Source organism: Phalacrocorax carbo, chromosome 1 (genome assembly GCF_963921805.1).
Source record: "Phalacrocorax carbo chromosome 1, bPhaCar2.1, whole genome shotgun sequence".
NCBI classification, from domain to species: domain Eukaryota; kingdom Metazoa; phylum Chordata; class Aves; order Suliformes; family Phalacrocoracidae; genus Phalacrocorax; species Phalacrocorax carbo.
In genome coordinates, this window is record NC_087513.1 from 56244638 (window position 1) to 56357325 (window position 112688).

Below are 112688 nucleotides of genomic sequence, written 5' to 3' on the forward strand. Positions count from 1 at the left end.
ATTTATCATGTCGTGTAGGACTGCCTATGGCAGCTGGTTGACATGACAACTACATTTCCCAACACTGGAAATAGTGTTTCCCGTTGCCCATCTTTCATTCCTGTAATCCCGAGTGGAGGCTTTTGCTCTGTTTTTGTTTTATTTTCCTCTTGAGGAAGAAATAAACACATTTCTTAGTTTCCTGCTGGGAGCAAAGTGGCTGAGTCAGGACCAAAACTGCCTCCAGGCGCCTGCTTGGGGTGAATGTGGGGGTGTGGGGGACACAGGGTGGCTGCATACCATTGCCTCATTTCCCTCTGCTCCTAAATTCACCTTTCTATGCTCTTCAGACAGGACTTTGCACAGTCAGTGGCCACCCCTCCTCGTACTCTCCCCATCTTTCCGCAGTTTTTCCTTGACCTCTTAAACCTAGGAAGTTCTGCATAGTGGCAGCTACTGCCAGCAGCTGGCTAACCCTGTGAACACTACTTCCAACCAGCCCTCTGGAGTCCTTTGCTCCCTCTGAGCCCTTGTGCATCTCAATTTTCCAGTAAGGCCCTCTCTTCTCCCTGACAGACCATAAGCATTGCCTTGTCCCCAGCATGGTGCAGGGCTGGCATCTCAGAGATCCTCCAGTCTCTTGCTGGCTTTGGGGAAGGCACTGGCCAGAGCCAGTTTGCTAGTGTGGATGTTCGCTTGCTTTGCAAGCAACCAAATTTCAGTCTGCCTCTTTTGGAGGGACCTTAGGCCTGCCGGCTCTTACACATCCCGGCTGTGTGTGTCACAGTGCACACCATGTGCTGGTGCAGGCAATGCTGTGAGGGAGCTAGGAAGCTGCACCATCCACAAGAGCTCTCCTTGCTGGCAGTCTTTTAGCTGTACAAGAGGACATTGATGGCTGGAGGAGCCAGGGCACGGTGGGCAAACTGTTGTAATTGCATTCTTTTCTCCCCCTGGAGGAACTTCATGCTGAGACAAATGGTTTCCGCCCACAGAGGGATGCAGGCAAGGGGCTGGAGAGAAGTCGTATCTTTTATAACACTAACGTATAGCATTTCAGGAAAAAAGGGCAAACAAGCTCTCAGATCTCCAGCCCAGGGTTGCAGACAGCAATGTTTTCCTGCAGCACATGAGAAATCCCCCAATCACCCCAGGGAATTTCTTTGGCAGGTCTTGGGGAGCAGAGCTCAGCATCATCCCCCTCTCCCCAGTCGTTCATTCCCTGCTTTGAGCTGTCCTAAGCATTCACATGGTCAAACAGCTCAAAACATCCCACCTCCCAGATTTCACCTGGTTTATTTTGCATCCAGCGTCCTGTGCTCAAGTGCTTTGTGTCACCCGGCCAGCAGCTGGGCAGGATGAGGGCAGAGGCAATGCAAAGATGGGAGCAAGTAGGGCCACCCTCATCCTGGTATAATCCTCACTGAAGCCTTTAATGAGCCAGTGCAGGGAGCAGATCTGACAAAAAAAAAGCTTGTCCATTTGTTCTTTTAAAACTCTGTTTAATTTGATTTTATATTTTTCTAAATTCTGCCTGCTCAGACTGGTTTTCTATGGGATCAGATGGCAATGTTGCCATGGGTAGCACAAGGGTGGTCAGCAGGGTGGCTTCTCTCAGTGGCAGAACTCTCATGCCAAGAGTAGAGGCAGGGGACACTAATGCCGGGTGGAAAGCCAGTTTACGAAGGAAACACTAATATTTTTACCATCAGCCAAACTTCCTACCTGGAGACCGATGGATGGCAGCACTGTCAAGCCTTCGCAGCTTTCCAACAGAAACAGACTAGCAAATGCAATTCCTCGAGTGGTTCTAATGTAATAAAACATGCAGGTCCTCAAGTGCAAGGACAGGGGACACAGGATAGGGAGGACAGACAACAATAGCCTGGAGGTGTTTTCCTGGCCACAAGTGAGCTTAGGCCTGAAGCAGTGCTTCTCCCCTTCCCAAACGAGTGACTGGGACCAGTTATTCCTGGTCTTTGCTTGATGCAATCATGCTTAGAGAAGTCAGAAATGGCAGGGGCCATGGGGACTGAATTTTATAAGGGCCTCCCAGAGAGGTTCCCACTCAAACAAGGCATGTAGGCAAGGGCTGGCTGAGTCACGGCTGTGGGAGAGGCTGCAGGCAGCAGATAAATGGTCTGCATCACCAGGAGCTGTCGGAATGAGTGTTAAATTAAGTGGTAGAGAGACGTATTGTGCCTAAGGCTCAATTTACTGTTCCTTTTCACCATGAAAGCTCACACTCATGCTTTTACTATGCTCCCTGCTTTTTAACTGAGCTCTGACTGTCACCGGCTCTTTAGCAGCAATATCTGCCTGGGGTTCAGCCCATGTCCACATGCTGGCAGCTCTTTCAGGGCTGCGGTTGAAGCGAGTGGTGAAGGACAACCACATGCAACAACCTATTTCACCAACTGAGTAAGCAGAGCTCAAGCTGCAGGAGACTCTGATGTAGGGGTAGCCATCAGCTATGGCAGCAGTGGGGAGCCCAAAAGCCATGTAAGAGGAAGCTGAACTGCAAGTGTAATTGGGGTCCATGGCTGTGATTTAGGGGACAGGTTTTATTAGGGTGTAACACTGCAGGTGCTGCGCACTTCTGGGAGTTTTTTATTTGCAAAGCAAATTTACCAGTGAAATCCTGTGCAATGACTGTTTCCCTATTGCTCTTGGAAACTTTATCTTTCACCACATCATTCTGCCTGTGGGTCATCAGTCCCCTCAGTAGCACACGGATCTCCAGGTGGTCTTGATGAACTAATTTTCCCTCCCTCAGGTTTCCCCTGAATGTTGCTGCAGCTGGTGGCTCTCACAACTGCTCCTTTGTTATCACCAGAAGCTTTCAAGGGAACCAGCTTATTAAGACCTGACTTTTTGATACAGAGAAAAATTTGAAGGTGAGGGCACTTTCCCAACCACTTTTGTTAATCATTGAGTAGTGAAAAAAATGGGGGCAGAAAGACACCTTCCTTCTTTTTTTCCACGTGAAGATTATCTCTGAACAAGACATGGTCGGTAGAACAAAGCAGGGCAAAAACACACATGGGTTTCCTTTGGCACATTTGCTTTTTCCACCTCAAATGGTCATCCAGACATCCTGTGGGCATTTGTCAGAGGTTTCCAGCCCCGAGCAGGCTTCAGGATGCCTGGAAGTGCTAGTAGAAATAAATTGTATGGTGCTGGGCGCTCCCCTGCTCTGCTGGGGAAAGGCAGGCAGGACCAGGGGAGCCCTGCACTCACACGTCCAGGCAGGACTGGTCATGCTCGTGGCTGGCCATCTGAACCCCAGGGCTGCATTTTCCTGATGGACTTTTTGTGGCAACACCTGTTTGAAGAGGTCTAGCCCTCTTCTCCCCCTACTATATTGGGTTTTTTAGTCTGTGTCTGTTCTCTGATGGGGTTCAACACTTGGCTTTATGACCAGCACCAAGTTCTGGTGCTGCAGAGGTGGTGGTGTGCTGAGATGCAGCTGAAGGAAGGAACAGTTGGAGATGTAAGGGGGAAGCAATGACTCCACAAGCACTGGCGTTGCTGGTGAGGACCTTGGATCAGGGGATGATGGTCTCTGACTTTTGTCCAGACATCTACTGCACAGGCAATAGAAATAAAACCACAGAGCTGGATCTTTTTCCCCTGAGGACCCCTGTTGCCAAGCGCTTCCCCAACACTTCCTCAGGTAGCTCTGCTGCTGGGGATGTGCCCCTGCAGACCGAGGTGCTGGAGCTCATGCTGCTAGGTCTTGGAGCCCCACTCACAGCAAATCCAAAACACAAACAAGCACAGACTGAGACAGCCTGACCTTGCTGACATCTGTGTTTTCCCTCTTGACATCACTAATGAAACAGCTCTTGAGCTAGCAAATATAAGAACACTTTGCCTATTTTGGACAGTGCCCAATTTTCTCAGGATATGGATGTCCGAACTGCAAGAAAAGACACGCAGCCATGTTTGTTCCTGCTGATTCTGACCTAGGCTTTGTCCAGCTACTTCCATGGTGACATTTGCAGTGGCAAGCACAAATCCCATTGTTGATTCACCAGTGTTACAGACCCATCACTAGCAGCAATAAGAGAGGGGGTGCTCAGAGAAGACGTAGGTGTTCTTCCTCCACTCCACAAGCCATCCTGCTGGATATCCTCTGTCCTTTTCAATTGCTGCCTCTGCCACAAATCAGAAAGGATAGCTAAATATTACAGCTTTCTGAAGGTACATGTGGCTCTCCAGTGTCTCACCTAGCCATAAAACTGCTGACCTGGCAAGATGAAGAAAGCTAGATCTCATTATGAAAGGCACAGGGAGGAATATTAATAGCTGGGTTTACCTGACCCTTTCTCTTATCAAGTCTTTTCTAAAGTTTCTGATAACATTGAACACTGGTATGGGCAGAAAGTTTCTATGTTGGGTGTCTGTCTGTGGCCTGTGTTGTCTCAGGAAAATTTCAGCTAAAACAACTCAGCCTTTTCTTCAAACCTGACTAAGGGAAACAGGCTTTGTTAGTGTAAAAATAAAACCACATCCTCTTTCATTAAGATTTTCTAACACAACCCCAACCTGAAGCAGGGACTTCAGATGTGAGGCTAGTGTGTCTACTACCCTCTGCTCCATGCCTGTCAAGATTATAAGTCTTTATTTAATAAAAACACAGAGCACTGCTGTCCTGGTTCCTACGTGTCCCTCAGCACAGACAGGCAATGTCCCTAAAGCATGTGCCATCCTTCGACGGAGGAGAGCTTTCCCAGTAATTGTTCCTCCCGTCTGTAGGATACTCTTATGTTACTGGCATTATTTTACCCATTTTATATATTCCTGTAATTATTATGTGGTGGTAAAAAAAAAAATAAATGATGTTGAGAGAGACTGTCTCTGGCTCAAGTGACTGTCTCAAGTGTAGGAGCTGGGTGTGAGTTAGTAGAGCAGAGGGAATAGAGGGGTTAAAACAAAAATCAGGAGGTGTGGGAAAAAAATTGGTGGTAGAAATTTGGGGAGCAAAGGATAATAAAGACGATCTGCAAAGAGGGAAGGATGGGGCTTGAGAGGGAGAGGACGGTGCAGGACTCAGTAGCAAAACAAGAGAGAGGAGTTAAAACCAGAGAGAGGAGTTAAACTTGCCTCCATGTGCTTTGCCAACTGACGGGGCACTGCAGTTCATCTCCCCATCCTGCATCGGCTGAAGCAGTCCAGAGCCTTCTCCAGCATATCAGCAGCGCTGTCACCCTGGGGCTGCTGTGCTGAGCAGAGAAAGAACAGAGCACTGCTGGCAGGGCACGTCTCGCCTGCTGCTGGGGTCTGGGATGGGTCTGTGGGCTCTGGCCCGGGGCCAGGAGCAGACCCTCTCCTGCAAACAACACCCAGGCACTGCTTTGAGTGACAATTGCTGCTATCTCGGACAGGATGGTGAGTGTTGGGCCCGCGGGCTGTGTCCAAAGAAAGATTGCAGATACTAGTGTGTGCTTGTAGCTCCTGGGCCCCATACATCCATGTCATAAAACACACTGAGGATTTTCCCAGATTAAAAAAACCAGGCGCATCACTTGGCAGAGAGTTACATCTGCAAATACACGTGAATGAAAACACCCTGAGAGCAGTGCCCTTGAAGCAAAGTAGCCGAAAGCTCAAAAACACAAACAGAGGGAACGGGAAGTGCCATGATGGCGGCGCGTTCCTATCACCTGCCTCATCCCTGCCTGCAACCACTGTAGTGCCCTAGCCCCAAAGCCCCGCAGAGGGGCGAGTGCTGAGCCAGCGGTGCAGAAACCGGGGGAGCAGGAAGGAGCAGAGCGATGGCTCTGCACGGCCTGGCCCTGCTGGGGCCAGGCAGAGTGGGGCGATGTGGGGACGTGTTGCCCAGCACTGCGCCATGCCCTTTGAAAATTGTGGTCCTGTTTTTCAGCAGGAATCCCAGGCTGTCTTCATCAAAGCATAAGCATGGAACAAGGAGCGCTCATTGATTGCACGTTTGTTTGTTTTAAGACCCAAAGTTTATATAGTTTAAAACTCCCATATACTTGTATGTGACAGAAAGAAATAAGCAGCAGAGCACTTCAGCATGATCTAACAGCAGAGTTATTTGATCTGGAGTTTGGTATGTACTGAAAATACCAGCGGTTAATGTACTGTGAACATGGTGCAGCAGCTCTTTGCCACCCCGCTCGCGCAGGGGTCAATGTTTCATAAAGCTGAAGAGGATCTCTCCGTCACAGCATGTGTCTTGCTGATCCAGTGACCAGCCTTGTTTTACACACTCACCCACCAAAGCGTAGCCATCAGTGTATAGATATTTCTAGCTTTCATTTTAAAATATCTTAATTGGAAAATAGAAAAAAGTCTGCCTGGGAAGCTCAACTTTGATCTCTGTTTTTGACTATTAAACTCAATTTGAATTTCCACATCTTTAAATATTTGGTTTAGCTACTGCTACTATTTTCTAATACATTGCATAAATTTAAAGGCTATTTCTGTTCTTGTCTGAAGTTTTAACATTTCCTCCACTTGGACTGAACATGCTTTATCACATCCTCTAAACCCCAGGGACACTCCAGTGAAGAGAGCACTGTTGATGAGAGAAGAAGTGATATTTTCTCAGCTTCAGACCCCTCATCTGCACTGGACTTTTACCCAGATCAGACTTTTTTTTTTTCTCTGCGCTTAAAGCTCACCAGGGAAAGGAGGAAACAAAGAAAAAGAGAAGAAAAAATTGGATAAGTTCTGTAGTAAGAAGACAAATCACTCTTGTCAAATTTATTTGTCTCCATAACTGGAAGAAGTACTTTTTATAGGCTTTTTATTTTAGACACGGAAAATCATGATGTGTCTGTCCTCTATGCACAATGCCCAACAGAAGATTGTGCCATTCACTATATGCGTCATTTACTGTATGTGCCAGGTTTCTGTTCAATTTTAATTTACTGCTTCTGAGGGGTTTCAGCCTCTCCTGTTCGGGGATTATTCAAATCAGGCAGAGATTATTGTTGGCTCTTTCCATTTTAGGCAGCCACCATCATCGTAACTTTTTGAGTGGCTCCCATATAAAAACTCATACTAAGAGTGAAGCTTGCAGAGAACGCAATGTAGTATCTGGGTACTTTTCCTCTTTCAAAATAACAGCTTGGAGGAAAGGTTTTGTTTGGTTTCTTAGGCTTTGTACTGTTAGTTATTTTAGGTTGCTTTATTTAGTTTATATTTTTGTTCCTTGGACTGAGCCAAAACTTTCCTTTTCTCAAATTTACTTGAGTCCTCCTGGCTATCACACTAGTGCCACTGTAACCACTCCTCCTGCCTTGACATTTATATCCTCCAAAGTTTCGTGAATTATCATCACATTCTCTTCTAGAGTTGTCATTTGACCAAATTATACATCTGATTTGTTTAAACATTCTAAAGCATGGATTCACCAGGGAAAATTAAACACCCTTTTGAAGTCTTTCTGGACTCAAGGCACCTGTACACAACTCAATATCCACTTCAGATTGAATACTTTTAATCTTCAGCTCACTATCTGCCTCCTGGCAAAAGCGTGGCCAGACTTTGCAAGTCCTGGGCCATTGACCTGACACAAATCCAGTGACAGCTATTGTGACCCACCAACTACATGGGGGAAGAAGCCAGCTCAGTGCACAGCCCAGGATGACGGGCGTGTTTCAGGTGCAAAAGCAGATGAGGACCAGAGGGTGTATGTATCTACGGAAGCAAGTGATAACATGCCCAGCAGATAGAGAAGACCAGACATACAGCATTCACAATTTGTGTGGCTCACTTCATCCTCAGCTGGGTACTTTGCAGGACAGCTGGGGCAGAAAAGACTTAATCTTTCTGAGTACCTGTATGCAGGCAGCACCATGTGGGGAGTGAAGGTCACTACAGGACACAGCCAGAGTAGGGACAGTGAATGCCAGAACCTCTGGCACCATGAGGGCTGGGATAACCTGCCACGGAGCCAAACCAGGTTAATGCTGATGAGGACGTGCCCACAGGAGGCAAATGATCAAGTCAGCAAGAGGGGACTTCGAACACCTTAAGGAGAAGGTTGGTGAACAATGGCTAAGCATCAGTTTATGGGCACTAAAGTAAGAACAGGGGTGCTGGGGAACTGCTGGCATCCATAGCAGGGGGAGCAAACACAGGGTCTCCCAACATGCCAGACACCTCTGCCCATACACTGACAGATCCCAAAGATGAACTGTTATGGAAAGACTAAGATGTCTTGAACATGGTGGTATCAGAGAAGTTTGGATTTTTTCACTACAGCAGAAATGGCAACAGAGATGCTGTCAACGTCCAGGAGGTAGATGATGCCCAAGATACAGGGCTGGACAATATTAACCTGAGAGATGCTCTGAAGATTTGGTTACGGTGAAAAAAAGAAACATAGTCACAAAACACAGATTTAATTTTTTTTTTCTTATTTTTGGGATAGAATTGAGTGGTGGAAAAAACGTGTCAGTCAGCATACCTCTATCTACATCTGTCATGCTGTTTTTCTGCCAATGAAAGTGGCCTGGAAGCAGTCTTTGAAATTCCAGCTTGTACCTTTACTAACACACCCCAGCAGTAACAAACATACTGAAATAAATACCCCTGCAGGCTACTATCCTATCTATGACAGAAACCAGCAAAAGATTACACCCAGAAAAGTTCAAGAGAAGAATAGGATGATTTGCCCACACAAAAAGTTATTTCTAGTCATGGGCTTTCTGAGGTTACTCTATGCCCTGAAGCTAGTGGGATTTTTATCCCTCAAACATGAAATAAAGAATAAAAGTAGCAACCTCTAATTATCCTCTTTTCCCCTCCTCTAATCATATTTAAGACTTCAGCTGACTCTTGTTTTCAGTGATGGTCTGTGAAACTCTCACAAATAACATTATTCTGAAGTAAATAAATTTCTATACACACATGCACAATTACATGTATACATATGTAATGTTATTCTGTAATAAACACATCTCCTGTTACCCATTTTAAAATGCATCACCTTTCAGGTTGACTGAGTCGTTATACCGTGTAGGAGCAAGCAGCACCCAACAGAGAAGCTGTACAGTCTTCAGTATTTTCTGCTTTTCTATTATGGTCCCTTTTCTGAATGTCTCCCTGTAAACTAAATAATCACAGTGGGCTTCAGCATAGCAGTCTATCCCTCCCTTTAATCATATCTGCCCTTCAATTCCCAACCTACCCCCTTTCTCCAGTATCCAGTTTTTTTGAAACGAGATCTCCCAGATATTTCAGGCAAAGCTGCCTCCTGACATTACACACTGGCACCACGCACATTTCTGGAGAAACCAGCTCTGTGGACAGCACTTTATCATCAGGTCCTTTAACCAGACATTTAACTCTGACTCTGACAAATGGCTCCCTGAGAGCAGGAGGAGTTGCGGAGTGTCGGCATCCAAGATGCTGAGCAGTCCCCAGTGCTAACGAACTGCCCGCAGGCACTTTTCTGATTTACATGGGCTCCATCAGGAGAGCCCTGGCCAGGAGCCCATTACTCTTGCTATGTTGCCAGCAGCTGGAAGAGTCTTTGGTGTCTGCTGGGCAACTCCGCCACACAAAGATGTCTTTCTTTGGGAACAAATTCATCTGCCCAGTTTCAATGTTGTGCTGCAGCAGGGGCAGGGGAAAGTGGAAAGCAGTTCCACTTCAATCTCAGTCCTATTTCCTTTGTTCGTGCCTCTTTTTTTTTTTTTTCTGGGGCGCTCATTCCTGGGTTGAATATTTTGTAGGAACATCAAGCCTGTCTGAGAGAGGCTGCTGCTGTGTTCCCCAGACAGCATTAAGCACCCGTTTTCCTTTTATTTGATCCCCCTTTTCTTAGACATCAATCAGACCGCTCTAATTTCCCTCCAGAGCTTTCCCCTCCACTGCTTTTAATATGTATTTTAGATCACATTTTTAAATGTTTATTTTCACAATTGTAAATCTTGTTATTAAGGCTGGAAGGCTGAATGTTATGTTAACAAGCCCTACCGAGGCTAGGGAGAGTTTTGGAAATACCAGGCATGGTAGTTAGTTTGAGGTAAACAGATAAAGGTAAACCGAGGCAAAAGAGGAGCCTGCAGTCAGGTTTGTGACTATCAGCAAACTCTGCTGATTTCCCTGTGGACCATCTTTGCCTGGGCACTGCCAAATTCCTGCTCCAGGGACTGTTTAACACAGCTAAGCTATGTGAAGGTATTTGGCAAGATCAAAATGCCGAAGAAACACTTTCCTAGTGGATGGTTATTATTTTCCTGTACTAATTTCTGCCTTTGCGATCTGTTTGCTTTGAAGCCTTCAGGGTTATGGCAGCATCCAGTTTTTACCAAGCCTCTCAGACACTCTTGGACAGCATGCTCTCTGTCTAGCACCTCTTCCAGAGAGTAGGACCCCACGGTGCAACTCCCCCGAGCTCTGAAAATAGCTCTGAACTTTCCCAGCCTCTGCATGTGTTCCTTGGAGCTGCAGCCCTGCTGTATGAGTCAGCTCTTTTGGGATGACATCGCATCTGAAAACAGACCCAGGCTTTGCAAAAAGAAATCCAAAGATCCTCTTGTACTCACTTGCTCCACGTGAAACATCTAAACAAAGTAAAGATGTGAGTGTCACACACTTCCTCTCCCCATGCTGTTGCGTGGGGTTCAAATCTCATCTTTCCAAATCCTCCAGCTGCACCTTCTCTAGCAATGAAATAAAGTTGGAGAACATAACTCCTTCAAGAGCAGACTTTGGAGTCATAACATCAGCTGGCAAATAATAGAGTCTTGATGAGGATGTGCTAAACCAGAGTGGGCTCCAGCACCTCTTCCTTCTTCACAGCAAGCTGCCGGAAAAGGAGGCTCCATCCAGAAGACTAGTCTGGCACCAGAAAACCCTTCCCAGCTTTCCCAGCTCTTTGATTCTGCAAGCTCTTGCCGCATGCCACATGGTCCTGCGAAAGAATTGAGCTACAGCAACCGCTGCAAACGCAACCATGGAAAAACATAAAACTCAGGGACATAAAAACGGACACAGACCTCTTCTCCAGATAGTCGCACATTTGTATCACAGGGACATTACTGACACATAGTCTCTGTGTTTCAATTTGTCTTTTGTGATTCAGTCTGAACGCTGAATAGCAAGATAACAAGACTGGCCCACTAAACATAAAGGCCTTTTGAGAAAATTATCAGCTTTGCTGTCTTGCTCAGAAATAAAAGCCTAGCAAAAGGATGTTCTGTCTATACAGTAAGTAATCTCAGAGGTTTCCACGACACTTTCAAGTCCAGCGTAATGAAACCTGTTGCCAGGTAAGTAAAATCAGTGTGGAAATATTTACTCTTGCCCCTTTACTGGGACATGAGCGGCTTTGCGCTGTTCTGAACACGTATGTTGAGATGCCTTCCTTGGCTCTTGAAGTGAGCAAAGAACTTTGAGTTTCTGTCAGGAGGGTAGCTATGATTTCTTACTCCCAAAGGCTGGAAAAGCTCGCTCCCTACCCTGTGATGCTCTTATCCTTGTTTGGCTGATAGTTGTGTCTGTCTTCCTTACACAGTTTTTTGATCAAATCACTGTAATTTAGCTGTCGCTTCAGAGGTGGCCGAGACTTTAGTCTTCCTCTCTGATCTCCAAATCTCCTACTTTCTATTACAAGCCATTGCATTGCGTCTGTAGATCACAAACATTTTGCAGTGGAAGTTCAGAGTCATAAGACCTGGTAGATCAGAATTTTGCCTGAGATCATAGTGCGGCAGTGGAAGGAAGAAGCATCCAAAACATGTTTCCTAAGACCCTTTCTAATGCCTTGTCCATTCAATATGCAAAAGAATAGACCAATAGCCAAAGCTGTGATATAACGTGTAGTTAGAAAGGCAACTGTAACATCTGAAAAACATTTCCCCTCAAGCTGTATGGGAAAGTCAGTATTGGATTAGCGCTTTCATGTGTCATTGTCTGTTGCTGCTGCACTGTGGGAACAGATCTGGGAGACAGTGAAACAGTATTAGGGAGTCAGCCTAGGGGAATGGGCAGGAAATGGGGCTTGGGGAGACATGACGAACTCTCCTACTATAGTTCTCCTCTGTGATTTTGGGGAAGCTGCATTCATTGCTGGTGAGTCACATACAGGTGGACGATGTGAGTTTGGCTCCATCTATGGGAAGCAGTAAAATACTACAATAAACCCAGAAACAAGCCAATGTCTGTCCCAGTCCTTTCAGACAAAAAGATTATGGCCAACCTTCAACTCTTCTCATAAACCACAAGATATCTTTATCACTGCATTTCTGAACCAATGAGTTTGTAAACTGCATTGTTTACTACGGTAAACAGTTTTCTATGCATGTGGATTACAACTTGGAACCCACAGCCTTAAGTTAATAATTTATGTATTCTTTGATAGAAGACACTGTAATTATTAAGCCTGAACTCAGATACTAGTCCATGCACTTTTTGCATGCGCTTACTACTTCTCCAAACAATTTCTTTATTGTAAATTCTTGTGCTTGGTGTTTGCCAAGAGGACATACTTTTTTAAAGATTTCAGTTGCTTCCTCTCTCCTTTTCCTATATGTTACTCTTTCTTTGAGCAGCTGAGCACACAAAATCCTCTTGTCTTGAAAAGGACAGATAAGAAGGTAGGTTGCTTGCCTAGCAAAACTCACATTAATAGAAATACGTTGGTGTTCACCAAACGGAAACTGTTGACTCACTTCAAAACAGAAAATCCTTAGTAAGATAGGAAAACCATTTGTCTCTAATGCTTTGAACACAGGCATTGAACTACCTCTGTAAGATGTTTATGTCCTCTCCTAACTCCTTTCTCAAGAAGCACTTGTACTGTGGGGATTATAGGACAGTAACGAGCCACTGATGGGCAGGACATGGAAAATAAGAATGAAACCATATAAAGAACATGATTCAATTAAAAAAGTGCAAGTGACTGGCCTCTCTGAAGGCAGGGAATCATGTTAGGCACTTCCTCCGGATGTCTCTTACTCTTGCTTGTCAGGACTTGATTACACAAGGCTGAGAACATACCATCTCCTCCTAGTTTTACAACACAGCCCCATACTCAACCACTGCCTTTAAAGCTCCCGCAGGGGCTCCTAACATAGCATAACTGTGGTATCACCCCGGGTGGTTGCAACAGCTGCCTGCTCAGAGCTGGACGTGTATAGAAGAGTGTCTTCACACCACACTCTATTAGGAGCCCAGTCTTGAGCATCTACAGCCCACTATTCCTCCTGTGTATTCAAATAAACGTGCCTGGACTCCAGTACCTGCTTCCACACCCTCCTATTCCTTTCCCTGCCCATCCCTGTCAGGCACACCCTCCTTGCCAACCTCTGCCCTGCAGCCTGAGAGGGAAGCGCAGGCTCTGGCTTGAGGCAGAAGCTGAGCTGATCAAGTGACTGACAGTGCTTGGTCTGGTGGAAGAGCTCATCCAGCCTCAATGCAGGCAATTATGGCCCAGCAAAACCCTCTATGTGCAAGGGCTTGCCAGAGCTGCCGGGGGAGAGGCGGCATGGAGGTGGCTTCCCTTGCAGCCCAGGTCAGTGTCTTGCCGGAGCCTGGCCACAGCAGTTGGTGTACAGGCCCTGCCTGAGCCTGGGCCTGGCAATGACCCCTGTTTGGCCAAGGGCCTCTGGGAGGAGTTTTCCTACGGCCCTGAAAAGCCCCTGCATGCTCTCTCTTGTGTGCACACACACATGTGGGCATCTTCTCCCATGGCCCGTGCAAACCACTGGAAAACTCGGGCTCTTGCTGAGCTGCTAAGGTGCGTATAACTAGTTAGAAGACAAGTTAGCAGGATTCATTACTTTCAAAAAAATTAAGCTGGAATAGTTAGCTGTGCCAGCCAGGTTCTTTCTCCATCAGGAGAAGGTTTGTCCATCTGCCTAATGCCCAAACAATAAACATTATTAGGCATGTTCTGAGTTGTCGGGCCATTAAGGTTTCTTTAATAGCTTATGGTTTTAAGCAGAGTCATCTTTAGATGGCTGAAGGCCATCCAGCCTTTAAGATTTAGCTTAGCATTGAGCCATTTTAAGAATTTTATCTACAGAAATACTCTTGGGGACACCTTTTAGCTTTGTTCTCTTTTGGTGTTTTTTCCCCATTCTTCCTGCTTTTCTTTAAAGAGAAAGGAAATCCAAATGCAAAACTGAATGTTATGCTAAGTCAGTGATGACTAAGACATCAGGTTGGGAAAATAAAATATTTCTGTGCAAGGTTGCCCCTGGTAGGCACCCAGATATAACTTGATTTTGTAATTTTGCAATCAAGTTCAGAATTGCACTTAGAATTAGTCCCACTGTAACTAGATTGAATTCTGCTGTATTCTGTTATACCTTACTGGTGTTTTCTTTGTTCAGTGTAAATCTTCATCTAACATAAAATGAAATACAAGTCATTTAATATACTTGATCTGCTGCCTTCACCAATACTGCAGACTGTTCTTATGAATCTGTTAATAAAATGTGAATTTAGTTCATTCTTTATAAGTCTTAAGGAAACTGAAAACTACTGGAAATAACAAGGAGGCCTTCAAAACTAAAACAAAATATATAGCTTGCATGCAATATGTGTTCTTCACTTTTCATTATTCCTGGTGAAGACAGAGAGTTTTATGGGCAAGCAGATTTTTTGCTTTCTATTTTTCCCCACTGTATCTTTATCAAGGTCTGTAAATAGCTTTGGAACTTCAGAAAAATGCAGTAGTAGATACTGAAAACAACCAGTAATATGTAGAGTATGTAAATCAGTAGAGATGTTAGCAAAACAATGAGACCTAAGCACAGAAATGAAGGGGAAAGCTTCTAACTCTTAAATGTTCATCTGTTTGAAGGAACATACAGCCTGGTGAGTTGGACTCTGGCTTATGAATTGAAGATATGTGCATAGCTGTGAGCTTTGCCATCGGTTTGTGGTATGCCCTTGGACACACCAGCTCTCTCTCCACACTGTAAACAGATCTATTAACAAGTCTCCTAAGCAAATGATTTCAGGAAGATGCCATGCAACATTCTTGCTAAAACCAGCAATGTGAAACAGAGAGACATTCATGCTTTCTCATCCATTTGGAGCGCTTCTCTCAGATCCCTAAAGAGCTATTCTTAGAAAACATGGGAGAAAAGGAAGGTAAATATTCCTGACTTGTCATTAAACCTAAAACTCCCAGAATTACCATCATCCATGGGAACACTTCATGTTTTTTACTTTACTCTTTCTCTAAACTACCTCTGGAGGGCTAACCCTGTCAAAGACAATGGAGAAGATTTACGTTACATCAAGATTTATGTGCATAGCCAAAGCTGAACTGGATCCCTGGGAATGAAAAGCAAAGAGCTGTAAATGTCAGTATCAGAAACTAGGACAAGATAGTGGCTGGCTAGCAGTAACTGGCTAACTGTTTGGTTCTTCTTAACATTCTTGGATCATCAAGCTTCTTGTCATGAATTTCATAGGTTAGTTGTACATGGCACAAACATTTTTTCCTAACTACTTCACATACATTGCTTTTCAGTTATATCATGTCCTCTAGTTTTTTGACTACGTGAGAGGATAAGGAAAGACCAGTCTTGCCTTCTTTATACCATTTATCATTTTATACCTTCCTCATGTCCCCTTTTCTTTGTTTTGGAAGGTGATCCTAATTTTTTCAACTTTGCCGTGTGAGACAATCCTTAACTGAGCATTGCTACAGCCTCTGTCATGATTCATGTCCATAAGAAACAATAAGCAGGGGTGAGAACAATGTTGCAGGTAGGCATTCACCAACTATTTATGATGATATTGTAATAGTCTAACTATGATCCTCTGTTCCACTCTTTTGGTATTGCACCGTTTCTTTATTTTCTCAACAATCACTCCCCGGCTAACTTAAGTTTTCATTATGGACATTTCACCCATTTGCAAGTTTTTTTCCTGGCTTCTCATTAAATCAAGAAAAAAATGCACCTCTCCAAGAGAAGCACACCGTCCCGCTATACATTTGGAGGTTTCAGCCACCAGAGGGGCAGCTGAAACCTCCAAAATCATCAAATCATCTGAAACCTCCAATTCAGTTACAGGTTGGGCAGCGATGGTGACATGGTGCCTGGCTTTTCCCCGCCACCTCTGGCCCCAAGGATTAGGGGTGGATGGTGTTGGGAAGGCAGGTCCCAGGACAGGGGGGAGCGACTTTTGGAAAATGTCGCCTGCTAAAACAAACAAAAAACCAACCCATAAACCCAATAAAAGGTAAACGTCGGCCCCCCCTGCCCCGGACCATTGGGGCATGGCTGTCCCTTTAAGGGCGAAGACCAGCCGCCCCCGCCCCGCCTTCCCGGGGACGCTCCGCCCCTCCACCGATGACATCATCCCTGCCTTCCGATTGGCTACCCGCCCCGTCAGGCACGCGGCGCCCGCCCCGCCCCCGCCCTCCTCGGACCCTGTTAGCTTCCCCAGGTGCTTGCGGCCTATTGGCGAACCCTGGTGGCGCTCATTCGCTCCTCTCCGCTCTGGTTGGCGGAGCTCTGCGCGTGTCGCGGAGGCAGGGAGGGGCGGGGCGGGCGCTTCCGTGGTTGCGAGGCGCCGGTCGGGGGTGGCGAGGCCGGGCTGCGGGCTCGGCGGGGAGCGCGCTCTCGGCGGGCGGCGGCGGCTCCGCCTAGGACGGGCGGTGTCGGAGCGAGATGGAGCCGTGACCGGGTGAGTACGGGGCTCCAGCCCGGCCGGGAGCCGCGAGGCGACCTCTGCGCCGGGGACGAAGAAAGGGGGTGTGTGGAGGTGGGGGGTGGGCGCGGTCCCGCGCGCGGGGACCCGCCCCGGCGCCGGTCTCCTCAGCGGCGGCCGTTGGTGCCGGCGCTCGGCGCGGCGTTCCCCGCTCTCGTCCCCAGCGCCGCCTCGCCTTCAGTGGGTCGGCGGTGGGTGTTTTTGTGTGTTTTTCGGTGCTTTCTTACCGCTTCCACAGGGCGGGTGGCGGCGGCGGCAGCAGTGTACGAGGGTTTGTGCAGCAGCGATGTCCTGCCGTCCCCGCCGCCCCGTGCGCTCGCCGGGTTGTGGTCAGCGGGGTTAATTTTCCCCGCTGAAAAGACGCTTGTCCGTGCTATGGCTGGATGCGTATTTAAGGTAACAACCCTGTGTCCCAGACGTCTGTCCAGCGGGGGCTAGATCTCCCTCTCTGTGACTGTAAAGTCTCGTATCAGAGGGCTGTAATTTCACATATCGCCCGGTCAAGGAGGAAAACTCTGACCGTTTGCCTTGTGTCTAAATGGAAATATCCTTCTGAGACCTTTATGGTCCGCATCTGAGTACCCTTATACCGCATCACCCGAACGGTTCGCTAATACCGTTCTGTGTGGTTCTGTTTTACAAGATGGACCTTGAGAGGGCTGAATAAGGGGTTTCAGATTTGCTGCTGCTGCTTATAGCGCTTCCTTTCTTCTGTCATGTTTGTCCAGACAATATCAGGGCCTCTGCCATGAAACTGCATCTTAGTCTGCCATCAACAGAAAATACGTTTTGAAGGCATTAAAAATGTTTCTGTTTAAGTCTCTAGCTTCTTTGCTGGATTGTGGAAACAAAAATGTGCTTTTTATATCTTGGTAGGATTTGAAGACACTGCTCTGAATATTTGGGAAATATAAAATGTAGTTATTCTGGACTGAGTGTATCTATCCCAACATTTCCAGCATGGTTACCGAGACATATTCAATATGCAATTCTGTCTTCATTTTAAATTTGCATTTGACATCAGGGTTAGTTAGCCATAGCATAGTTGACTTATTGAAAGTGTGTTTTCTAATTGTGCCTTGGTTTTACTTTCAGGTAAATATACAGACAAACTTTCAGCACTGATTCCAAAGTATACCTTGCTGCTTGCACAAAACCCATCAGTAGGCTTTTATAAAGACACTATTAAAATCCATACTGTAGAAGTGTAATGCCTTTAGCTCTTCATAAGTATTGCCAAAAATACTTCAGTCATTTCTGAATATCAAATGAGAGGGATACCCATTTGTTCCCGTTTGCTGCAGTGATTAAATGAGTGATCTAATAGTTGTGATTAAATAGAATCTAATAATAGATTTTAAAATAAGTGTATGATCTGAAGCTGACTGTGAACTCCTTTTCTGTTCTTGAGACTTGTGCTTTCTGCTGAAAGGAGAAGGAGACTCTGGGCTGAAAGCAAATGCCATAAGCTTTTCACAAGTAGGTGATTTTGCCCTTCTTCATTACTGGTTATTGACTTGCTGAGCCCTTTTCAGTGCTTCCTCACTTATAATTTAGATACCACATATGATTTCAGGAAAAGAGTAAAATATTGATACTTATAAGCAATATAACTAGCAATATTAGCAAGAAGCTGATGCTTCTTGGGCATCATATTGTTCTGTACAAATATGTGAAGTAGTGCTGTGTTTGCTGGTTCCAACAGTTGCGGAAGCAGCTTTAATTTCTCTTTAATTAAGGCCATCCAGTCTGACATCATGTGCGAAAAGACCCCCCAAATCTTCAGGCAACAAGCAGATAATGAAATAAAATGCAGAGAGAGGGAGTACAGAAGACATTTTGACATAGGGCTAAGAGAATATGGGGGTTTTCCAGAAGCAGTCTTTAAATTTTCTTCCCGTTGAATATGAAATAATAGGAAACTCTCGGGTTTGGAGAGGAGTGCTTGCTTGTGACTGTTCTTTATAACTCTGGCTTCTGCTGGCCTGGTAAAGCAGCAGAATTTTTCTCAGACCCTTTCATCCCTGAAGCTCCAGGTGAAATGTAGGTTCAGGCAATCAAAATACCCCTTAATTTGTTAATCGTAATAAAAAACCATGCTGGATTTCGTTCACTGTTGAGCCATGATTACATTACTGTGTGGTATTTGGTGGGGGAAAAGGGTAGCTATACTAGATATAGAGGAGGATCAGAGCAAAAAGGGTTTGGATGTTAGAGCAGAAAGCAGATAAATTCTTAGGATGTGTCCAAACGTTGTCACAAGATTGTTACACTAATTTGGCATGCGTGAGGAGTCTTCATATATGCTTTTTACCTCAAAAGCACAATTTATAGCAATTCCAAGAGTCTTCTGTCTTTAAACTCAGCTGTCCTTCCTGTGTAGTAGATGTTGTAGAACTGTTTCAATGTCTGTTTACCTACTGATAACTCAGTATGATGATTAAGATCCTTTCTGAAGAGTACAGTTGATTTCCTGTGTGTAAAAAGAGGTAATAATTAGTAAATCTTATTATAGTTACACAATGCTCTTCCTTTAAAGATTTTTTTTTTTTCAATCCACTGTGTCCGAGGGTCAATGTCTTTTCCTGAGAAACTGTTGAGAGGAAGCAAAAAAGCAACTGTTCAGCGGTCTGAAACCGTCAAACACCTACTTTGGGAAAGCCAAATCTAATTATTTCCTGCTGGACATATTGCTGATCTGAGACTGAAAACAGAGGATGTGGTTACACAGACATTTCTTTTAGTGGTGGGGCTGTCTTAAACAGCTTATATTCCCATCTGACTTCTTTATCCCCCTCCCCGTGTGCTGTCGCCTCAGTAGTGATGGTATGTCTGTGGGGCTATATGCTGAGCCAGGTTAGAGACCTGATTTTTAATCTGTGCATGTTCTATTCTTCTCCCCCTCAGCCCCCAAAATAAAAGGTGGGGGAGGGCAAGGGCCAAAGGAATGCGTAGCGAGAGTGGAGGGGAGGGAGCGCAGAAGTGGATTAGTAAGAACTACAGCTAAAGGGAACATTTTTGGAACCATAGTTTGAAACTGTTCTTATCGTTCTTCTTTTATGCGTGTGCGTCAAATAGATGAAATGGATTGACTTCGTGTGAATTCAGAAACTCATTCCTGTGTCAAATACCCTGTTCAGTACTTCAGGGACATAACGTGTGTGGTTAATGTGTATATTTTACCTTCCCTCCTTTGAGTGCTTTATGGAGTTCAAACACTGCTAAGTGGCTTCTTCAAGCGAAATGAATGGCATTGGGGTGAGGACAGTTTACATTACCAGGCTTAGGTATGCCATAGTGGTCAGTCAGTGCCTCCAGATTTTTAAATGCAGGTTGGCCTTGTGGAGGGCAAATGGTGCATGCAGCTTACACAGGAATCTGCCATCAGTCTCGTACTATGTTTTTAGACGTAAAGAAACAGTGCTGGTAACAGTAGCATGCTTTCTTTGATCTTTTTCTATTTCTGATACGAGACACTTATTTTCCACACAGATAAATCTGAGAGTTTGTCACAGAGCAAGGTACTGTAATTGTTCAAATTAGATTGGCTTATATTTCAGAAATTGAAGTAACATTTAGTTAGTATGGCATTCCTTTCCCCTTCCCTCCCCCATTTTCTTGTGTGTGCAGTATCATTATTCTTGTGTGAAGAAATATTTTGGACTTAGGCACACAGCCATATTGATAACATCTCTGTAAGAAGGTGGAATATAACACACAGTCACAAGTCTTTTTAAATCTTGAAGGCTAAAGGCTGAGCTTTTAATTGGGGATTTTCTCTTGCACCTTAACCTCATGCCATCCATCTGCTTTTGCTCTCCTACCACAAACTAGCATGTAGACTACTTCTACTTATCCTTCTTAATTAACTTGTGCTCCCTATTTCAGCTTGTTTTGGCCCTGCTGATCCAGAAAAGCAGGGTTTGCGTGGAGCAGAGCAGAAGCAGCATGGTAGCTGATGCTGTGTGTGCCAGGATGTTATTTGTTAACAGCAGGTCACTGGGGGCTGCCTCTGGAAGTTCTGAAATCCCTGAAATAAAATTTTTCCCCTGGACATGGTCAGGAGCTGCTGCTGCTGTCATCTCTGCATGCCATGGGTGCACATTGGAGTGTGTATATACCACAATGCAGGAGCCTCTGGCATAAAACCATGCAGAAAATTCCCTGTTTTGCCATCTTCCAGTGAGGCAAATAAATGTACTGTTTACACTTCATTTTCAGAGTACCTTCATGTTAGGGGAAGAGGAGACTGAAATGATGCATCTAGTTTTGTGAAATAAATTTTGTTTAGGGACGGGAATCTACGTCAGATTGTTTCAACCTCAGATTAATGCTTCCTGTAATATATGGCAATTAGGACAAGTTCTAGCCACCCTAGGGAGGGGGTGTGTGTGTACTGTGGTTCCTTGAGTTCAACCCTTTCTGTGGTTTAGTAGAGATACTGAGGATATGGCTTCACTGCACAATTGATCCATACAGTCGACACCCTTTTTAGGCTTACTCAAATGAGATCATCCTTTGCACACAGCCATACCCACGTTATGATGAACTCATTCTTTCTGCAACTGTGTATATGTGTGAAGGCATAGCTCTGAGCAAAGATGAGACAGGACTTACTTTCTGTCAATTACAGGGAAACTTTTCTTCCTCCAGGAAGAAACTTTCGGAAAGCAGTGAAAGACTACTTAAATTAATTTTTTTAATTATTATTTTTGCCCTCTTTTCTGATTTTTAATAGAAATATAAGAAGTTTCCCAACAGAATGTGATTACAGTCTGCATTGTAACTTAATTTTTATTCTGTTGTGTAAGATGAACCCAAACCTGCATGAGAGGTTTCTCTGAGTGATTGGTAGGGCCAAGTTAATGTTAGGCCTAACATCACTACGCCTCTAAATTCGCTCTCATATGTCCTGTCAGGCATGCTTTACAGCAACAGATTGCTTGGAGTGTGAATCTTTTCAGAGCCTCCATCTGAGAGGTAGTATGGCTGTTAGAAAGATGGGATATGAATTCTGCATTGCTGTGTTCAGATCAGACTTGCGAATCATGTCAGTGAGTTTCTATGTTCAGACATGCTCAAGCTCCAAGTCACCAGTGAAGGCAATAAGCCATTGTAATCACTGGAATAGCAGCCATTTGGCTTGAACACATAAACACTGGCATATAAACATTTCCATTGGATGGAGAAGTTTATCAGCAGGATGAGACTTCTGCATATCTTAGAGATGACACTATTTTTTCTTCAGAAAATCTAGGACAGTAGAGTTTTCCCTGCATTGACTGTATAGTGAGAGGAAAAAAGAGGGTTGGAGGAATGTTTTGATTGTGCTATAAGCAAAGAATAACAAAAGCAGTTTAACTGTGGATTTTTGCCAGAAAATGCTTCAGTTATCAGATTAATCTGCTCACTCACTGCAATATGGAAGGAGCAGTAAAGAGCTTGTTGTTCATTATAGTTTTAAGGCTGTTGAGCTAAATTTTTGTGAAGTCTGACTTGTTATTTTGAAGGTGGGTTGTGTCTGTGTTTTCTGTTGTTCTGCCTTCAAGCTGGGTTGAAATTCTGTGGGGTGACTGAGTAAAGATAATGATAGAAATACAGTATACCTGCAGCATCCTTTAGCTTAATGGCACACATATCAGGGAAAAAAGTTGATGACAGTCCATGCCTATTGCAAGACAGTTTATCTCCTACTTGAGGTTCAGGTGACTAAGCAGTAAATTGCAGGATGCAATACTTTAACCACCTGCTGAGATTGAGCAGGAACTTCCTTGACAAATACCACTGAAAGTTTAAAGTTGGCCTTTTATTGGCCAGAGTATCTGGAATAAAACTTCAGTTCTTAGTAGAGAAAGAACGATAAATACATACTGTCCTGGAGGATAAGTTATGTGTGGGAGAACAAGGATCTCTGAACACCTGAGAAGGCTAATGGAACTGCTGAAAAGGAACTCGGAAAAGGTAAATAAATGGAGGCAAGGAGGTTATTGAAATAATTTGTTCTGTTTTGAGTGTGTTTTTGCACGTAAACATACACACAGATGCACCTTTTCTGAAGAATAGTGCTAAGTTTTTGCAAAGATGCCAAAAATCACTGTATATTTTGATATATAAAAATTTTGAAATATAGAAACTGTTATTAAAATTTTGATATATATATATATAATTTTCATGCATGCCTTAAGAGGTAAGACTTCAAGGTCTTCCGTATTGTGCCAGGTGAGAAGTCTGTCCACCCTCGTGTCTTGTGCTGGCCAGTTGCTGGTAATATGTGCCTGGGAAGGGATGTAGAACCACGGGTGTACAGAGAGATTCTTCCTCCTGTCTCACCCTGCTAGCTGATTAGGGATAGCTTGGTATATTTTTCAGCAGTTTTCCAGAGAAAAACATGCTGAAGAAAATACAGAGATTTTCTGACTGGTTTTGGGGTCCTGCTTCTGTAAAAGACTAGCAGATGCTCTGTACCAGGTGGTAGGACAGGCAGACCAAGGAAAGGCTCAGTGTTGGAGCTGTCTTGACTCAAATGAGATTCAGGAGAACACGGATCTTAAGTGCTGGAAATGAAATGCAGCAGCCTGATGATTGTCCAGCTTTATCAGTGCTGTTGAACTCTTAAATTGGAAGAGAATATCTAGTGAACTAAGCTTACTGGATATTAGGGATTGGCCAGGAGAAATCTCAAAATGAAACGTCTCTAATTTCTCTACACTTTCGTGTGTGAAAAGTGGTTTCAGGGGTACCTGTGTCTCAGGAAAAAAAAACCAAACCAAACCCCCAATAAAAAAAATCCCACTCAAAACCAAACGATGCTAAAAACTTGCACTAGAGGAAGATTTAATATATGGATAAATTTCACTCACTTATAATTTGTGATTTAAAAAACCAACACCATCAGAAGCAAACATTCCATACCTAAATTTTGATGTTATGTGCTTAATGCTCTCAGAAGCATGCTGCAGCAAAATTATTTTATCAGATTCTGTAATCAGGCACTTTGTTTATCAGATTGGAATATGGACCTCTTAACAGTAGACAATTGACTACTGTTATTTGTGGAAGACTTTCCTTGACTTTTTGAGGCCTTTTTGCCTTGCCTTTTAGGAAACCTAGGATCCACAATTCTGTAAAAAGTACATTGTACGTATATACTTTTGTAGCCTTGCATCATTGTCATACTTTAATTACAGTTGTATCATTTTGGTTGTTTTATTAAAGAAAAAATAATGACTTGGTATGGGTTCTCATGTGAAATTAATTGTGTAAGTGTTTGTAAGAAATTCGAAATATTGACTTGATGACAAATACTGTAAGAGGTGGCAGAATGACTTTTTGATTTTTGTGGTAAAGCCATGATTAATGTGTGCTGACACATTTTATTCAAAGGAAAATTGAAACATTCTCTGAAAGGGATTGTAAGGGAAGCTTCTAAAATAATAGTGTCTTTACTTTTTTTATTTGTATTAGAATTGTAAATTCCTTCTCCTGCAGATTGTTAATTGGAGGGGAGTTGACAAAGTAAATGTAAAATTCCTCACCTGTAGCTGCTTCTAAACAGCTTCCTTTTATTTGTTGGGGATCAGGGAGCTCTTTTAGATTTTGCAATACACTGATTATCCAAGTGTCTAGCTGTGGTCATTCTTTCTTCAGAAGAGGCTAATTGGCCTTATTCCTTCTGATGTTAAAGTAGCAGACTACTCATTCTATTTTTTTTCTTTTCATTCCAGCTGTGTTAATGCTGTGTCCTAAGTCCATCTGGTCTGAAGTTTGTATTTTGGGAGGTGCCTGGGTTTCTTTTATTTTCTTTCATGGACAGGATATCATGGCATCTCAGCTGCAGTTCTGTGGTTCTCATGTCTAGGAAGCCCTAAAGTCCAAAAAGCTCAGAGGAGGAAATGGAATGGAAACCTGGTGTTAGAACCTTCATATCCTGATTTGTATTTTATTTTTTGAAGGTGGCTAAGGAAATAGGAGTGAAAGTATAGCAACTACAAATCAACTTCCTGCCCTTTTTATTGCCGTTTGAGACAATAGTCTTCCAGAGCCTCTGAAGTAATGCTTTTCTAGCCAAGTACTGCTCTGCATGTCTGTTAAAACTGTATGGCCAAAATGGTGTGTTACTTCAGTATGCTTATGAGTTTTTTAAGGTGTGCAGCTTGGTTGCCTCTTCCCCCTTCCCCTCCTCCAAAATGGGATTCTCATTGCTGTCTTGACAAACCTCTGATACGTATGTGTTTTTTTTTTTACTTTTTCTGTTTGTGTTTTGATGGATAACATGGTGTAATAAACTAGTCATAACAGTCTCCAGCTTCTACTATCCAATGTTTAAGAATCATTTCAGTACAAGGACGGGAAGATTGAGTGTATCATTTGGTGAATATTCTGGCTTAGTAAACCTCAAACAATGCATTCTTCAGAACTGACAAACCAGTAGTCCTAAAGTAAGAGTTCTGCTCTGCAAGTAGCATGGGTATGTGTATCAAGCATGGCAGTCTTTATGGTATTTCAATCCAAATTCTGTTGTGTATGCCAAAGGAATACGAAAAAAGAATCCTAGATGAAGGACTTCACTCCTTACTCTCAAAGGAGAAAATGGGCTCTGGGTTGTTTTTTTTTTTTTAAGATCTCTGAATATTTATGCCCTGTTTTCCCTTTCAGTGATTGGCGGGAGAGCTGCTGGCATGGAAGTGACCTGGGTTTGTCCGTGGGAACTGTGAGTAAGGTATGTATTGTGTTCTCTTTGCTGTCTTTAGTCTGCACTTATTCTTACGTACTGATTTGAAAATTGCTTGTGGTCACTAAACATGAGGAATAGTAGTGTTAGAGATGGACTATTTTGAATTTGTACTAGCATCGGATGCGACAGCTGTCCAGCAGGAACTTTGTAGTATAAGAGTATAAATGGCACACTTGTCCCCTTTTCACTGCTGCCTAGCAGTTAGTCAGAGTTGTCACAAGTTAGCTGATACTGTATTGCAAACATTTTTCAGTGTTACTGATACTTGGCTTGCTAGACTGGTTTATTCAAGTATATAAAGGTAAACAATTGAATCTATACAGTAAAATTGTAACATCTGCAAAACTGTAACTGAGCTTACCATGATACAGTAGCATTCAAAAGAGAGGATGATACATTCAGTCATCATCTGTGGTCCCAGACTGTCTTGTAGTAAAGAATAGAAACGTTTTAATCTATTCTAGCACCTGAACAAAAGTCTTGGTTGAGACATCCTTCCTGTGCTGGCTCTTAGTATTGTTGCTTCAAAGAAAGAAGTATTGAAGGTCGAGTTTGGTATCCTTTGAATTGGCAAAGAACAGCAGTAGTACCAATTCTTCTACCCCTCCATGGCATTCTTTACCCACATTCATTAGATTTACAAGTTAGAGAGCACCTCTTGAGTACTTCCTACTTCTTTTCAGTACACTGGTTAGCTTAGACAAGACAGTAATATTGATACATGCTTCTCTATGAATCACTGAAGAAAATTCTTACCTAGTTTTCAGTAGTGGGGAAATCAAAGGGTGGAAAGTTAGCTCTCGTAGGGGGGAAAAAAGGGAACAGAAGATCTGGTAACTCAGTCTCAATTGCTGGACTTTCCGCTTAAATGAATGTCATACTGGCTAGCTGCATTAGGAGATGCTAATAAATTCAAAGACATTTGGATTCCACACCCAGTGTCCATTGACTGGGAGGAGAGGCAAAGCCAATTCACATTGGTTTAATTTTTGTAGACAGTTTCATGCTGTCATGACAAAAGAATGTGACTGGGGTCAGAAAACTTGCAGACTCTCTTTCAGACTTTGGTTTCACGCTGTACCTTACATGAGGTAATTGAAAGCTGTCACTTCTCAGTGGGCCCAGCTCATCTGTGGTTGTTTTTTTGAGATCTAATGAGCCTGTGGTTGCAGGGTTCAGATTGCTAGCACAATGTGAAAACAAGCATGTTTCAAGATGTAGCTTTTCATCAGAATGCCAAGCTGAACTGAATTGCTCTGTGGCTGCAGAGCCACTAGATTTGAAGGAGAGAAGGTGAAAATTTCCAACTGAGGTGAGGCAATATGGTATGGGCCTACACTCAGTCACAGCCCATGATCAGACAGAATTAGGTAAAATGTAGAACTACTTCCTCAGATACACAAAAGTAAGTTGCCAAAAAAACCTTGACATAAACTTGTTAAGATTCTTAAGTTCTGCTGCTTTGTGCTGATAGGAATGCTTGTGCCAGGAAGTGAACTGACTGAAATCTAAGTACTTTACCTTTGTTTTATTTCCTTTCTTCTTTTTAAAATTTATTTTCTTTTATTTTCTAGATTGGTTCAGTGAGCTATCTTTCCTTCCTTGCCCAAGTCACCACTTTGTTATGCCCTAGATCATCCAGTTCTTGTCCCAAAGTTAAAATATTCTGCGTTTGAAAGCATATTGTTTCTTCCCCTCTCCTCTTGTCCAGTGGCTTTCTCGTCCCAATTTGCCCTAAATCCGCATTCAACATGACTTCCTTATACTTTCTCAGCCCCTAAGTTTCCCTGCCATGAATTTCCAAGTCAAAGCTGCAGATCGTCAGCATTCCCTTTTCTAGTTTGCTGCAGCCTCCCTGCTTCCGTTGGTTGTTGGCATCTGCTGCCACATGCCTTTGCTGCTGGCTGAATCCACTGCTTCATCTGCTTGCCCCTGTGGGGTGGGGAGGAATGCTTTGCCGCCAACTTGAAGGAAATTTTAAAAAATGCATCAGACAGCAACTGCAAGGAAGTCAGTCAGAATGTGGTGGAAAACAAGCAATCCTGGTCTAAACACACTGTAATTCATCATGCGTTTCTTTGGCACCAGTAGAGGCTTAAACAGCTTGCGCCCTTTCATGGCTTTCTGTTTTGCTGGCATAGCTGTTTTTGTGGCCATGGTGAGCCACTCTGGGGAGCAGATCCTCCTGGAAAGAAGTGGTTTTTCCTAGATTATTTTTCATCTGGTCCAGTACACGTTGTCTCCATAAGATTTATGCTAGTTTCAATATGAGGAAGGTATGAGAGTGGGAATGTGTCAGACTGCTTAAATTGGCACTGCTGCTGGATGTTTAAGCGTGCTCTTTGACATTACAGTTAAGTTGATCTTTCAGTGAGCTGCTGTTGCAGAGGCTGGTCAAACCTCTGTGCAGCTGTGCACTCCTGCTTCTTTTGCATCAGAGCTAGTGATTCTGCAGCCACAGGGCATATCAAGCGAGCTGACTGATCCTGTAGAAAATGGTTTCTAATCTTTTGCAGAGCTAATCGTCTGCTGGTTCAACTGACCTGACTCACCCTGTGGGTGCCCACTCATTAGATCAGACAAAAGGGAAACAGCAGGAACCAGTAGCTTGGTAGCAGAAGGCTGGATTCCTCTTTTACTTAAGATGTTGAGTTATATCATGACCAAGGCCTAAAATATGTGTGTACCCATTGACACGTGAGACCTGAACATCACATCTTTTTTGCTCTCTTTTGTTCTTTGAACTTCCGTAGAAATTGGTGTATTTTCAGTAGCTATCATTTTTAGTCTCACTAGTGATTAATTCAGCACACTGAGAAGTATGATAGAGTTATGTGTCTATAAACTGCTTCACCAGTTTAAGGCTCAACATTCTCTGAAATTAGAAGGTTATCTTCCTCATTCATGCTTTGAGCTTAAATAAGAACATCATAAATTGGTGGGGAGTTTGTCCTCCTTGAGCAAGGTTTATTATAAATATCATTGTGATTCTCAAAACTAGCTTTGGTATTATCAGTTCTTCTGTGTATCCAGAGTTCCATGAACTTGAAAGCCACAAAGTTCCTCCAAATACATATTGAATCATGAAAAGTATTTCTTAAAACATCTGGAATGCCAAACTACATTTCTTAGCCTGCTATTTGTGGTTTTAAGAAATGGTGTCTGGTGATTTTTCAAGACCTCTTAAAGACTTTCTATCACTGCTGGACTGAGTGAAACAAATGCTAGCGTCATATGAAGGAAATACTTAGGGCTTGAGAAATATGGTTCTTGATTAGTGGTTGTTAAAATCATGACCAAGGCTGTGTTTGTCTACAGCAGAAATTACACAGTTTTTGCACTGGATGTGTTCTTTGCATCACTTCCCTCTTGAGTCCTAACACCTCTATACAGCTGTGCATGCCTTTTGTCTGATAACATTTCTTGCCATTTTCTTGCTGGTCTGAGCATGTTCTTAGACTCTTGTACCGATAGATTTACTAGAGGTGGTAGTGGAGAGACTTTTGGTAATGATTCAAAGTAGTCCTCTCTTACTGTAATGTTACTGGCACAGTATATACAGATCCAGATTCTCTAGCTCAGATAGAAAGTTGTGCTCATCCATGTTTTGCCAGCATCTTTGTTCATGTGTTGCAATATTTGCATTTTTAATAGGGGTTTTGTAGGGTAGTGGCTTATGAGGCTTGTGATCATGGTAAGATGGACAGTTTATACCTTCAAATCACTGATTCTAATCCAGAATTAATTTGGCTACATTTTGACTGCTTTTGCCCTGCCCCAACCCCCCCACCCCCCCTTAATTACTGTGAAATTGAGGGAAGTTGATGACTGGCTCATTCTGCAGAATACAAATGCATATGGAACATTTATGTTAAAATAAAATTCCATAATCTAAGAAGGTCTTTTAGTTGGCATAGTTTGGTTTCTTAACTTACAGCTTGTTCTTGAGGAACCACCTTTACATTGTCAGGGTATGGTCTCTGTGATGCTTGTGTTGTTGCTTACTGTATTGTATATGCTTTATGGACAGTGTCATTAATCTAACTCTCAATTAACTGGAGAAGTAATTCTGCCAACAGTTGTGTGCCTGGGTTAAGCTGACTGCCAGGAAACAAAATAAATTTTTTTAGTACAACCTTGGAGGTCTTCCTGTTAGTGACTTTTCTTTGATATCTAAACATAAAAGGAATATCTCTCACTGTGATTGTTATAGCTTCTCAAGCTAATGTGATGCTTCAGCTTCCATCTGGTGCAAACTTGACTTCTCCTGGGTTGTTATTTTGATTTGTAATGACCTGGGGATATAGTTGCCTTTGGGCATGTCATGGCATTCTCTTCCTCTCACTCATTTAGAAGATTTGTCCACTTAAAGCCACTTTGCCCAAGATTGCATCTTCTCTTGGCTGGATGATCTCAGCTGGCATAATCATTAAACGGAAGGCTGCTTTTAAGTTTAAAATAAAAAAAACAAAAAAAACCTGTCTTCTCAAAATAGCCCAGCTGCACACACATGCTGTTGCTGTTAGGTGCTGAAGGTTGCTTAGCAATTCTTAAATTGGTAGGAAATTGCTATTACCCTGGCAACTCAGCCCCAAAATGCAAACACCGCAAAGCTGTTTATAGAGGTGTCCTTGCTTGATTTGGGAATTGTGCTCTTTTAGTTTTCTTTTCTCTGCCTCTCTGATTTTTATGTACTTATTTTAAAATTTCTTTTGTTTCATATGTTTTACTCTGGTTACTGTGGTTTCCCATTAGGGAAGGTGGTGCTGTTCTTTGGTTCGTTTAAATACTGACTGTCAAGATCTTGATTATGCCATGAGTATGTGAATATTGCTAAAATCAAGTGAAGTCTAATTCATGAAGACTTAGTGCATGTTTTCATATCCAACATGAATGTTGGGTAGATTAAACTGTATAACACCACCATAAGGTGACACTGCTACCAAAAGTAGCCATCCTGATATCTTTTTTTTATTTCCATGTGCCTCATTCTCCCTCATGCTAGCCCATGTGGCTGGGTGGCAAGCCAGATCAGGAACTGATGCAGATTAGAAGTAGTAGTTTGTGTGTGTCAAGGTCAAATTTAACTCAGATCAGTTCCTTGAGCTGGTTTAGCCTGTGCCGGCCCACAGGAGGTGAGGAATGAACAGACTGGACTGTCCTTTTTGTTGGCAATGCCAGTTTAGTGCCTAACCAGAGGATGGGATCTTATGATACAGTTAAGTTGATCTAAGCTAGCTCTTGCCAAAAGGGGCAGTCTTGGCTCTTTTGCCTTTGTTGCTTCCTTGTGCCAACATTGGTGTTTCTCTAGCCTTATGATGAGATGATAAATGAAGCTCAAGTGGCAGGAAGCTAATCCTAATCCCTTCTCCCCCTCCCAGTTTTCTTCTCATTTAGCTCCATTAACTGGTTTACTGTGGGTCAGACAGGTTTCAGTACTGCATGTGTCTGTCTTTTTTGTTTCCCTTTCACCTCTTGGGCTTTGAGCTATGCTTCAGTGATTCTGGATGAGCAGCTTTACAAGAAGCTTTTATAAGTAATTTTGTCATATGGTAAATGCAAAGTAAAATACTTTTTTTTCACCAAGGAGGAAGTTAGTCAGGTTTATTGTGTGTTTACTGTGATATAGTGTTGAGATGGCAAGAGGATGCACCTAAAAAGCTACCATGAAGAAGCTGCAGAGCACTTTAGTCTTCGTAGTTTGCAGGTTTGATAATCTTCTCCCAAAAATTTTTATTGGCTATGGTTCTTAATCTTATCACTTGCACAAAATTGACCCTGCCATGTTTGTCTGTCTGAAATGGAAGTTTGTTAGATGCCTCCAGAAGTCAGAAAAGGCTAAAGATTATTTATATATTTAGGAGTAGTGTGTAATGTTTCTTTTGAGCAGCTCCATCTTCTCCCTAGTACTGTGGTCCATGCTTGTATTGCTGAGGCCGTGGTTTTGTGCTTTATAGCAATGTAATTTGAGTGTTCCTGGCTCTTGAGGAGTTGTTGCCCCTGCATTATGGTGGCACAGCTGTGTGGGTAGTTGGCAATGGACTAGATGGGGGAACTGATTTTGCTGAACACCCAGAAAAAAAATGGCTAGTTATCAGTTAAATTGATTCCCCAGTTGAAGAAGGGGCAGTGTAGGGACAGAAATGGGCAGCTGGACAGTGGAGGACTTGAGGGTTACTTAAGATGGGGTTGCTGCTGTAGAACATCTGTGGGATCTCTGCCAGTCTTGTCCCAGAAGCAGCTGGCCCCAAAGCAGAAAAATGCCAAGAAAGCGTTTGTCTGGTTAGGCAACAGATATAAATCCTTGAGGGCACTCACCCTGAAACCCTTATTGAGGATAAGAAATACTTGCTCTTAAGACTGCCCATCAGTTTCTGGATGACTCACTTGAAGATCATGGTATGGCACAATTCTTTATGGGAAAGTTTTTCTAGTCTGTTCAGAAGTGACAGGAAAACAAACATTTTAAAATTTTAATTAGGTTCTAAGTATTAATGCATGTAACAAACTGATTGATCATTCTACAATGACAGTTATATAGTGGTATAACTGTCTGGGAAGTCTAAAAACAGCCTAACTGCTGGTTACAGAAAAGGATTCCATGCCTTTCACAGGACTTCCAAATAATGTAGCATGGATGATTATAAATCCTCAAAGCATCTTCCAAATCCCTCTGTCCTCATCAGACTTTTAATTGAAAACATTAAACTCAAACTTACCCATTTATAGCTGTTACTATAGTCTTGTGGACTGGATGCGTGTCTTGATATTATTTTTTTTTTACTGGGGATATGTTGCATACTAAGACTTGGCATTGCTCTGAAAAAAGTTGTCTTTCCCTTAGGTAGCGGCTAGATGTCTGGATGAACTGATGGTGTAACCAGGTTCTCTCCCGTGCTGTGGTGGCACAACTGTTGGTGTGGCTGCATGGCAAATTGCACCAGGGTCCTGATTTAGCTGGAGTGTGAACCAGAAGACCAGCTTTTACACCTGGGTCAGTTTTCTCATTGGATTATCATGTGTCACTGCAGATTCTTGTGCTGGCCTGAAACGTGAGGGTATGTGGAGGAAGAAGAAGGCAGGATTTCCTAATGCCTTTAATGATTCATCCCAGTTTAGTTTCATTTGAGCTGCAACCCTACTTGGAGTAATAGGCTTGTTGTCCAGGCTGTTTGAGATGCACAGAGTCCAGCTGTGACCATCTTTATTTCATAGCAGTGTTCCCCTGTACTGTGCTGGTTCAGCTGTGGCTTGTATGGAGGAATTGATCCAGCTGAAAATAACCTAAGAAAAATTGAATCAGCTGAATCAGCTTTCTGATGCGGTTTGCAGTGTGGCTATACAGACAGCACTGCTGGCACAACACAGGACACAGTAGCAGGGCAAGAATGAATGTCAAGGCAAGGCAAGCTGTGCTTAAGCTGTGTTACCTTTGGTGTGGGACAAATATTTAATGATGTGCCAACTAGGATTAAGAACAAGATACACCTTCCATTTGTGTCGTCTTCTGCTTGAGTTAGGAAACCTGCAGATCCAGGTACAGCTCTAGTAGTAATCCAGCCCCTGTGCTGAAGTTCCATTGGAAAATTTACCAGAGAAACTCTAGTTTATAATCCCAGTACCAATTAACACCACTTGGTACAGTGTTGCTCAGGGTTACATAGCAAACTGGTGGGTGAGCAATGATCTGCTCTGCTCTATGTTGTGGGTGACTGGGCTAGACTGCTTTTACTGTAGCTTAGTAACGTGCTTTTAGATAAAGGATATAGTTTCAGTGGACTAGCTAATGTGACTGCACCTATCTTAGGAAAATAGATTCTGTTTTACAACACTGTTATTAAAGTGGTGTTTGAAATGTGATTTCAAGTTACAAACTCCCGTTTAAAAGAAAATCTAGCATGTCAGAAGTTCTTAAGTACGTTTGTGGTTTTCCTAGTTGAAGAAGATCTGACTTTGAGACACATCAAGTTTTTTTCCCCTTGTGGGAAAAGGAAGGAAAATCCTTACTGGGTGGGTGTTAGATATGTCTGTCACCCATTTGTGGATTCAGGCCTGGCTGCACTTGTCCTCCTGCATGGTCTGACCTAACCATCAGGTGGTACTAGGCAAAGTGTAATGTCTCCAGTACATCTCCTTCAATAAAGCAAATTGGCTTTGGCTCCTCTAAGACTGTGACAGCAGTCCTTACCAGCCAGCCTCCTAACTGAGCAATTATTCTTCCTTTTAGCCCCTTTCCACAGGCCTCCCATCACTACAGGGGCAGGGGCTAAGGCCAATTATATTGGTCATGATTTAACTCTTTCCAGCCTTTGCAAGGATTGTTATAGCATTACTCGAAGTCTGTGGTTTAAGGGTGTGTGTTTCCAGGCTTTCTGTGTACATTTTAAGGAGAAGGGCACAATCCCAATTTTTTCTCCTTGCAGATTACCGTTACAATTTGCTCTCAAAGGGATACGAGCAATGTTTGCTTTGGACAGGAAATATATCAAGGAGGAGGTAGGCACTTTCTAGCCAGATTATGACTGAAGTAAAAGCAAATACTTAATATGGCAGAGGGTTTGGCTCAGTCTCATTTGTTTTGTTGTAACAAGCACCAGCTTTCGTTGGTGGCTTTTGTTGTCTTCCCCCCGCCCCCCTTCTTTTCCTTGCTTCTCTTCAGATCATGACATAGGGTCCTTGGAATGAATGCATGACAGCATGGATGAAATAGAGTGTATTCATTACCAGTAATTCTTATTGTTGCCTTGAATATACATTGAACACATTTTTGAAGCAAATGTACTACCACTTATAACTTTCTTCTGGGTATTACAGAGCAAACATTGCTAATCAACTGAAGTATGAAACTGAAATGGAAGTGGGGAAAATGACTGAGTTACTTTATCAGCTATTAATGGGTTGAATGTTGTCACACTCATTCAGGTTAATTGTGAGCGTTAAGTGGAGAATACTTAAAAACCTGTATTGTTAAAACCGTTGCTCCAAGTTTATGCTTTCTAATTGATTTCTAGAGGATTATCCGGATGGTTTTTACTTTGCTTCTTTGCAGTTTGCTTTGCCTGCATCTTTTCGAAGCTGAAGGTTAGCCTCTGGAAGCACCTTTTGCTTGATAAATGACTACAGTGCAGCAGAGTTACATAGTGGTGGTTTTGTGAGTTCAGACTGGTTGAAACAGCAGCCTACTAAGAAGCAGGAGGCTTCCGTCTTCATTAATCAAAACCAAATATGATTGCCCTTGTATAATGTCCGTTACTGTTTAAATGTTGACACAGTAACCACTTCACCAGAGGCTTCCAGCTGGTTTGTTTCTGTTTAAATTACTGAACATAAAAAATTAAATTTTAACATAGTGGTGGCTTTTAAATACTTTTTTTAAAGAATTACAGAAATATTATGAAATATTTAAATCACTTATTTCATTAAAGCCCTTTACATATTGCATATTTCAGTTACTGTAGCTGAGGTTTTAGACAAGAAAGCTTTTTGTTTATGTGGAATATTTTTCTTGCATTCATTTTCACTGACAGTGAATGGGGAAGACAGAATGGGGCACAAGAATTATTTTTTGAAATGCAAATGATTTTATTTGAAAACCCTCATTTGTTGTACTCAGCTGTCCTTCCACACTTATGAAGGATTACTTTACCTGACTAGATTTTAGACTGACAGTTGTCCTATTAAAACACCATTGTTGATATAAAAGGAGAGTAATCAAGAGTTCAGCAAAGTTCTAAACAGGCTGACTTTCCTGGAACAACTCAGTCTGTGTCTTCTCAGGATTAGGTACCTAAATACCAAAAGTTGAAAATGTTCTCATACTTTTTAAGAAAATGATAAAAATCTGTACTTTCATCAGTAGTTTCTGCTGCAATGCTATTGGAGGTTTATGCAGGTTTATAAACTGCTGAGTTTAGCAAGTTTCAATTCCTAGTTGGATTTGAATTGATGATAATAACACAAACGCTGCTAAAGAACACACTTCTCTAGAATATGAAGACGTCATGATGAACTGGACATAGGGGTTAAGACTCTCATGTGAGATTTGCTTTTCTGTTTTTTTTCTCATTTGTCTTGCAGGTTGCCATCACGAAAGCCAAAGTGGATTTCTCCGGTGTGGTGTGCCTGCCCCCTTCCGTCATTGCTGGAAATGGGCTGGACGGAGGAGGGGCTGGCGAAAATGATGATGAGCCGGTGCTGGTGTCACTTTCGGCGGCCCCCAGCCCTCAGAGCGAAGCTGTTGCCGATGAGCTGCAGGAGCTCTCCTTGCAGCCCGAGCTGACCCTCAACCTCCATCATGGCCGAAACCCCAACCTTCCTCCACTCAGTGAAAGGAAGAATGGTAAGTGGTACAGTGCACTCATGGCTCATGTAGTATGTCCTCACCAAGGATGTACTGTGGTGGTGTCATGATACATGTTTTGATGATAGGGCTCCTTCTCATTGCTGCTTACAATGTTTTATTTGTATGAAGAACTAATAATCTGGAGTTGACAAAACTGATTTGCATTGCTCAATGGGAAGGATTGATGTTACTGGCTGTGGAAGTTCCAGAGATCTCCAGTGATAAATGCTTTAGATTATTGTTTTAGATAAATACCAGAAACAACTTCCATGTGCTTTGCGGTGACTAAAAGTTGTGCAAAGCTGAGAAAGTCAGTCAAAGGAAGTGTTAGCTCATCTTCAGGCTATAGCTGTCAGTAGATTATTTTTTTTTCCGTGCCACCTTTGTGCTTGCCCAAGGGTGAGTAACTTTCTCACTGCAAATGTCTGAAAGGTTCTGTCAGACTTGCTGGAAAGAGGAACAAGACCTAGAGTTAAAAAAGGAAATATCCCAGTAGGCCTTCTAATCCTAGCGTGAGAATGACCCACCTATGCTTCTCAAGTTGCGGGAAGCTTATGGGCAGCTATAGTATGAATCCGTTTAACTGTTTGGTGGGTGACAGTGGAGTGGCAAAACATGGGGTCACTTCTTGGTGACCAGAATTCCTGGTTTTGGAAGAATGTGAACTGTCTGAAGCTCAGGATCACCAGGCTGCCATGAAAGCATTTGCACATTCAGCCCCACCCTGGGACAGACTGACGAAACCATTTGATAACTGGTGCCTTCTGTTTTTAAATGGTGATCTCCGTTCACTCCACCCCCTGGGGTATATGTTGGTGGCTCTTGGCAACATGAAGGTCTTGTTAAGAGTCTGAATTCTTGGTATCAGTTTTACCTGCAAGATATTATGGATTTGAGCATAGCTGAGTCCTGGGTGCCTTAGTGTTGGGCATTATGTGCATTGCAGAGTTGCATGGCATGGCATATTGGAAATGCTGGGGAACTTTGGAGTGGCTTTATAGCCAGAACATAATGTTTATGGTAAAGTGATTTAGAGTATGTGAACTGTAGGACAGTAATTTGGATTGGAGGGATACCTCACTTGACATGCCTGGTTCTTTACCTCCAGAAACTAAGCATGCCCTTCTCTGAACAGTGTATCAGCGTTTTGCTAGTTGGAAGAATTAATTAACTTCAATGCAAAATATTGCTTTTTAAGAGGATAAAAAGTTTCCTCATTTATATATGTTGTACCATCACTATGTAATTATAGTCAAGTTTACAGGCCTTAAAAATGGAGAAGCTAGAAACTGCAAAAACAGAAGAAAAACCTTCTAATCCTTAAAGTTTGCAGTCCTCTAAGTACAAGATAAAAGACAACAGATGGAGGTAAAGGTGGTGGTGGTGGTAAATAAGAGAAGAAATTGCAATATTAGTCAGCATGGTAGACTGATCTTAACACATTTCAACCAGTGGTAGACTTCGACATTTTACAGTTATGAAAGCAAGGAGGGATTTCAAATGAAATTAAACTGAGGTAGTTTTGAAACTGGTAGAGGGCTTGAAGGCAGCATGAGAAAAGCATATGAGCCTTTGCTTCCAAAACCTCACAGCTGGCCACCTGAAGGTGACCTGGTAAATTTATTGGAGGTGGGGTTCTTCTCAGTGAATAAGACATGGTTAAGGGTCCTGAATTGGGAAGAAGCAGTTTATTCTTGATGCTACAGGGAAAGGGATACTAGTATTGAGAACGGATAAGAGTACCTTTAGGAAAATGAAACTTGCAGCAGCACTTTAAATGGATACAAGCAGGACATAACAGCGCTTGTTACGGTCAGAGGAAATTATATTCTGTTACAGAAATGAAAGTGTCTTTGATTCAATTGTTTAGATCAGTTTAAAAATTGGTATGTTGGTAATATTTTACAGAAATAGATGGTTCTTCTCTATCAGAATAATGTTATTTTTATGGACTCAACCTTGAAGCTGTATCATTGTGGGCTACAAATCTGCTTGACTGGAACAGGTAAAATAGAGTTGGGTTTAAAAAGTATTTGAAAAGGAACACCTATGCCCATACCTTTTGCCAAAGAAAATTAGGATATTCCCGGAAATGACTCATTAGGTGGGTCTCTTCAGAGATTCTTTATCAGGGCTCAACACAATAGTGAGAATTTTACTGCTGGAGGTGCAGCTTTCCAGACAAGGCATAAAGTCTGAAGTCCTTGACCTAGACTACCTGAATATTCCTTATCTTCAGAGGTGTACAATACTCTCTTCTCCTAGGCTGCAGTACTTTATTATGTGTTGGTTTTGTGTACATTCATTGAAGTATTGCGGGACTGAAAAGTGCTGTCGGTTGAAATATTATCTGCAAATGGTCACAACATAAAAGGAGACTTGGCTTAGTCAGCTGTTGAGAAGCATTGCTGATGCATTTTGAATTAATAAACTTGTTCTCTTGAGTGGGAACTTTGCAGGTATCTTGGGGTAGAGGTTGCACAGCTGTTGAAAGCTGTTGAGCTTGTTAAAGCTCCTTTTTTAAATACATTGTATCTTTGTTGTGCCTTTGGCTTCAAACACTTTAAAAAACGTTTAGGGATCATCTGCCAGCTGAGATGGCAATCTGCTTAAACATTTGAGCAATTCAAAGTGGTGGTAGAAGCATATCTTGTGCAGTGAAACTGCTTCTGTGACAACTCGCCAAATTCAAGGTATGAGGAAGATTCAAGCCGAGTGGGAGGGGAGGAGATGGTAAATAAGAGACTTGCTGGAAGCTGCCTATCTGTGTCAAAGGGTCTCCTGTTCGCAGTTCTAGACAGGCATTGCTGACTCACAGCTGAACTAACTACTTATGCTGAGCGCTTCTAACAGGTTAACCCTTTGTGTAACTTGCTTATGGCAGACTTTGCTTATCTGAAGATGTCTGTAGAAATATATTGCATGTTTTTGTACTGGACTTGTTACTTCAGGCAGTGGTTCTGGAACATAAACTATTAACTGAGGTAAAATAGAAGTTTCTTTGGCATGTGAAGCATCATGGAATTATTTATCCCATGGGAGAACTGGGAATGCAGTCCTGTATGCACAGGCTGCCATATGTGCTAGGACAGTGGATTCCTCCCCACCCTGCTCTTGAGACAGTTTCTGGGGGTTTTCTTGATGGTTTTGTTTTTTCAGACACACATCACAGCTACACATTATCCTTGTAGGTGTGTGTACCTGCAAGGGTAGGTACACGTAGATATATGTGTGCAAAGACCTTAAACATCTTGACTGAATAGTTGTTATTAAGTTACACTAAATTAAAATGCAATAAAAGCTATTGAGAATATATGTGAAGTATTGGAACATATCAGATAGGAAACAATTTCTTGTCACTTCAGTGGAAGGAGACCTTATGTGATAAAGTATTAGTAAAGTATTTTGACACAATTGTTAGGTTCTATTCAGACATCAAACTTAATGGAGCATTCAAAGTGTAGTTATTTAGTTTGTGCTTCACAGTGAATTTTCTATCCAAAATTCACACTCCTTCTCCTTTTTTACCCATGTTCATCATAGCCTCAACTTTAACTATGAGAGATTATTTATGACTGACTCATTCGTTGCCACACAGGCCAAAATAAGGTCATTACAGAGTCATCTGAAGCTCTTGAGCGTATCTTGATTTTTCTCAGTCACCTGTACTGAGATGCCAAGATAACTTTTCCCAACCCTTAGGGCAGGGTTAGAGCAAGGCCCTGACAAACGTGGTTACAAAAAATGAAAAAACAGGCAGTGAATATACTTGTGCTGTTTGATAACTTCTGATAAAAATTGTCTTTCTATTTAACTTGCATTTGAAATGATGACAGCTGCTCCCCTAGCTTATTGACAGTCTCTCTTGACCCATTTTCCTCAGATGAATTCATAGTTACCTTTTGTCCAGCGGTCATAAATGTTGTGTTAGAAGCCTACGGCAGTCCTCGTTTCTTCTCACTGTAGGCTTGTTTAAGGTGAGGTAACATTCTTTCAAATGAACTGTTGCATTTTATGATTACAGGTTTGGACAAAACTTGTACCAGCTTGTCAGTTTTTGGGGTTTACTTGATCTGTGATGCTTGCCTTCTACAAAGTACCATATGTGCCTGGGGGGCAAGAGACTAATTGGAATGTGTGGAATTTCAGTATGACTTGAAGTCATGTAACAGGCGTGTGCTTTAGGTATCAGAAGGTATTCCTGTTACTGTAAAGACCAAGTGTTGTACAAAGCATGGGATTAATTGTTGCCACGTAAGGTGTTGGTGATTATACTCACAAATTAGAGCTGAACTTTTGAAATGGTTCTAAGGAGCTAATGTAGTATCTATATGCCTCTGCTCATTTACTCCTGCCAAAAGACAGGAGTAATTTTTCAAATGTTTGTCAGGGCACCTGGTTTGATTTTAAAGAATTTTGTAGGTGATTGCTCCTATAATTCTTAAGTTATATATTCTTTTCTTGCTGTTATGACTGACAACATTGATAATGTTTTCTTAAATTTATGTCATAAACTGCCCTTTTAAAAGTGAATATTGACTTGTGAACTCATTTAAGAAGTTAGGCTTATCAATAGGGGTGGTATTTTATTCCTGAGAAAGGGTTTTAAAAAGACAGGATTATTCTGAAATTACTTTCTCAGGTTTTTTTGATTGGTGTTGTTTCCCCCCCTCCTTTCTCTCTAGTGTATATCTAACTTCTGGAATAGTGGTGGTTACTGTCTCAGCCAGAACTTATATGTGAAGAAGATTAAGGTCTGTATTCCAACAAAAGGACCAAGACAGGAAATATATAGCGTTCTCTGATCTGTCCTTCACACACATTCCAATGAGGCTTGCTGTTTTCTCTTGTGTGTGAGTAAGGGGAATGGTTGCTGGAATAAAAACAAGCAGTCTATCTTGGATAGATTTGTGTTAAGAGACTTTATATGTCCCAGGAGACTATAAATTTAGCATGCTGTCTGAAAGTTTCTGATAGAGCTATGAGATTCAGAGCATGATAGAAATGACTGGCCTGGTACTGATGGGAGCTACCAAACAGTTGAGAAGTGGTAATCTCTTGAAATATTTAAAACAAACTTTTAAATAGTGATGGGAGAAATAGTTGAGCTGGAAGGAGTATTGCCAAAGGAAGCTTTAATGTGGTGGCTTTAACAAGTTAGCTCTCAACAGTTTGTTGTTTTTGTTCCTGAGCAAGTTAACAAGATTGTAATGCCCTTCTCCAGTCACTGGTTTGTAATATTCCTTTCCCTTCTGTTTTTCCTTTCCAGTTAACCTCTTATTTCAGTTTACCTCTGAGCTTTCAAGTTACAGGGCTGATGGATGAACATATATATATATAATTTGATAGCTATTTTAAAAACATTGCTTTTTTGTGAATTTAGACTGCTTGGTAAACTAGTCAGGCCCAGATCTGGGCAGCTGTTTTGTCTGTGTAAGACTTCTGTTGCTGGTTTGGCTGTTTTAAGTATTAAGGGTTGTAATGGGGAAAGGAAGTCTGGGTCTTTAAAGGGAGAATGCCATTCAGCAGGATTCGTTCTCAGTCTGTTCTACTTAAACAGTGAGTGGCTGCTTCATGCAAGAGATGGCACCGTTTCACAATAGTCACTTGCTACTAGTACTTAGCAAACTGAATCCTAGCTTTGGGTGATAGCCTACTTCTGTAATGTGTGGCTTTCCTTATGAAAATGTCAAGGTTTCTGTAATTCATTTATATTGGGATGCTATCAGCCACTTCTGCAGGCTGTAACTCTCCACCACAATCAACACATCCACAAGATATAATGAAGGAATCTCTGTCCAAAGACAGTTAGTAGCGCAATCTTCATCTTCCTTGTTGGTCAAATAAACAACATCCTGGTTAATGTTTTAAATTTCATCCGTCTGTTCATGGTCACTGACAATGCACATGTATATACTTCAGGGAGTTAAGTGATGTTCCTGGACACTGTAGGAAAGATTTCCTTTCCTCTTTGCTCATACTCCTTCCCCTTATATTTCCATGTATCACCACAAAAAATAAGCATGCATTCTGCTGAAAATTGATGGCTTTCTTTATGATGAATATGGATATTCAGGGTAGGTGTTAAAGTTGACTTATTTTTGTCTCTAAATTCTCAGGATGTGGTGCACCACTGCAGTTCTTTTCCTTAAGGATTGCACAGAAGGAAGGAACATTTAGGTCTGCAATTTTTGCCTAGTCTGTCTGCGGATCTGGGTCTGAATAGGTGGCATTTGAATATGAGAGAAGCCCAAATGAGCTGATTCTTTTCCTTTTACAACACACTACTGATGTAAGGAGTATGGAAATCAGATAAACACTAGAATATCATCACTGTAAGGGATTTTCCTGTACTGTTAAAGCTGCTAAATGAGTTTCTCCTGCCTCCTTTGAAGCTCCAGATGTGTTTGTGTGGGGGAAGGAAGGTATGTTGCTAAAACCTGCCATGCTCTTCCCTCAGCTGTGGAGCAGCTGTTGGGGAGTTCTTGCATCTGAGTGCTAGAGAAGTCCCGAAGTTGTTAAGATTGTAGGAGTCAGAAAACAGTGCTAAAGCAGTTTTGCACACTCAGTTACTCATTTTCATCTGTTGTGGCAAGAGAGGGATTCTGACTTCCTACAAAGGGATTTTAAATCTAAAAATTGGTCTGTATCTTTGATGCTGAGCTCAATATATTTTTGGGCTTGGTGCGAATCTATGCAGTTACTTACTTTGACCTAATGAGAAATGACAGTGAGCCTTGGGGAAAGATGGGGAATAAGGGAAAGCTGCTCTGGGGACAGAAGCGTTGGAATTGGTTTGTTAAGATAATTAAATTATCTGTTGGGTAAATTACGTGAGACACTTTAGAGACTGAAATTGAATTTCCCTTCTGTTGGGAGCTAGAATCATCTAGTGAGGAAAGACTTAATTCTATTTTTATCTTTTGCTCAGGAAATATTTGACTCTAAAAGTTTTGTCCACTCTCCCAAATAATTTGAAACTAATCATCTGGATGTGGGAAACATGGCTTACTTTTTTAACCTCTAGACAGGTTGGATGGAGGGTGGGATCTGCAACAAGAAAAGCCTGAAAGAGAAAAAGCATTTTGTTTTTAAGAAACAGGTGCTACCATCTATTTGGAAGAAGTTCCAGTTCTTTGTTACAGTAGCTCAGGTTTAGTGATCAGCAAGGTGAATTGATAGGGATAGGGGAATAGCGCAATTTTTAAGAAAAAGGACTGGTAAAGATTGAAGAAAAGTGACTGATCTATCAGCAGGATGTATATGTTTTCGGCCATCTTGTTTCTAAGCTGAGGATATCTGTATGTTTATGTTAACACTGGGTCTCCTTGTCCTTGGAATGAAATTGCCTCATCAGCAGGGCCCCTTAGGGGATTGAAAGTCTACCCAAGACGTCATCCTTCTCTTCTTTTAAAAGAGGAAAAAACTGCCAGTTCTAGTGTCCCTGACCCCTTCCTCCCCCCTCCCTTTTACTTACGGAGCATCAAGGGGCGGACCTTACTTCTGCAAACTACACATCTTGCATTCCCCTTTGAGTATTCATTTTTCTCCTAGCAGTAATTTGATTCTGGGCTGTTCCAACTTGCCTGTAGTGAATAAGCAGAGAACTGCATGTTGAAAGACTGAGTTTTCTCAGTAGGCAAAGCTTTCATCACATAAGGATGAGAATTTCTTGCAAGTTTTGAACACAATTGAAGTTGAGAGGTCCTCTTGGATTTTTTTTTTTCTAACATATCTACCTATGAAGAGAGGCCTTTAAGGGATTGTAACTGTTGAGAAAAGGATCAACATGACACTGCTGGAACCAGAAATGCAGATGACAACACTCCAATCAGGTATCACCCCAAACATATACCATGAGTAAATTTTGCTAGTGAATCATGGTTGCTGAACTTTATAGGGAGTGCCAGGAGGCTATGTGACTTTGAGTAAAGACAAATCGGAGAGCTGTGGTACCTTCATGTGCAAGTTGCAGAATGGATACTGGTTGGATGTTAAATACTGATCACTTTAAAGCTTCATCAGAGATAAAATTATCTTTCTGTTCTTCATTTGTTGGTCCCCAGTGTTAAATTTAAGTACCTCATGAAGATCAGAAAATCCCAGTCAAATCTAGGACTTGTTCTGAAGAAGTTTTCTCTGTTTAGCTTTTAGCTGATTTATGCGGTTTTTACCAAATTTACCAAATTTACCAATATTTACCAAAAATAATTGGTAATTATTTTTTGATGAAACATGTTCTTGATACTTTGGAGAGATTTTAAATTGCATATTTTGGGAAAAACATTTCTGCTTTGAAACTTTTGAATTCTTGTTTTATATCTTGAAAGACTGTTTCACTGAGAATGAAAATGGTATTGCGTTTATATGATTTTGTTCTAAATACTATGTTCTTTTTGCGATACTGTGCTTACCTGTTACATATGTACAGAGTTGCATTTCTGATGTGTAAGACATACTAGAATGAGAATTATCTGTTAATGGCAGCGTGGTGTACTTCTGTAGAGCATTTTTATCTGAGGCTTTAGAACATACTGTAGTCATGAAACTTAACAATTATGTATAGATATGAATGCTTTTGTTCTATGGATGGGAACAGAGACTGACTGTAACCTTGGTAAGATCAGACCGCAAACTAGTAGTAGCCTAGGAGTTTGGGTTTGCATGTGTGTACTCTTAATCTCTTGTACTGTGTTGCCTGAAAAGCAGCACATACATAATGCCAAGAGTGTCAAGACAGACTTGTTTCTGAAAGTTAAAGATCTTTCTTTTTCTTTAGTACTGACTTGGGAAGGGACAAGTAAACCAGTAACTTCATAGTTTAATATAGGTCTTTTCAGAAATTGCTGGGCTTTTTTTTTCCTGAATTTGCAGTGTTGATTTCGCTAACTTATGTTTGTAAAATATCTGTGAAGATCGTGTATGTCTATAAAGGTTCTGTATGACCTTTATTTTATAGTTCTGACACATGGTTGCATTCTTTGTTAGAGAAACAGAATACTTTTTTTCACCTTCTGTTGTAGATCGGAAAGGCAAGAGATGTTATGGCAGGGCTTCATCTTATGGAATACATAGTTTTTGTCTTGATTCAGGAGGGTGCTTGGACACAATATATCATCATTCCTCTAGTCATACTCTTGCAGTCTGTGAATTTTGCAGGTAGGATTTAGACATTAGCAAGGTGCTTGGTATTGAACAGACTGTGTATGGCAAGACAGTATCTAATCTGTCTTTGTTGTAAAGAAATTGGTGTTTTCTTGATATGACAGTTGTTATGAAAAGGCCTGAAAAAAATTGTTTACCTCAATGTGCTTTGTTTCTAATAGGTATTCTAATCCTAATTTTTTTTGCAGACAAGGAAGAGCCATGGAATTTACATTTCAGGCTTCTTATAACTGAATTAGTGCATGATATTCTGGGGAAACTCACAGAACAAAGTAAGACTTGTTAAAATTAGGGAAAGTGCCTTCATATTAGCATTACTTATTTCAAAACTTTATTTGTGGCTGTGTTTCTCATTTATTCCAAATTATGAAAACTCCTGAGGCTTGCATTTAATTCTTAGGGTGAGAGTTTCTCCCAGAGTACTTGTACGTAGCTTTCACTTAAGTCAGCTATCCCTAGTCCTAGATTATGCAGTGGTGTTCTGCAATGTTGAGGCAAATTTTGTGACAAGCTTAGCCTACCTAACAAGGGATACAGATTTATTTCACCTCTTCCATCAGTGGCAGCTCTTTCTCCTGGATCAACCACTGCTGGCAAAATATTAAGCAGGAAGGAGGTAAATGTTTATGTAAATGGATTCACAGGATTGGTGGGGAAATTAAATATGACAACAGGATGGAACCATGTGCATAGTAAGTCTTAAAGATCAGTCTTGAGTAATGGAAGTGTATTATAAACTTCTAGATAAAGAAAATGGCTACTTGGTGCTGAGACCAAATTGTTCAACATTTCTTAGAGAGGAAAAAAAAAGAAAAAGAATGTTTTTAGTGACTTCAGCTGCTGTTGGTTTCTACTGTTATTTAGCTTAGTGAGATAATTTAGTTGTCTGTTGGGCAAACTACTTGAAACTGTTTAGAGGCTGAAGTTGGATGTCCTTTCTGTTGAGAGCTAGAATCGTCTAATGAGGAAAGACTTGACTTCTCAAGGCTTTCTGGTCCTTGTGTTCATCTCCAGAAGACATGGAAAGATGGAAGCTGGAAACAGTTGTCCTAGTCAAGTCATCAAGGTTTCTAACAGCCACTGAATAAGTGGGAGAATCGTGGCCTAAGCTGGGTAGATAAATTATCCTGATAGACCTTACACAGCTTGCACTCTATAGACCAAACGGTCTTAAAGCATGCCAGTCATAAGACTGTGCTTATTTAATGCTTGCGTACTAATGGGAGTCCACTCAAGAAGTAACAGTATCTGAAGCTGTAGTTGACAAAGGAAATAATGTCTGTATTCCATGTTGGTGGGCACATAAAAAGCAACACCTTTGGTACTAAATATGAGAAAATATTCTTAATATTTTAGAGAAGGAATTGAGGGAGAGAATACAACTTTGCTATTCTGGGAGCAGAATAGCTTAAACAAGGACAATTTCTTCAGAACAAAACATAAGTGAAGCAGGAACAATATGACTAGCAAGGTGCATGTTGTATTAACCAGAAAAAATTAAACACCTGTCACATCAAAGAAGGGAAGAGTAAAAAAACTCAATACAAGGGATGACAGCTGAGGAAGAAAAAGTAAAAGTGAATATCAGGCTGAAAAGACATTTCAAAAAGGCAGTAGACCCAGAAAAAAATTGCAAAAATAAGAGCAGAAACTGAATTGCTGTATTTGGCATCTCTTTGGACTACTGAACTTGTTTGAAGAACACAGTATTACTGACCCTGTCATTCAAAAAGTGGTCATACACAGTGAGGCAAAATTCTGCATTCATATTCAAGAACACAATTTTGGAAATGTCCCTGTGCCAGTTTGCATGTTTTCATTCTGCTGAAAATGAAGCTGATGTGCAGGTCTGTCTATAGCAAGCTCTTAGCAGTGGGAGCTCTCTCAATAGTGTTTTTTTCCAAGAGTCACCTCTGCCTTGACTCTCTCAGTATCTGACTCATTTGTTTTCTTTATATGTATTTGCTGATTCCAAAAACTTCCTGTTTTCTTCCCATTATCTACTTCAAAATAATCTCCCTATGTAGCCTCTTTTTGTGTTCCCCTGAAGCCTTTGTGTTATTCATGCCACTACCTAATTATACCATATGGAGATCTTGCAAATTCTTTTGCTGTTGGTCACTATTCAGTCAAGATAGGGTCTGAATAGTTTGTTGATATGACCTGGCTTTGTTCTGTAACAGACTGTTTAACCCAATGAAAGAATGAGTCATTAATATTCTTTTTTCTTTTCTTTTATGGAGAGGGAAGAGTGCTAGAAGAATACTTTTTATGACACAGTCTACAATCCAGTAACAGTTAAAACTGCTTCTGAACAGCCATATGAGGGACTCATGCAAATTAATCAGGAGTCTTGGGTGTGCTGCTGGCCTCTATATGCAAATTCTGTGCTTAAAAGACAAATACAAATTCTCAAAGACAATTTCACTTTCCCTTTATTTTCATTATTTATTGTTCACAAGTTTCCTTTTGTGGCCTCTAGCAGGTGGCTGGACAGAAATGCGTGTGCAGTATACATACAGAGGAGCAATCAGCCAGATAGAGAAACCTTATATGTAAAAAGTGATCTGAAATTTGTTTTGCATGGATGGATAAGAGTTATGGCCACTTAGTTCACTTAGAGTCTAACAGTCCATTGCCAGAACTAATGGATGTTAACCTTTAGCCAAATGGCTACTTCTGTTCATGAACTCCTTTTTCCTCCTAAATCTTGCTCTACTTAAAACCTTCTTCATTTACTGTTCTGGGTTTGTTTCTGTGCCCTACACTATGGTTTGCACTGTCTTGGTATGTGTTGCTTGTTAATAATTGTCTGTGTAATCATAATTGCCTTCTGTGAATATACTGGGAAAAAAAAATCAATATCCGTTCAGCATAGAGTGATCTATTGGATAGCATCTTTGGGTTTTGATATGTTGCTCCATTGATTTGCTGGAAAAAAAATCTTAGAATTAGAATTAGCGATGAAGCCAGGTATGCAAACCAGAAGCAGTTCTAAACTGTTAGATGTGCAGTTTAGATGAACAAGCGGTTTTTTTCCATGCATATTTAAAGAATAAAAGAAGGGTTGTTTTGAAGTCAGCATTGTAAATGAGCACAGAAATAATTTAGTTCTATATAGTGGGTAAAACTTGACTTCTCTGGTCTAATTTGCTTTGTATCCAGCTGGTTCTGAAAAAGGAACAATCATTTCAGCTGAAAATTAGTGTCATCTTGAATCAAATGTAAAACTTAACTCGTTTTCCGTGGAAATGTTGCATTTTTGAGCTACTTTAGCAGATTAGGGATAAATTAAACTCAATTTAGGATGAACTGAATCTGATCCCATTCGTTCGTTCTTTCAAAACACAGCTCCCAGGCTCTTTCTCTTCCCTTTTTTGAAGGATTTAAGTTGAAGTGCTTTAGGGATGTCAGCTGCTAAACTACTTTTAATAGGAAGAAAGGGGACAGCATATCTGTACTCACAGAAGGGAGGTGTCCCCCTCTTCAGCTCTTTCAGCAGTCACAAATGTCAGAGTTGCAGTTTTTGTGGTTGGTTTTCTTTTTCCTGTTTTAAAGAAAGTTAAAATGCAGTGCTGGCTTTTGGTACTCATAAGAATAACCTCTCATCCATGCAGTAAAATGCCTTCTAACTTCATCTTGTCTTTTTCAAGCATCTTTTAGTAGGATTTTTTTCCTTACTGTTGTTTTCATTTCCTAGTAAGAGGTTTTTCTAGTTGTTTTTTCTTCTAGTTTTTGGCGTTTCATGTTGTTTTGAATAGTAGAATTAAAATACTGATATTCCCCCCCCCTTGGAATTTTGAGATTGCAGTGAGTTCATGGATCAACACAATCAGGATTTTGGTTTGGGATGGAGGGTGGAGGTGAGGGGACAATGTTCCCAGCTTTATAGTTTGCATCATCACATTTTTAAAATAGAACTTTGATTTCAGTTTGGAATCTATGGCATTTGAAAATGTAACCTTTTGTATCTAGGAGCAAGTTTCTGGGGAGTGTAAAGAGTTCCCTGGTTGCTGGTACAGTTCCCTGAGATGTGTATATTCTGAGTAGTGATAAAAATGACTCCTCACTGGCTTTTAACCAGAATCCTGCATGTGATCCAAAGACTGAACAAAGTTATGTGAGCTTCATCGTCATCGTGCAGTGGGAATTCTTTCCGAAGCAGCAAATGGGATGTTCCTGAAGTCAACTTTAAATATGGAAATTTTTATGCCAGAGCTACTAACTGCATGAAGTTCTGAGTTGGCTGTTATACGAGATGGAGTGAGGACTGCACGATTGTAGGCTGCACATTACTGAGTTATTCCATTCATGAAAGATTTGAACATAACCTTTTGCTGCTTTTTATCCCTGTGATTAACTATTGAGTAATCAAATCACTGTGTTGTGTTAGCCAAACTAGAGTTAAAGAATTGTACTCAAACTGAATAATAAAGGATGCTTTTTTTTTGTCAAGAATGACAGCCTACAATAAAGACTACTCATTAGATCACTTAGTTGAGCAGTACCTATTTCTACTGACAACTTTAAATTTAGACAAGAAACTGCTGGAAATCTGTTTATTATTTAATAACCTATTAAAACCTTGAAGTGTTATATTACCTTTCTAAAATGGTAAATTTTTTTCTCTATCTGCTTTGAAAATAATTCATTTTATGCAGTGAGTGTTAAACTACAGGTTGAGAAAGAGGGAGTAGGAAAAAACCACCCAGGTAGCCTTTTGTTTTTATCCATTCTGTGAACAAAGATGAACTTGCAAGGGCACACACACTGGCTACGTTTGTCCTAAAACAGCAAAGATGTGTTAGACACAAAACAATTATTCACCGACTGCTTTGTTTCCTAACCTTTCTTATGGCTCCAGCTTACTTCAAATTATTTGAAGTAAGAATTTATTGAAGTAAGAAGTTATTTGAGAAATAACTTCTAAGGGAGGGGCGTGTGTGCGCGTGCATGTGTCCCCATTTTAACCAGTTTCCAGTCTACATACTAAGACTGTCATCATCATACTGCATTTTTTTTTTGTATCATTCACCAATTGCTGTTAAAAACTAAATGAAAGTTTACAGCATATAAGACCTGACTTGAGTTCACATGCATTTTAACTTTAATCAAAGCAGAGTCTTCCTTGCTGTGAAATTAATGGATTATATATAATGGGCCCTATTTAATTGCTGTCATCATATTCTGTAAGTTACCCATTGATTTACATGATGAATATTAATCAGCCTTCGTTTAGGAACATAGTTCAAGTGCATGAGCAAAATGAAGTAAAAGAGTTTAATCAGCTTATTATTTGTGTCTTTAGGCACGACTGTATAAAAATTCATTAATGATTATTTAAATAGGCTCAGACAGATCATTGTTATCTTTATGGCTCAGCCTGATCATAGTCACCTTTGTGGCCTGCCATTCATTTTGGTTCTGGATTAATATCTGAATGTGTGTTACGCTAAGTCTCTCTAAACTGGTACGATGATTACACCATGCATGCTTTGCCTAAAGGGATACAGTGCAGACTGACATCTGTTCTGTCTTCCAGTTACCTGGTTACTCCTTGCTAGCCAGTGTTTGCCAGATTTAAGAGGTGGATAATGTTTAACAAAGCGCTCAAGTTTCCATTCTTGTGAGATAGCAGAAGTTTACATGAGGGTTTGGATTCAGGATTGTTTTTTCTCATAATGGAATTCATGTTCAGTCTACATTTTGATTATAGGCATTAAAATATGATTTTTTAATATCTAACTTCAGTATGAATCAGTCTCTAATGAATGCCCAGAACTGTATAGATCAGTGGTGGGGATTATAGGTAACTGTTGAGGTTTTGGGAATGTCTCTGATGTTTGTTATATAGAAACTGACATAGATAATTTTAATAATTAACTGTTTGCTATCTGCTTTTACCAGTCTCAAATGAATCCTGCAGCACAACTCCCCCCTGCCCTGAACAAAACAAAATCTAAACAAAGATGCCATAAAAAAACCAAACCCCAAAACCTGAGGTGACCTACAGCTTCCTATCGCATCCGGATGCTCCCTGTTGCTGAGCTGATGTACCTCAGTTCAGACTTAGAGCACCCTCTGCTGTTCTGACCTTAGGATTCTTCCAAGAAGAGACTGACACTTGTTTCAAATCGTCTTTTCAAATGGAGGAACCTCAGCTGGTTATCTTGAGGTGGTCTGAACAGTCTTTTTTTCACTTGTGACTAAGGAAACATGACCTCTGCTTTATGGAGGTGAAACTAGAATCTTTATCTTAATGGAAGAAATATTGTCCCCCTCTCCCCTCAATTTCTTTGAGTGAATTTTACTAACAGAATCAATATAGGAAAGTAGTTTAATTACATTGGCACAGCTCCCTTTTGTGATTAACCTTAGTGTGGTTTAAGAATGTTGTATAACTTGGCAATAGTTTAAGTGGGTAAGGAGTCATAAAGAAACAGAACTGGAATTAGCTTCAGGGAAATAGAGGCCACTCCCCTCCTGTTGCAAGTAACCAGGTCATATATACTACCCTTCATAATTTTTTAAATGGTGCTCAATAAAAGTGTTATATTTCTCACTTGCCAGCAACCCATACTGGAAAGCTGTCTTAGAATTTCTCTCTTTGGTTCAAAATCTACTAGCTTTCAATATTAAATGAGTATGTGTGTTTCTTTTAGTTCATATAGCTTTTTGCACTTACACTGATGCAAACCTTAATGCAGGCGAAGTATTTTCACTAGAAGAAGCTGCATCCACTTACAATAACCTTAAGCAGGCAAGTGCTAAAGTAGTGTCTGCTAATGTGACCCACTGAATACTTTTTTGTATCTTTCTATTCTGATGCTTATTTTAAATCAGATTCTCTAAGTAATGTTAATGATACTTCCTAGGTATCGTGCACAGCATTGGAATCCCAATAGGTTAGGAACCTATTTAATTATCCAGTGTGAGAAGTAGGTTGAGAAATGTATTTATGGTTCTTTGTAGTCTTTTCCATTTTCTTTGCCCTGATTGTTTTTTCTCGGAATTGAGTGTATCCCAAATAAAGAAGTTGCGGCTTACAGTGAAGCACAAGCTGGCTTGATCAGCATGTAGTGGTAAGTGACCTTGATGAAATTTCAATAATTTATTTTTTTTTCTGCTGGAGATACTCTGAAGTTGCTTTTCCTTGTCTGTCTTTTAATATTTAAGATTTTGATTTTGTATTCACTGATGTCAACTCCAATTAAATATACGATTTAAAAAGAAATTGAGTAATTTTGATTTATTGAAGTTACCTTCTGACACTGTGGTACCACCAGTTAAAAATTACAACTCCCAAAATTTTTCCTTAAGCTCTTCACAAAGTATCTTGAGTTTGACTTATTGCAGAAAACCTCCCAAGGCTTAGCACCTTCAACATTCTTTCACTAAAAGCTGAAATAAAGAGAAAACACTTTGCAGCATGCCTTTGCTGACCCCATGCTACCTCAAACTAAGCAAGAACAAGATCCAGATTAGTAGGCTCCTTATGGAGAAACCTCTATTGCTAATCTTACCTTTAAAATCCAGAGACTAACATGTGAGTGTCTGGAACAGGGTAGTGTATGACAAGTGGTCTCTAAGGCAGGAAAATTTCAGCCCATTTAAAGGTCAAAGCTTTTTTAGGTTTAAGCTAGAAAGTTACTGGCAACCTAAAAGGACCAGAAAACAATCACAATTTAAAATATTTCCATATAACTCTAAATGTGCTACGCACAATCTAATTTCTGTCGTGTTTCTTTTGTCTTTTGTTATGCTTTGTTTTCTTCTCCTCTGTGTACTGGGCTTTTGCATTATGGTGGCAAACTAAGTGACAGCTTATAATAAGAGATTGCTCCACTCCTCCCAGTTTTCCTCAGAGAGGCACTCACTGTTTGCTGTGGTTGTTGATTTAGTGCCTGGGAAGAATGAGGGTTTCTGGACCACTTCCTCATCACTCTCTCACTAAGGGAGCCTGCGTCATTAAGAAATGTTTAACCTCCTGGCCCTGAAGCAGGACTGGAAACTTTGCTGCAAAATCTAGAAGCTAAAGCTAGATCTTGAAAATGTTATTTATGCAAACTACTCTTTCATCTGATTTAATTAGGATAGGAGATTGCAGAGCTTGATTCAGAGTTTTGAGTAGCTAATAATTTGGAGAGTGAGCAAGAGGGAAAAATTTAGGTTTTTAGTGAAGAATGGTATGTAACTGGTTTAGGGGAGGAGGAGAGAAGAGTTGGGGGTGGAGGACGGAAAAGTGTGGGAGGACTGTGTGGGGAAAGGCTGTTCTAAGATCATAATTCTGGCATTGTCAAATGCTTAAGTAGTGCTCTCTAATTTGTTTAAGGAGGCTGGCTGTACATAATTCATGTAACATAATGGTTTCAAGATGCTGATAGCAGAAGCATATCCTGAAAAAATATTGTGGAACAGGAGTTTTCAGGTTTAACCTTGAAGTATGATTTAGTTGTGGAGAGCTAGGGGTCTAAATTGTGGTGGGAGCTCTTATTTCCAGAGGTTTGAGCTAATAATAGATACTGCCTCTCCCTGTAAACTTTGGTATGACTACTATATGTCTGATTTTCCCAGACTGTCCACTTTTTTCTCCTCACCCCAATCTGGACCGTGGGGCTGGTTCTAAGACTTGTGCAGAATTTCCAGATGTCTGGCTGCCCTGCTGGAACTACACCCCATTAACTGAGAGGGCAGAAGACATTCAGAAATCCCAGACATTTCTGCAGCTTAATCATAATAAATCTGACATATCTTGAAAATGTTGTGCTTTTGCAAATAAAGTATATAGTGTACTTGTAGTACAGAGAGTAATCCTGGCATGTCCACAGAGTGCTGGATTTATTGTACATGCTCTGGTAGTCTACACAGCACATGTTTGTATGTTTACAGGATATTCCAAAGAAATGTGGCATCTCTGTCTCTTGGGGTCCAACCTCTTTGTGGTAAAGAGATTGAAACCAAAATGAAGAAGCTTGACTCAAGGGTGAAATAACAGGAAATGGTTTGAACTGTCCTAATGGTTTGTCATGACCAATGGAAGGGAGGGGAAGGGGCTGTACTTTTCTTCACTCCCGTTTTTCATCGTTAGCAGCTCAGTGTGCTTGCTGTTCAGCCCCAGCTAGCTTGGATGTAAATTGGACAATTAGACTTTTTTGTGAGCAGTCTAATTCACTTTTGAAAACAAGCTCATTAAAAAAAAGTTTTCTGCCGCATCAGTGAGTTGAATTACCCCACTGAATTTTCTTATGAAACCTAGAGCCATCAAAATGAATGAATGAGGAGAGGTGGAGCAAGATGCCAGGTCATTTCATCTAGCTTGCGTAACATCACTCAAACTGTCTGTACTGAGTAGTGAAGCTGAATAAGGTAGAAGAGAACCAATTTCAACTCTCAGGTCATCAGCAGGATGAAATAACAGCTGAAAACTAAATCACGGTACCAATAAAAAGGGGCAGTGGCTGGGCAGTAAGTGTAGGAGAGAAAAGATCAGGCAGCAAGGAAGAATATACAGTGCATGACAGACTCAATTAAGAAAAGCATGACATTAGAAGGGGTAATTTTTTAGGGTCCAGAGTACATATCACTCTAGAGAACATTAAAATATGTGTGTTTTCTCACTGTGAGGTTTGTCATGTTAGAAATTTTATTTTTTTGTTGTTTTTACTGAGGTTGTTACATATCTATGAATAGACAAGCAAGCAGCTGGAAAAAGGATGTCTGTCAGAGAAAGGTTGAGGTTGGAAGGGACCTTTGGAGGTCATCTTGTCTGATGCCTCTGTTTAATTGGTGCCACATAGAGCTGGTTGCCCAGGACCATATCTAGACAGCTTTTTAGTATCTCCAGGGATGGAGATTCTGCAACCTCCCTGGCTAACCTTTGCCAGTGCTCAGTCACCCTCACAGTGAAGATGTTCAGAGGGAACCTCCTGTGTTTTAGTTTATGCCAGCTGCCTCTGGTCCTGTCACTGGGCACTATGGAGAAGAGCCTGGCTCCATCTTTGTACCTTCTCTTCAGGTCCATTTGGAGGTGGCCTCTCCAGTGCTGAGCAGAGGGGAAGGATCACCTCCCCTGCACTACTGGGAACATTCCTCCTGATGCCGCCAAGGATACTATTAGACTTCTTTGTCCTAAGGGCACAGTGCTGGCCCATGTTCAACTTGGTGTCCACCAGGATCCCCAGGCCCTTTTCTGCCAAGCTGCTTTCCATCCACTCAACCCCCAGCATGTGCTGGTACATCTTCTGGGCACAGCCATTCAGCCAGTTTTCAATCCAACTCACTTGTCTCCTCACCCAGTCCATATTTCCATCAGCTTCTTTATGAGGCTGTTAAAGGAGAGAGTGTCAAAAGCCTCACTACGTCAGGGCAGACAATACCCACAGCTCTCCCCTCTTCTACAATATCTGTCTCTCCATATTGTAGCTCAAACAAAAAGACAGTTTTGCCCAACAGCTGTCTTGCTTAGGCAAAAATATTTTCTGATAGGAGAGAATTGTGAGTTTATAGTAAATTTGGGACTTAGTTTTGGCATAGTTTCCAAAAGTAAGCATATGGCAATGTCTATACTGTTAAAATTGTTTTTGTTCTAAAGAGTTTGTTTGTAAGTGACTCCTGTTAAGCCAGCTGTTAGATGTATTGGGAGCAAGCAGCCAAGTCCTGCCAGATCATAAGAGCTGGCAGGCATATAAAAAACCTATCTTTTCCAGTTGCATGTTTGTCTGTTCAATTAGATCATCAACTTATTTGCTTTTATGCAGTCCCACTTTAATTGTCCCTCTCTTGTGTCTGGATTAATAAAATAGATTCAGTAGCCAAGGAAGGGTGCTAGGATTTCTAGTTCCAGTTCCAACACACAGACTGTGTTACATGTAAATCCCTCTATTTGTGTTAAGCCAGTTTATCAAACTGAAGGGTTTTTAATAGAATTGAATTGTTTAGAATCCATAAATGTGAGGTTCTGACTGATGAGTTCTGGTAACTCATACCAAAGTGACAAAAGATCTTAAAGGGATGTCAGAGAGCTGATGCAAGGAGTGACCAAAGAGGCTTCTCTGCATATTGTTTCAAGTAAGTTCACAGATTTAGGAGGGAGGCAGAACAGAAAGTTGAGGCCCGAATCAGAATGTAATGTTCCAAGCACAGTTATCTTTACAGTTAGAAGCTATGTGCTTGGGCTACATGCCTTTCAATGCTTTTAAGCCAGTTGGGGATTAAAACTCCTAAGATCCGGCAGGTTTTGCTGGGGCAACAGAAGAGGATATGGCCTCCCAGTTACTTGTCTCTTCTCTTTGCTTTCATGACTGGAATTACCAGAATTCTTGGATAAGGCATAAAATTTGTTTTAAAAGTAATCATGCTCCTTGCAAAGGAGGCCTGTGTCTTTGCTTCCCCCTGCCCCTTTCTTTTGGGTAACCACATAGGTCAGATCAAACCACGTGCGGTGTTTTATTGTACTTTCTAAAATCTTTTCTGCCTTAAACTTTTGCCAATGATGGTAGTATTGTGGGCGCTCAAAAATTGCAGTCTTGCGTATGTGGAAAGGTCTTTGGGACAGAGGTTTGGAACATGGATACGTGCAGGCTAATTTCAAGATGTAAAACTACAGTGTTATCTTTTGTGGCAGTTCCCTGTACGTGTGAACTTACACTGAGCTACCAAGAAGTAAAAGCAAAGTAGCTCCCCCTGGTTTTTGCTGAAGGGAGCTCTTGTCTTTATGGTTTTGTCTGTGCAAAATTACTGTTTCTTGCTTGAGCCTGGTTTTTGGAGTGCCTTTTTCCATCCAGAAATGGTTCTTTTCAAATGCTTGGAAAAATGGCATTTATCATGAACTGCATGAATATTTTAGGTCAATTCAGGTTGTTTGGGGAAAATACTGTATTTTGGTCTGGTACCTGTGAGTCTTGTGACCAAATCACTGGCAAGAGGTACAAATGACGTATGGACGGAGAGAAGTTGTACATTTCCTACCAAGAGTATGTCTTCTGTTATAGCCGTGAACAGCTTCAAGGAAAATAAGCCTTTGGTTTGGTTAATGCAGAATACAATTTACTTAAAAGTGTAGTGGATGGAGAAGGAATGGTAGTACTATCAAAACCGCATCTTCCTGAAGTGACAGGCAAGTGAATGCCATGAAGGCATTAAAGGACTTCTTCCACTGTAGCATAACCAGGATATTTTTCCTGCTAATCAAAAGCTGAAACATTTAGCAGCATGCAGTAAAAACTATCCTAAATCCAGTCTCACTCTTGTCTCCCTCTTGAGATTTGTGCTTTATGTTCCAGTAAAAGTCTGAAATGTCTGCACAAGTGGAGAGGGGTAAGTCCATACTAGATCCTGGAAGCCCTTCTGTATAAGTGCAGTCCATTCCATGAAATTAAATGGTTGCATGCCTTGACATTGTCTCAGCCTTGTTTCATGTTGTAGCTAATGATTAAAACTCTAATGTGCTATACATCTTTATATTGGAAACATAAATTCATTTGTCAGAGCCACCGTGAAAGCTTGAGATTTGTACCTATCCAGGGGATAACTGAGAGTTTTGGTGCTAAAGGAGGAGTTTGAGCATTTAACATTGGAGGTGATTTATAGATCTTTGGCAATGCAAGAACTGAATTTTACATTCTAAGGATGAAATTATTTCCTGTCCCAAAAAATCCAGACAGTAGCTATTTTTTACTGTGTGGCGAGATGAGCATCCATGACAATCAAAAAGGGGAGCATCACTTCTAGTGGCAGCTAACCACTGAATTGGCTTAGCAGTATCATAAAACTTCCTCTCCAACTTTACCTCATCCAAGCCACCACTACTATGTGTTTGTGGCAAAGAATTTGAGCCATTTTTGGAGAAAAATTTAACAGTTGAAAAAACCCAACATCTAAAATGATTAACACTGACTACTAACATATTAAATGAATGGGGTGGTTTATGGTGTTTTTAGAATTATGCCTCTATTTGTGCCTAGTTGTTTCAAGTCGGGAAGCAGTCTTCTGCAACCATAAAAGGCAAATAGACATTTTTAATGAAAATCTAGATTCTTGGATTGCAGTTCTGATTCAGATTAACAAAAAAAAAATTGTCATATTGAGCCTCAACAATGTCGTTATTTCCCACGTAACTGATGTGTTTGGAGAAGGAACAGTAGCTTTCTGGGCAAAAGCCACAGTCCTGTAGCGAGAGTTTAGCTAGTAGCTGTTCCACTAGTATAAACTGCAAAGCAAATGAAGGGTTGCTAATCATTTCACAAGTAGTGCATGAACATCAAGTGCAGCCTGGCTGTTTCCTTTCTTGGTTAGGTAGTTTAAAAATAGACTGTATTTTCCACGTGTTTGCAGGTAGCCCCTTTGTGCAACAGGACCGTTTGATAGAGAAGAAACCTTTTATTGATAGAAGCTGAAAGGATGTGGGAGGGAGAAGTGCGGGATACCTTCTGCTCAGCAACCACAGGAATTAGTGATATAACTTCTCAAACTCTTAAGCATATCTTAACATGAGGGGAAGGGTATCTTTATCCTGGCCTTTCTGAGTTATTCCCTCCTAAAAAGAAATTACTGTTGTAAGACAAATTCAAATCGCCTCCTTTCCCACTCTGTCCTGTTCACTACCCCTCTTGGTCTGGCAGCCAGAAGTTCCTCTTTTTTTCTACTCTCGAGAGCAAAACCAAATATATTGGGTTTTTCTGTTTTCACTTGTTCATAGTGGTTTAAATTAAAGCCTGGAATATCTGCAAGAGGAAATGTTTTGAAAAGTCTGGTCTTTGTGCTCAGTGTTCTTCACTGTGCACGGTATATACTTACTCACATGTCAGGCTTCCTGCAGCCTCTGGATGTTCCTGTCTATGTGCGGTGGTGGTAGTGGGGAAATGCACATCTGCATGTGTGTGAGAACATCTGCCCACCCCAGAGAGGTTAAAGTTATTTGGGGTGCATGTGGGTGAATTAGCAGACCTAACTGTAGGTGGGAAGGCTGATAAGAACAATTTAAACTTTGTTGAATCTTGGGTGACTGTCTCTGGCTTGAAACCTTTGACTCTTTTCTAACAGGTAAACTATTGCTGTTAGGTAAGAGCAGGGAACTATTACTCTTACTTCCTTTGATCTTAAGTAATTATTTTAGAACAAGAGGGGTAATAGCTGAACTAAAGGAATATATGGGAATTCTGTTGCAATTCCAGATGGAGCAGCTCTCAGCTAAGCCCCTCCATTGGAGATACCTGCCCCACATTTGAGATGCCCTACTTGACGTGTGAGCTCTCACTGTGAAGCTCGTTGGCTTAGCAAAGGTAATTTGAGCTAATCTTTCTAACTTTGCACTGGAACAGAGCGAGAACATTCATACAACCAGTTCTCGGGGCTCAGCAAGGGATGGTAACTTGAAGAAATGCTAGTAGCTTTGAACTATAGAGAGGTATGTGACTGTGTTTCCATCTAAGCAGAATTTATCAACCAAAATGGTAAAAATAACAAATAAAATGTGTTTGGATGTGTGTGTTTAATTCACTTGCTTGTTTTTGTTAGGCTTATGCACAGTGGACTGCAGCTGTTCGTGAACTAGCTATAAAACTTCTTTAATTCCTCTGCTTTCCTCCTTCCCTCTACTCTGAAGTCTTCTGTTGTGGATAGAGTCCTCCCACATTAGCCAGAGAAATCCACCTACTAGTTGCATTTCTACTCTTGGATAGAAATCTCTATGTAGGCAACACTGTTTTGTAGTCAAGGAGTGGATGTGCAGCTTTCTGGAGGACAGCACCAACAGAACTCTTGCCAGTGGTTTTCAAAAGAAAACAAACCGCTCAGAAAAGTGATTTACATGACTTGTCTTTAAAAGCTGCTCTGCTTTCTGAGCGAGTGTAACACTTCCATTTTGTAATATTAGGAGGATGTGCTGCCTAATGCTTTTGTTATGATATGATCTAGAGTAGGGTAGACTTCTGAACCATTTCCTGCTCTTCATCACTCCCTGGTATCCTCAGTACAACAGGTCCTGGAGGGAGGGAAGAGGACAGCATGGACCATAAGTGAACCAACATTTCTGCTTCCCTTCCTCTCTCTCCTTCCCCTCTTTTATGCCCTAGTAGCAACATGGCCACAGCCTCTTTGGAGGTGACCTTTGGTCAGCAATACTGACCAAGTGAGTTCTTGGTTTGGGGAGGGAAGAGTTGTGAAAAGCAAAGGTTTTGGCTTCCTCCTTCTGCCTCTCCTTCCTCCTCAGGTCTGCAGAGCCTGGGAGAGAGGCAGGGCTGAGCGACTCGGTGTTAGGGGGATGGGGCATCACTGCTGCTGTCTCTCCACATCTCACTTACAATGCTGACTTGCCTTGCTGGTTGGAAACTGCTTATCTACGGAGTTAATCAAATGCAGATCAGCATTGCATTCCTTGGGCTGAACTGATTCTTTTCACTCCAGTGTTTTGCAGATAGGGATCCCGGATTTCATGTGTGTGTTTTCAGGGAAAGGCAAACCGACATCTTGGCAGAATCCCAAGGAATGGGGTGGGTGGCAGAGTTTATATATGTGCTGGGGGTTGATTTGGCTCTAGCTGCTGTGTAAAGTTCACTTTGGCAGCTGAAAGATGCAGAGAGAAGCACTTTCAGAATTAGAGACAGTGAGGTAATGAGAAAGTGACATAGGAAAGGAAGTGGTGGGGGGGAGGGGAGGGCTCAAAACGCGACTTGACATCATCTGATAGGTTTTCCAGCCTGTGCAGCAGCTATTTTTATGCTTTCAACTCTCAGTATTTACAGCTCAGTGACAGCCAGCTTGCCAAAACTGTGGGGTGGTGGTATATCCCAGAGTGGGTTGGGGGACTGAAGAGCTGCTCAAAAGCTACGGCAAAGGTCCAGGTTCCCAGGCATGCCTGCTGCTGTTGCCCTTTTTTTTTTTTTTTTTTTTTTTTTTTGCATCTGCATGGTGGATTACCTTTGGCTACCTGTCACGTCTAGGAGTTTTCTGAATGCTGACTGCCAGCACTAGCTGTCAACAGCTAGTTGAAAAGATCAGAATATGTAAACTTCAGGCTCTTCCTGAGAACTGGAGAAGCAAGAATGTACAGTGCTCCCAGCTAGATGTTTCTACTTCTTCCTGAAGGTCACTGTTGGTGGGAGGCAGGATCCTGGGAATATCCAAAGCAAACTCACATTACATAAATGTGATCCTTAGCTGAGAAAAAGTAAGCGATGCAAGTGTCAGTGTGAAGTCTATTTATTTTGAAGTGTAAAATGAATAGAGTCATAAGACAGCTTTTGTCTGCTTGCTAGAAATATTAGAGACAGATCTTCAAATACAGGCTCATACTTCTTTCTAAGGGTTCATCTGGCTTAGACCTTGAATGAGGTCTTATATTGCCTGAGTGTGCATATATTGCAGCTGTTTGCCAGTTTTTAGCAGTACATGGTTTGGATTTCATCACTAAATTGTGTGCATGCAGATCCCTGCAGGCATTTTGTCGTCAGAGAACATTATTACTGGGGGAAGGAAGACAGCGAACCTACTGCAGGGAGGAATGGAGGTGAAAGGAAGAATAAAAAGCACATATTAAGTTGGTGTGAGTGGGTTGTCAGCAAATTTTCTACTCATTAATTTGAATTTAAAGAATACATTCATTTTGGGGGATAAAACTAATGATGCAGTTTTGTGTTACAGTCAAGATGATCCAAAGTTTAGCCTGTGTCAAGACTGGTGTATTCTCTCTCTTCCCAGCTGTGTTCACCAGCCACAAGCTCTGGTGCTCGTCCCACGTGTTGGTAATGCTGTTTAGTAGGTTGAATTGGGTCATTAAGATACCAGATGAATATCAGAACTGGTTTTAAGGAGGCTAAGTGTGTGTGCCTGGGAGAAGGACAGGAGAAAGTGAACCAGAGGAGATCCTTTTGGCGGTAGCGAGCTTTAAGCTGTAACACCTTGCAGGTCTGATGCTAGCTTTGCACAGGTAAAATTTTGTGCGCTCCTGGAATTTAAAGGTCAAATATCTACGGCAGGGTTAGAACTTGATGTGAGGGTGGTTCACTCTTGTGTATTCCTCTTCTAGCACAGAATGGAAATTTGAAAAAGCTTCTGCTTATATGCTGTTTTGGCTTTTGAGGATAGAAATAAAAGAAGAGAAAGTTAATGAATTTGTTCAAAATAGTAAGTAATGATAACTGGCATTTAAATACAAGTATTGCATTCTGTGCCCACCAGGCCTCAGAACCAGCAGCAGTATCTGTGCAAGCCATATGTGCACCTGATGTTACTTTTTATTTCTGTGTGAGGGTATAAATAGTAATGCAGCATCTTGAGGAAGAATATATTCCCACAGCCTGTATCTCATTTCACACTTGAAAGTCAAAGGATGTAAGGCTCAACAGATGTCTGATGGACAGATTATGAAAACTGGGCCTGATCTTTTCCAAACCAGAAATCTGTGGCAAATACCTAGGTCTTGTTGACAAAGGTGATCTCTCCACCAACAGCACTGCTGCCAATTTCAGGGTAAAGGTTGCGCAAGACATTGAATGTTGGACGTGCATTAGTGTGGGTTGATCCCACTTTTCTGGAGTGGTTAAGCAAGTGAAACTGTTGTTGGAAATCCTACCTCTGCCATGAAACAGACCTTCCCTTCTACCCTGCTGATTTCCAAAGTAGCTGTCAAAGTTGCTCATCAGGCCTTACTTGTTCTTACAGTGCATTGACATTTCTGTCCATGTGACCATTGATCAGACTTCTAGATCTCTTACCAGTACATCAGGATCCAATAAAACAAATTAAACTTTTGTTTACTTTTTGATGCTCATCAACATCTGCCAGTAGTGTCAGTGTTGCATACAAGACAGGTTGCTCTTGGTGTTCACTCATCTATTAGAATCCATATTTTGCAAGCATGTACCCCACAAGTGCTTGCTTGTGCATTGAGGGGCCCTCCAATCTGGGCCCCTCGGAATTTGTTGTCTTACAGCATATCCAAGTCCTTTTTGGAGTGTCCTGGCCCATCTTTTTCTGTTTTGGATAATTGCTCCTTTTTTCAGAACACTAAATAACTCTGTAGGACAAATTTGATGCTGTAGGACAAAATTTTAGAATATCTTGTGCAGTGAAGGAAAGATTGATCTAGCTACCACTGAGTTTTTCTTTCCAGGCTGTTTTCTACATAGGAAGAAAAGTATGTCTGCATACATATCTGCAGCTCTGCAATAATACGTTGAGAGGATCAAATCTTCATCAAGTCGTGGTTGTCAGTTATATCATCAGGTTGCCAAAACTGGCAATATATTTCATGTATTATTAGCTGTTTGGTGACTCTCTTCTTTCAGTTCTCAAAGTTTTCTTTATCAGAACTCAGGCAACACCTTAGGGCTGTTTTGGCAATACCTGGGCATTGGTGAGTCAGCTGGATAGAGCAATTGGCTCACATTTCCCAGGCCTCGTACACTGTAGTGAGCTGAGCTGCTAGCTCGGAGGCCCTGGCTGGCAAAGTAATAGCAGTCTTTGACCTCTGGAGCTGACTCTTATCACTTCCACCATCTAGATGGTGTATTGCTTGCCAGAAGAAGTAGGAGTCAGTCTGTCACAGGATAGATGTTCTTTAGTTATTACAGTAATTACGGGACCTGTCTGCACAGAGTATCAGGCCTGATTCAATGTGCAGTTGTGTGTTGCTGCTGAAAGGGGAGATCTGGACGGTGTATTTCTTCCTCCCCTCCTTCGTCCTGGCTTTAGCACTCTTGTGGTCTGCCAGGTCAGCTTCCCGAGGCAGCTCTGCAGTGTCACGACTGCTAATGCTCACATAAAAGCAGACTCATCTATTTATGCAGTAATTTGACCTTATTGGCCAAAGTTCATTGGGAAACTGAACCTTTCCCTGACTTTTACAAATCCTAAATTTAAGATGAGAGTTTGTGTTGAGAGTATAGGTTGGTAATTTAGGAATAGTGCAATTACGGAGCTTTATATTATCACCAAAGTTACTTTTTTTACCCACAGGAACTTTAGAGGTTCTCTTCTTTTCTGAGTGAAGCTGAATATTTCAAAGTAAGAAGAGTACTGTTGAAGGTACTCAGAAATGTCACTGATGCCATCTAGCATCATTATTAGTAAACATGTAAAAATCTGTATATTAGTTTTTAGTTTGTAACTTAAAAATATGTTAGATTGTTTTTGTTCCTCTAGTGCAGGTTATGGCAGAGTTAAAGTCATGCTTTTAAAATTTGGTTGAACACCACTTTTCTTAGATATTAGTTTCATTATTAGAGACTTTTTTTCCCTGTGGTTGTTATTCCAGCCTTGCTTTATAAAATGGCTTGGATGCCTCTCAAACTATTTGGAGATGAGGAATTTTTGTCTTGTTTGGGGGGGGTGGGGGGTGGGAATATGAAATGGAGGCTGTTCCAATAGTGTTTAGAGTATTCACCTTCTTATTTTTGTAATGTCCATGTGGCTATCTTTGCTTCAGGCTTGTAGAATGACACTGATTCCTATTAATTTATTTTTTTTTTAAAAGATACCAGAATACTTTTTTCAGGTATGTGTATTCAATGGACAACTATTTTTTTTTTCTTCTCAGACTTCACTGCACCTTTTATGATGCATGCTTAGTGAGATTAAAAACCAAAGAACCACCAGCTGTACTGGTGAGAATACCTCCTGGCTGCTGCTTGGATGGAGCATTCTTTTGCCTGGCCACTTCTAATTCCAGTACCGTGCTTGGGTACTATGTATAAGCAAAGTTTGTCAACCATATGGCATCTGTTGATGATGCACATTAAATAAGCTCCAGGTGAGACAAATGCCTCTGTACAAGCACAGGTTCTGATGTTTTAGTGCTTGCAGTAGAGGGTTATTGATTAGGGGCTGCTGATTATCTTCAGGTAGGTGTTTTTACTAGGTTGGGAGAAAGGATTTAAGTGAAGAAGGGGAGAGAATGTGTGCTTGTGCAGAAGTAGCCTGCTGTTACTTATATGTGGTCTCACAGCAAATGCATGTAAGAACCGTTTCCCAGATGATCAGTTTAGCTTTCCCCTCAACTAAAATTCCATTTTTAATAGTTTAACAGGAAGGGACAAAAGGCAGCATGACTTCTGCACTCAGAGTGGTGGTGTTCTCCAAGCTGTGTGCACAGCCCGCTAACAGTTGGGAGGTGCAGGGGGAGAGAGGATAGTGCTCAGTCACATGATATTGCCTGTCTGGCAGGTGTCTGTAGCATGAGTAGAGGAACCAACTGTTCACTATTTTGGGTGAATGAGGTTGGCTGTCAACTGCAAGTGGCCCCATGAAGAAGTCCACGCATCTGTTGATAAGCACCGCTCTGCGTACTGGGATCCTGAATGCTTATAGCCACTTGCTGAAACAGTGAAGTTTCTGTCTGAGCTTTGAGATAGTAGGAAGAAAAGTTTTGCCAAGAGCCTTGCTGATTCTAATCTTTAGATGTTGGCTGTCAGGATTTGTCTGTGTCTTGAGCACCTCTCTGTTCCTATGCAAGCACAGCTTTGGAATCTAGCAGTAAACTGATTTTTTTTTTCCCACTCTCCCGCTTGGTGCAGTGACCGAAACCCGGTAGAGAGGTATTGCGGTTGGGTCTCTTGTGAGGATTAAGCACCCCTTCCACTAGCCTGGGACGCCTCCTGTGTTACAGAATCTGCCTTCAGGTCCAGGGATTTCCTCTAATATGTTGGATAAAGCCAAGACACTCCAGCCTGCCTGTGTCGGGATTGTGCCGCTTGCAGAGACTGTGTCAAAGCAAGGGAAGAGCTGTTCAAGCACATACCAGGATTCATACCACAGCTTACGAGAAGGTTAGCAGGCTCTGCTTTCTTTGTTGTAGGCACTGTGTAATTGGTTTGTGGGTTGGGTTGTTTGTTTTTTTTTTTCCTCTTGCATATTGAATCTGCCTGCTTTTTGTTTTCTGGGCAGTAGTCCAGATTTTGGGTTTCCCACTGACTCCTGTGACCTGTTGTCCCTGAGGGCGCTCATAAGCATGTTACAGGATGAGGTTGGAGTTCTGTGTGTAGTGACTTGTGGTGCCTGGACCTTGGGACAATTTCACTTGCGTTTGGAAATTTTAATTTCAGAGTTTAAATTTCTTCCTCTCCTTTATGCCTGTAGGGCTCTTGTGAGCAATGTTTTTATGTCTGTTTTATTAATGGTGTAAAGGCTTGTTCTGGAGTGGCAACCCTGCTTTGAAGGAGATAAGAATATCATGTTTTAAGTTTCAGTATGTTGCTGTTTGGAGAGCGTGGAAGGAGTGGGTTCTGCATATCTAAATGGTATTCTGTTTTACATAATCGTATTCTCCTGCAAATATATCTGATTTTTTTAATGTGAGTTTGACAATTCCTAAAGATCACATAGCCAGATGGAGGTCAAATTTCAGGGAGTGATATCTATGAGGACAGAAGGAGGTCTGGAGGGATTGAGAAAAGATTGAGAAGACGAAAACAAACAGTGATCCATTCATAGTGCACAGCATAATAAATAGCATCAAGCAGGAAAAGATTACAGGGAAGAATGGCAAAACATAACAAAATGCAAATGGCAAACCTAACAAGATTTATGCTTTATCAGAAATACTGGCTCTGTCTAGCTACAGGTGAAATTTTAGTAGGAACTTGCAGGAGTGGACAAAGATCTTGAGCACAGTGGCTTCAGAAATAAGGTGATGACTGATTTTTGAGAGCGAGTAATGTGATCTGAGAGGAGTGGAAAATGACTTTCAGTGGTATTTTGGGCAGAAAAGTAAAGTAAAGGTTGGTAGGAGTTGAGGACAAAAAAGCCAGATAGAATAAGGCCATGCTTGTTGTGGAAAGATGGCCAGTGTGTGGAAGACAATTTTAGTAGTTGCAATTTGGAGGATTTTTCTCTCATATGCAGCTCTAGGCCTGCTGAGTCTGCCAAACAAAACTGTCAAGTTTCTGTCCCCTGTTGTCACTCCCCTTACCAAGCCTCTTAAACAGATATCAAGAGTTAGCTTGTTTTTAGATTTTTAAAATACTATTTTTGTTGCTTGTTTTGATTGGAATACTCTTTGTCAAACAAATATGGAAAAGGAAAAGAAAACTGAAGTCACAGTCCTCAAATTCAAGTTTGGGAGTCATAAATCCATTAGTTTAGGCAGTATTCCCAGATTACTTTGTCTGCTCCGGAGGCAAAGAACTGCAGCATTTCAGTCTTCATATGGGAAAAAACAAACTAAAATTAAAAAAGCCAGAACTTGCAGCTGTCTTGTATTGGCGAGGCATTGATATTCACAGAAGGTGAGCACTCTGCATTTGGATGTGCCAGGAAAGATCTTTCATCCAGTCACTAAATATCACAAGTTCTACAGAGGGATAACATGTAGAATGGGGAAAATGCAATTCTGTAGTGCTTTAATCAATATAAAAATGTTTGCGGATGTCTCAAGTTGAAGTGAATTAAGGTCATTGAATTCTTGTGTAATTCTGATTATTGATAAAAGCTATGTTGACTCTGCAAAGTCTAGCAATATCATCAGCCTACCCCATGTCTAATTCATGATGCTTTAATATCATATGTGAAGAGGAAAGCTACTTTCTACCAGCTACCAAACAGGAAGGGTAGGGAAGAGATACATGCTGCCATCTTATTTCATGTCAGAAGAGAAAAGGACAACCCTTTAGCTTTGCTGCTGCTCCGTTCAAGTCTCCTGCAGTCTTGGGATGCCTGTTATATTTATGCTGTAGCATGGCATTGTATTTTGCAGAGCCAAATCTTACAGGCAACGGAGAAACAGATACACTCACGTGTAAACCGTTACGGAAGCTCTGGAAGTCCAGAATTAGCACTGAGCTGAAACTAAAATGAGTGTTCTACCTTAGTTTTGGTCCTCCTAAAAATGGGACAGCTTAGTTTTGTTATTGTCCAGGACAGAAAATTAATGCACTTCTCTTCCTCACTCTTTACTGGATGCAGGTGAATGGGTGCCAGTCTGCTTTCTCCTCTTCATAAAGCTGGGCAAATAAGGGATATTGGTATTATGCTGACAATGCTCATACCTGTTCTCTTAATCAACCTCATGAGAAGCAGCTATCTGGAATAGACTTCATCTTGTTTCCTTGCCTCTGGAAAACAGACGGTCTCCTAAATCTGATTTATTTATTTTTTTGAATTGGGACTTGATGTTGAATTTTGGTAACTGCTGATCCTTTCCACCCAGAAATGAATTTGACATGGGGGAAGTGAAAGAACACACGCTTGTGTTTTTCAAAGTATGTATTGGGGCAGTTATTTGTAAAATTCCTAGAATTCAGGAATCCATAAACATGTTTTCTATTCAAGAATGCCTTGGAATGATTTAGTTTTCAAATACCAGCGCCCAGTTTGCAGTTCCTAGACCATTTAACACAGCAGTATGGTAGCCCCTCATGAAACATATGAAGAGGGAATTGCAAGCTTTAGAGAATTTAAGAAAGGTACGGAAAAAATGATTAGCATTCATGTGAGTCTAGCTTAGAATTAAGTACTTCCAAAAGTAAACTCCAACTTTTCCACCTCCGGGTGATGTTTTTCTTTTGTTGCTCTTAAACTAAATGCTTTTTTGGCAAGTTCTCCCTTCAAAAATGTTCAGTGTGACTCAGGGGCTGACAGTGAAACTCACCTGTCTTTTTCCAAGATTTGTGTCTCAGGGCCCAGACACACGAACAAGTTCCTGCATGCCATCTGATCTGCGGTAACTGTGTGCACATTCTTGGTCCACAGCAAATGTGAGGTAATTTGAGTTAGCTTAGCCTTTGATTAATCTATTAATATCTGTTCAGTACTTTGAAGAGATCAGGAGTCATGCAAGTGCTTGTTAACGTATGGCTTTCTTCACGAGTGATCTAGCCCTTATTGTCATAACGCCTCTGGGCACCTGAAGGTAAAGCTGGTAGGTGGCTGTACCTCACCCAGTAGAGGGCAGAAGAACCTGCACGTGTAGACTTGGAAGCTCTCAACACCAAGGAGATCCCCAGCAAGAGGACAGCCCCAGTGTCTGAGGCAGCTGACAGGAATGCAGGGTGACACTTTCCTGTAAAGGCTGACCTGCGTCTTCCTCATTCAGAGTGGACCTGAAGATGCTGTGGGAGATGTCAAAGCAATGACTCATGCAAATGCATGGGTAAGGACTGTCAGAAACCTATCACAAAATGCAACAGGTGCATCTCTGAATTATGGCCAGATAGGTCCCACAATTCAGAATTATTTATGCAAACAGTGCCCTGACACAGAAAAAGATAGCAAATGGGTTGAACGTATGGGGAGCTAACCTGCTGTCATTTCTTATGGCAAATCCAGAGGTGCACCAAATGTACGTAGTTAGAGTCCTTGTAGCCTCGTGCTGCAGCCACTCTTTGCAAATGTGTAGCACAGTGACTGTGATTATGCTGAAAAGTAAAAAGTGCAGGGAAGGTAAGATAACGATATATTAATGTGAAGTGGCTCAAAGTTGGCAGTAAGGTGGCAATTTAAATTTATTTTTATTTAATACCCAGTGTGCCTTGTTTGACTGTGAAAACTCAAGGTGTTTCAGGTTATTTGTCAACTTTATAACACGAGTAGGAAGCCTAGGGAAAGGGTTAACACTGCATGACCACAGCTTTTATAAGTCAGTGGTTATCAGTGGAAGGAGAGTTGTAGCAGTATCCCTGGAGTTGAATTCACTATTTTTTGGTCCTGCTGCCTTAGAGTGTTTTTGGTTTTTTTGGATATGACATGTTTCCCCTCTTGGAGTTTACTGAACTATTCCTGTCAGTGTAATGATCCCCAGCTGTTGCTTTAGCCCTAGCTATTTTCATGCTGGGAATGGGAGGAGGAGGAGGAGAGGAGCAGAGGCTGGCTTGTTTACGATACTGTGATCTATTTACTTTGTCAAAAAATGGCTACTATAATACTTTCTTTAGCACAAAGTAATACTGAGAGGGAAGAGTTGTAGACTTGGACCTGCAAGAGCAAGGAGATATGAGGACTCAACACATGCAGAAAACAAGAAGAATAGAAACTGGGTGTGGTGCAATGAGTGCAGCTGTCAGTAGCATTTATGCAGACAATGCTTTGAACTAGTAATGATACCAAGTAAAATTTGCAGCAAGTACTTTCCTGCCCTATCAACTGAATTTTCTTCACAGTTAAACTGAGCTTCATGTTCAATGGCAGTGGTGCTGGGGTATTAATAATCGCAGCAACTGGGAAACATGTTAATAAAGCTTGACAAAACTTGTGTGGCTTTTGAATTATTATTTGATAATTATATGCTGTTTACTTTTTGAAGAAAGTATCTGTATTTATACTTCTAAACAGAAAATGACTGATGCTTAGACTTCCTGGGAGCTGTTGAAAAGCAGATGCTGTTTTGAAAACAGAACTATAGTACTTAAGCTCAGATTGCCTGTTTTGCATCCAGAAACAACTTCTGCAGTTAACATGCTTGTTTAGAGTCCTTGCCAGACAGATGTCACTGTGACTCTCCTGCCCAAAGAAGATAAGGGTCAGTGGCAGTTGTGGTTTCTGCTCATGTTTTTGGATCCACATCAGGCTGCCGGTGTAAATCTTATCTCGGTACTTTAATCATTTATAAGATACTAGTCACCTCAGATTTTTCAGCATTCTGTCACACCTGCAAGTCATTGATCAACAACTTAACGAATATCTATACCAAAAATAAGTGCCTGCTTAGATCTTTCCTTTCGTACCCCAACTCCATCTATCTAGTCTTTTCTGAGCATTAAATTACTGATCTTGTCACCTGCTGCATCAATAAATTTTGATCCAAAATGTTAAAGCAGCACATTTCTTGGCAAGAACCTCTGTAGCCTCTGGTAGAAGATGGGATATGGCTGCTCACATAGCTTAGGTTTATGAAATGAAAACATGCAGTGATCCTATGGGGCAAATAGTGTTCCTGTTTCTTGCAAGAGGCCTGTAAGTGGGTGCATAAGCTGCTGATTAGCATTAACATGGGGCAGAACTCATGGTTTTCTTCTTTTTACTTGTGCCAGTGGAAGTAGGTACAATGGTTTTGCCCGGTGGTATGTAAAATTTACTAACCTGATACCTCTCCAAACCAAGAGCAGACCTGCAGTAGCTGAAGTACATTGCAATGTGGTGATTACTAATAAGGACTACAAAATGGGTTTTGCTAGTCAATCTAGTCAGGATTTTTCATGGTGTTCAATGAGATGGGTAGAACAACTGTGCAGGTGACCTACTGTCAAAGTTTATTGTGTAAGCATTCTTCCAAGAAAACAAAGATTTTAACTTTCTAGCCTGCAGTTCTGCCATATAAAGCTAGATTAAGCCTGATAAAGCTAACAAGAAATGTATAAGATGATCAATAATAAGGAAGAAGGATATATTGCTTTGGGACATGGATTCTTTCCAAAATTGACAGTGAAAATTGGTGAAATCCAGGCTTTCTAGGCAATCTCATTTTAATGCAGCCTTTCAGAAGTAAGCAGCTATAAATAAAATATTTTTTAAAAAATAGCTATTTGAAAGTTTTCAATGGAAGTGTCCATAATGGATTTTTTTTCTCCACAGTAGGTACAGGGATCATCTGTTACAGCCATGCTTATAAAGACCTCATTTTGTGGTCTCCATCCCCAAAGGCAGCTCATGGAACCAAAGCCCAGACTGGGGTCTGAGGGTGTCACCATTTTGAGGGTATTCCTTTACTGTCTCTGCTGCACCCTACCAGCTGACACATTTAAATCTTTTTGGTAATCTTCCTCACTGAAACACTTGTCAGGGTACAAACACTGTGCTGCCCAGCTGGATTGTTGGAGGGGAAACTGAGCGATGCCCTCTGGGTGACAGAAGGAAGAGATCCACTTTTGACTTTCTCTGCGTGGAGTTTCCCCAGCTTCATGCTGCTACGTGTTTCTGTAGTATTAAGTGCATGGAGACTATAGCTGTGTTTTTGGTAGGAATTGAATGTGGCAGCAGTTATGTGCTTTGATTACTCATCTCTGCAAATACCACAGCAGTGCTGGAAGCCGGGATGTACAAGCTCCCTTTGTGTATTTTGGTCAGTATCACAAGCAGCATGTAACCTGCTGCTGCAGGTAGTTGTGGGGTTTTCTTTCTTATTTTGGTGGATGTTCTTTGTGATGCCCTTTTGATGCTCTTTTTCTTTACTTTCACTTCCCTAAGCTTTCACACCTCTTTCTGTATTATATTTACACCTGTGAAAGTCCTTCTAAGCCTGCTTACATTTCACACCCTTTTCCATGCTCCGATGTCAAATTCTTCCATTTAGGAAGTGGAAGACAACATTTTAGAAGTAGATGCTAAAATAGCAGTACCTTTGTGCCTCCCTGAGAGGCTGTTTTACTGCTACTAATAATAGCTGTCACATTGACTGCAGGCAGTTTAGAACGAGGATCGCATCTTCAGGGCTGACATGTGACCGTGAATGCAACTACAGCGGTTGCAAACACTGTCACCACGTAGCTATCTCCCCTGCCTCTTTGCCGGAGGGAGCAACAGAAAGGAAACGTGTCTGCCCTTCACTTGCTTTTCTTCAGTTTATTAGTGAAAGCCCACCTCTGTTAGCAGTTGGAGGGAATCTTCCGCTGTGTGTAATGAGTGTGGGAGTACCTGCTGCTGCCAGCAGTCTCCTCTGTGCCCTTCAGTGGAGGACTGAGCTAGCAGTAACATTTTAAACATCTGCAGAATTTGTCCACCAGTCTGAAGTCAGTGGTCATGCAGGCCATTCTGGACTGCTGGGTTTTTTTAGTTTGCTGATTGACCTGTTACACAGAATTATATTATTAGGATATTTATATCTATGATAGCACTTAGGAACCACATTAAGCCTCATAGCTGGATTTGTTTTTAATGCTCTGGATCTTCCCTTGTGGAAAAACCCAGGAAAGTCAGTCCTGGAGATCTGGAGACTTCTGTAGTCCAGAGTTTTGAAAGAAAGTAAATATTCAAGGAGAAAGGAAGTAAAAAGTAGTAGATGGATGTTGTATGATCACATTTGAAAGACTTTGAGGGAATTTGGTGTGCTTTTCTTGTGTAATGCAAATGCTGGTGATCAGCTTCCATAGTGGGCTGCTGTGAAGGAACTGGTCTCTAATGAAGAGGGATATGATGGCCATAGCTTAATTGTATAACTTTTTTACAAGTAGAAACAGAATTTTAATAGAATTTGTACTTAAAGTGTAAAGAAGGTATCAGACTGTTGCAATACAAAGGCCATGATCTTTATTTGAACCTCAGATGCCATGATTGTGGCATGTGTTCTTTGCAGTCTTTGAGAAAACAGCAAAGATGTTTCTCACTACCATGAACTGAAGAAATATGGTAATTCCTTGTAGCATCCACCTGAGATTCTTGCCAAGAGAGGATGCTGGGGCTTGGACAAAAGCTGGTGGCAGGAACACTAACCAGATAGGGAATGCTCTGTGTCTTTATTTTGCATGCAATTTGCATGTTGGGCAAACCCACTTTTTTCCATGTCCCATGAAATAACTGTCAGCACAGTCAACCAACTGAAGCTGGGAGATGCTCAAGCTAGCTAATTTAAAATTGTAAAGCCCAGCTTTCCAAGTTCCCTATATAACTGGTTAATTACTTCTTCTAAAGAACTGCTGGTTTTATATTTAAATTTGCATACTTATAAGTCCTTTTTTTCTACCACTCATGGAAAAACACATTTGCTCTCATTTGCATTTGGTTTCAGTAAACCAAACATCTTTAGGTGGTTAAGAATCTGAAATGGTCTTGGAAATACAGAATAATTCCACATGTAAGTGGAAAACCCAAAAACACAGCTCACATGTTGAGGAGTCCCAGCTGTTGCCACAGCAGTTCTGTGGTATCTTGACCATTAGATGACTTTTGTGAAGGGAGCTTTTAACTTCTATTGGTAGTGGGTGCCCTGTGGCAGAGGAAGGCTGAATCACTGGGCCAACACCACAGTCTCTGAGAAATGTTTGAGGAAGTTTTTGGCCTTGATCTGAGAGGCTGTTAGTACGCCGGAGCACTGCACTGTAGCAGAAATTGCAGTGTGGGAGGTGAGCGATGAAGGAAAAATATTGGACTATATCTCTTATTGCTGAAAAAGGCATGGAAGGATTTCCTCATGAGTTTTAGTATTATAAACATGTCTAATCAATCGTGTTTTATGGATGTGTCTTGGCACTGTCTCAAGACTTGATTTTTTTCTGCTTAATAGAAACACACAAAAACATACTATCCCTTGAACCCCAAATTTTAAATAAAATGAGAAATTGTTCAGATTCTGATGTATCTCCAAACATGTTTTTTCTTTTTTCTTCTGTATAATATCCCAGAAAAACTGTAAACAACTCTCATGTCTCATATTTAAGGAAAATAAATCGGTTGGAGCTCTTTCTTCTTATAGGTAGAGACACCTCTATCTTTACAAGAAAAAAAAAAAAAAAAGGGGGTTAGACTTGGTTTTCCCTTGCGTAGTTTGCCTTTCGTACTGTCACATTAGTAGACAGCCATAGATGTGATTGTCAGGATATCTTTACCCATTCCTCCTTTTTCCTTCACTTGTCCCCATCTGCCACATCATATTAAATTTTCTGGGAGAGTTTCTTTCTAAGGTCGTCTTTGCAAGGTGGTAAGGACAATGTTAGTTCTTCCTTGTTCATTGTTTCCATGAAACACATAAATCAGTATAGGCTGTGACTCAAGTTTGCACAGGGAGTTGGGAAATTCTCTGGTTTTCCTCCCTCAAGGGTTCTCTTCCAGCTATAGATAGTAACAATGGATATATAGATGGCATCAACAAGCGCTGATTACAGATAATATTTACTGCCTTACGGTACTGGTGTGTCAATTTTAGGTAGACCTTTCCACCTAGGTATTTTGTTACAGGTCATCTTGTTGAATCATGCATGGTGGCTAGATTCCATAGATATGGATATGTGCCTAGTTATTCACATGCTTAGTTTTCACCTAACCACTACTACTGGGATGAAATGATTTTATAAGAATCTGTACCTTGCACAGAAAGCAATCCAACTTTTCCTTTTGACAAGCTTGTTGCACATTTTTACATGCTGCATATCCTACTAAATATGCCAGGTTACATGTATTTTGGGTTCATTTCTTCAAGTCCTATTCTATTTTAAGAGTTTCAGTGAGTGCTGAAATGGACTATTAGGTGTACCAAGATTTTATGATGAGTGGGCGTCTATGTGTTCAGCAGAGAGACTTATGTACTACTAATAATACATTTATCTGATTTTAAAATTTTAGTATTAAAGATGACAAAGATGGCATTGCATTAAAAAGTAGCAATGATTAAAATGGCATTAACCCCCCCTAAATTTTACATGTTTAATGTAAATGGCAGGAGTTAAATAATGAAGGAAGAATATGAAGGCAAATACTGTAAAATGCACAGCAACTGTTAGTCTTTATTTTAAATAAACATGAAAAACCCTGTACAAAATTCAGTATCACTTTTGTAGTAATAAGTTTGCATATTTGGAGTCATATATGTGAGTAGCACCTGCGAAAAAAACACGTTCAATTGTGTGCAATATTGAGGACTGAGACTGTAAACTTCTAAGACTATGAACTTGTTCTTCCTTTTGTATGTGCACATTGTACCACCCAGAACGCCAGTTCTCACTTGAGCCTTTGAGAATCACCAACAGGAGTAATTATTCAGTCCTGACTGGAGGTTAGATCATATTATGTTGTGAAACTTGGACCACGCTACTGCTTTTGTTTAGTTTTGTAATGCTGTGTCCTAATAAAACTAAAATTGCTGTAAACAGTGGCCTTATCTTCTAAATACAGTTTTAAATTAACATTACTTTGATTTCCACATTGTATCAAATATGATACGAAGCCTCAAAAATGGCCTGCTGAAGTAGCTTGAGGTAGCTCATGGTGTGAGCCAGCTACCTTGTGCTATTATGGGAGGATGCTTTTGATTGTGTATTTGCTTCTGATTCCATATGCTTTGGGGACCAGTTTCTTCTGCCGGTGGGGATCTTTGATTCTGTTAAATTAACTGTATCAAAGAATTGGTATTTTTCTGTCTCCACTAAGAGAGCTATTTAATGCCTCATAACATTGACTCATTAAATGATCGTACATGCAAGTATTTCATCATCCTTTGAAACATTTCTTAAAATTATTCCTATTTCATACCTCTTTTCCAACAGCATCCTCCCAACAAAAAGGGACTGTTGCCCTGTACCTGTTTTTTTTGTTTCTAGTAGCCAAAACTAGTCTTCTGGAACACAGTCATATAGACAATACACCTAATATGTCAGCAGGCTGCATGCCACGTCAATGATTTTATATGACCCAAGAACATTTTGAGCTGTAGAAGCTTTGAAGGGTTTGATTTTATCAAGAAACAAGCCCTTCTTGTCCCGAGGGTGAGGTCAGTTAATTTTCTCTCTTCCTCCTCTTTCTGAGTTCTTAAATGACCAGTTGCTCCTTTTTCTGTACTTCTCAGCTGCTTTTGAAAGCTTCTGGACATTTGAGAGCCTGAAGGCTTTTGGAAGTGCTGGATGGAAGAAAACAACCCTCGTGTTATTTGACCCTAGGTACATCCTTGGATTATTACTAGCACATCTACTGCGAAATATTTTAAAAGTTGTTGCTTTGGAAGTGAAGGATCTGTTCTGGTTTTTAAGGATCTCTTTCTTCATAGAGGTTTTAGGTCTGCATCAGGCAGGATTGTACTGCTGTTCTCACCTGTATAAATTTTGAACGCTCTCAAAAGCTTACTATGAGGGTAAGAACGAAAAGGTAGTTGTGAAAAAAGTTTCAAGTCCTCTATACTAGATTGGCCTTTGATGCAGCTGTATGGCTTTCTTGGTTGAACCTCCTGTTTGGCTTTGTGCCTATAATTGTCTCTGTTGGGCAAGCACAGCTGGGTAAGGAGTTTATCAGTGTTCCCCAAACTGATACAAGACACCTGCCTATCTAAGCATGTTGCGGCAGAACATGCTGATTTCTGCAGTGCTGCTAAGAAATCCACTTTCATCATTCATGTCACCTGCAATAGGGAAGTGCTCCCAATCCTGGGTTTGTTTCCAGCTCAAGATCTGCTTCACAGACCTTCTGTTTGGATGTAGGGAAGGTGATCCCAATCCTACTTCTCACAAAGAGAAGACCACAGCATGAATATTTATAAGTGGCTTTTGCCTCTAGTGTGAAAGGTTCTTGTAACAGTTTAAGAGACCAAAACAAATTCTCTTTCTATTCTTTACCCTCCAAAACTCCGTTTTCTCCATAGTATGGTTGCTAAGGAAGAGATGAGGAAACTGCCTGCATTTTAATAGCAGCGGTTGTTGCTGCAGTAGAGAAAAGAGGTAGTGGAATGTGAGATAGTCTCAAACAGTAAAGAAATAAACTTCTGCTTAACTGTCCCTTTGCCCGGGCTTGCTCCAAGCTATTCTTTAAAATGCATTGAGATGAAGAGAACCGCATGGCTGCTATTCCCAACAACAGCAAATGCTTGCAAATTGTGAGGATCAACAGTGTACCTGCTGCTTCTCCTTCACCCCACAGAGGGACATGAATTTTTGGCATCCCATTCCCAGGGTAGCAAACTGTCATATAATCCCTGCAGTTTGGGTGTCATTTACAGTCTGCTTCACTTAAATGCTTCTCTGTTAACTGCACAGTCTGCTTAAATGCAAAGCCAGCGGGTATTCCCCATCAGCAGTTAGTGGATTAAAATGCTGTTAGGCTCAGAAAATTGCCTTTAAAAAAAGCCTGAAAAGTTGGCTTTCTTTGTTGGTAACCCCCATTCTAGCACATTCTGTGTGATGTTGGGGGTGTTGTTGACAGCACCAGCAAAACGCAGCTCTAGAGGAAAAAAAAAAGTCCACCTCAGCAATTTGAGTAATTTTCAAAATTAATTTTTATTATTGTATACTCACTCTTTGATCACAAAATATCACAGCCAAATTTTTCTTATAGCTTCTTGTGGACATTACAGAAAATTTGGTAATACTAACCGCCCTTTGCTGCTTCTGTACAGAAGGGTGTTGCAACTAGAGCTTAGCAGATGCTGCTCTCACTGGTGTATGAACCAGAATCTCATCTGGCTTCCTGTCAAAGCATGAAAGGGCTAATGTGAGTCAATATTTGTTTTGTAAGCAGGCACAGCTGAAAAATGCTCAGAGACCATTTTCAGTGTGAGGGAAAGGTTTTCTTACCACATCTCCAAGGGACTGAATTAAGTCATAAATGTAGGATACAACCTCTGCTGAAAACCGTGTCTGATGTGTTGCATATTCCAAAGCTGAATTTAGCATTGGCTACTGGTCAAATGTGACTATTTAACCAGAAACTAGGAGAAAAATTCTCTTCTCAGTCTAATTAGAACAGCTGCTGCTGTCTAGGTATTGAGTGGAAAGGTGGCTTCACCCTTCAAAGCAGTAGTTAACTTGGACTGTGATGCACAAACAGCTGTGATGATTTTGTTCAGTAAATATCCCATGTTGTCAAAGTCATCTTTTATGGTTGCATATTATAATTAAGTTGATTGCCTATAGGCTGTTGGTTTAATCTAATGGTGTTATACACATTGTACTGAAAAATTGAAAAATATGTGTGGGCTGCAAAGGTGGCCTACTGCCACATTTCCTCAGGCTGTAGTCTCTGACCCTTACGAAGTAAACCCAGTCAGACCTACTCAGTGCAAGGCCAGTGAAAATTCTCCTAAAAAAATCTTTGCCACTACCGAAAGGTAGAGGTGTTGATGAACTAACTGGCAGGTTTCCATCCCAGCTCGTGCTGTATTAATGCTTTCTTGAGAGTTAAGTGGATGCTGTAGCACAGGGCCTTCAAATGGGGTATGCAGAGGTGCTGAACAGTGTACAAATAAATGACTGTGAACCCTTATGAGCATTAAAGTGCATAGTTTGCTTTTTACTGCTTTTACTTACGCTTGCACTTTCCTCGGCTTAGATAATGAAGTTAGGCTAATTTCACTTGTTCTTTGGCAGTTTCTCTTTCTAATCACATGGCTTATTGATTGGGTTGCAGGAATGAATTTTTCTATCAGGCAAACTGCTTTCACTGAATTTACAAAATTGATAAATCATGTCTGTGAGCATACAGCCTATCTAGTTAATATGAGGTTTATGTCTTACACTCTCCCTTTTTGCACAGGTCTCCTAGCCTGAATTCCAGGGAGTTCTGCCTCCCTCAGTCCCCTATAGGGTTTTGTTTGGGTGTAGCAGCCTTCCTCCGTTCCTGTTTTGTGCTACTGCTTGTGCTGTCTGTTGTAATTCACCATACGGCTCTGCTTAATCATTACCTTGGTTGGGCAACCTTGAGTATCACTTGGGATTCCTTAGAAGAAAAGGTTTTATAGAAATGTGAACACAGAGTCCCTTTGGCAGTAAGTCAGTATTCAATGTAACATGCACGGGGCCTTACCGCAAGCTGCAGTTCAGAGCTGTGTGTCTCTCTTCACTAGTTCTCAAAAAACAGGAAATGTAGAATATTTTTTTTAATTTGTTGCCATAAACCTGTCCTAGTATATGACATAGTCTCAAAGATGAGATTAATTTTTTCTTCTTTCGAGATGCCGAGGCTGCAGTCTAGTTTCTGTAGTAGTTCTAGTCAAACTATTAAACACGAAGTGTGGTTTAGAAATAGAAGGGCTTTCAGGTACGTATGTGTAAGGACAGGCATGCTGTTGCAGATTTAGATGATGAGCTGCAAAATCCATCTTAGTTCATGATAAATATTTCTTCTTGCTACTGCTTACTACTAATGCACCACTGTACTACAGGTAGAGTTGTAAGTGTCTTGAAAGTGTCCATATGGGTGCAGCCTCTGTATATTAAACATATACTGCTCTTAGCTGCCACCAGCTGTGAGTAGGCAGGAGTAAACTCTGCTCTTGGAATATGTCTGTAGGTTCCCTGTTAAGGCAGTTCTATGGTAAGATGAACAAAAACCAATCATGACTTGCTGTATTTCACTACAGTGTAACTGTTGATAGTAGATGTTGTATCGTGATGTTGTTTGTCCTTTAGTATGCACACCCACGCCCCGCCCCGCAATTCTTCTCTACCCCTCCTCTCAAACTGCTGGCAGCAATCCTATATACCAGATCCCAGATTTCTCTGGGATGTTTTATTAATTCTTGGAACAGTTCATTGAGATATAAAAACCTTGTTCAATCTTTAACTATATTTCAGAATTTTTCATACTTGTGCAATAAATATGGGCATAATTGCCCATTTTCAGGTGGGAAGATCAGACAAGCATACAAAGCCCACAAAATGTTGGATAGACTGTGACAAAAGTTGAATGAAAGAGGTGGGTAGAAGGGTACCAGTATGGAACTTATTTTCTAGCCAGCAGAGAGATCTCTGCTTTACATGACCTGATTTATTCCTAATTTGAAAATTAATTTAAAGGTTAAGTAGAGGGATAAAGGAAACAGAAGATTGTTGGTTTGTGACTGAAAGACTTACACTCCAGTCTGACTTTGAGTAGCTTTGAATTTCTCTGGTCATTCTAGACCTTTGGCTGAGCTCCATGTACAACAGCCTTGGATTGGCTCTTGGGACATCTGTTAATCTATATATAGGATTCACACACTTGCACACGTAAACAGGTGATCTCCTAAATATATGAAATGGTGTTGGGAACTCCAAGTACTTATTTAAGCCAAAATGAATTCAGGAGTGGACTGAAGTAATCCTTTTTGCTCTCCTCCCCGCCACAAAGATAAACTGTATTGGGAAAAAAGTATATTATGTGCTGATTATAACTTGTCCTTAATATGTATGTACATACATTCATAGATCCCAGGAATTACGTAGTGCCTATTAAAAGTATTCTGAAAATTACTTTTTTCCTATTCTCCATTTTAGTCCTCTTGACAGTTGCTAGTTTCTTGCTGTGAAGGGACAAAGTGTTTAAAAGGTGCATATAGTGGGTAGAGAAAAAGGGTAGTAGATGGTAACTGATAGAGAAATAGGATATATTTAGAAAATTCATAAGGGAAGCTGAAGTCAGGAAGGGAATTTTAAGTCATTTGATGAAGTCTTCAGCTGTCTGGCTAAGACTGATTTCTAATAAATCTCAGAACAGCAGGGAGACTTCAGAGGGGTGAAAGACCAGTAGCATTTTGTATCACTACTGAAAAAGGGTGAGTGAGTAAAGAGTGGCTAATCTGGCATCAGTTCCAGGAAAAAACTATGGAAAATTTGATAAAGAATTTAGATGGCATAAGGATAGCAGTATAATCACGCTATTCAGCTTTTCAATTTGTGAAAACAGGTCTGTTCAAATGTGATTTTGTTGTTTGGCTACGTGAAATTTGGTTGCTAGGGGTTTTGTCTTGGTGTAATAGACTTTTATAAGGTCTTTAACTTAGTAGTGTGGTATATTTTGGTTTTAAAAAGTATCTTTGAATTTAATGACGTACTGCTTAAGTGGATTAAGAACTGACAGTAATCAAAGAAAGCAGAAAAGCATTTCTAGTTGGGATCAGCTTGGTGTGGTCTGGAAACAAATGGTGGATGGAACAAAGATTAGTGATGGCATAAATAATGACATTTAAAAAATGGTTTAGATCATTTAGGCAAACTGAGACAGTTGGGCAAAATGTGTATAAATACAAGTGAGGGCAGAGTTTTGCACCAAGGAGCAAAAATTGCCAGCTGCAGCTGCGTGGGGAGTTTTTCACTGAAAATCCCTGACTCTGGGAGGTAAAAGGTAAATAGTAGGTATAGCTGGAAATGGGAGGGAAAGTAGATGGTCCTAGCAAGTAAATAGCAAAGTGGCAAAAAAAAAAAAGCTAGCTGTGTAAGTGGGAAGACATGAGTAATAATGAGATTATCTGCACTTAAAGCTGTGGAGATAGACCTGATGCTATAGGTCTGTGCCTTGCCTGTATACATTTAGTGAGATGTGCTAATTTAGGGTATGGAAATGAGTCCCTGAAATGGCTCACTAGTGGAAATAATGCCACATAGTGAGAGATTTAATGTCCCGTTAACCTAATAGAGCCAAAATCACTTAGTGGCATACTGCTGCTGGAAGGATCAAGTCTCATTCCCACCCTATGTCAGTGTTAGCAAATACCTGGCTATACAGTCGTCCTCTGCAACTCACTAATGAGACAGAAAGCTATTCCCAGTTTTGGTTGGGCTGTGGTCTCTGCCATGTCAGTGATTCTAGCCACCAGTCAGGGGATCATGAGAGATGATGTGGGGAGTGAGAGATTTAACTCCATTGCAGCAAGCTGTTAGATCAAGTGCTCATGTAGATGTGTCATCACCTGATTTGAGTTTTGATCACCTCAAAACGAATGCAGCACATGAAGAGCTCTGTGAACAGGCCAGCCATGAAACTGTATTAGCCCTCATGGTAGCGCAGAAGTAGGAGTGCGATCACATGCTGGGTGGGAGGAAGAGTCTGGGGCTACCACTTCTGTTTGCAGTTTCATGGCCAAACGAAGGCCCTGTTCCTTCCCTTCTACGTTCCCTCCTCCTCGCTCTGGCTCTTGGCTGATCCCACACAGAATTAGCATGGTGCTCTGTACATACTCCCTCCCTCTCTCCCTTCCCCGTAATAAAGGAAGTAGTTTCCTGCCCAGGGTGCATATATTAAGAAATCCTAGTTTGGCTTAAGAAAGAGAAGAGAGGTAACCTGGTTGCACACTGTGTACAGAAGTATCTTTACAGGTAGGAAATATATTCTCACTGTCATAAATCTTTCAAAGAAAGGTACATCAAGAGCCAAGGGAAGTGGAAGCTAGACAAATCCAAGTGAAAATTCAAGTGTGCATTTAAGTGAGGGTGATTAGCCACTGTGCTAACAACGAAGGAGGAGATGGATCTTTTGTTAACTTCATATGAAGACCCGAACCCTTATTGGAAGATGTATCTTAGTCAAATGGAGACTGCAAATAGGAGGTTGAAAGAAACAGGTAAAATGTGATAATGTGTCTAAGTAGATGAAGTGGTATCTTCTTAAATTTTTTGATCCATTCTTTAGGGAGCGTACAGTATAAATTTGGATATAATGAAATTAATGTATTTGAAAAGAAAAGTCCTTGAGAAAGGAGGCGTGAGGGTTAACATGAGATCGTATAACTGGACTGTAGAGTAGTTTTGTTGTCTGGTGGTTCCACTACGTTTGTGTGGATTTCTTGTATGTGCACTGTACAATGGACATATGCTTGACAGAGAAATTGAAATGAAAACAGGGAAGACGCCATGCGTTAATTCTATAGTATTTTATGTTGAGTATACTTAGGAGCTTGGGCTTGACTGCAGACAGGATTCAGTATCTGCTGATGTTCACTCAGGTTGTCCTAGGTTGATGTGTGCGCACGTGCATATGATTCTTTTCTTTGGTTTTCTAAGGTCCCTTTTGTATGGAGGCTGTCTTTGAGTGTTTCTAAGAACAGTCTCTAGAATATTGCTTTGATTTTGTAGTCTAAAGGGAAACTGCTGTTATAATCTAAATGTTGAAGTTATGACTATTCCAGAGATTTGCATTAGAAAAAAATTATCACTGCACTTCATAGAGGTAATGCATATGTTCTATTACTCTAAAATAGATAGGAAAAATTCTAGTGATAAGGGATTGCTTTTGCTGTGGAACAAGGGCACTTCTAGATATATCCATGATATTTCACTTCCATGAGATGTTTCTGAAGGTGAATTTCTGAGTTGAGGAAGGAAATCAGCCTTGCAGTTTAGAGTAATGACCAATAGTTTTGTCATATCAATTTAATCTACACATGGTAATTAGAGCTTTCAGGAGTCATTAGCAACTGGGGTGTCACTCTGTGTTTATTGGAGGACTGTCAGCCGGTGTTTCTCTTTGTTTGTTTTTTAATATTAATGGTTTGGCTGGTGCTCTAGAAAAAATTGAGAAACAAGTCTGGCTTTGTGGATTTTTATCACCCTGCCAAGACCCTGTGCAACTTCCTCTCCCTGTTGCCCGCAGCAGAATACGGAAACCTGACTGCTGAAGGCCACTTCTGCAATTGCAGTGGTGCAGAGGAGCAGGGTGGGAGGGGGGTCTCTTTGTTCTGGTGCTCGCTAGTGCCTTGGCATCCAAAGAAGAAAACAAGATGCATTTGAAAATCTCTCTTCAGTTGTTTCTCGCACTGATGGGTTTCCTTCTCTCCCCTCTCTCTGCTGTCGTGCAGTGCTGCAGTTGAAGCTCCAGCAGCGACGCACACGGGAGGAGCTGGTGAGCCAAGGGATCATGCCGCGTAAGTATCACTTAAACTCTTTGTTTTGGTGTTTTTATGCATGTTTTTGAGTGCAGAATGGTTTCACATATGATTTGAAAGATCAGGTTCTCTGTTTCTGGATGAAAAACATCATATATAAGAGCCCCACCCTGTCCCACCGCACTTGGTCCTTCTGAAGTGTTGGTACTGTAGGTGTGGGCCACCTTTGATACAGAGGAAAAGAGTAATGGCTCTAAGTGTAACTGTACTCCCAAACCGTACTTATATTTGATCACAGTGGAGAAGAGTCTTCTGGAGAACATGGTGTGTTAGAAGTGCCTTATATACTTCACACATGTTGATAATCACTCTTTTAACAGGCTTCCTGCCTCTGCAGTTTCTGTTCTTGTTTGTCAGCTCCCCAGACCTTTGAGGCAGTTGTCACTTTGTACGTACATATGCCATAAACTGAGTGAAAACGGTCAGTGTGTACAAGATGTTAACCAACACGGGGCCATGCTTTATGTTTGTAGCTAGAAACATAGCTAGAAAGAACCAGTCCCCTTCCTGCAGCGGATGGCAAAATTTGCAGAGGCAGAGAACTTTTACTTGTCTGGATGGACACATAGGATATACCCTAATACCAAGTCTTAATAAATTCCCTTTTGGGTTACTGTTGGAGAAGGTATTTTTTTGTTCCATTCCCCTCCTTCCCCCCAAAATGCAAAAAGATATCTGACAATATTTTTGTCATGCTTTGGTACCTCCCAACTAGATGACTTAGAGGTAACAACTTGAAGTGAGACCAAAGAAGCAAGCGTTTTATTTTTGAGGTCATCTGTTTCATTTAACAGCTTTAGTAAAAGACAATGGATCAGATATGTTTTCTTCTTTCAAAAACTTTCTCCCTCCTCTATTTCACAAACCTTATTTGAAGACAGTGTAGTAATGAGGAGTTTCTCATTCCTTCTATTTCTGGGGTGCACGCTGTAATATGACACAGTGATGTGACTTAGACTTTGCTGAAGGCGTAAGGTTAGGCTGTCGGCTCTCTCTCTGAATGAAGAGAACCTGTCAGCAACACTCTTTCAGCTGAAGTGGCTATCTGGAAGGTAGTACATGCTTGAGATGTTTCTGGGACCCTTACTTAAAATTCTAGTACCAAATCAAAAAGCAAAGATTGTCCTGTCTGGATATAGTACTCCATGCCTGTCTTCCTATTTTTACCCAAGGAACTTGTATACGTGCTTCTACAGAATATACTTATTTGCTTTTGGATTAAAGACTAGTGTCCCAGTGACTGTGCCCTTTTACTAATGCTTCCCAGAAGAAAATGTTCCTGACATCTTTATGGTCTCCTGCTTTAGGTGGATATGTATGCAAATACAGTATTAAGTTCTGTTCAGTACTGGCTTTCTTCAAAGTGTGGCTGGCCAAACTTGTGATTCCTGAGAGGGGTCTTTTTTACAGGCCCTTTGAAAATGAGGCCCTTACAAGTAATTCAAGTAAGGCACCCAGAATAATTAGTCAGTCTTAAATTTGCTTAAAATATAGCCTAAATAACTAGTCTTTTCAGGCTTGTGTCCTTCATTTCTTCATTTATGTCTCTTACATATGAGTTCTATGACAGACCAAAGGAGAATGCTCAGTGAAATACCACTGTGAAAATATTGGCGACACATGAAAAGGTCCTTTTGGCAATGAAGAAAACCCACTTTAGCAGATCTGTTCTAAACATGATTTGAAATTAGTTCCTTTCAAGTCATGGTATCATTTACCCATACCTGCCAACTGGAAATAACCACACATTGCGAAATGTTTAAAACATTATTTGCCTGGGCCATTTTTAATGAGAAGTTCAGGTGTGAAATAAATTGTGATACTTAAAGCAAAAGTCCCATTTTTGACCTGAGGAGTACAGAGGATGACTGGGGGCCATGTTCTTCCTGAAGGCGTCTCAGAGCCATGACAGCTTTGCCTCTACTTTCAGCAGTTCTGAATAGATGTTTTTACTTACTCTGGGAACGTGCAGGTATCTTGTATACTTTCATCTCTCAGCCCTGTACCCCCTGTCTGTGAAAACATTTATGTACTTAATATTGTTCCTCTGTCATCTACTACTAAACATGGCTACACTGGGCCCTGTGTCTCCCTCTTGAGTTTGTTAGTCAGGACCCAAGCTCTGCACAGCCCTCTATGATGATTTAACAAAAATATAAAAGTGGTAATCCAGAGGATGGTTTGGTGCAGGATGAAATGAGCTGGAGCACTCTTTCCATGTAGGATACTGGTTGGCTTCTAGCCTTTATTTTCCATCTGGAGAGCCTTAACACTCTTGAAAGAATTGTGGTAGTTGCAATTTTATCTCCATTGGCATTATAGCTTGCGTCAGGAAGGTGCTTTTGAAGTTAAGCTCGTGATTGCACCTACCTACTGTACCTTGCTTTGCACCACGAAACAAAGTTTAAGAGTTGGATTAAATTGGGATGAAAGTAAACTGGAAAATACTCTATCTACAGCTAATATGCATTCAATCCATGGGACCAGACTACAGCTTGTCTGGCACAACACCTCTCGCTTCACCTTCATGTATAGAGTGTGGCTGTCAGTTCCTCAGCATCAACTATTATTCTGTGTAGATTTGGTCTTACTGTGCTATCCTACATGTTCATTTAGATTAGCCTTTAATACAGATTAGTTCCTGGATATTGTAGCCAAACAGGCGTGCCAAAACTCCTTGAGACAAGTATGGGAAAAGTGAAAGTTTTTGTTCTACATTAGAAGCTATCTAGCGTGCAAACTCAACTTTGGCACCTTTGGTTCTCCTGACTGCAATATAAGTTGTACGTGGTGTTTAGGTTCAGCTTGCTGCCCTAAGTGGGAAATAGTATTTCAGGCTTCCATCATCACAAGATTTTTGGCCACTATAAACCTGAGAAGTGGGAGAAGACCCATTGGTGTCCCGTTAAAGTGAGAGTGAGAGTCACACCACTCCTGCTTTGCTTGTTCAAAACAGAGCTGGGAATTGCTTACTTTGTCCCCATGTGGAATTTTGTTTATATGGTAGAGAGGAAAGGCAAATGTTTCAACATTTTTTTTTCCAAGTACACTTAATCTTGCTTGAATAACCTTTCCAACCCACCAGCCACCTACAGTAGGGCTGTGCTTCACTAAAAGATTACTGTATTGTAGTAAGAAATAAAGCATTTATAAACAGTGACAGAGGATTCAAAATAATTGGGTCTTATGCTTCATTAATTCTTCTTGCTTTTCTGTTATCACTTTGTGTAACCTTTTACTGGTAGCAGGATTCATTAGTTGAAGATTAAAATTCTCAATTGCCCATAGAAAAGAGGGGGAAGCAAGTCTTTGTCTGCATCTGATTGAGCTAGAGGGACTGTGTCTAGAAACAAGGAGAGCTGAGTTTTCATATTTATTCAGGTTTTGGCCTATTTTCTGATAGTGCAGAGAGACAGGCTTTTTTGCTATTTGCATTTTTTTGAGCTATGCAGAGGTGATTTTCATCTTCTTGTCCTCATAAAATGCAAGCTAAACAAAAACTTGTCTGTGCTCAACTCTTTGAACTCTTGCATGCTGTGGAAGAACAGTCAGATGCTGTCAGTTTTTACAGTGTCGGATTTAAAGGTTACAGCTATTGTAAGGTTTCTGGGGGGAGTATTAAACACCCAGTGTTCCACCCTTGAAAAGAATGTTTAAAACAGTAGCTAATGTGCATCTGAGTAGAAAGACACATGGAAAGTATCTTAACCAAAACAGCAAAAAGTTTTAGAGGAAAGACATTTGGCAGATGTAGCAATACTCTGCCTTGCAAAATAATGTTGCACGTTTTCTGTTTTGCAAGGTTTAAAGCTTCACATGCCCATTGTTTATCCATTAGGATCTTTGGCTTCTGGCTGCAAACATAAAATACAGGCAAGCATGCAATGTTGTCATGTGGCAAAATCCTGCAGGAAAGCTGTTGTTGTGACCATCAGATTCACCTAGGCAAGCAAAACAGAAGTAGAAGGTCATTTCTGGGAGCGTGCCTTGTGTTGCTCTATAGCACTGCTTTGTGAATATCTGAAAGATGACACAGGCAGCCTTTGAAAAGGGCATCGTCTGGACTGAAAAATAGAAGGAGGGTGGCTGCAGTACAGGCAGAGAATTTCCAGGAGCTTCTTTTTCGCTTCACTGTATTGGATGTTTGCCAGTTTTTGTGCCCACATCCAACTACTCTGTTGTAGACTCTATGTTTGCATTCCAGGATGTGATATATGCATAATGTGTTAATGTATGTAGAATCCAAACAGGATGATGTTTGTTCTGGTTTTCTAATGTGACTGTTTTTACAGGCACTGAGGTGTTTCCATGCTATAGGTTTGCGTGACCAACGCTCCAATGCATTTTTCTGCTTGGACATGCAGCCTCTTTGTCGTTTGAGCATATTTTGGAGTAGAAGATCTGTGAAGCTTGTGCTGCTGGGTTTCAGACTCTCCTGAAGAGAGTGTATTTTATCTCTGGACTACACGAGGGGAGTGTGCCATAGTTTGATTGCAACATGTCACACAATTAGGAATGATTGTAATACAGCAGACAGTCTAATGATTATAATCTCATTAGGCCTCTGGTATCACTAGCTGCGGGTTTTTTTTGTTGGCATAAGGTTAATGGAGAAAATTTAATACTTGTTATAAAACTAAACCATGGTATTTGCTTGGGGGGCTGTGAGACGTTGCTTAGAATTAACTCTAAAGGAATTGCTATTTACTGGGGACGCTTAGTGATTTGAGGATGCAGAACACAGGTTATGCTCTGGCATATCAATGTTGATCGTCATCTAGACAAAGCTTGTAACTGGTCTTCTGCATCCAGCACAGCTACCATCACAAGAAAACAAGGATCTTTGAGGTATTCATTTCAGGAAGTAAAATGCTTGCCACCTGTGGGTTGCTAAAATTAAACCATATGTCTAGACTTTAACACTTCAACCCCCAAATTTGGCCATACGTCCACGCTTCTGTTTGTATAGGGTCACTAAAAATTTTATTGCTGCTTTAGCCTTTACCTGATAGTCTAACTGCTTCTCAACTTTAAAAAAGTAATTTGGTTGGTGAATATTATGCACTTCCAACTCTATTGCATGGCTCTTCATTTAGTATTTTATTCATGTTCATATTTTCATATTAAGCTGCCAGTTTTAAATCTGAAACTTGTCAATACTCTATATGGGGCAGTAGTTGGAGACCTGTCCTTTGAGGATATAGTCAACTTCTGGTTCCTGGCACAAATGATGGCTACACAGAACATATTAAATGTTGTCAGAAACAAAAGAAAACAAAAAAACCTAGCTTTTTTAATTGTTCAACTGTTAACTGTGAAATAGGAGCATCTTTTGATGTATGTCAAAGAAAGGAGAGGCAGTAAGCTGTTGAAACATACACAGTTACCTACATGTGCAGTATTTTTCATGGCAGGAATCGTTCTTCAGTCGTGCTGATGACTTCAGGTGCAATTCTTAATGTCTCAACGATATTTTATCTTCTGCTTAAACGCTAGGATAGAAGATGAACTGTTATGCCTATGTGAAGTTATACTGATTCAGAAGTGTTGCAGTGTGGCTATACAGTCAACACTTTGAGATTGTTGTGTGTTATATTTGAACTGCAGATAAACCATTTGCTTTAACACCCCAAAAGAGCTTGTCCTGCTCTGCCTATGTTTGCTGCATAATGTGCTCCTGTCACTCTCTCACTGCTTTATGTATCGGGTCTTTGTAGTGACATGCCCTATAGTTTTTGGAATATATTTATAGTAACCAAACAAAAATACAGATTTTTGCTTCCCTGCCATCTAGTGTCCACTATTCTGCCCATTGGTGACTGCTTCACTTTCATACCTTTTTCCACAAAAAAAGATGAAACTGTAATTTCATTTAGGATGAGGAATTAAACAACAACTTTTTTTAATACTCCATTTAGCCTCTGAAACCTTGCTGTTTCCTGCTTCATTGTATACAGAATGGGACCTCAAAAATAGAGGCTGCAGTGAGACTTTTGATATTCTCAATGTCATGCTCAGAGAGTAAGGCTAGAACACTAAGCAGGTATTGTAAAACAAACAAAAGTTGTAGAGGGCACTTGCAGCTGTATTTCTGTTTGTGGCATGTAGCACAGAAATCTGTAACTGGTTTTATTTTAATTTGATCACCTACCTGTAACTTGTCTCCCAGGAATTATTTGCTGGTTCTTTGTCTTTGATCTCTTCTGCTGAAGCACAATTTCAAAGCCTTGAGGCTTTGTGTGGAGAAGGAGTCCATGCATTTAAGCTGAGAGCCTCATTGTCAGGGGCCTAATAACTGCACCTGGTTTGTTTATATTTTTAGATAGCTTTCTGTGTTTGTTTTCCATGTGTTTATATCATCTGTGATTAATGAGACATGGTTGGAGTAGGAAAGTTCATTTTGTTAGTAATGGAAATGTCCTGTTTGCCCTTTCTGAAGTTGTAGAAAGAAAAGGCCATTCTCTGGGCTTTGATAGGCTGTGTTTAGTCTTTGATCCCTGCAATGATAAAAGATTTAACTCTGCCGTTTGCAAGAGAAACATAATAATTCAGGGGAGTAAAGTGTGGTATGCAATAACAGTTTTTTTCCCTTCGTGTTCCCACAGTATTCTTGGGTTCATTCTTACTCGTTGGCTGGGAATGGTCTCATTTTCTTCTCCTGGCCCCACACCTCCCCTAGTCTGGGCACACTGTAAAGTTGTCAGAAGAGTTTGCAAAGGGTGATGATCCGTCCAGGAAGCAGGCATGAAGTTTGGTCTAGGAATGCATGGATCAAAGGGTTCTCACTAGAAGCTCTTTATCTCCCTTTTCCTCTTCAGTTTAGAGATGGCATAATCCTAATTGTAATGAAGCTTTCTTTTATATTTTTTATTTTTCAGTTCAGGATTTAGGTAATGTCTTTTGAATGCCAAGAGTTAATGGGGATAGATGGAGTGGGTTATGCTATCTGTATTTGCTGTAAATGTTCTTTGACATGTAGCCGTAGTCACCCATAGATCTGATAACTGTTACCATGAGTGAGAATTTCCATTTCGCTCCTAAAGAGGGTGAACTTTCTGAGAAACGACACATATCTGTTAAAGTTTAAAGTAACTCAATGTTGGGCCTTAAAAAATCTTATCCCTTTCTGTCAATAATTTCACATTTGCTGTGACAAACCTGCACTTTAGGCTTTTCACACAATTAAAACTAATTAAAATATTACACTTCAGCTTCATTTTAAAGGAGATACCGCTGTAATAATGTTACTGACAGTTTTGCCAAGTTGTGGACATGGGCTCTGGAGAGGTGCTTGGTTCAGGTATTGGAAGCAGCTCAGCTGGTGCATGGCTCCATTGTGAGCTGGGCTGAGGCAGGGTACCACAGTCCCACCTGTGTGGATGCTCATGCAACCAGGGCAAGCCCAGTTCAGGGAGCTGCAAAGTGGCTTTTTTGGGGAGCAACAGCTGCGTGAGCCAGTGTGCTGTGCAGGCTCATGAGTGTTGATGCAGGAGGAGGAGTGGCTCTAAGAGGTGTTGGGGAGGCAGGACTTGTTCAGCTCTGGCTTCCTCAACAGCCTGAGCCTCACCAAACAATGTATTTAACATGGCCTTCATTTGGCTGCTGTGTTCTGTGCCGTATCTCAATTTATTGGAACAGCTTGGTAATAGGGAAGGCTCTGTAAAGCTGTAGCACTATAACTGTAATGCCATGCTTTGGGAGTACTGGCAGCAGTAACAAAGTGGGGAAGAACCTTTCTGCAGCCTTTCTTCAGTTCAAGATTAGAAACAGTCATAATTCTTTAACAACAATGACATTGTGCTTGAAGGGTGTCACTGAGGGGTAAAGTTGCATTTATTTGTGTGCCAGAGCTATGTTTCTCACCTTCATAAACACATTTGGATTTTTTTCTTTAGGTCAGTCTTAATTTTGAATTTTCTGAGTTTATGTATTTTGGGGTTTGAATAATCACAGTTTACAAATGGTGGCTTCTTTTCTTATCCATGATACCCAGATCTTAGCCTTAATCCAAGGCTCTTACCAATGCCAGGGGTATGAAATCAGCAAGAATTCTCAAGTATATCGGTTCTGTGTACTGGATGTGAAACTCCCTGGACCTATGTAAGGAGAAAAGGGCACTGATGGAGACCTCTTTTCTATCACCTGTGTATTCCCCACCCCCTTTTCTACAGCATGCTGCTCTTTGACACTGCCCCACTAGCAAGATGATGGCTCCTTCTGTGCATGTGACCCGGTTTTTAAATACTTTATTCTTCCATGCTGTGAGAAATGCTTTTTGGAAGTGGGGTGAAGATGAAGGGGGAAAGAAATAGCCAACTGCCTTGTTCTGTGGTTCAAATTCTGTGTGTCTCAACCAAATGCTACATGCTGAATGCTCTGGGGTGGGAGCCCCACCCTGAACCGACAGAGGAAGTCATCAAGCCTATTTGCAGAACTTTATCTCATTTTTTTACGAAAGCATAGTAAACAAGAGAGAGAAACTAGAATTGGTTAGGAGCAGAGGCGACTAGCTGCAGCAGAAGGGTGTCTGCCATTCTGAATTAAGTCAGCATGTCCGAGGTTGGGTTTGGATGTGACATGAGCTTCTCTTTTTCAGAGCAAAGAGAAATTTTACCTTTCCCTCAGGAACTGATCTAACTGAAGAGCAGAATATTTGAATCAGTAGCCTTTCTACAAACATTGCATGTTGCCTAATCAACTGATTTGCATATTTTTCAAATATTACCTTGTTGTCTATGATGAGCTAGATACTGTGCTGTCTCTTCTCTGTCAGCCGACACATCTGATAGCCTCCAGTGGTGACCTTACCAATTGCAGAACGTTTTGGAACCTCTCCTAACCCCTAGGCACTTGATCTGTGAGGGCCTGTGAAGACCCTTTTGCCTTTCTTTCTTCCCTTTATTTGATTCCTTGCAAACCTTGGTGTCCTCTGTTGGCTGCATAGGCAAATGCAGGGTGTACAAATATTTTGGCCTCTTTTTCTCAGCAGTTGGGTCAGTCCCCGTCCCCATCTATGTTTCATTCTTAGAGTGACTGAATTTGGTTCTGATTCTGCTTATTTCTCACACTAGGTAACAGGAACTTGAAGATCTGCATATGACTATCTTTGAAAGCTTTGCCAGGATAAAATTTGCTTTTGTACTCTGCAGAGTAAACACTGAACAGAAAACGTTTGAAGCATTTTGCATGGCTTTTTATCTCTGCTGTTATATTGGAGATTTGGGTTTGATTCCTGGGCCTTGATTCAGTCTGTTTATAGCAGCACCAGTTTGATGCTTTGCAGCGGTTATCGCCCTTAATTTGTGCATTTCCATCTTCCAAATGTGTCTTGGGCTGGGGGAACACTGAATTAATGCATTGCAGTTTTGGCCCCTGTTTCATAGGAGTTAGTACATTGCTTTGAAGTTAAGATTAGCAACTTCCATCTCCATGCTTTGTATGGAAAGGTGTGCATCATCATAGATGGTCCTCTGGGGTGCTGCTTAACTCTGGGGGGTCAGATGGAAGGAGAGTAGTTGAAATGTGTAGTTGCAAACATTTCTGAAGCAGGGTGGAGGCACAAAACAGTTGCATCATTGATCTTCAGGGAGATTTCTCATCGTAGCTAAGGGTGTGACCACAAAGATACTAATGCTTCAGGAATTCTGATGATGAAGCATCAAAATGCTTCAAAATAAGTAGCAGAGAGACTGAAAAAAACTAGGATGTGTGTGGTAGGAATTTCATTAGATCCTTGCTAGCCAACCAATCTGTAGTAGGAAAATCATGTCCTGCTGTCAGTCATCTGAAGGTGAAGGGGTATCAGGCTCATCCTTATAACAGTAGTTGTTGCAAAATGCCAGGTGGTTGTCTGAGTGGGATGCAACATTTACACAGTAAATTTACACAGTGGGACACAGTATTTACAACTCAGTGAGGGGCATCTGCTGGATGGTGCTGTCCCAAACCCTGCTGGTGATGCTACTGTCCCTTCTATTCTTTCACCAAACAATTTTTAGTGCTTGTTCAACCATTTGTAACATCAGACTTCCTAAGGCAGATGGGGCAGTCTGCAGACATGGGGGCTGTGGTTCAGCAGCATGCGGGGCTCCTCCTGCTGTGCTGGCTTTAAATCCAGCGTCTCGTTTCTGACTTTGTCTGGCAGGTCAGTTTTTGCTCAGTTTTGCTGACACTGTTATTTGTGGAGCCATGCTATAAACCAGCATGCCAGTCCAGGTTAAAATAACTCTTTCAAAACAACTGTGGTCCGAGTCCAAAAACGGTTTTGTCAGCATAACTGAGGGCTAATAACATGCTTTGTCCCAGGCCTTGGTACAAGAACAAGGGCAGAAAGTGTAACTGCAGTTTATTGAGAATGAAAATACCATGCACGTATTATGTAGAAACAAAATCAGAAAGGCTGGCAAAAGGTATACCTAACTGGGGTATTGCAGAAGTTACTTCTGCATTCTCAAATATCCCAGTAGGAGAGAAGTAGCAAGGGATTTTTTTCTGCATACAGTAGAAAACAAAACCTCTCAATAGCCAATACTCCTGTTGTAGTTTGGCAAGTGTTATTTTGTTTGTCCTTTTTTTTTTTTTTCCCCCCTCTGGCAGCACTCTGTTCTCATCAGGGGCTCACCCAAAGTTTTCCTAGCAAAGCTAGTGAAGGTGGCCGTGCAGTTACACAGATGAAGCATTCAAACCAAGATAACTTGTACCTCTTTTGGGGCGTGGCAAGTGCCATGGGGAGGTGCTGGAGTGACTTTATGGTGACAGTTCCCTGGTACAGTTCCCTGTGCTGCATGAGCACAATTGGACCATCAGTGGTGAGGCAGAAACAAGGGGGACAAGGGGGAGGGGGAAGAAGAGGTCATTACTTAAGCTGGACCTACCACCAGACTAAACATTTGTTGAACCGTCTCCCCAGGAAGTCAGGATGTTAAATGTCTTTTTGCAGTTCTTGCGTTTGGTAAGGTGCTTGACACAGGCTTGCCTGATGTTTTTTTAAGCAAGCTGGGACAACTCGAAGCTGCATGTGGAAATGGTGAGAGAACAGTATTGGAATAAAGGCTTGATGTCAGCCTAGGAAGATGTGTTGAGCAGGGCTTTTGAGTGGGGAGGGAGGAGGTCCATGTCTGATACTATTTGGTATTTTCAGTAATTTGATGTAAAGAAGGAAAGAGTGTGCCTATTTCTAAGCTTGCAGATTAGTAGGCTGGGAGGAAGACAGGACTGGGACTTCTCCAGTGTTTGGAGAAGCTGATGAATACGGGACAAAACCAAAGAAAAATGCAGGGTTTCTACATTTTGGTATGTCTAGTCAGTGGCATGAATTGAGGATGGAGAGTGGCTGGATAGGTAGCAGTTCTGCAGAACAGCACTGGAGACCTTTCATGGTTTGTGAACGAAGCACAAGTGAACATGTTATGGGTTTTATGTACACAAAAAAGGCAAACTGGCTGGGCCATATAACTGAAAAGTGTTATTTATTCATTATTTAGCTCTATAAAAGCTGATAAAGCCTAGGCTGGAATACGTGCACAATTTTGGACACTATACTTCAAGAAAAATGCGGATCAAACGGAAGGAGTCCAAAAGAGAGTAAATGAGCAAAGGTCTGGGAAATGTTATCTATAAGGGAAGCTTGAAAGAACTGGCTTTGGTCATTTTATATAGTAGAAGACTAGGAAACCTGAAGTTTTTCATGTATGGGGATGGATGTAAAGAGGAAGATAATAAATTGTTCTCTGTAATGATGGCAGGTAAGGCAAGGAATAATGAGTGTAAATTGTAGGAAGGGGAATTGAAGTCAGACATCCAGAAAGTTTTTAAAATTGTAAGGACATATATGCACCAGGATAATTTCTCTGCAATAACATCACATTTTTTTCATGAGAGGTCTTCAAGAATAGGTTAGACAAGCTACTGTAAGGAAGAGTTTAGTATCTTTTATCCAGCCTGAGCAGTCAAATAGCTGATATGGCTGAGAACAGCAGAGCTTTGTGAATATGGGTAATTCTGAGTGGAATGGATAAAGCAGTACTCCGGTGGGCAAACCAGCAGGGTACAGAGGGCAGGAATAGTTTTGCAGGGATCAGTGCCAAGTGTCTAGGAAGGGCAGTGGTGGGAACTGGAAGAGGGACATGTCTGCATTGTGGGTCCCCTGTAGAGCGTGCTCAGAGCCTTACTGCTTCAGAGTTCTTCACAGGGTTTTTCTTTTTTTCCATTTGCTGTAGTAAACAGAGTTGCTCCTCAGGTCTGGGCTATGTAGTAGTTTCAAAGCCAGCAAAATGTGCAAGGCTTAGTTAACTTTGAGTGGAGTATGATTTTACAATAGACACCCTCTTCTGACATGTCAGACCCATCCTAGATTGCTGAGGGAAGCAGTGAAGGATTGGTGCCTGGTGCCCTCTTGACATTTTCAGAGGTCAAATATTGAAGTCCTCTGTCATGTTGCCAGCCCAGAGAGCTACAACCCAGTGCTTGTTTCCAGAGGACTAGTCATGAGAGACTGAAATTGTTCTTTGCAAGATTCTTCCTGTAGCAGTTTTGCATTACTTACTATTTAATGTGTACATGGTTTGGGGGAGGGTGTGTTTTTGTTTTGTGTGGGTGGTTTTTTCTTTTTTTTTTTACCTTGGGGATTCTTTTCTTCTTGCTTTGTTCTTCTGTATGCAAGAGTTTTCTTGGACTACCTGTGAAATCAGCTGAACTCCTGCAGTTGGCATTCCTGACCATTTGCTATGGTCAGGGAAATGTCACTTAAAGTTCATGCACGGCCTCTTACTGATGGCAGAGGTAGGCAGGAAGGGGAGAGTGAAGAATTATGGCCATGCCTGAACATTCCGGTGGTAGAGAACTTTTGAAGACTCAATATGAGGTCTGCTTTGCTTGTCCCCAGAGTAGATTTTTATACCAATTTATATATTGCACGGTATCTTTGCCCAAGTGTACCTGAACTTTTATTTCACTTTTCTGTGGTATACATGAAATGAAAGAAACGTGTCGTTAAGTTCAAGTATGTGCATATTCACAAGCAGTTCATGTGGCTTGAGAAGAGTATTTCCCAGTTTATTATGTTGCTTGTTCTTTGTTGAGCAGTGATGGTCAGGCTGCCCAGGAGTTGATGCCTCAGCTAGCCAGTGAAGTTTTTTGTATTATTTTTGCAGTTATTGCAAAACCATGTCTCTACCCTTACTTTGGTTTATCCCTAAGTGGAATCAGTGCGCTCCCAATTTCACAGCTTGCGTAACTTTCTCTGGTGATTTCTCTCCATAACCAGATTGTACAAAATTATCTTTAATCTGAATGTGAACTGTCTGCCCCATCATTGTAGGGGTCTGTATACTCACTCACTATGGTTAGTTTTAAATTACTGTTAATTTATTCTACAAATTATTCTTAATTCCTCTCTGAAGTCTGAATCCCATATAATGCCCTGGTATGTTCAGAATTCCTGGCATATGGACTAAATTCTGCTTTTTACCCCATTGATGTGAACCTAGAGGGACTCTGTTGATATTTCTCAGAATGTGTGTGTGTCTTAACACTTCGTCTTTGGCTATTCCATTTCATTCTGTAGGAAAGATTTTAGAAGTCTACACGTGCATTGGAAGTAGTTTCTTACACTACATTTATGCAAGGGCTTTTATTTTTTAACAGCCTTTTGAGATTTCATTATGAAGTTGCATCTGAGAAATATTTAATCGTTGGTCTTAACTGAAAAATAAGTAGTCTATATTTCATAGGAGCTAGATGCAGTACTTTGGGGTTATTAACGAGGTTAGATTTCTGTCTTCAAAAGACTTGCAACTTATCTTTAAAGCTGAAGTTTTTAAACTTTGTTGTTTAGCTTGGTGGTAATTTAGAAACTTCACCAGGCAGTTTTAAATCTGAGTTTTTCAGAAATATGAAAAGAAATTATTATGTTCCCTTCAGCTAGTTCTGAATACAAGCCACAATGTGACTATTTTAAAAAACCAAGCTACTTGCAGATTCAGGAAAACTGTGGGGAGCTACTGACACTTATCATTGCTGAGTTAGAACTAATATCACCCTCTTTCTCTGGTTTTACTGTGGGACGTGAGCTTTGTGTGCTTCAGAGGAGCCAGGCAGAGCGAGAGATTCCTCCAGGGTTAGTACGGTCCTGGACAGCAGAGGATCAGTTTCTTAAAACATGATCCATTTTGGCTCTGGTTTTATACTGGGGCCGAGGGGGCAAGGAGGTCTGTTATATGGAGAGCTGCTGTTAATTCCTCAAGTCTTGGTTTTCTGTCAGCAGACAGATGTACTTTCCTGTCCAAGTGTTCCTGTTCTCACGATAGTTTCTCTTACATGGAGCAATATATATGTCCTGTGGACCTGCAGAGTTTGTAACCAGCCCTTGCACGTGCAGATTAAGGAAAGACTTGCAGCTTCCTTTGTCATTAAAAGGTAGTAAAGGGGATTTACAGTTCATTAGGATCCTCCCCCATCCTTCCAACCATTTCATGTATCTCTTCAATGTTTCAGTGCCATTCCTTTACTTATGGGTCCTGGATATTTTACTCCATGTTGAAGCTCATAAAGACATTTGTCGGGGGGGCTGTTTTTGACTGATGTTGTGAACAGTAGTTGTTCAACTAGAAGTGGAGCCCATATGACTTTCATCAGTAGCCCACAAAAAGTCCAGGTCAGCTCCGCTAGCTCCTGTGCTGTCAAATGAAGTATGTCAATTTGCATTGCTTTATACCAGCTGGAGATCTGGTCCAGTGTGTTGAAAGATGCAGGAGGCAGTTGCTTCAGTGTATTTGTTAACTTAGTTGGCCTGAAGGGACATGCAGTGAGAGAACTTCCATCATTCTAATTCATTCTCTAAATGTTTTTCCCTCAACAGCTCTGAAAAGTCCAGCTGCATTTCATGAACAAAGAAGGAGTTTGGAGCGGGCCAGGGTAAGATGCAATATGCTCTTTAATGTTTTGGGGAAGTCAGGAGTAGTATGTCTTATGTTTTGGGCATCCTGTAGCTGTTAATGAGATGCAGAAGGAAATTGTTCATATTCTGGATGTAATACAGGGCTATGCAGTCAGAGGTGTATTGGATGGGTGTATTCTACAGCTGGCGTAGTGGTGGTTAACCCTCAGTGAACTAGTTGTACCTAAAAACCACGTAATATGGTGCCTGGATTTCCACTGGAGTTGTCTTTCTGGAAGTCACTGATATTCTTCTTCCCCACTGTCCATATACTTTACATTTTTATTATTGTGGTGTCTGTTTTGCCCTTAAATGCTACTATCATGTGGAGTTCTGTTCACCTTTGAGACAAGTGTATGGATTTGCTGTTACCTGCACGTACATTTCTTTTTCTAGGACACTAGAAATGAAAAATTTAGTAAAGAGGATTCCCCCCCCCCCCCCAAATCTTGTAACACTGAAAACGCACAGACTTCTGGCTCTATAGAAAGAGGAAGCCAGGCGTCACACTTCATGTGGCATCTTTGCTAACTGGGGGGTTTCTTGATGATTTCTGTTCCTCAGAAGGCCTCTGGGGATAGGTTTTGTTTTTTTTTTTTTTTTATAATTAGCCTACTGGTCCTACCTATTAGGACTGCTGGGCCAAGTTTTGTTTCAAAAGTGAAAGCAACATAAGTGAAAAAATAACATCTGTGATTAAAACCTGTAAGGGAATATTAGCACTTTAAACTCTGTGGAAGACTTGGAACTTTTTATTAAGACCAGTGTCCCAGAGGCTTTTGCTTCTTCCTCCTCTTTTTTTCCTAAAACCTTCTTATTAAGTTAATATTTTGGTGTGGGCAATTTAGCAAGTATGGTGCGGTTTTGTGATTGACTTTAATGAAGGCCCATTCTGATGGCTGGTACTTAACAGGCTGTTACTCACTGCACATGCTCAGCCCGGACAGGGTCATCTCTGTACATTGCCCTGTAGTGCATTCTCCAAAGGCAGAGCTAAAAGCAGTTCTGGAAATTAAATGGGTCTTGTCATAGGATTTAGATTCTGCCTGCCAAGGGAGTGCATGGGGTCCTTAGCTTAACAAATAACATATCTCTAAACAAATAAGAGTATGCCCAAACCACAAGTCAGCCCCAAATGCCAGCAGTATATGAAGGTATTTGCTGTGAACAATGGAACCAGTGCATCTGCCTTTAATGTAAAAAGAAATGTCTTGAATTTCACCCTGACACAAGTTAGTGGTGTTGCATAGAAGGGGAAAAGAGGGCTTCAGCTCTCGAGGAGGTCCTTTCCAGTTTCTGTTCTGTGGGGCAGCAGTGCACTCTTACACTGAGGCAATGTAGTGTAGAAGGTCATCCTTAGAATAAGCTCATTCTCTGAGTGCTCTGGGACAGAAGATAGGGCCTTTCTCTGTTCCTTGTTTATTTAGATCTCAATAACTAAAGATGGTTGTTTCTCTTGTTTGCGCTGTCCAAGATTACCTCACTCCTATGTCTGATCAACTGAAATTGGTTCTTGCTTGTCTATTTTTGTTGCAGACAGAGGACTATCTGAAACGGAAAATCCGGTCCCGGCCCGAGAGATCAGAGCTGGTTAGGATGCACATTCTGGAAGGTATGGCATGAACTAAACAGGAAAACATGAACAATAAACTTCATCGTAATTACTTATTTAACAGCTTTCTGTTTTTTGCCCCTGACCCCCAAGTCTTTCTTTCAATTGGGAGTAGGCAGAAGGTCATGATTGTTGCATGATTTCTTGGGAGGGATTCAACTCTGCCTGCATGGAGATTCTCAGAAGAATCTGTTACGTGAACTCAAAATGGTGCAGTTTTGTGTAGTTGAGCCACAAATGAAATGGAATGACCGTGGATTGCTCTTCTACTAAGGGAAGACCCTGTAAAATATTCAAGAGGAGGTGAGGCAGGTTTGATCTCATTAGTAAGCACCTCAGTTTCCAAGAAGGAGTACTGTGCTGCTGCTGAGTTCCACATCTTTGGACACAAGTGAAAGGGAAAAGATGAATGAGAGTTGGGTGACATCGGTTTGAGAACAGTGAATTTGTCCTATGCTGGAGTCACAAGGGCTACTGTAGTTATCTTTGTAACTTAAATATATATAATATCTATAACTACTTCATAGTGCATAGCTATCTGTTGTTATCTGCAACTATTTTTCTGTACAGTTATCTACTGTTATCTACAGTTGCCTTTCTGAATGGAGGTAAAATACTGCTGAAGTGCATAGGTAACCATTGCTGGATTGATGCCATTTTATTTACTTTCCCCTGAACAGAGACCTCAGCTGAACCCTCCTTGCAGGCAAAGCAGCTGAAGCTAAAGAGAGCCAGACTGGCAGATGACCTCAATGAGAAGATAGCGCAGAGGCCAGGTCCCATGGAGCTGGTGGAGAAGAACATCTTGCCTGTGGAATCAAGCCTGAAGGAAGCCATTATAGGTAAGGCCAGAGGAGGATCTGTGTTGAGGGCATTTCCCATAGGTGGCTGTGATTTCCTGTCAATTCATCTGCCTAAGGAAATGCAATCCCGTGGTTGGCCTTGTTTTCCTGTTTCAGAATCACAGTCTTTCACCCCCAAGGATTCTGAAAAGGAGAGCTCCTTCTGGCCCAGATAGTGCTACAGGGACATTAAATTATAGGGAGTATGGACATTCGAGAAGAATGTGAAAGCAATTGCATACCCTAAAGATTTGAAAGACCGTTGAAGATTGCATTCCCTAGATTCTCTCCTTAAAAATTTCTGTCTCGGTTTAACATGTCAGCAACCTTGGTCAGGAAAGCCCACTGACTTACTCGGATCAGGGAAGAAAGACAGAATATAAACAGGTGTGATGAAACAAAAGCTGTCTGTGAACTTAAAAACTTCAGAGGATTCAACCCCTTTAAAAATAAACCAGAACAGATGTAAATCATGCCAGGGCCATTCTAAGGGCTGAAAGGAATGCTGAGGAATAGCCTTCCCACTGCCTCAGCAATGCTCTTTCCTGTCTCCCCAGACCGAGCAGTCTGTGTGTGTCTGTGGTTATTCGTCCCCTCAAACACTCACAGCTACTTTAAAGACAAATGGGACACAACTGTGAGCAGGATGGAATACTTCTCATGAAAAAGGAAAAGGACAGTCTTGTGGGAGAGTCTGCCTTCGCTATTGCACAATAAGTGGTTGAGGAAGAGAAAACGTGAACTTGTAAACTGGAGCATTAGAAATGTGGCCTCCTTCTGACCTTGACATCTCTCTGGATTTCTGTTGCGTTTATGTGAGGTGCAATCAATAGTATTTTCCTGCTTACCAGGATTAATTTGAGATAATGTAATCTAAAAAAATCATCGGTGTGTTACAAATGTACACCTAAGTGAATTTATCTACTGGACATGTAGATAGACAGAAATGCTAATCGCAGTCAGGGCCACCCCTTAATCCATACCATAGCTCTTGTTGCTTGTAAGACCGGAGGACAATTTGGGATTCTGTCTTGAAGAGGGATTCTCTCTTCCACCACCTAGGATGAATACTAAAGAAACTATGGCTCAGCCTTACACTGTCTTAATGTTCTTCAGTGCCAAATGATAATCAAATAAGCCATGCCACAGATCTGGGTTTGGGCAGAGCTGAATAGCTCACTATACTTCCTGATCTTATCTGGCTAAGAAACAAGGGAAATGGTTCACCTCAGTCTGCATCACTTTATTCTGCTGATAGCAGAGATGAATGTAAACACTTAAAACTGGTCCAGTTTGGGCTCTGTTGTCTCATTTTTAGTTGGAGCTTTAAGCACATCTCAGACACAACTCTCTCCATGCCTTCATTATCTCTGTGAAACATCTAGTGTCAAGTGAAATAAGTTCTTATTGCACTTTAAAGATCACTGTTGATGTTTGTGTTTCTAGTTGGACAGGTGAACTACCCAAAGGTTGCAGACAATTCCTCCTTTGATGAGGACAGCAGTGATGCCCTCTCCCCAGAACAGCCAGCCAGCCATGAGTCCCAGGGGTCTGTCCCATCACCGATGGACTCCCGGATTTGTGAACCTCTCCCCAGCACCACTGGCACATCACTAGCTCAGGTGAGAATGCAGTGACCTCCTGCAGTGCCCTGGAGCTTCACAGCTACTGCTGATTTGTGGCAGAGGATCCTAAAATGTGAGACCAAGGGATCCTTAAAAGGTATAGTCTGTGAGATTTCAGAAGGGGTCTTAGCTCTGTGTGTGGTGTTGGTGAAGTCCTCTGGTTATTGAGAAGCCCCTGTAGTGGTGCTGTGTGGGGAAGGTGGGCAATCATTACTTGGTGATGCAGCCTGTGTTGGTGTGTGACTAATTCTGCCAGGCAAAGCTGGGAGATGCAGGTGTGGGGTTTTGATTCCTTTTCTGCCCCAAGAAGTTGTGCTGCTTCTCAGGGACAACTGAAGCAGCAGGTTAAAAGAATCTAATTAATGACTTGAAACCTGTGCTGCTTCTCTGTAAGTGGATACTGCCTGCACTCTCTTAAACTGTTTCCCTCCCTGCATGTGTATTCATCATGACTTTTTCTGTCCCTGCAGGGTACATCCCAATTGCAGATTAGCACAGACTCCAGTGAAACACTTTTCCTCCCTGAACAGCCACCCCCGCCTCTGCCACCTCCACCTCTTCTGCCTCCTAGTCTTACCAATGGAGCGGCTCTTACTGCTGCCAAGCCCCCACCAACACTCATTAAGGTACTATTTTGGCTGACCTCTTTGTTGTTGTAGTCTGAAAGAAGATAAGATGGTTACTCTGAAGAAGGTTTGGAGTTGGAAGTATTATGTTAACAGATGCAAAGGAAGGGAAGCTTACTTCTCACTAGCATCTTCCTCTGACACTAGTAACGTATTTAATAGGTTTTTCTGTTCTGTGATGTATTCAGTTTCTGTAAAGTGGGTCCTGAATGTAAAATGCTCTTGAAACAGTCGGCATTGTCCATAACTAGTCAGTGAGTCTGCACTGGATGAGCAAGTGATCTGGTGTGCTGGGAAAGATGACCTGTGTTACGGTGCAGTGTAAGCCGCTGCGGGTGCTGTGACCATGCTGTTGCCTGAGATAGAGAAGCATGGAAAGACCCTGAGGTCAAATCTGGAGAATTTTGAAATGAAAATACCAGTGTGTGTTCTGGTTTACATGGGGTGTTATGTTATTTCAGTGCTTCCATTCTTATTCGCTTCCTCCTTTTCTTCTAAATAGCAAAGCCAGCCCAAGTCTGCTAGTGAGAAGTCTCAGCGCAGTAAAAAAGCCAAGGAGTTGAAGCCGAAAGTAAAGAAGCTTAAATATCATCAGTATATTCCCCCGGACCAAAAGCAGGACAAGGGAGCTCCTCCCATGGATTCATCCTATGCCAAAATACTGCAGCAGCAGCAGCTCTTTCTCCAGCTTCAGATCCTCAACCAGCAGCAGCAGCAGCACTACAACTATCAGACCATCCTGCCAGCTCCACCAAAGTATGGGTCCTAATTGGCAGCGGTCTCTTAGGGAGCACTTGCTTCCCCAGTACTGTTAATCAGAGACATTGTGTTCTGGGTGTGAGGTGTGGCAGTTGGGGGTTACGCACTTATCTCGTTAAGTTACAGCGGGCCACAAAAAGGGCTGGTGTCAGATGAATCAGACAAAAGCAGCTGAAGTGTGTTGGTTGGCCAGGTAAGGGGCATGGGTATAGTCAAAGGCACTGGTGTGCTTTAATGTCTAGGAAGGCACTAGTGTCCCAGATGCTTCTGAACGCGTACGATTGTTGACACTGAGGGCCTCCATTGCCTTTCCTTTTGGTTTTGATGCCTGTGTTTTTTCTTTCCCTGCAGGCCTCCAGGAGAGCAGCAGAGTGGTGCCAGTGCCCCTGCTGTACGCAATCTCTCTGCCACAGTCAGCAGTGCATCTTCAGTCTCCTCTGGTTCTAGTGGGCTGATGCGACAAAACAGTAATGCTGCAGTGGGGAAGCCTGGCCCTCTCCCTGCCAACCTAGATGAGATGAAGGTAAATGTCTGTGAAGCCACACAGCCCTTTTTTGCTGTGGTCAGTGGAGAGGGCAGTATTTAACGATGTTGCCATCCCAGAGCAGAGCTCAGGTAGACTGACAGGAATTAGTGATAGCAGCTGGCATTGCTGCCCTGCAGTCTGTACCTGAGGTGCAGGTGTGTTGGCCTCCAGGAGGGTCAATTTAGTCCTTTGCCCCATGGCTCTGATAGCTGTTAATAGTTGTTCTGGTTAGAGTGTATATTCTCTTAATGTTGCCCTCTTTTTTTCTCCCATATCAGGTAGCAGAGCTGAAGCAAGAGCTGAAGTTGAGGGCCTTGCCTGTCTCGGGCACAAAGACGGACCTGATTGAGCGTCTCAGAGCTTACCAAGAACAGAACGGTGCAGCCGGCCAAACAACCCCCACTCCCAAACCCAGCACGGCAGCCATCCTCCCAAAAGCTGCCGAAGTGGTGGTAGCCTTCCCAGCTGCCAGGCTGAGCACAGGGCCAGCCCTGGTCACCACTGGCATTGCACCAGCAGAAGTAGTTGTGGCCACAGTCACCGGTGGCGGCGTGATGAAGTTTGGCAGCACAGGCTCAACTCCTCCTGTTTCTCCAACTCCTTCAGAGCGCTCACAGATGAGCACAGGGGATGAGAACTCGGCCACCGGAGACACTTTTGGAGAGATGGTGACTTCACCCCTGACCCAGCTCACCTTGCAGGCGTCTCCAGTGCAGTTCCTGGTGAAGGAAGAAAGCTCCAAGTCTGCCTCCTGCAGTGTAAATGCGGCACCCAGGTTGGAGCGATGCAGCACTGGTAACAGCAGAGATGCAGAAGTTAGGGACAAAGACCAGATGCTGCAGGAGAAGGACAAGCAGATCGAGGAACTCACCCGCATGCTGAAGCAGAAGCAGCAGCTGGTTGAGATGCTTAGACTACAGCTAGAGCAGGAGAAGCGTTCTCAGCAGTCGCTACCGGCCCCGGTGGCTGCAGGAGAAGGAACAGCCCTTGCCTCCAACCCAGTAACATTTGGCACCCAGGTCAAGAGTGAAAACGGTTTCCTGAGCTGCCAGTCTGCAAAGCAATCCAGTGGCCAAACAGACCAATTCAGCCCTGCACCAACTGCTAGCCAAATGGACACTTCGAATCCAAGCCCAGTGCCAAAGAAAGCCGTGATGGTGAAGCAGGAGGCGCCAGCCGCGGAAGCAGAGTCACCGTGCCAGTCCCACAGCCCGCGGCTTTTCCTTGGCCAGCAAGGGAGCGCCCTGAGCGACCTCATCAAGGGCACCCCTCCCCCCACCCTCATCACCGACTCCACAGGGACCCACATCGTCCTCACTGTGACCAAGCAGAGCACCGAGAGGCAGGGCCTCTCGCCCCATGGGAAGGCAGGGAGTAGCTGCCCAGCCTTGCAGGTAGGCAAGGGTTAGATCACATCCCTGCTGCAGGCAGTTGGGTTCCCCTCTCCCTCTTTTCCCGCTCCTGTGGTTCAGGTTACTGTAGCATGACATAACATGGTGGAAATTCAATGCAGTAAATACTAAAATGGCTGAGTTGCTTGCTATGGTGGCTGGTAGTTCATGGCTTTGTAAAGTAGAGCAGCATAAGCAAATCTTCAGCAAAAAGACTGGAATTTGACATGATGAACTGTGTACGGCAATGCACGATTGACTATGTGCATCACGGGCTGTTCAGTGTTCTTCCAAACACATGGTTCTGCCTTTTGTCAGGCAGGATCTCAGGCTTGGAGGACAAGGGTTTGCTGCCACATTTCACTACTTTTAGGAAGAACAACTATGCCTGTGGTATTAAAAAAAGCAGGGTGTATTCACCTCTTGTCTTTTATTAAAGAGATTGTAGTCAGAGTGATAGATGGGTCACCTTGTCTACTGGGAGCTGAAATCAGACCCTGGGAGCAGGCTTTTTGCTTTTTGCCTGCTCTTTGTTTTAATGCATGTCAGTATTTCAGCATTAACAGTGTCTTTCATCAGAGATGATCTACTGTTCCCCTGTTGGTATGAGCTCAGCACTTAACAGAAGCGTTCTGAGTGTTTCTTCCAGGAAGGCATAAACATGCCCAGGTTTTATGACATAAGTAAACCCCAGCATCTTCTGTGGCATCAGAGAAGATTTTCATTCTCTGCTGCCACATTTCTTGCACCTTCTGCAGAGCAATTGGCAGTGTGTACCATCAGGGGCAGGCACTGAGCAGGCTGCATTTGCTGTGTAGCAGGTGAGATGCGAGTCAGCTGTCTAAATATCAGTGTCCGGTGTCACCCTTGATACCCCAGGGTGTCTCACTTGAACTCCAGCTGCTGCTCCAGAAGGGCACAGGTCCTGTGTCAGGTTTGCCAGCCCTTGAAGGCGGTCATGGATAGCCCAGGGATTTAGAGTGGTACTACCTTCTTCTTTTAGGACTCTGAATCCCACCCCAATCTGATTTCTCTGATTGGTGAAAAAGAGTGATTGACTGAATTTCCTAAAGAATGAAGAGCAGGGAAAACCAAACTTCATAAATCCTTTAAGAAGCACAAGCCTTGCTCCATGTTGCATCTGGGGAGTAACTTCTCATGAATACCCTTTTCTTTCCAGAGAGTACAATCATCGCCCGCTAAAACTTCCAGCCAACCGCCGTGTCAGCTACCTGCAAGCACCCCTCAGCAGCCCACACAGCAGCAGAAGCAGCAGCAGCAGCAGCAGGCCAGAGGACTAAACCAATCTGTCAGAAAGGTAGCTCGCTGCCTGCTCGCTTTTCTTCCTTGTGTTTCTTTGCCTGCTGCTGGGGTTTGTAGCAGCAGCGAGAAGGGGGCACACACGCACAGTCCTGGTCTGAGACCATTATCACAGCAAGTGAGATCTCACAGTGGTTTCTGCCACAGCTTACAGCTGCACGGAGTATTTGGTTTTCAGCTTGAATGTGGCAGCAGAAGGGGTGCCTGGCATAGCCCCTCCATTCCCCTGCCTCCTGCTGAACTAGCTGTGGTGGAGATCCCATCAGGCATGAAGTTTCAGGAGCACTGAGTGTCCATGAGGTCTTCCCCTATGGGCATGCTTGGAAGTGATGTGGAGGCTTTACAGCAAAGAGCTCTGGGCTAAACCCTGACAGTTTACTAGCTTCTGCCCTTTGGGTCCACGTCCACATCTGGGCAGAATAGCAACTGGTGTTTTAAACAAGTGTTGTCTGTCAATTGAAAATGATGAGAGGCCAGAGCAGGCAGCTTTGGTTCCCAGTGGTGTCCCTAATTCTTGAAGGAGTGCTGCTGAACTGAAAAGGTGGCTACTGCGTGGAGAGAGGGTGGTGTGGGCAGTATGTCTGCTACTGAAGGTGGTGTGTGAGCTCCAAGAGGGGCAAAAGGATGTGACCTTTTACTCTCTGGTACTGATGAGCATGCTGTGATTTCCATTCCTGTGCCTTGACCATATCTGTTAATCATGTCTTTGTGAAGTGCAGTGCAGGTTCAGGAAAGAGAGCACCTCTGGCTTTACCCCTTCTCCAGGTGATGGCTGTAAAGAGGCTCTGCTGTGCATCTCCTCCCTTTCTAGCCCACATTAGGGATGACTTAGCTCGCTCTCTTAACACATAATTAAGATAAGATACAGAAAGATTATGAAGAGTTTTTAGAGCTTGGAGGATTGCTTCTGACTCAGATGCTGGAGAGGATATGAAGACAGGAGTCGAGAGCAGTCAGAGTGAGATAGCACTGTGCAAAGGGTCAGTGCCTTCATTTGCTTTGAGACCTTTGAGGAAATGCAGGAAGTAAATGAAGGCACCTTTTCCCATAGACTCCCATAGCTCGTGTGCTGCAGAGGCATCTGTAGCGACTTTCCTAATTGTTTTGCCTCCCTGTAGGGTCAGAACCCAGGTCTGCAGGTGGTCACAGGGCAGCTGCCCCACACCATATTGTCTCTCTCAGCACCTCCAAACCTGCAGCCCTTCTTCCCCAATAGTTTCCAGAAATGGTCCCTGAAATTTGGTGCTCCTGGCAAAGCCGGCCCACCCAGTGTGTCAAAAAAGGTATCCTAACAGCACATCCCAGTGGCCTGTGCCACCACGCCGGCTTCCAGCCCCTCTCAGGAAGAGAGCAAACCCCAGAGCAGCTCTGCTGGCTGGGGCCCGGGGTCGCTGCTCTACCTTGCAGGTCACAGAAGAGACAAACAGCTTTCCTGGGAAAACAGGATGGGGAAGAGCATCAACACTTACTAGTGTTGGAACTGGCATTCAGCTACTGCCCGTGGATCACTGCTCCAGGGGGAGCAAGCTTCAGCCTGGGTCATGCATAACTGCTGTAGAGGCAAAGACCTGGTCCATGTTTAACTTTTCTTATGGGCAGTTGCATGCTGATTCATCTGGTAAAGCTGAGTCATGAGCACCACTTCTGCAACACTTGGGGTTTCGTTTGGAGGTCTCTGGTGCTGCTGAGTGCTCTGGTGCTCTCCGCCCACCACGAGGCTGTGAAACTTGCTGCTAGTGAAGCTTGATTGTGTCCCCAAAGCAGGCACTGCAGAGGGAAATGGGTAAAAGGGAGGTCCTGGATGTATTGTGCAGAGTAGGCTGAACACAGCAAGGGAAGTGCCCCCTCTCTCTCCAAAGTGCTAGAGGAATCCCCCACTTGGACAGATGAGGCTCTCCCCATCCAGGAGCAGCCCGGTGGCGGTTTGTGATGCGGTTGCCTTAGCATTAGAAAAATCAGCAAAAGATTTCCAACTGAGTTGGAGGGGAAATCTGTCTTCCTCCCCTGCAGCCAGGGCATAGTGCACAGAGTGCACAGAAGAAGCCAGGCTGCTGGGAGCAGAGCGATGCAGACCTCTGTGCAGCACTCACCAAGAGAGGGGGTGACGGTTTCTCAAAGCATCTGCGAGACAGGAGTTGATGTGGGCTTTCCCCTGATCACTCATCCTGCCTTTGTTCTAAACAGGCCTCATCGCAGCCCAGCTCTCCTGCTGCCCCTTCCCCATCCCAGATGGACCTGGAGCAGCAACAGCACACGTCGCTTTTTGGAACTCCTCCACCTTCTCTCCCTGTTCCCTCGGTCCCAATAAAAGAGCCACCAGGCTACGAAGAGGCCATGAAGCAACAGCCAAAGGCCCAGGTGAGAGCAATTCTCCTTCGTTTCCTTGGAGAGCAGGTGAAAAGTTGCCACTGTCAATCTGCTTAAATTCCTGATCTGGGCCAGAGACTGGAGAGACAATGTCGCTTTCTGACTGTACCTTCCTAGCTGAATTCCTTCTGGAGGGTTTGGGGCGGACCCTCAACCACAGGCAGAGATCCCAAACCACTCGCTGCCTGGTGAGTGTTAGTGCAGCCGTTGCTGACTGTACCGTCCAGTAACAGCCTGGGGTTACGGGGAATTCTGGTGCCATGCCTCTGTGTGCTCGTTCTTGCCCATCCCTGGGAAGAGGGAGGAGAGCCAGCAGCCAGGGGTGTTGCGGGAGGTGGAAGCTCCCCTGGGGAATAGGAAGCTAATCCTGCACTCGCTCTCCCCAGGAGAACGGCTGTTCCAGCCAGCAGATGGATGATCTGTTCGACATTCTCATCGAAAGCGGAGGTAAGGAGACAAAGCCAGAGTTTCCCATAGTCTTTGGGTTTGAGCCCAGGGATTATAGAGCACTGAGGGGAGAGTCTGTCATGGCGCAGGTCTTTGTTCCTGGGTCCCTGCCAGTGCCTTTAGCGTAGGCAGTAGGCATTAAGGCACTAAGGGAGTCAGGCATTAGTATGACACGAAGCTTCTTGGTGGCTTTCCTCCATCGGATCTGGGGAGATCCCTTCTGTGATACTGGACAGAGCTTGAATTCCCCAGAGGTGGGCTGAAAACTCCCCATAGCAAGCCGAGTGTGGGCACAGGATGGGCTTCCTTATCCCAGTTGGTGGTCAGTGATGGCTCAGTCTGGGGGGTCTCTGTTGCCCTGGTGGGTGGGAGGGATCCTTCTGCTGTTTGGCCAAGCTTTTCCTCATCCTGGCCTACCTGGTTGTTCCCTGGACAGAGATTTCTGCTGACTTCAAGGATCAGTCGTCCCCAGCTGGGAAAGAACCACCTGTGGCCCCAGCCTGCTCCTCACCGCCCAGCAGCCACCATTCCTCAGAGCTGGCGGTGCCAGTGTCCTTGGGGCAGCCGGTGCCCGTGGGCCGGCTGGAGGACTTCCTGGAGAGCAGCACCGGCCTCCCGCTGCTGACGGCAGGCCACGATGGGCCGGAGCCCCTGTCCCTGATTGATGACCTCCACAGTGAGATGCTGAGCAGCTCGGCCATCCTGGACCACCCGCCTTCACCTATGGACACCTCGGAATTGCACTTTGCTCACGAGCCATCCGGGGGCATAGCCCTGGATCTGGCTGAGGCTAACTTGGACAGCATGGACTGGCTGGAGCTGCCGGGGGGGCCTGTCATGAGCCTGGCTCCCCTCAGCACGGCGGCTCCCAGCCTCTTTTCCACAGACTTCCTTGATGGACACGATCTGCAGCTGCACTGGGATTCTTGCTTGTAACTCTGTGAGCAGAGACTGAAGGGAATGGGAGTGGGAGGGCACGGGCATGCAGGGGGAAGAGGCCAGTCAACCAAAAAAAAAAAAAAAAAGAAAAAAGAGAGAATTGAGCTCCTAGTATTTGTACTCCTCCCCCAACAGTGTCCTTCCTGCACGAAGCTGGCAGTGGTGGCAAAGGCAGACCCGCTGCTTGAGTCGCTGCTGCCTGGGCAGCGGGCCGGGCCAGGGCAGGGAGAACGGCTGCTGGGGGGAAGGAGAGGCTGCAGGAGCTCTGGGGCCGGTGACCTCCTGCCCCCTCAGTGCGGCCCGACACAGCTCGGGCGAGAACAGAGCCGGCAGCCCCTCTTCTTCCAGACAGGAGCCGCCACAGCAGCGCATGGGGCACAACGCTGCCAGGCATGAGTTCCCTCGCGCCTGGCAGCAGGACACAGCACTGACTGGGCCTGAGCTGCTTCCAGAAGCAGCACCCTGTGCCTTGCTGGGATTGGCAAATAAAGGGGGTTGTGCTGCCCCGGCGCAGTTGGTTTAACAGTTGCAGAAGGGGATTCTACCTCCGGAGCAGGATGCAAAGGCGGGAGTGCTGGGGGGAACAGCTGCCCTCTGCGCCGTCTTCTGCAGAGGGGCTGGTCTCCTGTGAGGAGCTGGGCAGAACAGGTACCTTTTCCAAGTGTAGCCAAAGGGAGCCAGGGTTCCCCATCAACCTGGTAACGTCTAAGCTGGTTTCCCAAATATTGCTGAGCTTGGCTGAGGCCTGCCTGCTTGCTTCACTCGCTCTGGGCCGCAAAACAGATTTTTACGGTGCTAAAATCCAGGTCCTTCTATGTTAAATCTGTCCTTTGCTGCCCCAGACCTCTGGCTGTGCCTGGAGTCTAGCTTTCAGGCACAACCCCCTTCTGCCCAGCTTCCACAGCACTTGTGACAGCCCCAGGTGAGCAAGCCTGTGGCAGGGGTTAAGGACGAGAAAGCGTCCGTGTGTCCTGGGGAGCGTGTGAAGGGCAGAACTAGCAATGAGAGACATATCATTAGGGGCCATGTGCAATCTGTCTCCTGCCTTCAGCTGTGCTGTTGCCTCCCCGTAGCAGGTGCCCCAATGGAAAGAAGCAGCTGAGGATGTCGGAGGCAACAGGCGAGGAAGGGGAAGCGGCACTGCAAACTGGGCGTTGCGTGGCACAACACGGGTCCTGGCTCAGCAGCGCGACTGTGAGGGCCCCTTTCTGGGGAGAAGTG

At 42.2% G+C, this 112688-nt stretch overlaps 1 protein-coding gene across 3 annotated transcripts; it reads left to right on the top strand.

Moving 5' to 3' along the window:
* Positions 1 to 25299: 25299 nt before the first annotated feature.
* On the top strand, positions 25300 to 111567 carry MRTFA (myocardin related transcription factor A). Of its 3 annotated transcripts, XM_009512083.2 has the most exons (17): positions 25300 to 25363; positions 32223 to 32372; positions 33802 to 33874; positions 35456 to 35717; positions 83992 to 84057; positions 98936 to 98991; positions 100550 to 100625; positions 101306 to 101467; positions 102914 to 103089; positions 103563 to 103718; positions 104221 to 104474; positions 104829 to 105000; positions 105282 to 106397; positions 107575 to 107712; positions 109899 to 110072; positions 110468 to 110528; positions 110965 to 111567. In XM_009512083.2, exons 3-17 carry the CDS (start codon positions 33839 to 33841, stop codon positions 111462 to 111464), a joined length of 3405 nt encoding a protein of 1134 aa, XP_009510378.2. In that variant the 5' UTR covers positions 25300 to 25363; positions 32223 to 32372; positions 33802 to 33838; the 3' UTR covers positions 111465 to 111567. The 3 variants fall into 3 exon arrangements, with proteins under 3 accessions (XP_009510378.2, XP_064309868.1, XP_064309877.1); XM_064453798.1 differs by lacking the exons at positions 25300 to 25363; positions 32223 to 32372; positions 33802 to 33874; positions 35456 to 35717 and adding an exon at positions 43289 to 43555; XM_064453807.1 differs by lacking the exons at positions 25300 to 25363; positions 32223 to 32372; positions 33802 to 33874; positions 35456 to 35717 and adding an exon at positions 65506 to 65647.
* The last annotated feature ends 1121 nt before the right edge of the window (positions 111568 to 112688 follow it).

What these genes read in the sequence shown, in the direction of transcription:
- MRTFA (XM_009512083.2), top strand. Translation starts at nt 33,839, where the DNA reads ATGTTTGCTTTGGACAGGAAATATATCAAGGAGGAG. An exon ending in TAGGATGCACATTCTGGAAG is followed by an intron (nt 100,626 to 101,305) that starts GTATGGCATGAA and finishes TCCCCTGAACAG; the next exon opens with AGACCTCAGCTGAACCCTCC. An exon ending in CCAACCTAGATGAGATGAAG is followed by an intron (nt 105,001 to 105,281) that starts GTAAATGTCTGT and finishes CTCCCATATCAG; the next exon opens with GTAGCAGAGCTGAAGCAAGA.